The sequence below is a fragment of the Malaclemys terrapin genome, chromosome 10 (assembly GCF_027887155.1).
Source record: "Malaclemys terrapin pileata isolate rMalTer1 chromosome 10, rMalTer1.hap1, whole genome shotgun sequence".
Lineage (NCBI taxonomy): Eukaryota > Metazoa > Chordata > Testudines > Emydidae > Malaclemys > Malaclemys terrapin.
The window spans coordinates 71,096,725-71,240,245 of NC_071514.1; the positions used below are offsets into that span (position 1 = coordinate 71,096,725).

The 143,521-nt window shown below is 43.3% G+C and overlaps 4 protein-coding genes across 11 annotated transcripts in view; 3 read left to right on the forward strand and 1 right to left on the reverse strand.

Annotated features, from left to right (window-relative positions):
* Positions 1 to 18,194: 18,194 nt before the first annotated feature.
* Positions 18,195 to 62,507, reverse strand: PDILT (protein disulfide isomerase like, testis expressed). Its single transcript, XM_054041578.1, has 11 exons — positions 62,217 to 62,507; positions 39,302 to 39,508; positions 35,952 to 36,085; positions 33,144 to 33,281; positions 32,418 to 32,528; positions 31,074 to 31,199; positions 29,497 to 29,694; positions 28,415 to 28,535; positions 24,437 to 24,618; positions 20,033 to 20,122; positions 18,195 to 18,398 (listed from the first exon to the last, which is right to left on the reverse strand). The coding sequence occupies exons 1-11, from the start codon at positions 62,413 to 62,415 to the stop codon at positions 18,327 to 18,329; spliced, it is 1,578 nt and encodes a 525-aa protein (XP_053897553.1). The 5' UTR covers positions 62,416 to 62,507; the 3' UTR covers positions 18,195 to 18,326.
* LOC128844140 (acyl-coenzyme A synthetase ACSM4, mitochondrial-like) lies at positions 56,833 to 89,608 on the forward strand. Of its 6 annotated transcripts, XM_054041573.1 has the most exons (17): positions 56,833 to 57,022; positions 59,113 to 59,167; positions 61,468 to 61,505; positions 68,202 to 68,276; positions 72,535 to 72,795; positions 73,570 to 73,780; positions 75,095 to 75,302; positions 78,330 to 78,473; positions 79,922 to 80,078; positions 80,850 to 80,929; positions 82,148 to 82,271; positions 83,108 to 83,188; positions 83,332 to 83,433; positions 85,285 to 85,412; positions 85,538 to 85,637; positions 87,921 to 88,040; positions 88,638 to 89,608. In XM_054041573.1, the coding sequence occupies exons 5-17, from the start codon at positions 72,595 to 72,597 to the stop codon at positions 88,722 to 88,724; spliced, it is 1,743 nt and encodes a 580-aa protein (XP_053897548.1). In that variant the 5' UTR covers positions 56,833 to 57,022; positions 59,113 to 59,167; positions 61,468 to 61,505; positions 68,202 to 68,276; positions 72,535 to 72,594; the 3' UTR covers positions 88,725 to 89,608. The 6 variants fall into 6 exon arrangements, with proteins under 6 accessions (XP_053897548.1, XP_053897547.1, XP_053897549.1 ...); XM_054041572.1 differs by lacking the exons at positions 59,113 to 59,167; positions 61,468 to 61,505; XM_054041574.1 differs by lacking the exons at positions 59,113 to 59,167; positions 61,468 to 61,505 and having other exon boundaries at positions 72,578 to 72,795.
* Positions 89,609 to 90,886: 1,278 nt separating this feature from the next.
* Positions 90,887 to 110,798, forward strand: LOC128844143 (acyl-coenzyme A synthetase ACSM4, mitochondrial-like). Of its 2 annotated transcripts, none has more exons than XM_054041579.1 (14): positions 90,887 to 91,793; positions 96,817 to 97,085; positions 101,328 to 101,538; positions 101,777 to 101,984; positions 103,013 to 103,156; positions 103,919 to 104,075; positions 104,678 to 104,757; positions 105,675 to 105,798; positions 106,320 to 106,400; positions 106,474 to 106,575; positions 107,433 to 107,560; positions 108,017 to 108,116; positions 109,155 to 109,274; positions 110,231 to 110,798. In XM_054041579.1, the coding sequence occupies exons 2-14, from the start codon at positions 96,885 to 96,887 to the stop codon at positions 110,315 to 110,317; spliced, it is 1,743 nt and encodes a 580-aa protein (XP_053897554.1). In that variant the 5' UTR covers positions 90,887 to 91,793; positions 96,817 to 96,884; the 3' UTR covers positions 110,318 to 110,798. The 2 variants fall into 2 exon arrangements, with proteins under 2 accessions (XP_053897554.1, XP_053897555.1); XM_054041580.1 differs by lacking the exon at positions 90,887 to 91,793 and adding an exon at positions 91,794 to 91,873.
* An 11,463-nt stretch (positions 110,799 to 122,261) lies between these two features.
* LOC128844678 (acyl-coenzyme A synthetase ACSM3, mitochondrial-like) overlaps positions 122,262 to 143,521 on the forward strand; it is a 23,391-nt gene continuing 2,131 nt past the window's right edge. The window contains exons 1-12 of one of the 2 annotated variants that reach the window (XM_054042600.1): positions 122,262 to 122,379; positions 124,807 to 125,082; positions 127,370 to 127,583; positions 130,698 to 130,905; positions 131,532 to 131,675; positions 132,916 to 133,072; positions 138,927 to 139,006; positions 139,259 to 139,382; positions 140,898 to 140,978; positions 141,125 to 141,226; positions 142,841 to 142,968; positions 143,055 to 143,154. In XM_054042600.1, coding sequence (XP_053898575.1) covers positions 124,885 to 125,082; positions 127,370 to 127,583; positions 130,698 to 130,905; positions 131,532 to 131,675; positions 132,916 to 133,072; positions 138,927 to 139,006; positions 139,259 to 139,382; positions 140,898 to 140,978; positions 141,125 to 141,226; positions 142,841 to 142,968; positions 143,055 to 143,154 — 1,536 coding nt within the window. In that variant the 5' untranslated portion in view covers positions 122,262 to 122,379; positions 124,807 to 124,884. Of the gene's footprint in view, positions 122,380 to 124,140; positions 124,289 to 124,806; positions 125,083 to 127,369; positions 127,584 to 130,697; positions 130,906 to 131,531; positions 131,676 to 132,915; positions 133,073 to 138,926; positions 139,007 to 139,258; positions 139,383 to 140,897; positions 140,979 to 141,124; positions 141,227 to 142,840; positions 142,969 to 143,054; positions 143,155 to 143,521 lie in introns of those variants that run through there. The other variant, XM_054042601.1, reaches the window with a different exon arrangement.

Here is a 143,521-nt window from a genome sequence, read left to right on the forward strand (position 1 = left end):
ACGACTCGGAGCATTTGAGTTTTGGTGTTACAGACAAATGTTAAAAAATTAGCTGGATAACCAAAGCTATAAACAATGAGGTAATTTTTAGGACACCATAAAAGCCCTGAACCATCAACCCTTCCCTTAACTGGACCCCAGCTTTTCTCCAAGGCTTGCTTTGGTTGAGGAGTCCCTTTTTCATCCTCCGTTTCTCTACTTTCATCGCTTCTAACCCTCAACCAAAATTACAGCCCCATTGCGCTAGGCACTACAAACATATAGTGAGAGAGTCCCTACCCAGAAGAGCTTACAATCTAGCCCAGACAGAGGTTGGGAGGAGGGAAAAGTTATCTGCATTTTACTGATGGGAACTGAGGCGAGTGCCTTTAACAAGACCATCATTCCTTTCTTAAGCTGAACTTCTCCTTAATTTTGCCTCCAGTTCCTTCAGCATGATTCCCTCTTTTGGCCTGCGGCAATCAGGTTTGACTGATCTCCCCGGCCTTGATTCAGTGACATCTCTTGTCTATCTCTCCGTGAACCTTTTTTCCTTCTCTTAGCCTCTCCCTGATCTCCACTTTCTTTTCTTTCCCTTTATTGACTCCCTAGTCTGGCTAGTTTTTTCCTCTCTCTATTTCTAGTGCTGGATGCGAGGTGTCACAGAATATCCTGTGTGCAGCTGATAACAGGGAATGCTTCTGTGAGTACCAAAGTTTAACATGGCACTTGGCTTGATAGAGATTGCCACACAGATCTGCAGAGACTCCACAATGGGCTTTGTAGCATAGCAGGAATGGCTGGGGAGTCCAGTAGAACAAGAACACACTTGGCCCAAATCTCGCTCCAAACATTTATAGTTGGTTCAAGGATTGGGTGGTTCTTGTATCTTTCTAATCACCTCCCAATCCCAGCAACTGTGGGCCGAGCACATGGGGATACTGATAGAAGTTGAAAAATGTTGAAGTCCCTAAAATTGCAGAGTGACGTTGTTGTAAAAACTACCAAAACCTTTCTGGCCCATAAGCTTAAGATTTATTTACTGCTCCAATAAACAGTGCCACGTTATCTACCATGCCCATCTTTCGTGAAGGGCTAATGTGGCCCCTCTAACAGTGAAAGACCTAGGTTTTCCTGCTGTTCTTTTAACATTAGAGCTATGAGTGTTTTTCCAAAACTTATTTGTATTAAATACCAGTGGCATTCTCCATCGAAGAGCCTAGATACTCAAACATAACTTCTTGCATTTTATTCCTCTGCTCAAAAATGAGATTTCCCCTGTATATCAAGGTAATATCACACCCACAGACTTTTCAGAAATTATAACTGCTGTAGCCTGCATGCCCCAGGAGGCAATTTCTCTAAATTGGCAGTGTTGCCTCCCAGTAAATCTTCTGCCAACTTGTGGAGTTCATGCGTTTCATTCTTTATACTAACAACCTCTTTAAATTTAAACACACACATGCATAACAACTCCATCCTCCAAGTGAGGTTTTTATCGTAACTCGTAAAAGCACTGCAGTTTTCCTTGCTGTTACCTTCTACATTAAAATGAAAACTGGGGCTCCATTATATATTAGAATATGGATAGCAGTAACACATGTTATCTAATCAGTCCTTGCACTGGGTCATGTGACTTTTGCCCTCCATCTCACATTGGTGCTTGGTAACCACAAGTAGTTGGTTCCTTAAGAAATAACAGAAACTATAAGTGACAACCCGTGTGAGTAACTGAAATGTAATTATCCTGTTTTCTCTCTCTAACGCAGAGGGGAATGAATTGCAGTCACTATTCTACAGCCTGCGTGGACCAAAAACTGGCATAACTTGTATGTGAATGCTAGATAAGTAGCATTTGTTTCGTGCAGTGTATTGGATCTATGAAAGCCCATCCTACGAAAAAGGGCAAGGCTTGTGCATGCAAGGATCATTCATAGATGACTCAACTATTTACAATCCTGGCTTTTTCCTCACTTTAAATATTGAATAAATGATCCTTTTTATAGCTTGCATCATGATCCTTGCTTTTTTTGACAGTATTGGAGGTCAGTTATTGACCTATATATGGGTAACTGGACCCTATGGTCCACACATGTAACATATATAATGCAAACAACTTTCTACCTAGGTATGCTAAACACAAACATGCTTTCAAGAATGGGCATCTGCTTAAGGCATCCAGAAGATTTTTTTTATATGGGTTCTTGTGAAACCTGATGGACGTATGGAGCCAGAATAGATTTCAGTGGCCTGCATTTATGCTAACGCTGTTGCTGACCTCTCTACATCCTGGCTGGAACACCTCCATAATTTACCCAGCTGTCCTCTGGGGGAAATATTTTCCCTTCCACTCTAGTCTGTTTCCCTAAGGCCAAATGATGCTCTGACTCCCACCCCACCCAGTCGTTGGGGTTGCACAGAGTCTAGGGGAGAATTTAGCCATTGTTTTGAGCAGAATGTAATGCAAATTTAACTTGCTCACCTAAACCAGGAAAGCGCTCTCTCTGTTGCTATGGAAACCTCTCCATTCCACCGCCCCTGATCACAGCCAATTGCTATTGCCTTGCTCTTCCTTCCTGCTGCAGTGCCTTGGACCAGCCACTGTCTTGTGCTGCTTCACTGAAACAAAAGAACAGCCTTAAGCACATGGGACTGGGTTCATTCCAGGTGTAGTGCCACTGAAGTCCTTGGCCCTAGAGACTGACTAGAGAGAGAATGAAAACAGAATTGCTTATTTGAAAGTGCAGGGTCTTGTTCTCATCAAGTAACCCACTGAGTCACTACACTCCTGCTGATTTCAGTGCTGCGGCTTGCTCTGTGCTCCGTCCTCTGATGTAATGAATTCCCCAGTTCTTTTCACTTCTCTCTTTCCCCACAGAAGCTGCTAGGCTTTTTAAGAGTCCAGATCTCACAATCTAGTGCAGATGTGCAGTTTTAACTTTTGACAGCCGTTCTCATCAGAAGTCTCATAGACTCATAGACTTTAAGGTCAGAAGGGACCATTATGATCATCTAGTCTGACCCCCTGCATGCTGCAGGCCATAAAACCGTCCCTACCCCTTCCCTGGACTCTGCTGTTGAAGTCCCCAATCCTGTTTTAGGTGACTTCAATCGGCAGAGACCCTCCTGCTAGAGATCCCTGCCCCATGCTGCGGAGGAAGGCGAAAAACCTCCAGAGGCTCGGCCAATCTGCCCTGGAGGAAAATTCCTTCCCGACCCCAAAAATGGCGATCAGTCAGACCCCGAGCATATAGGCAAGAGTCACCAGCCTGACCCCTGTCAGCCATTATACGATTTACCTACCATTGTTTGGTTTTCCTTGACTACTATGTTTTACCATTAAACCATTCCCTCCATAAATTTATCTAACTTAATCTTAAAACCAGACAGGTCCGTCGCCCCCACCGTTTCCCTCGGAAGGCCGTTCCAATATTTCACCCCTCTGACGGTCAAAAACCTTCGTCTAATTTCAAGCCTGAACTTCCCCACGGCCAGTTTATATCCATTCGTTCTCGTATCCACATTAGTACTAAGCTGGAATAATTCTTCTCCCTCCCTTGTATTAATCCCTCTAATATATTTAAAGATAGCAATCATATCGTCAAGTCGTTATAGTAACAGCTCCATTTCTACATTATAAACTCACTCACCAATTTGTACTCATCATTTCGGGGCCCACTGGGCTGGAGAAACGAACTTGCTGCTTTAGCTGGGTGAGTGGCTCGAGGGAGATTTTTTTTGGTGCTGATTTCATGCTGATAATTCACTGACATAGTTGCTTGCTTTTTCGCCTCTGAACCGTCAATTTGTTGAGTCAAGTGGCTTAGCTTGGGTCCTCTCTGACAGTGATTTGGTGAGCCAAATAGCCCAATTAAGGGCCCTGCTGGTGAAGAATTTGTTTCAGAAAGCAAGTTAGCTATAGATCTGAGGAACTGTGTTGTCATGAGGAGGATTGACTAGAGGCCTAGACCTTCATGAGGAGAGAGGCCTGTTCCCTCACAATTACCAGATATGTCATGTTCCTAGAAGCTCTATCCATAAACTCATTGAAGTAGCCGTGAATAAAGAGATCTGGTGCAAATTGGCATAGCTCCATTGAGGATCTGGCCCATGAAGCTAAAGCTTCAGTTAAGTAGCTGGTAAGATCTTCAGTGCAGCGATCTTGGTCCTGATTCTCCTCCAACTTTTATAATAGTGCAACTCAATTGACTTTGTAGCTACTTCTGATTTTCACAGGCATAAGTGGAAAAAATCAGGCTCTTTGTTCTGTTTGCCTGGCCAACACCTAATTCATGTTGCTCAGTAGAATAATAAACACACTCTAGTACAAGATTATGCACATCCTTTACACACTTTGTTAAAGTAACAATTGCTGTTTCTAGAAACACCACTGCCTTGGACATGTTACTTAAAGATCAGATTCCCTTTTGGTTACATGGGTTCCCTTGCCTGGAGGAGGAATAACGTTCTATTCAGAAGCTGGAGTTGATGTCACTCAGACATTGTCAGAGTTGGTGCTTGCTGATATGGTGTCTCAATGGTCAGGAAAGGGAGCGTTAGAAGACATAAATTGTTAGTCTGTGAACTGATAGAGTAAATTAAAGCTAGAAACAGGAAATGTCACCAGTAGATAGTTCAGACTGATCTTCATGGCTGTGCAGCTATTATACATGGACTTCAATTGCTGATCCCTCAGGTTCAGGTGTGTTAATTATCTGCCACCTAGTGACATAGCATGGAACTGAAAATTTCATTGCTCTCATACATGGGATGTGAGAAGGGTGAGTAGTGGGGGAGAGGCAGAGAGGTAGCAGCTGGTTGCTGAGGCATACTACAATGCAGAATTGTATTAGGTAAAGTTTCTTACTGCTTCTCCAGAAAGGAGTGGCATGAACTTTCCCAGCACAGGTTGCTGGATGGCAGCATATATGTAGGGAATTGGAATGTGGGACCGTGGAAGACCAGTAGTGTGTTAGCCTCCCAGCCTTGTCCTTGTTCCTGCAGTCCCTACATTCCCCGATCACAGCAGCACAAGTCAGGGCAGATATCTTATTCCAGAAGAATCTTTAGTGAGGGGTATGTTTTTATGTTTATGCACGGGTACTGTCACATGTAATTGCAAGATCCTGCATTGTTCCCTATATATAACTGGAAACACTGATCATTACCCAGTGCAAAGTGGGTAATTACACTTACTTGCTTGAACTCACACACTGGTGATTTTTAGAATGTGAATGAGGAATATGCTCCCACTCCTGGATATAAATGAGGATTGGTGCAACCGATGACTCAAACGTATACCTTACCTGTCATAGCCTGAAATAAGGGAAATGCAGTAATGGTATTTACTAATCTCTTAGCTACAGCTGACCTGTTTCTTGCAATACTGAAAATGATACATTTGGGAAAAAATACCCTCTCATAAAATGGTGTAGTACATCCACTATGCGCGCTGCATTCTCTTCTTATGGAACCCCTAAATCAGGAGGATTTTAGGCACGTGGGTTTTTTGCTTTCTTGGCAGTTTGCATTTTTTTGATTAGCTGGGTTACTGTTCCCTTTCCAGCAATCTTATGTATTACAATAAAATCACACTGAAATTGTTTTGCTAAAGCCCAGAATTCATAAATCAAAGGCAAATAATTCCATATTGAACTCCCAAGCAGAGATCTACCTTTGGAGGTGTGGGGCTCTTTTCAAACCATAACATAGCAGGAGATTTGCAATGAAAGTTGATTCTCTATCTATAACTGTTCGGTATTTAGTACTGTAGGGGCTTCCTATGTTAGGGTGACCTTTCATATAAAAATAGGTGAATGATAATCTGAGTCGCTGAGTATGCAATCCCAATGGCCAATCTACCCACAGATATGCGTGTTTATAGGAGCTCCTTGTTTGGGGAGCTTTCTTCAAGAGAACTGTAATGTGACATGAAGTGGGGCTCAGCCATTGACAGGCAGGATAAGTAGGCAAAATTCCTGATTTCCTCATGATTCTTCTGTGTTAAAGCTGCATTGTTTGTGGAGATGAGGGCCCTCCAATTCCTAGGATGACCAGGGCTGGCTGGAGTGATACTCCTCTCTGGCAATCCCCAGATGGCATAATTCAGAGTACCCCCCCACCCCAAGCTGCTCTTAATTATGCATATGGTCAACTTGGCCCCCAGATGGACACATAATTAGCCCCAGACTGCCCTTCTTCCTCACCCCTGGTCATGTTCTGGGTGGAGCTTGGCAAGACCCAAGGATTAAGGACCAGAAGTTCACACCCTAGCCTCCTTTTTCTCTGTGCACCAAAGTTCCTAGGCTCTTTCTCTCCACTTCAGTCTCCAGCCCTCTTGTGGTTCATGTTCTTCTCATGATAGTTCTGCTGCTCCCTTCTATCTATTTCAGTGCTCCAAAGCCTTCTAAGGTCTCTTCTGTGCCCAGTGGCTTGCTTTTCTCTGCCACCAGCACCCTGATGTCTCTTCCCTTCTCAAATCACCATCACATCTTCCTGATCTTCTTTGTCATCCCCTCTGAGGCAGGCCCTGCTTTTCCATGGTGCCGAGGATGAGTAAGATGAATGATGATGACACAATAATTTTTTTTTCCAACAGCAGTGCTTGAGAATGATTCAGAAAAGAAGCATCAGCAAAAGGAGTGGCATGCATAGAACTTGAGCCTTTCAAATTGTCCTATCCTATGACTCATGCTGGAAACCCATAAACATCAAGTGTGCTGGAGATTTTTAATCAAACTCCTTGTTTCATCACTATAAACAAATAATTGTTAGTGTTAAGCTTTGGGGAATGATGGATTCTCCTGAACAAGATGCTGACTGGTTTATTCTGAAGCCTGATCCTATTCCTAATGTTACATTCACAGTCAGCTAAATATAGCTAATTTCTGTGATATTCAGAACTGAAGAAAGGGTAATTAGTTTTTGTGTATTTGGAAAAAGCTGATTCTTGCAGGAAAACATGAACTCTGACTCCTACAAAGACCTTTAAATGGCAGACCCCACATGAAGGGCTGTATCCACCCCTCCATGTAGAGGAAGGAAGGAGCAGAAAAACTACTACTACTTTGGCCAAAACTGTGTCCACGGGAGTTGGGAAAGGTTGAGCCAACACGATATAGCAAGCAACTTTAAGTGCATTTTCAACAAGTCAGCAGAGTCTCTGGCCATGAATGTCTGGTCCTTTCACTTGTGAGGAGCCTTGAAGATATAAATAAACAAATAAAATGAGAGTAAATAAATCAATAGGATGGAAAGAATAAAAAGCTGGGCACCACTTCTGCTGCTGGGGGAAGCTCGGGCAACCTGATTAAGTAACATGCTTCTTATGTAAAATGATTCCATTAATTTGGAAGGTGTATCCCAAGATTTCTCTTTCAATGTCCCATATCCCCAAAATCCTTAGAGCTGCCAAATGTACAGTGGTGTGAGATTGGTTGAGAGAAATCTGTTAGTGAAGGGGTGAGGGGGCGGGGGAATAACACAAAAATGAGTTTGCATTATCTGGCAGGCTTGCAAAGTTTGGCTCTGACTGTGAGGGATCTGAAGATGCCAATATTGCATCCATATTGTACTCATCCAAGGATGTGATTCCTCTAAACTGTAATTAGTTTTTTTTTATTTAGCATAGTTTTTTAGATAAACAATAGAGCATCCATATCCAAATAACAACAAGATAAAAAACAAACATGGAGCTAAGAGGTGGCCTAGAATGGGTTAACAAGAACCACTTATGAGTCCATGGTTGAATGTACAAGAAAGAACAGGGTAAAAAATGGATTAGAACTCCAAGTGCAGGGGGAAAGAGTGACAGAACTATCTCATTGTTTTCCAGACGGTTGCACAGTCAGTTGATTCCTGTCTATTCTGTAATGAAAACATGTATGCACTGAGGATTTGTAAGGAGTGCTCAATACCAGAAATAAACACAATGGTGAAATGACTCAAGAATTTCATTGTACGAACAAGGCCGTCTTTAGCCATAGCAAATCACATTTTTACTAGTCTCTCCTGTCATAAGCAGTTAGAGTACAGTTTACCCTGTGCAGAGGACCAGCACAAAAGCCTATGTGCCACTTAAGCTGTCAAAATAAGGCACTTAGTGAGATTTTAAATGGTGGCATAAGCCTTTGTGCTGACCCTCTATACAGAGATGAATGTTGCCCTTAAAGAATTTGTCTAGAAACTTCACCGTTTCTCCTAGATGACGACTAAAAGAAAATATATAGCGATGTGAGTTCTGTATCAGGCATGGCCCCACATGCAGCTCTTTTACAGTTTAAGTGTGGGTCACGAGCCCCCATGTACCCTTATTCTCTGTCTACCAGACTGGATGGGGAACAGGACTAGGGGCTTCTGTCCTGAAGGGATGGGGGTTTAAGGGTTTAGCTTTGAGGGGGCAGGGGTTTTGAGGCAGAAGCTCTGGACCCCAGTAGGCTCCACCCCACGGGGCAGGATGTGCGTGTCTTGTGGCTCTCGACCTTCTGAAGATTATTGCATGTGGCTCGGAGGGTCAGTAAGTTTGGCCTGTTATATGTGATGTGTTGTTGTTTTTTAACAGTATTAATCAGCAAGTGAAATCTTGAGACAAATCCTCCTGGTAATGAAAATTCTTCTTGTGAGCTCTCTGTGGTGCTTGTCTGATAGGGAGCTACTTCTTTTCACATGTGGGAGTCTGGAAATGACATTTCACCAAAAATATAGATTTTTTTTTCTCTCCAAGCAGAGGAAAATGTCAAAAGGAAACAACTGTAGATAGTGCTAAGTAAATTATATTTTTAAAATTCATTAAACTTTTCTATTTTTAATAGATGATGATTAAGCAGAGGCTGTTCTAAATATTTTTGGCTGAATTATGCTGAGCATAAAATGGCTGTAAATCTTTTTCCTTGACAGACCATCATATCAAACTGTTCTTGAGTGTCACTCTAAAATGACAACTTTTTGAAGGGAAGGGAAGTCCCATCCTTGACACTGACCATGCAAGTAGATGTAACACTCTCTATCAATGAAATAGTCAATTGAGAACAAATTCACATTTACAATGTCAACCTGCCTCTGAGAATTGTAGATACACTGAAATCAATAATTAGTTATTTCACTGGTTGGACTCAATAATCCCAATATAGACAAAGTTCTCCTACAGAGTAGTAATAATTGGTAATTAAAGTTCTGCATCTCAAAAAAGTACCTTAATTTATCTCTAGCACTAGCCAATGTGATAGTCCTGGGCCACGTCTACACTAGCACTTATGTCAACAAAACACCACCCATACCAATATAAGTTTTGCCGACATAAGCACCCCCCTGACCAATATAAGTTTTGCCAACATAAGCACTCATGTGCACAGCTCTATGTTGGTGGGAGATGCTCTCCCACCACCATAGCTACTGCAGTTCGTTGAGCTCTCCCATCAGCATAACATGGTTACACGAACGCTCTTACAGCCGCACAGCTGTATCGTTACAGCTGTGCCACTGTAAGCTTGTAAGTGTGGACATGGCCTTACTTTCTCCAAAAATCGCCTTCTTGTAGGCCCAAACCCATAATCTTTCAGAAATCTCTGAATAAACTTCAGGGTGGGGGGAGAAGATGAAGCTGAGTGTTTTAAGAGATAATTGCAGATAAGGAAAGGAGGGGGTAGCAATCGGTGGAGTCTGGGGAGCATCTGGGAAGGGCACATGTGGGGGGATCCAGCAAACAAGGGGAATGCTGAAGAGTCAGAATTACAGTGCTGAATGGCTGGATATCTGGATTTCTAACATCAAATGGAAGCTGAACATGAAGGAAGGATCTGTACATACCTTTCAGAGTCTCTTTGTAGGTTCTTTCATGGCTAGAAGCCATCTCAGGTTACCTTAGTCCTGAGTTTACTCTGTAAAGACATTGCTGACAGGCCTAGGCAGACTTAAATGCCCAACGTTGAATTGAAGTGTTATGTCATATCTATGCTAGGATCTGTGCTTAGATTGGCGTCTCCCTTTGTCTATGTGGTACATAGTACTTGCTGTGTATGAGGTTTTTGCCTGCAAAAATTAGAGCTGCTTGGTCCAATACACATTGAAAGGTGGGTGGGTGTTTGCGTGAGTTTAATAACTAATCTTACTGCTGGTTGAACATTTTTTGCAGAACAAAAAATGGTGGTTTCATCAGAATAGAAATTTTCTGTGGGTAAATGTAAATTTCAATGAAAACTTTTGATCTTTTTCTGCTTGGGAGAATTAAAGCAACAATTTCATTTTGAATCAACATTTCTAAACGATACCATACTTTTCCCAAACAGATAACTTCTTCACTTTACTGGTGCCTATAAATTGACTGTAGATCCCTGGTTACAATGTGCTATTCCAAAGTTTATGCAAAGCTTGCAAGGAATTACACACAAAACTAGGTTTCAGAGTAGCAGCCGTGTTAGTCTGTATCCGCAAAAAGAACAGGAGTACTTGTGGCACCTTAGAGACTAACAAATTTATTAGAGACTAACAAATTTATTAGAGCTCTAATAAATTTGTTAGTCTCTAAGGTGCCACAAGTACACAAAACTAGACTTTTCATCAACTTACCAGCAGGTGGCATTAACAGAGCAGTGAAAGAAATTTTAGACCATTACCACTGAAACTAGTTGAATAGGTTGCAATGAACATTTTTAGTAAATATATTTATTAACATTATCTGCCAACGTGTTTCAGTTTTTACAAATCTGATCTTTGTTTGAAATTATCTGACAAATGTTTTAGGCAAAAAATTGTTTGCCTAAAACATCACTTGCAAACCATTCACTGAGATGGTTGCCTCGAGTCTTTGTTATTTATAGTTCTACTATTTGTGCTATGTGATTGGGTACCTAAGAAACTGGGTATTGTTTGTGGTCCTTGACTGGGTGACTGAAATGTTTATAAAAAAGAGGAGGGGGCTTGAAAAAAATCACTAAAGTTGTGACTATTTGCACAAAGATCTTATGAATATCTGCGACACTTTCAGAATAAATGGATATTTTCATTATGGTTTGGATACTCCTTCCAAAAGCACTCTTGTAAACAAACCTCTCATGCGAATGTTTGCGGAGAGCGGATAGAAGATGAAGGTCACAGAAGCTGTCAAAGCAAATTCACTTTATTTTTTATTCAAATGAATGTTGTTTTAAGCATTTGCTCATCTCTAACTGCCACTCACTCTTGCTTATAACTGTTTCAGTATAAACTGGCTTCCTTGTTATTTATCAAGTGCTTTATCTGAGGGAGCACATCCATCCAGATAGATCCACTCTTCTGTCTCTGGAATTTTCAGATGACTTGTGATCCGTTTGTAAATGGACCTGTAAACTAAAGCCAAAGGTCACAACTCACCAGTGAAACTGAGGAAATGCAGGGAGGATCATGCAAATCAAATTAATAAAGGAACTTTGGAGGTCTTTTCCGTCAAACAAATTGTTTTAGTAAAGGATTCCCCAGGCAAAGGGAGGGAATGGATTAAGGTGTATATTCTGGACCAGTAATATTTATTTAAAGTGAGTGGGAAAGTAGTTACCTGACACTTTTGCTGTCATAAAGGCTATAATTGCCACCCATAAATCTTAAGCTTTCCCAGAGATAGCCAGTATTGGCTGTACAACAAACTGTAAAACTGTATGATATGATGGACTTTGCTAAGAGGATTCCACCACCACTGGAAACAGAAAATTCATGGGTGAATTCCTGAATCCATTGAAGTCAATGGCAAAACTCCCATTGACTTCAGCAGAGCCAGGGTTTCACCCCATATATTTGTATGAACAAGTTTCTATTTCAGCAAGGGAAATATAAATATGCATATATGTGTAAAATCGGTCTTGGGATATGTACACACCATGAAAATGTTTGAAATCTTTGGCTTGCTGTCTGGTAGTGATTAGAATGCCAACTTATTGCTATACGCTCCATAATTTGTTGACAAATACGTGTTCAATATAGGATGCAGGAAGTGAAAAGAATGTGTCAAATGCTGGCAGTAGCAATATAAGTAGCACAAGAGAAAACAGGATAGCTTTGAGCAAGGCAGATCCTCCTTTTCAAACCAAGTAAGGGTAACTGATTTCTAAACAATTAAGGAACAAGAACACCCAAGATGTGTTGCTTGAAGCCATAATAAAAGAGATAATGGTTTGTATATGTCCCTTATATTACTAGTGCTAGAGACCCATGTAATATGATCATGGGGAAAATTGCTTTCACAGAGGCACTGATTCTACACAGTACCAGTGTCTGCGTCCAGTCTATAATTCCAGTGGTGTATTTTGTTTCGTAGAACAACCAACCAACATCTGTTTAGAACATGACCTGAAAGGGCTTTTAAATTCTAGATGTAATTCCCAAATTGTGCCAGTTTTCAAAGCAGCCCCTTAATATAGGCTTATGCTTCAGAAATGATGTTTGAACATACAAATTCTATTGTCTCTGCTGACTAATTATGATGATACCTGTGTTGTTCTTTGCCAAGCAATCAGAATTTATTCACAGGTACTTTTGCCAGCTGTGCTTTGGAAAATGCTTTCCAATAAGGCTCCACTTTTTATGCTTTATTAATATTTATTGCTTAGTGGATGCAGTTGTATGTTTATCTATTTGCCTAAAAGAGCTTGAACAAAATGCAGCAAAAGGTTTTCAGTAGAAAAAAAAAAAAGAAATGGCTGACTGTAGATTGTGCTTATTATGCAGTTGTTCATGGCATGTTAACTAGATCTCAGTTATACACCAGACTGACTTTCTGGTGTAAGTATAAGTACCAAGTTCTGATGAAAATTATAACCATGCACAGACAACTAAGGCCCTGATTCAGCAAAGCGCTGACCCACACACTTAACTTTTGTTAGGTATATCTCCTTTATATTATATTATATATCTCATAGAACAGGAAGGGACCCTGAAAAGTCATCGAGTCCAGCCCCCTGCCTTCATTAGCAGGACTAAGTACTGATTTTGCCCCAGATCTCTAAGTAGCCCTCTCAAGGATTGAACTCACAACCCTGGGTTTAGGAGGCCAATGCTCAAACCACTGAGCTTGTTACATAAGAAGTCCTATGTACTGTGCTGTGCAGAGGTGCCAACTTCATGGCTGGAGCACCCACGGAAAAAAAATAGCGGGTGCTCAGCAACCACCGACAACCTCACTGATCAGCTCCTCCTCTTCCCTCCCGCCCACCAGGAAGCCCTGCCGATCAGCTCCTCCCTCTCTCCTGTTGTTACGCTCATCGTTCACTATGAGAAAATGTAAACTATGGTTACACTGAGGGTATGACACCTTATTTCAGAGGCAGGATGGGTGAAGTAATATATTTTTTTTATTGAACCAAGTTCTGTTGGTGAGAGAGACCCCCTTGTCTATGCAGAAGAAATGTCTTCTATGAGGCCATTGGAAAAGACAAGAGTATTACTTCCCAAGCATATTAGATGTAGGTATGATACATGAGCAATCTAAATCCATCTGGACACCTTTAAGTCAGTAAAAAAATATTATGAAAACTACTAATTGCTGGTGCATAATTCTGACACACTAATAACATGGCCACAAGTTCAGTGGATAGAGTCATTTAGAATTTATTGCATTGCCATAAAACAGAATTTAAAATTATGAACTTCTCCCCATCATATCAGCAAACTGTTATAATCAATCATGTTCTTCATACTTTATTAGCTTTAAAAACAATTTGCGCTTTGGGCCAAATTTCTCTCCATGTTACACTGCACAATCTTATTGACTTCACTGAGTTGCGCAGTTGTAACAGAAAGAAGGATCCGTTCTCTTTTATCAAAGTTCCTAAACTGCATACTTACAACTTACAGGCCAAATCCTCTCATGTTATTGGCATGTGTAGTCAAGTGGGTAAGGCAAGCAGGAGTTAGACTTTATTCATATAGGCTGGGGTTGTCCACATCAGTGGTTGATGACTTCCAATTCCAAAGCAAAACTATTGAGAGCAAATCTGCTCCTTTAGCAAGATTACAATGCAATATTTATTATAACAATGTAAAAATGTCCCTGCATCAGTGAGCTACAATTTCTAATTCTCATAAATACACTTAATGGCTTGCATGCTTCAGCGCTAGCATCAGAGACTAATTTTGTAGTGTAGGTAAACAAGATTGTGACTTCCAACAGACCATTTGAAGGGAAAATTGTCCTTGAGCTGAGACGCCATTTTCTACTGGGGTTACAGTAGACTCTTGTGTGCTTAGACAGCTGTAGAAGCCACATTGATTGATTGATATACTGTTCTCCGGTGACAATTCAGATGTCAAACTATTAAGGGCTGAATTTTGATTATGGCTGTTGGGACACTACTGTATACATAGCATGTAATGAGACTTGTTTGCTAAATTCACCAGATGTTGGCCTAGTTTGGAAAATGGGTTACTTTAACATAGTTAAGCAACTTTAAACTGTGTTAAGTTAAAACATTTCAGTACCGGTTTCAACCCTTAGGGAAGTAGCCAGCTCCCAAGGGCAGGTCATCTGGGAGCTAGCTAATTTCTTAAGTGTAACATGCTACTACTGGAGGGTGTTATGCAGAGAGAAAGCGGCTGTCTGGCGGTTGGGAAATGGAGCTAAATAGGGATTCATAGGGTGCAGCATGTCCTGTTCCATCCCGTCTCTTTCCCTGTCCTGTTCTACTGATATGATCCTGCTGTTGGTCACTGACTCCTTTCTCCCCATGCCAAGCCAGAGATGGGAAGGGACCAATATAAAGCCTACAGTGCTTCACTTTGGGAAAGTAACCAAGCAGAATCTGGTGGCCATCAACTGACCAGGGCACTCAGGTGCTTGGAGATGAGGAAGGGCAAGAGTCGTAGAAGAGACTGACTGACTTTCAATCAGGCATAGGCACCTAATTCACTTTTGAAAATGGGCCTTATGCTACTGAGTCACTTAGGCACTTTAATTTTTTTTGCCACTAATCTCTTAAAGCCATCTTAGAGCCCATGCAGAGAAAGAATTGAGATTCTGATAGTATGGGAGAGCAAAGGTGAGGTAGCTGTCTCTGCTACCGCAATGCAACATCATTTGTGTTTTAAGGGTGTATTTGACACAGACGCAATAGCGATGGGCACACTAGAAATGCCTAACATAGAACTTTGCCCTGACCTGGCTAGGAATCTAACTCCCCTCCTTACCCTTGGTAACATGATTATGTGCTGCAGATGGAAGGTAAGATTCTTTGCAAGTAATTCTCTAGTCCATACCCATCTTTAATTATCAAATATTTTTTTAGGATCGGTAGCATTTGTGATAGGCATAACAGCTCTTCATCAGCAAGACAAACTGGGATATATCCCCACCATCAAATGTTATACCAATCCACAACATAGCCTCTATTGCTAAAACTGCTGCTGATCTCTCTAAGGTGAAGTGTAAGTTTGATCACTGTAGACAACCATTTTAACTGTGAGCATCCTGATTTAGTGAACTAAAGTAACAATTCTATTTAGATTCTACTGATATGTCAACTTTTGGGGCAAGAAAGTACATCCTATATCTAAGGAAACCTACAGTTTACAAATGTGCATTTTATTACTCAAACTCATAATGTGTAATCTTTCTTTTAGCACTAAGTAAAGCTTGAAGTTTCACTATGCAAACTCAGTGCTTTCTTGTTTTGTATTGCCATAGAACTTAGAGTTGCCAATCAAGAGACTACCAGCTAGGGTGACTGGATGGCCCGATTTTATAGGGACAGTCCCGATATTTGGGACTTTTTTCTTAAATGGGCGACTGTTACCCGCATCCCCGTCCCGATTTTTCACACTTTCTATCTGCTCACCCTATTACCAGCAGCCAGTTTGGCCCCAGGCACAAGTTAGAGCAGCTACAGGGCTCAGTTGGAGTGGCCTTCTGGGCTATTTTGCTGGTCCGGAATTCCTGAAGGGTAGTGCATTCTGGCCACGCCCACTCCCACCATTGCAGCACCCTTCCACCAGGAGAGGGGAAGGGCAGGAGCAGATGGTGCAGCATTATTTAGGGTGGCTTTTCACTAGCGGAGGTTTCCCCAGGCAAGGAATGGCTCTTTAAAGAAGCTTTCCATCCCCTTTGTGTCATCGGAGCAGTGCAGAGGGTACAGAATGGGAGCCTGGACTTGGACCCTTGCCTTGGCACCCAAGATATTAGCTCTAATAGGCACTAACATGTCATTTATCGAGATGAATCATTTTTCATTAATCCTGTACCTTTATAATGGGCTCGATAACTGTTTCAAGACTGATTTTCATATCCAGTGGGAAGGAGCAATGAAAATTAATTTTTATTTTATCTTGAATGATAATCCCATCTTCCAATAAAGAGTATTGCTATAGGTGGCACGTGTCTCATTTTTCTATGGGGAAAAGAATGAAACTATTATCGCTTCTGGATTTGGTAGATTTATATGGTACAGTACCTGCACGTACTGCCATTCAAATTTCATCTTGTTGCAAGTATTACGAATTGCCTGCCTGGATTTTTTTTCCCCTCTCGCTGAGGCAATCAAATAATCTTATCTCCTCATTCTTCTGTTTTAATCTATTCTCTCAGAACCTCAAATGATAGGTTCTCTGTTTGTAATAAAATATTTTATTATTATTGAGTGTTTAGAATCTCCAACCTAGATGAGAGCCCCTTTGTGCTAGGCACTATACATGCATCTAGAGATTGGCCCTGTCCCAAAGAACTTACAATCTAAATAGAGAAGACAGTCAATAGGTGGGACAGAAAACATAGGCACTGGGACGGAAAAAAGAGGCCAATATCCTGCCAATATCTTAAAACACATTAGGAGCGTTAGACAGTGCTTGGCACTAAATACCAGTGGTTAGATTAATTTTAGTTCTGGGCTGCAAAGGAGCAGGCTGGATCTGGGTTCTCCAATCCATCATCCATATGCTTTAAGACCTTTACACCAGAGTTTCCAGCAATAAGGTCCACTAGCTTTATTTGGAGAGCTGAGAAATCAAGTACAGAGCTCACTTTTCATGAAGAAAGGAAACTTTTTTTTCCTGAATGTCAAATTCCTTTCCCATTCAATAGGTAAATAGTGGTACAGAATGTCAGGTTGAAAGTTGTGTTGAACCACATTTTAAAAACACATTTCACAGGAGTTAATAGTGGGTTTTTTTTTTTAGCGTAGAAGTGAGCAAATAATTATCCTTTAAAATCATAGTTGTTGCTTTAAACCACCTCTGTGTTGTACTGTCTGTGTGTGAACTTTGGCTAACTCTTTATGCAAATCTTTGTATTTCAGTAGAACATAGTAATCAGGTTCAGCCTTAGAGTTAGGAACAGGTGATTGTGTTTGGATAAAATAAGAAATAACTAACTCCTTGACCAAAACTGGAATCATCCCTGAACCTTTGTAGATGTACAATAAAGTGCATTTCATATTTTGGAACCCTGATTAATTTATTTTTAATTGCTGTACTCCTCTACATTTCCTGCTTCCAGCCAGGACAGGAAGCAAAAACGCCAAAATCCCACAAAAAATTGTTCTGATTCAGGGCACAGGGTCAATTTTTTAAAGGTCTCTAGGTGCCTACGAGTGTACATAGCTACCTAATGGAATTTTCAAAAGTGCCAAACCCCCATAGTCTTGTGCTTAGCTGCACATGCTTATTTTTAAAATAATCCAGGAATTTGTTCTAATTTTGGCTCCATTCCCATGGCATGAATTCCCCCTTCTCTTGAAGACATGAGGGTTGCATTGGTGCAGCAGGGAACAACTGATTGAATGTGCCTCCTGCAGGTTTCATTAAAAAAGGATAGTATGCTGAATGATCTTTGTCCGTGTTTTCTGCAGGGCCTTAACCCTTTCCCTTGTGACACTATTTATTAATTAACTCATTTGCCCAGAAAGTAGAAAAGGCACAGGAAAGCAGTGCCAGGGGAAGAGAGATTGAGAGAGGCAAACTCTGTTAGTCCCTCTCCTACCCTTGATCTAAGGGGCAGAGGGTTATGTGCAGTTGTGGATAAGGTGCTGTGCAACACCGTGAAGGTGACAGGGGAAATGTAAATAAACTACAGGTGGTGCTCACAATCAGAGTGTCTCCGAATAGGCTGTGTGCACAGAAACAGACAGGAGTGGAGGGCGCGCCCTGACAATAAAAAAATTGAGGCAAAATGAAAGATTACTTTAAGAACTGAGACATTGATTCCAGGTTGGGGGAAAACACCAGTAAAGTCACATTCCAAAGAGTAATGATGCACAGCCAGACAGTGATGTCATATTCTCTCTTTATTTTCTTTTGTTTTTTTGATGCATCCTTAAATTCTCATGATGCGATCAAAGTTCTCATAGCATCCTCATCTTCAGGATATCCTCCTATGGAATCTTTCCCCTTCAATGGAGTTAAAGTTCTTCTTTCTGTTTTATGACCATCTCTTCCTCAGTGAGATCCTCTTTGCTTTCTCCAGAAGGAGGCTTTAAAAAATAAAATACACCAATGATGTTCCATGTTATAGCCTCTCAAGATAAGAGAATCGCTTTAGTGAGTATTTGTTCTCTGAAAAATGTGTTTTAAAAATATTATAAGAACTTTAGATGATTTTTCTCTTTTACATCTTAATGAGATCAGAGCTACTGCTGCTGTGACCAAAAAATGCGATCTCGCACCCACACATCAGCCCCTGGGCAAAGCTTAGATGAGATGCCCTCATGTGTGAAATTCTGATAAACTCTTGAAAAACCAGTCACTCTCACTATGTAATGCATGGGCTGATCTAAAAATCCTGCAGAGATAATGCTCTGTCTTTTCTAATGCAACCTCAAAAGAGCTGCCCTTTGCTTTTGCTATTTGTAACCTCCCCAGTAATGGAACAAAAAGTATTACTCCAACAGGGGATTTTCACATCAAGCAGTGCACTGTGCAAAAAACCTAGAGTATCCTGCAGTACTATGCTGGACAAATTTGGATGTCCTTCAATAAGGACAGCAAATATAAGCAGGTGGGCTAATGCCAACCATTCCCCCTCAAGCAGTGCAAAGCACATCTTGGATAGGGTTTCAGACTGGCTGTAGAATTACCCTGCAGGCCTTATACTTTACAGTGGAATAAGGCACCAAGAGAGAAATGGCAGAATGCACATAGCAACGTAGGACAGCACAGAGAAGAGTGGGTGAATGTGACTCCTAACCCTCCTTCAAACACGTGACTGGAGAACCTTCACCACAGCCGCAGCCCCTTCATGTGTACAGCAGGAGAAGAACCTCTGCTTCCCAAAACCAGCTGCTTAGTCATCGATCCATCAGGAAGCCCTGAGAACGAGCCTGAGTGAAGGGTGAATCACATTCCTTAGTATTTCTCCATCCACCATCTCATTGCTTCCCCGCACCTTTAAAGGGCAATTTCAGTGGCATCCTCAGTGCATCCAGGGCACCTGCCTTCTCACTCCTTTTGGCAGAATAGGCCCTGGATTCCAGTGAAAGGCAGATTATGCACCAAATTGTCCTTCCATGTCCTTTCTCAGCAGAAGTTAGGTGTGAGGACTCTGCCATCACTTTTCTAAGGGTTTTCTACATGTAGCTTGAGTCTCAGGTTGTTAAACTATATTATTTGTCATTAACTCTTTCATAATGAAATATGTGTAAATATGCAACTGAGTCAATATGGAGCATCTCGTGCATACATAGTGTGCTCTGCAGCAGATGAAGCCCAGCCTTCTGGAGACAGGTTGAGTCAAGGGCAGCAAAACTTGTGGTTGGTGATCCAGGCTATAATCCAATCCAGATCACAAAAAGGAAAGGAAAACATTGCAGTTACTTCTGCCACAGTGCTTAGAAAGGAGAGACGCCCCACTGAACTTAAAGGGAGTGGATAAAATGGGAGCTAGATGTGAACCTTTTCAGTTTTCATCCAAATCAACTTTGGCTGAGGCTTTGATTTGTAAAATCAAAACCCAGTCAAAGTACAGTTCTTTCTTGCCCAGATGGCAATTGCTTCCTGCTAGTGTGTGGTTACACTAGCTTTTTGGCTCAGAGACCTGTAACATGAGCATCAAAGAAGGAACATGTGTTGTAAACCCGGGTGTGACACAGTGGAAAGTCAAATCCTTTACCTTTTTGGTTGCTTCTGCTTTTGGCTTGCTTTGTTTTTCTAAGAATTCAGCAAAAGCCTCCAGGGTATATTCCCCATCATATACCACAACCTGAAAAGAACAGAAGGGTAAAGAGTTATTCTATGCACAAAATGCCTGAAATCAGACCACAGTACACAGGGATTTCTGAGTTATGCAGGCGTATCAGACTCTGGACTCTTGCATTTAGTTTAGAAAGTCATGGAGGAGACTCAACAAATTATAAAGTTAATTGGGTATCCGGAATGGGGAAGGAGATAGATACAAATACCTGTGAGAAGAAAGGAGGGAATCCTACACAAACCAGACAATGTCCCTTACCTTATTATACTAGGCCTGGTCCTGCCAACTAACTATTGACATCTCATGCATATAGTAAAGCAGATGCATGCATTTTTTTGCAGCATAGAGACCATAAATAGTATGAGCTTTTCAAAGCTGCCTAAAGGGTTTTAATTGGAATTGGACATCGAAAACTTTTAGATGGCTTTGAAATCCTCCACCTAGAATGATTAAACTAGAACAAGAGGAGGATGAAATAAAGTAAATTTGCCTATACTTAATAGCTGTGGAGAATACTTCATGTGTTGAGGCAGAATGCATTGCTGAATGTTTGTTTAGGGAGTTTGGAAGAAAGATCATTTCACACTGAGAGATTTAGAATTCTCCAACAATCACTGAATACAGCACCGTTTTAGAGGCTTTTTCAAAACGTGTTGTGTGGGAGCTTAAGGAAGATTGTAAATGTGTTTAACCATAATGTAGTGCAAGGTTGTATTTGCTCAACACAGAAGTGTCCACTTGTGATCTGAGCAAATTTAAACATCCTCAGGCAATGTAAACTGGTCTATCTGCACTGAAATAAATTGGACTATGCTGATTTACCCCAAAGGAGGATCTGCCCTGTTTGAATTCAAAATACTGTGTGCAAAATTCCTCCATTCCCTTGTGATTTCAGTAGACTTACACCAGGTATTCATTTTGTCTAGGCATGAAAATAGTTTGAATATGATAAACTATACAGCTGTCTTATGTGATGCTTTCTTAAAAGTGTTCATGTTTTTTTAAGTTTCTTGTCAAAAAAACTGTGTTGTTCTACTTCAGAGAAGATAAATGTTCTCCAAAAAATCTTGAGCCTGTCTGACCTCTGATGAGGTAATCAATGATAGCTAAACCAGCAGGGTCTCAGAACCTGAAGGTTGTCAAAGTGAGCTAAACCACCCTCTTAAGCTGTTCTTGGGGTTTGCAACCAGGGAGAATTTTCAACATCTCTCAGAGCATTCAGTTCTTAAGAGGATATAAATGTGTATGTCTCACTTAGTGCCAAGAAACAAAAACAAATGTCAGCCTTAAACGCCATCTGAAAAATTGCTAATTTATATTTTATTTGCACACAGCAAACAGGGAGACAGTCTGCTTCATCAAAAGATCTCAAATAGTGCATGGCAGACCCAACCACTCCTGAGGGTGTTAGCAGATGAAATATCTCCATGTTCCTTCAGCTCTGATGGTAACTGTCCCCATCAGATAGTTAAATGCCGACTATATTTTTTCAATTCCACATTTACCTAGGGGATTTAAGAGTTTTCTGATTCAGTATGGTGGCTGATTGCTTTTGACAACAAAATTTCCTCTTTATTTCAATGGTCACTATTCGCTTGTTAGAATAAACAAATCTTTATTAAGGCCAAGACTTCAAAAAACAGACCCTTGAGCACTTCTGAAAATCAGGCTGTTTACACAGGTATCCAAATGTGGACTTAAGAGCTGAGCCCCCCACCAGCTTTCTAGTTACTCATTTAGAACCCTAGCCAGGCTCCTAGTTTTGAAAATCTTGTTCACGGGCCAAATCCTGCTCCCACTGAAATCAGTGGGAGTTTTGCCAGTGCTGTCAATGAAAGCAGAATCCAGTCTTAAATGGCCAAAATCTAAAGGCCTGGTTTGAATGAGGGACAGCTGACACTGCTGAGGAAAAAATGGGTATTCCATAAAACCACTTTTGTATTGTGAGAAAGTGTCTGATTGCACATCAGTCAACTGAATAGGCCCGGGGCAGAGCATGCAGTAATGTTGAGTTTCCTGATGGCTTTATCACAGTCCTTTCAGGACCGCCTGAGGGAGATTATAGTGGTTGGAAGTCATGACATCCTCCCTACCTTAGTCCTAGAAAACAAGGACCTGCTCCTGCTCCTATTGATGTCAATGGCAAAAACTCCCATTGATTTAATGAGAGCAGGATCTGGCACTCGGATGTAAGGGGGTTTTGGTGTTTACCCGGGGAGGGGGGAAATCTTATCTCAAGGGTTTTACTCTCCAAGCTTTTTTCACAATGTGAGGTTAAAGTGACATCCAGAAAGTTACCACTATCTTCATCCAGCATAGAGCTCTTCCTATCTGTAATTCTTTAACAGTGAAAGGTGTTGGGTAGAGTAGACACTGATACAGAACCACCAACCCTCTGACAACAACAGAATCCCCATCTTGGGAGACGGGCATTCCATGAAGCATTGTAATTACTATCCCATTTGTTGAAAGCTGACAATCTTGGTGCTGTACAAATATACAGAGATGTGGCTGCTGCCTCCAGGAAGTTATGCTCAAGACGGACACAGCGACAACAGATCCGACATTCAGTGTCCCCTATGTGCTGGCATGATTTTCACCTGGTGTGTTAGAACCATACAGTCTGAAAGACTGTGAGGGAGAAATAGGTTCTGGGAAGAGCTTGGTAGGAGATCATTTGGTGCATGAGAAGATCGAGACTAACCCATGCAGAAGGGTCAGACTGGAAGAAGATGCAAAGATCAGAATGGGAGAGGCTTACACAGAGGGGAAATGCACAGTCTTCATTGACCTTTGCCACACTAGCATTTAGTTCCCATCCCTAACAAGAGAGAGGGATAAACACCACAGAAGTATTACAAGGAGCAAATATTTGTAATTGTGCTGTGTATTTCCTGCTCCCCTCTCTCTCTCTCTCTCTCTCTCTCTCTCTGTCCATCTGTTTAGCATCTGGGCACCAAACTCCAGTCTAAGGCAGGAATGTGGTAGGAGAGATTATAAGCTCTTCGGGGCAGGGCCTATCTTTGTATTATGCATGTACAGTACCTGGCACAATGAAACTCTGATCCCTGACTGGGGCCTTAGAACACTACCACAATTTAGCTAATTAGTAATAAAATTCAGCGACAGCCTGGTGTGCCAACTTTTCATTAATTTTTTTTAGAAAACAAAAGGTCATTAATATGTTTTTTAAAAGTACTGAGTGGAAAACTGCTAAATGAGAGGGATGTAGAATGTAGACATTAAGGCCAGACCCAGTAGGGATGTGCGGGGCTGCTGTTCAGTTCATTAGAAATTGTGCATGCACGTCCAAGGGAAGAATCTCTCTCCCTAAGAGATTAAATGAGGACAAGTACAAATGTCTTAGAATTTAATTTACGTGTGGGCCATGAGGAGAAAAATGAAAAGCTGAGTAATGTTTTAATTATAACAGTATCATAGAATTGAATTTCTTTGATCCAGAGCTGGCATTTTCTCTTCAATTAAATTATCCATGTGGCTGGAGGATTATGACTATGTGGTTAATATATTTCTATTTCTTCTGTCCTTTCTTGCAGTAATACTTTCAGAACATTATGCAACATGATGGTACATTACATAGCATATTCTAGAGATAATCAGCAATAGCAACAGCTCTTTATTTTGTTTATTAAGAGGCACTTGAATTTCCTGCTACTGTGGTTTGTGATATTGGCAAAGCTGTCGGCAAAGAGTTTCTGAAAAGCTCAGAGGACATGGCCTCTAAGACAATGTAAACGTATTTTCATAAGCCAAACTGCTACAGAAACAATTCAAGCAGGTAACATGAATAAAGCACTGGGGTGAATAAGTCCTGAGTTGTGTTTTTTTTTTTTTTTTGTTTTTGTTTTTAAATGAGTGTTACACTAAGCAGCCCCTGCAGAATCCATTCTCAGAGGCTAGCACAGGACCATGGCTGTGGGTATTTTAGAGGTTAGGGTTCTGCAAACACCCCTGAAAGTCCAGGACCACTGGAACCTGGGACAGTACAGGGATTGACTCAGGTCACCAGTGACTATGACTGTATAAACTTCATCAGTCCAGGTCTGTTAAAAGTCTAGTATGGTCTCATACAAGAACCCGATACTTGTGAGTGAGGGCTGTAGGCAAATATTTTGCCCTTTAAACTCAGATTCCTGGCAGAAGTGGGTACATGTTGCTCCATAAGAAATATGTGAATAGATGAGGACCAACATTTTATTCTCACTTTCATGGCACCTTTCTAACATGCTTCCTCATTCTGACATGCACGCGCGCGCACACACACACACACACACACACACACACACATTGAATGCTTCTCACCTGGTTATTGGATCCAACAGGAAAGAATCTAAAGAATGGATAGCGGTCTAGCATAACTAACTGGATATCATTTGCTGTGAAGTCTATTTTGGCAATTACTATATTTTCATGATGTTCATATTTCTTGCCCAGCTCATCCCAAATTGGTAAGAGTTTCCTACAATCATGGGACCAAGGTGCATCTGTAATTTTAGAAACAAAAATAGGTGTTCACAAATCAAACCTCTGAACTTACTCCACTGCTTTCACAGGAATACAGAAAATTGATAGGTGCCAGAGCTGAAATGGGCATTACCCACTTATAGAAACAATGGGGCAAACCAAGAAGCACAATGAAGACAGTAGGAGTTTTTCAGAGTAAGAACTGAGCAAAATCTGAGTAAAAACCAGATGTTGTAGCCTAACAAACACCTTTTCTTCTGGTACCACTTTTGGGTGGCAGGAAGGCTTGCAACTCAAGTAGGTCCCAGCACCTCCATCCTTGTTACATAGCAATGCTTTACCGTCCTCAATTTAGGAGGGAGATGGATTATAGCCATAATCCAAATATGGATCAGTTTTGTGTGACTGACCCTTTTCTCTATACTATATCCAACCAAAACTCCAGAAGTGAAATCCTGGCCCCACTGAGATTAATGGGAGTTTTATTATTGACTTTAGTGTGCCTAGGATATTGCCCCAGATTTGAATACCCCACATTTTGGGGGTGAAAGGTTCAAATTCCAGATCCAAATTTTCAGGTTGGGCCCCTCTCTCCTTAAGGTTTGGGGAGGGAGAGGAATCAGAATAAGCACTCAGAACGGCAGATGCATCTCTGAGCCTGCAGAATCCGGTATTAAATCTTTGGAGAAATGGCTTTCTCAGGAACTTCCTGTTTCTGCATCAGTCAGGCCAGAAATATCATCATTTTGGCACTTCCATTTCGGATCTTGGGTGCAACCAAGAAGGGAATAAGCAAGCTAAAATGTTACAGAAATAGAAAGGAGGGAAGTTTATCTTAACTCTTCTGCACCTCCATCTAGAATGGCAGAAACCTTGCAAGATCAGTTAATTGTGTAAAATTTCCGTCAGCAAGGGTTGACTTTGCTTGTATTAGAAATGGAATCTGAAAGGCCCTTTCAGCTTCAGATCCAAAACAGAATCTAAATGATCAAGCTCCAAGTGTTGACTGTGAAACCATGAAATTCATGGCAGTTTGGATTCAAGGTTCCATTTTCGGCTTTTCTCTATTTTTATTTGAAAACCATTTGCCCCTCCCTCATTTCATGCTCTACACCAACAGTTCACTAGCAATTGCCAAACATCTCTTGAATGCATTTGTATATAGCAAAACTGCTGATCCTAATAGTACAGAATTAAATCCTTCATAATAAAAATAAACACACAAAGTCCTAGCAGGTCATCATATGACTTCACTAGAGAGGATTCCATGGTTGACCAAGACCATCAACCCAAATAAATCTTTCATCAGTTCAACAGTGCAGTCTTTGTTACAAAGTATCTCTTGAAAGAGCAAAATGTCAAGTACACACACAAATGATACGGAAAGCCAGTGTATCACAGGCGATGGATTATGCAATGCTTCATGTATTTGTCTTGCTTTCAAACTAATGTCACTCACATAAATCAGAGAGAGCTGCATGGAAGGAAGTATTTTGTGTATCAACTAAAAGTCACAACAGTTATTTATATATCGGGGAGGACAATCCAAAGGGCATGGAAGGATAGCAGAGCAGAGAATCCTATGATACGACTCTTGATGTATTGCGACTTAAAAATGCCCCTTGTTTGAAGTCCTTTGTCAATGGATCAGTGTCCATATTCAGGTCAATTTCAATAGGGTTTCTCTTTTTGGGTGTGGGGATGTGTGTGTGTGGGGGGGGCGATTTCAGGAAACACTATACAAAATCAAGATCTCATACTGTAGCCTTTCTAATTCCAGTGTCTTGTGTTCAGTGCCTGACTAGGGCACAAATACATGCTTTGTTCACAACACTACAGCAGGTAACAATAATTACTATGAATGAAATGGTCACAGGTCAAAGCTGATGATTCCAGGACAGTACTAGTCTCTGGTAGAGCAGGGGTGGCTGAGCCTGAGAAGGAGCCATAATTTACCAATGTACATTGCCAAAGAGCCACAGTAATACATCAGCTGCCCCTCATCTGCTCCCCCTGCTCCCAGTGCCTCCCACCCATCGGCAGCCTCCCCCTCCCTCCCCACACCTTCCGATCAGCTGTTTCATGGCATGCAGGAGGCTCGGGGGGGGGGGAGGGAGGGCAAGGGAAGGCCGGCTCAAGGGAGGGGGTGGGAAGGGGTGGAGTGGGGGCAGGGCCTGTGGCAGAGCCAGGGGTTGAGCAGTGAGCACCCCCCAGCACATTGGAAAGTTGGCGCCTGTAGCTCCAGCCCCGGAGTCAGTGCCTATACAAGGAGCTGCATATTAACTTCTGAAGAGCCACAGGTTGGCCACCCCTGCTGGTAGAGTGTTGGAACTTCAGCATGAGTGTTGTACAGCTATTTGTGGGTATATTTCTGTGTTTCTTACATGTGGTTTCTTTAATGAAATAAGCAAACATATCCCAGTTGAAATGTAAAACTGGGGTCCTGAACATTTTGTGCAGGTATGGTTGTCCTGGTCAAGTTCCAATTTGCTAATGCAATTCTGCCCACCTAAATTCCCATGCATTTTCAACTCAGAAAGGTATTCATCACTTTTCTGTCCTAAACCTCAGTGGTGCCGTCTTGGGCCCTTAAACATTTTCCACATTCCTCTCTGGTGCTGCTGTAATTCAGCAATGGATGAAGGGGATCCTACAGATAGTTTGCAACCAGCTTTGGGATCCTAATCGAGTAAGAAGATTATTATCAAGATTCAGTTATTAGTATGTCCATTGGCATTTTTCTGTGGGAGATTATTTTGATTGCTTAGAAGTCCAATTAATGCCTTTCTCCTCCCAGTCGCCTTGGAAAAATAAAAATTATTGTGAAAATAGTTCTATGGCTCAGATTAGGTCAAAAGGTCCAAGGTTCAGAGAGGAACAGCAGCAGGAACAAGACTGTTAGAGGAGTGGTTTGGTATCTTGTTTCATATGGAGGCAACTAAAAGGAAAATGAGGAGGGTGCAGCAGTAGCATGATTGCAATGCAGTTTTCTCCACCATCCTTCTTTACAAACTGTACCTCAAAACTGTGGTGATAATCTAAGTACAGGCACATCTTTCTTCATGTTAATTGTATTTGTTTCCCTAAGGCCCACCTTTTCCCAGTGGTGTTCATCAGAACACCAGCAAGCTTGGAACCATGTTCACAAAAGCCTAAAATTGGCATTATAGGGCTAGGTTTGGTCTTGGGTTATGCACCCAGGCAGAGGCACAGTGGGGAGTAAGAACTCCTGGGATACTTGGCTTGTGGGTCTGGGTGCACAGAGTTACTCTGCACCTGCGATTCCCACCCTGGAGCAGGTGGATGGGCAGGTGTGGGAAATAGGCAGAGCTGCTCTGGTGGTTGCAGGAAGGGAGAGTGATCTCCTGCTATTTAGGTCAGCAAGAAACTACTTCCCCTCAGAGCTAAGGGAAGCAGCAAAGAAATTGTGGCTCCTTTTCTGGGGCACTCCTAGTAATATGTCCTCCATTTGCCTTGGGATGTGTCCGTGGGACACAGTCTAGTTCCTATAGTATGGCACATTTGAATGTTACATTGTGCAATAAAATGCCAGGATAGCTTTGTCTTTCATCATCAAGATTTCACACTGCCTTGGAAAGCATTGGCTTTAGGGATCCCTATACAGAGCAATCTTAAGTCAGTACATGAACTACACTGTTTCCTTATGATATGGCACAAATCTTCCTATAATGCTTTGAGCAGACAGCAAAAGTATAGTAATGATGTAATATATAGTGCTTTGTTCGATACAGAACAAATGCATTTGCATTTTCACATCAAAGTGATCATGTTAAAACAATCTAGAATGATACTCACAGAACATTACAAACACATTCTTGGTCTTATTAAAGGTGACCCTGTTGAAGTTCTTTCCCACAAGCACCTTAACAGGATTCTTGTCCCAGTCCTCTGGAATTTCTTCACTAGATACATGGGGCTAATCAGAAAGAGAAACAGGGATATGAAAGTGATATCAGGAAGCCATATTCCGGTTCAGGTTTAAGTGAGTCCAACTGGACAATACTCACCCAATGCCCTTACTTACTATACTTAGCTTTTTAAAATATTGTGAGTCATGTCAAACTATAAATAGGTTACTTGAACCTACACGATCCAGTTGTCCTACAAAACCTGGCTGAATAAGAGTCAAAAGCTAGAGAACTATAGAGCTTGTTTATTGTGGAAGAGGAGTGAGGTGGCTATATAACATAAATGCCACTGCCTAGATTTCTCCATCCGCTCCACATGATTCCTTCCTTCTTCTTAATAGAAGCTGTTAAATATGAAGGTAAATCAAGCTTCAGAACATTGAAAACACAATACAGTTTACAATGTATCTGTCTTGGAACATATGTGGCATGAATATTCTGATATCTCATTGTGATGACAAAATATTGTAATGAGAATAAAGGAAAGTGATCCAGCAGGAAATAATTCTAGTGAAAAGGGTTATAAGGAGTCACAAAAATGAGGAAACTCCAATGGTGCAGGCAAATAGTATTATCCCTACTATACAGATGGGGAAAATGAAACTCAGAGAGGTTTCATGGTCTTATTTTCAGAGTTGTTCACCCTAAATGCCAGTTGAAGTTAATGAAATTTAGAGGTTCTCATCACGTTTAAAATTCAGGCCATAAGTGACTTGCCTAAATTCTCAGAGAGTTCTTGGCAGAATCCTGTGGTCCATCTCAATTATCCAAAATATGGGAATAGACCAGTATGCACTGAAAACGGAGCACATGACAGCAACAAGAACAAGCTTGTAAAATCAGAATCAGGCTAGTATATGTGGTAGATTAGGAACTTAAATGACATTTTCACTTTATTTTTGCAAATGTGCTAGAATCTTCAGGTGGCGTCAAATGGACGTCTGACTCTGTCTCTCCAGAGAGGCATACCTTTGCTTTCCCACCTAGGTAGCTGTGACAGAAGCTTCTTAGATTCTCCACGGTCACCTCATCTGCAGGCATTTTGTACTTTGCATCACTTGTCAGGTTTAAGATTCGCACTGCAGGGACGTCTATCTCAGTGATGCGAAAATACTCAAAAACGCGCCCGTTTCTGGTTTCATTCGTGTCCACCAAGATGAACATTATCTGGAAAGGAAAAACAGCAGCATGCTGGATATCCAGCTTCATAGCAGCCCATTACATCCTAAAAGCAGAAGTCTATTACCTTAGAAATAGCTGTGCAGATATTCACACAAATCAAGATCTTTTGGATTCCTCCACAAGGACCTGCATCAACCAGCTCCATCTTTCACTTTGAATTTTAGGTTAAAAGAAATTAGATTCTGGACATGAAACTCAGTTAAAAGCTACTGAATCTGAAGATGAGTTTGGATATGAAATTTCACCCTGTGTACGGGAACTCAGTCCAAGGGCTTTGGCTTAATCCATAGCAATACAGGCCAGATTTGAAGTTTAGATCCAGAAATGAACCTCCCAAAATTTGGCATTATTAGGATCCAGGCTTACCTGCCGCTGGAACTCTGAACAACCATATACTGAGCGTGATTCGCCCAGCAGTTTTCTAAACTTTTCTGTGCCCCAGCTCTGAGATGGTAACAACATTCTAAACCGAGTGAGTTTGGGCTTTTACTGAATCTACTTGATACTGCTGTACTACACAGCTGCAGCACACTAATATTTAGATTTATTTCGCAGTCTGGTAAATTATATTGCTCTCTCCCACACAACTAAAGCTATGCTTATGCCCTGGTAAGTTCTTATTGCTTCTCATAGCCCTGCATTACACGACAAAACTTAATAGTACAAAAATCTGAAATATTTATAATCCAGGTGTCTTTACCAATAGTAAAGTAAAATGATTGGTGGTGGTTTTACTACCAGATGAATTCTCATTCTGTAGCACTTAGTGTGTTTGGAGCAATAGCAACAAAATTGAATAACTGACAGTGGAGACTGCTAGAAAGTGCTGTTTTTTACTTACTCTCCCTCTCCTTTGCTGCAACCCCTCCCCCCACACACACACACACTTTGCTGCATGAAACAGTGTCATACAGATTCTTTGCAAAACCAGTTAAGGTAGAACTGCTGGTTTCAACTGTGGCCAACAGCAACTCATTGAAATTCCCAGAATGGCATTTCCAGACTACATCATAGACTAGATGCTAAGCCTACAAAAGCACTACTAAACGTTTCATGGCTGGAAGTTCCTCTTAGTAAGGGGCATATGTAAGATCAGAAATAGGTTTGTGGTGCATGACACAGTTAGAATCATATTTTTAAAGCATCACTCTCCCATTGGGTTTACTTCTAATTTGATTTCCCCAGACCATTTTGCTTAAGGACCCATGCTAGAAAAATGGTTCTGAGAACTATTGGAAGTGGTTTGATAGCAGACAAACTGACAGCAGTATATTCCTATCAGTAATATTGGAGGGTGTTTTTCAACTGATCTTCGACATCTGACATTTGCAAAGCAGGACTCTAAAGTAAACTACATGACAAACCTTTCCTCTAAATTCCACAGCAGCAGACTTGTAATCTTCATAAGTCTTGTTGAATGTCTCTGAGTTCTTAGGGGTGAACAGCAGGATGTGATTTTCAACAGGGACATCAAAAATCTTCACAGATGTCTGCAAAACAAAAGGCTCAACATCTGTTCCACTTTCTGTAAGCAGAACAGTGAATCACATGCTCGAAGTATCAATGCCATTCAGTTCTGGGTTTGCATATTTTACTTTGCAAGACTCATATAGTTCCCCATCATTTTCATAACCCTGGGATTTTGCATTGTTTTAAAGAAGATAAAGTGAGAGAAGATCAGCAGCTGCTAAGTGGGTTTTCCTGCTCAAGGAAAACCTCAGCATTATTCATAGATTGAGACCAGAATGGACCATTATGATCATCTAGTATGACCTCCTGTATAACAGGCACAGAATTAATGCTGGCTGTAGTTCTCTAAGTAAAAGACAGTGTTGTCGATAAAAACTATTAGGATCAGCTCACTGAAAAGCAACCAAACACTTGGCAGCTGCATAGCCACCCTTAGCCTGAGATTTGGAATATGATATTAACCTTTACAACTCTCTGATCCTGTTTTCAGCTATTTACAAAACTGGTAGGGTGAGTCCTTAGAGCTAGTAGATGTGTTTGTCTGGTCAGTAGTGATGGTCAACAGGAATGAATAACCGATTGGCCATCAATTCAGAATAGATCCCCTTTGTTGAACGAGGATGCAATTTCAGATAAGGTTTTCCTGTGTGGTTTAACAGATGATAGAACTCCACCATGATGGAGTTTCATAGTCTGAGTTCTCCAGGAAAGAAGTCAATAGGGGAATATTGAGGGATGATTTTACTGTGCTCTCAAAACTGGAGAAAAATGTCTTAGTGGGATTATAGCCCTATAAAACATTTGCTGTTCTGGTGTAGGTAGCTGTATAACTGTTATGACTGTTTTCTGCATGGGTCCCTCTGCGCATCTGCTGGAGTGGTCAGTGCGGCAAGCTAGTTTGTTGAGATCAGCTGTTAGTAGTGACAGAGACACACAGGGTTCTCTCAAGGAGATTTTACATTTGTTCTACCTTTGCTGCTTTTATTAATCTAACATAGAAATCAATTGGAGTGGAACCATATGGTGTACGGGAAATGTGTTCGGTAAACAGAACAGCTAAGTAAACTGGATTCCCACTCTAAATTTTGATGAGCTTCATTGACCAGCTCAACATAGCCCCATGTTGGTTCTGGAATTCCAGGAGCCTAGGAGCAACAAATTAAAGAGGAGATGATGATGATTTTTCACAGGAATTCCCTTCTGCTTTAGCTCTATTTAATTCCATACAGTGAACATACCTCAAGATTATACTCTGTGACCAAGTCCATGGTAAAAGTTTTAATTAATCTGGTAAGATCCACTTTGTTCTGCTTGCCATCTTTGGACACTTCGTTATGTACAGGTTTTCCCTTGAGTAATAATAAAGCAAAGTTTTTAAAGCAGCCATCTTTATCCTTGACTGTAGCAAGCATGCTGTCATTAATTAAACATATTGTTGTTTTCAGATTTACTTTTTCTTGTCAATAGCAACTAAAATTTCATAACTCTTCTATAATAAATGGCACCGCCAGGTTAGTAACATGGTTGCCACTGAGTGTCAAGATAAAGCGGACATATTTAATTTACTCCATGCCAATAATCCTAATACACTGTGTATTCACTCTAAATTATAACGCAAGACCCTTTCAGTGTCTAGGCACAATGAAATGGCAACTGAACCTTTGCTTTAACAATTTCATGGTCTGATTTTGTTTTGTAGCCTAATTGTCAATGTTACTTCCGTATAGTTTTGTAGTTGTCATTTTGTTTGCAGAGTGCTTCTTCCCAGTGCCATTTGGGGAAAAGGAAAAAGATCCCTCCCCAAAAGTGATGTGCTACAGAAGCCCTGAGCATCCACAACAGTCCGTCAGTCCAGCAGAAGTTGTAAGTGCTCAGTGAATTTGAAAATTGAGCCACTGTTCTTTAAGTGACTAAATATGGCTTCAGAAGCCAGAATGCAGCCCCCAGGTTTCCATTGTGCGCACCTTCTTGAACACAGCAATGGCGTTCTCTCGGATGCCATAGCTCATAAAAACCTCCTCACTGGCTGTCACTCCGAAAGGCAGCTCTGGAACGTCTCTCGCAGTCTCATAGAAAACTTCCACTGCTCCACCGTGAAGTTCCTGTAGAACAAAAGCAGTGATTTATAATCACCGGCACCCTGTACGGTGCTGGCATGGATGGGAGTTAGGAGCAGACTGAGGCTGGCCTCATGCAGGTCTCTGAGGTGTAGAGGAGGGAGTAAACACTCACACTAGCAAGGCTGGTTGCATGACCTTTTCCAGATAGTGTCTGCTGGGCTGGTGTGGGGCTGATATGGCATTCCCTGATCTCAACGTCTATCCTGCCCCATTCAGCATGGACCTGCCTATTCCTCTGCTCCACCAGTGCCCCAGGCAAGTCCTGGCCTTGAGAGGGGCTGTCCAAGAGGGGAAGGAATCATGGCAGCACGAGATCCTGACACCACTTCTTCACTCCTTCCACACAGGAACAGTGAAAGTCACACAAAGAGAGTTCCTTCTGTGCAGTAGATCAGAAAGGAAGGATCTGTACTTAATTGAGGACCTATCTATTGACGTGTTTGAATTGTTTTGCCTATGTCTGATGCTTAGATAGGAGGTTCTTCAAGGCAGAAACCTTGTCTCCTAAGCTTGTAGAATACACAGCATGCTATAAGCCCCCAATTAATAGTAAATAACAATGATGGAAGGCAACAGTTCCTGCAGATTCCATTTAATTAGACAATTATTTCATGCTAAATGAATAGTAATTTATATGCTGAGATTTTCCGACACATTTTGGCAGTCACATTCGGTGAGCAATCTGTGACTAATAGAAGGCCAAATCCGGCTCTTTATTTCTTTGGACAGTGCTTTATTCTATTGGCTTCCACCTGCTGTATTTCTGACATGTCCTAGTGCATGCTGATGATAATCTATAGCCATTTCATTCTCCAAATGAATTCACAAATTCCAATCAAAGAAGTCTGCAGGCACTATCAGCTCAGTCCAGTAACACTATTATACTAGGCAGGATGGTGAGTTGCACCTTTTGTGAGTTGCACCTTAGTTTATGAACGATTTCAATGGGGCTACTTGTGGAGCAAAACTCCAGTTAGGGTGAGCATTTTCACAACTGGCCCATTGTTTTCAATGCATACCCTGCCTCTCCCCCTAAGGTGCTACGGCAGCAACATACTTCAATTGCCCCATCAATAAAAGTTGGAGTATATACATTAGGCAGTGGTTCTCAAACTACGGCCGCTGCTTATTCAGGGAAAGCCCCTGGCAGGCCGGGCCAGTTTGTTTACCTGCCACGTCCACAGGTTTGGCCGATTGCGGCTCCCACTGGCCGCGGTTCGCCGCTCCAGGCCAATGGGGGCTGCAGGAAGGGCGGCCCGCGCTCCTTCCTTCAGCCTCCATTGGCCTGGAGCGGCAAATCACGGCCAGTGGGAGCCGCAATCGGCCAAACCTGCGGACGCGGCAGGTAAACAAACCAGTCTGGCCCACAGGGGCTTTCCCTGAACAAGCAGCATCCCTAGTTTGAGAACTACTGCATTAGAGCACGTTATAGTAATGGCACTTTAGACTTGCTAAGATTAAGAATGTGCTCAGACACCATCGTGATAGTTGAGTTCAAAATACCTGGACAAACAGAAGAATAAATACCTACTTAGTTAAAAAAAAATATGAATACAGATTTAATTATATTAAAGGTCCAGAGAGTACCGTGAAAAAGTAGGAAAATTCAATACTGTTCTCCTGGCTTTAGATTGCATACCACCACAACTTTTACAGAGTCACACTGAATATTTACTTTGCAATGGCACGCAGTGCTTAATATTTTTCATCCCTAAGTCCTTCAGTCTTTCTTCAGTCCCTGAAACCAATGGCAGTTTGCCTGAGTAGAGAGTGCAGGATTTGGCCCACGTGCAGTACAATATTGTATTCATTCTGAACTAGGAAATTGCAATAGCAGATTTTCTAGCTGTCGGCAGCTAAAATCTGCAATTTGTGAGAACTTTACAGTAATCTGATTCCAAACACCCTGAGACATTTCCCTCCTTTAAAGGAAGTTGTTCAACTAAAAATGTATCCCAGTGCAATAGATATATTTGCTGGTTTTCAGTAAAGCTAAATAAGGATCAGTTTTTCACTAGTGCCTCAAAAGCTGAGCCCATCATTGTTCATGTCTATGGATTTACAAGTGCAAGAACTCAGCTCTTTGCATGAAAATCAGTTCATTAGATGGCTGGTTCTCTACCTGAGATTAGAATATGCCTAACCTTGCTTGAGTGCAGCCACAAGCCTGGCCCCAGAGCACCAACAATGCCATAAGCCTCTCAGAGGAGAAAGAGAAGGGGATGGAATGATGGCAAGTCTATTGCCCTGTTCTATACCAGCCAGTAGTGCTGGGATGTTCAGCAGGGAGCACTCTCCAAGGGCATAACAAGAGCTACTTTGGCATGGGCTGTACCAGCACTGCTCCAGGACTACCGTCAGGCACTCCTGCTGAGGCCAAAGACCTCTATGCATATACATACAGAGAAAATACCATGGGAGTGAGGCTTTACAGCTACAGTCTAGCCCTACATAAACCCAAGTATTTGCAAGTGTAAAAATGTATACAGGAATAAGTGCATGGTTTTAAAAAAAAAAAAAAACTAGCAAACGGTAGGCCTAGTTTCTGAGGCCAACTTTAGGCATCTTTGGAAATAAGGTCCTCGGTGACAATGGCAAAAAATGTGAGTCCCGGTCACAGCCAAAACGGCCTTTGACTTTCCATTGAGTTACCTTAAAAAAGCCAATCACTGCCAAATCTTCAGAGTTGATGATAGCTTCAGCTTGGTCAGTGCTGTTGATAACTACAGTGCTGGGTCCTATTCGTCTTCTCACCCAGGTAATAAATGCAGAGGCCTCTCTAACTCCTTTGGAACAAGGAAAGAATTAAAAGGACTGTCAAAGAGAATTACAAAAAGACATCAGTTTTCTGAACAACCAAGATGACAAGAAGTGCACAAGGTTGTTGAGTCGAAGTTCATTTGAACTCCAGGCACCCCTGAACTCTCAGCTATTGGATAATTAAAGGTGGTCTTAAGCATTGAAATTCAAATTCAGATCCCAATCACTTGAACAGGTTCAGGGTATCACAATACAATGTTTGTGGTTGTCATTCTACTTTCTGGGTTCTCTACGAACAACAATTGGGCATGTTGCCAATTAACTGTTCTGTCACAGATTTTATGGGTGTTTTGAGGCCCGGGCACTCAGACAAGTAGGAAAGCACGGAGCACAAAGATTCATGTGGCAGGTGTGTGACTGTACGGCACCCATGAGCTATACAGAAATATCAACCTGTGGTTTAATCCGACATGACTTCAGAGCAATTCCACAGTTTGTTGAGCTATCTATTGAGTTGAAGTAGATGTTAGGTTTGTACCTCTTGCACAGCAGAAGAGATGGGATAGGTGCTGAGGCGTATTAAAATGCTTCTTCAATATTAGAGCTCAGCTTTTTTGGTTTACAGGTAAGAATTAAGGCCCAAATGGTCAAGTCCTTTAATTCTCAATGCTCCCAGCTTTTAGCTACTGGACTCAGTATTGCTAACTCTCACAATTTTATCACAAATATTATGATATATGATGATTTTTTTCCCCTTAAAGCCCCAGCTCCTTTGGTCAAGAATCTCCGCTTTCACTTAAAAATAAAGGTTCTATCCCTCATGTTTGCAAAAAAAAAAAAAAGTTTAGAAACATGACTCCTAAAGGCTCAAAGGGGGCTTAGGGAGCTGAAAATCCCAGCCTAAAAGAATGCTCCTTTATCTTTTTCAGTATAAACTTCTTTAAGAAGTGGCGCAGATGTACATGAGGGGTCCAGCAAGGAGTGAGTCGGAATTGTATATGAAAAAGAGCACTGATATAGTGCCAGCCTGTATATACTGTGCTATGGTGTAGTCATGCTACATATTACAGACATTCGATCAAACATTCAGACCCTGAAACTGTGTCTTGTCAATTCAACAACATTAAAATGCAGGGAAGGCCTATTCAGTTGATTGCCATTAAGACATTTTGCTGCAGCACTCACTGCATCTGATTCCAAATCATATTTTTTAAAAGCATGGCAGGCTTACATTTGTCCTGAAGAACACAGGCCTGAAATGTAAAGTGACAGAACAGAACCTAGTGGCTGCATGGCATTCGAACACTGTCTACATACAGATCCAAGTTCTTACAGCTAATCTGTTGTTAAGTCAGCCATACAAACCTCAGCACATCTGTTTTTGGATTAATCATTGTCTTGGTTTGCCTAAAATGGCCTTGTACTTAGTATATTTGGGCCAAATCCTGGTTTCACTGAAGTAAATGGCTCGTTGATTTCATTAAGACTAGGATTTGGCTCTGTTTATCAGTCATCATGATGACCATTTAAAAAAAAAAATCCCTCTTTCATCAAATATTTCAATGGACTTTCTTGTTTTAAACTTTGTCTGTCAGTGCAAGCCCAAAGGCATTTGTTTTGTAATTAAGGGTTAAACATTTCCTCTGATAAAACAACTCATTGGATAGCTATAGTACATTCACATCAGGCTACTCTGAATACTTCAAACAGCTATAATCTATCAGGGAGAGCAGTTGTTTGATTTTCAGTACTATGCCCGCTCATCATTGTAAATAAATGACTTGCCAGTCAACCAATTAGTAATTATTGGAGTTGTGTGCTGGAGCTCATTTGTGAATTCTTTTTTACATTACTGCCCACTTTCACAAGAGTCTAAATATATTAACTCTCTGCAGCTCATTTATAGGTGACGCTGAAAGGGCAGCTCTATTCTGGCATCATCAGGCTCCTTGTTCACTGTCTCTCAGTAACATACACATCACATGAGTTTGCAAGCTAAAAGGTGGTTTCTTGCCAGTCCTACAGACTCAAAGACCCAGGCTGGATTCTTTCATTCTCATGCATCATTACCACTAATAAAAGTTCAGTGGGCAAATCATGCCTTCAGTGACACGTGTGCAAGCCCTCCTGTTTACACACGTGTAACGACTGGAACCCATAAAATAATTCTGTTGATGCACAAGAAGGAATAAAAGTATTGAGAACACAGCAGCTCCATTGAAGTTTGTGGGAGTGAAAGGGGACTCAGCAGCTCTGAAAATTAGGCCACTTATTCACGTGCCTAAAAGTGGGATTAGGAGCCAAAGATTAGGCTCCTGTTTTTACAAAATCTTGGCCTATCTACTTCTCTTCAGACTCCAAAAACATGTCCCTGCTCAGGCTACTTACTTACCAGCTGCAAGAAAACAGTTTAACCAGTGTGCACAATTAGAGAGAGATGTAGGCAAAAATAATATTATTTGTATCCATTTTTAACGAAGCAAAAGCTCTAATCAGGTCTGGATTTCCAGGGATTGTGCATATTCTGAACTAGGGGAATGCACAGGCTAAACACTATAGTCTATTTAATGTATCTTAATGTACTTTACCTGCAATCTTTAAAATGATTTCATTGCATTACTGGGCTTTATGTGAGCTCCCTCTGGTGGGTAATTTGCCAGCTTCAAAATTTCTTCTTAGGTTATAGAATCATATATATATATACAGTGTGTGTGTCTGTGTGTGTGTGTGTGTGTGTGTGTGTGTACACACATTCAAAACAGACAAGGTTATTGTTGAAACAGTCCTCTCCAAATCACAGTGCAATTTGCACTAGGAATCCTGTGGGTAGTACAAATGCAAAATAAAAAGTAATTGGGCCACATTCTCAGCAAGTGTAACTCCATTGTATTCAGGCTTATTGTAGTCAATGGGCATGGTAGTTCACTGTAGTCAATGGAGTTATGCCAGCAGAGAATTTGGCTGCTAACTGCATTTCTGGTCAAAGAAGAGCATTTAAATCCTAACTTTGGAAGGCAAGTTCAAATCCTAGTTTGTCTTTATTAAATGCACACAAGTATACACAGATATGTCTGCATATCTAGCTAAATATACATATAATGTCAAGGGCAGAATCCCTTTACTATCTAATACATTCACTGTCTGAGCATGATATTCTGTCCAGTCAATAATGTAATAAGTCTTTTTTCCATCTGTAATACAATGGATATTATGCACTTCCGTCAATCCAAACAACAGTTTACCTTTGCAATCTATAGGATTTTTCCTATTACCATCCACAAAGAACTTCACAGTCGGAAACTCTTGAATGTTAAATTCTTTTTTCAGATCTTTTTGGTCTGTGATATCAACTTTGCCAAATCTGATACCAGGAGCTTCTTTTTTAAGCTGCCCCGCAGCTTTGGCAAATTCTTCAGCCAGAATCTGAGATGGTCCAGATAAAGAAATGTCTGAAAGGGATCAACAAAGAGAAAACCAATCATGTAGTCATGAGTGGTAAGTCTCAAACTCAAAGCCATTAAATCGGGCAATATTTTAAAGGGATAAACAAGGCAGTTGATGAGACAAGACAATGGAAACCTATCCCATCCAATGAGACTAAAACAGGAGAGACCTTTTTGATCTATTTTGTTCATTACAAATGATCAATCTCTGCATGTTTGTATGTATTTTTGTGTTTGTACCTGTGCATGTGTAGCAAGAAATGTCATTTAAAAGCTCCGATGGGGGGGGCTAATTTTGGGGGGAGAGGGAACAAAATGGAGTCATCTGTGATTGAATATTCTAGCCAGATTTTTAAAAAAGGGAGCCTAAGGGTATGTCTACACTACAAAATTAGGTCGAATTTATAGAAGCCGGTTTTATAGAAATCGGTTGTATACAGCCGATTGTGTGTGTCCCCACATAAAATGCTCTAAGTGCTCTAGTCGGCGGACCGCGTCCACAGTACGAGGCTAGCGTCGACTTCCGGAGCATTGCACTATGGGTAGCTATCCCAAGTTCCTGCAGTCTCCGCCGCCCGTTGGAATTCTGGGTTGAAATCCCAATGCCTGAATGATGCAAAACAGTGTCGCGGGGGGTTCTGGGTACATGTCGTCAGGCCCCTCCCCCTCCATCAGAGCACCGGCAGACAATAGATTCGCGCCTTTTTACCTAGGTTACCTGTGCAGACAACATACCACGGCAAGCATGGAGCCCGCTCAGATCAGCTCACCGTCACCATATGTCATCTGGGTGCCGGCAGACTTGGTACTGCATTGCTACGCAGCAGCAGCTAACTGCCTTTTGGCGGTAGACGGTGCAGCATGACTGGTAGCCGTGGGGCTGGCAGCCGTATGGCTGCATTGCACCAGCCCCTTGCCTTTTGGTAGAAGATGGTATATTACGATTGGTATCTGTCGTCATCGTACTGCAGTGGCTGTCAATCATGGGCACCTGGGCAGACATGCAACTGTCTCAATGATGATGGCTATCAGTCGTAGTATGCTATTTTCTGCCAATTGGCCAGTATTGTCTGCTAAGCACCCAGAAGAGGCCGAGGGCGATCTGGGTGCTGGCAGACGTGGGGCTGCATTGCTACACAGCAGCAGCCCCTTGCCTTTTGGTAGAAGATGGTATATTACGACTGGTATCCGTCGTCATCGTACTGTAGAGGCTATCAGTCATGCTGCACCGTCGGCTGCCAGCTTAAGATGTAAAAAATAGATTTGTTCTGTATTCATTTGCTTCCCCTCCCTCCATGAAATCAATGGCCTGCTAAACCCAGGGTTTTCAGTTTAATCTTTGGGGGGACCATTCTGTGTGACAGTTGTTTTGTGTTTCTCCCTGATGCACAGCCACCTTTCTTGATTTTAATTCCCTGTACCTGTACGCCATGTCGTCATTCGGCCCTCCCTCCTTCCCCTGGTCCGTCAGATACTAGTTTTGCGCCTTTTTTCAGACCAGGCGCCATAGCTAGCACTGGGATCATGGAGCCCGCTCAGATCACCGCGGCAATTATGAGCACTATGAACACCACGCGCATTGTCCTGGAGTATATGCAGAGCCAGGACATGCCAAGGCGAAACCCGGACCATCCGAGGAGGCGATTGCAGCGCGGCGAAGAGAGTGATGAGGAAATTGACATGGACATAGACCTCTCACAAGGCACAGGCCCCAGCAATGTGGAAATCATGGTGTTACTGGGGCAGGTTCATGCCGTGGAACGCCGATTCTGGGCACGGGAAACAAGCACAGACTGGTGGGACCGCATCGTGCTGCAGGTGTGGGACGATTCCCAGTGGCTGCGAAACTTTCGCATGCGTAAGGGCACTTTCATGGAACTTTGTGACTTGCTTTCCCCTGCCCTGAAGCGCCAGAATACCAGGATGAGAGCAGCCCTCACAGTTGAGAAGCGAGTGGCGATAGCCCTGTGGAAGCTTGCAACGCCAGACAGCTACCGGTCAGTTGGGAATCAATTTGGAGTGGGCAAATCTACTGTGGGGGCTGCTGTGATCCAAGTTGCCAGGGCAATGAAAGACCTGGTGATATCAAGGGTAGTGACTCTGGGCAACGTGCAGGCAATAGTGGATGGTTTTGCAGAAATGGGATTCCCAAACTGTGATGGGGCCATAGACGGAACCCATATCCCTATCTTGGCACCGGAACACCAAGCCACCGAGTACATAAACCGCAAGGGGTACTTTTCAATGCTGCTGCAAGCCCTGGTGGATCACAAGGGACGTTTCACCAACATCAACGTGGGATGGCCAGGAAAGGTACATGATGCTTGCGTCTTCAGGCACTCTGCTCTGTTTCGAAAGCTGGAGGAAGGAACTTTCTTTCCGGACCAGAAAGTAACCGTTGGGGATGTTGAAATGCCTATCGTGATCCTTGGGGACCCAGCCTACCCCTTAATGCCATGGCTCATGAAGCCGTATACAGGCAGCCTGGACAGGAGTCAGGACCTGTTCAACTACAGGCTGAGCAAGTGCCGAATGGTGGTGGAATGTGCATTTCGACGTGTAAAAGCGCACTGGCGCAGCTTACTGACTTGCTCAGACCTCAGCGAAAAGAATATCCCCATTGTTATTGCTGCTTGCTGTGCGCTCCACGATATCTGTGAGAGTAAGGGGGAGATATTTATGGCAGGGTGGGAGGTTGAGGTAAATCGCCTGGCCGCTGATTACGCGCAGCCAGACACCAGGGCGGTTAGAGGAGCACAGCAGGGCGTGGTGCGCATCAGAGAAGCTTTGAAAACGAGTTTTGTGACTGGCCAGGCTACGGTGTGAAACTTCTGTTTGTTTCTCCTTGATGAACCCTCCGCCCCCTCCCCCCACCCGGTTCACTCTACTTCCCTGTAAACCAACCACCCCACCCTCCCCTCCGCACTTTGAGCACCGCTTGCAGAGGCAATAAAGTCATTGTTGTTTCACATTCATGCATTCTTTATTAATTCCTCACACAACTAGGGGGATAATTGCCAAGGTAACCTGGGATGGGTGGGGGAGGAGGGAAGGAAAAGGACACACTGCATTTTAAAACTTTAACTCTTGTTGAAGGCCAGCCTTCTGATGCTTGGGCAATCATCTGGGGTGGAGTGACTGGGTGGCCGGAGGCCCCCCCACCGTGTTCTTGGGCGTCTGGGTGAGGAGGCTATGGAACTTGGGGAGGAGGGCAGTTGGTTACACAGGGGCTGTAGCGGTGGTCTCTGCTCCTGCTGCCTTTCCTGCAGCTCAACCATACGCTGGAGCACATCAGTTTGATGCTCCAGCAGACGGAGCATCGACTCTTGCCTTCTGTCTGCAAGCTGACGCCACCTATCATCTTCAGCCCGCAACTTGCTCTGTTCATCCCGCGATTCAGCCCGCCACCTCTCCTCTCGTTCATATTGTGCTTTTCTCATGTCTGACATTGACTGCCTCCACGCATTCTGCTGTGCTCTATCAGCATGGGAGGACATCTGGAGCTCCGTGAACATATCGTCCCGCGTCCTCCGTTTTCTCTTTCTAATGTTCACTAGCCTCTGTGAAGGAGAAACATTTGCAGCTGGTGGAGGAGAAGGGAGAGGTGGTTAAAAAACACACGTTTTAGAGAACAATGGGTACACTCTTTCGTTACAAGGTCGCATTTTTCCTCTTATAGTGAGAGCCTGCCGGTTTGGTATGAGAGATTACTCACGCAGTGCCAGGCAACAGATTTCGGCTTGCAGGTAGCCATGGTAAGCCACAGTCTTTTGGCTTTTTTAACCTTCTTAACATGTGGGAATGGTTTCAAACAGCAGCGCCCTCATTTCCCATATCAAGGATGAATTGGGTTGGCTATTTAAAATGGGTTTTCAATGTAAAAGGAGGGGCTGCGGTTTCCGGGTTAACATGCAGCACAAGCCCAACTAAACCACCCCCCCACACACACCCGATTCTCTGGGATGATCACTTCACCCCTCCCCCCACCGCGTGGCTAACAGGGAGGAACATTTCTGTTCAGCCGAGCAGGAACGGACACCTCTGAATGTCCCCTTAATAAAATCACCCCATTTCAACCGTGAATGATATCACTCTCCTGAGGATAACAAAGAGAGATAAGGAATGGATGTTGTCTGCATGCCAGCAAACACCGGGACCATACGTGCTACTGGCCTGGTGTGGTAAAGTGTCCTACCATGGCAGACAGGATAAGGCAGCCCTCCCCAAAACCTTTTGCAAAGGCTTTGGGAGTACATGAAGGAGAGCTTTCTGGAGATGTCCCTGGAGGATTTCCGCTCCATCCCCATACACGTTAACAGATTTTTCCAGTAGCTGTACTGGCCGCGATTGCCAGGGCAAATTAATCATTAAACACGCTTGCTTTTAAACCATGTGTAATATTTACAAAGGTACACTCACCAGAGGTCTCCTGTGTGCCCTCACGGTCTTGGGTGAATTCGGGGGTTACTGGTTCCAGGTCCATGGTGACAAACATATCCTGGCTGTTGGGGAAACCGGTTTCTCCGCTTCCTTGCTGCTGTGAGCTACCTACATTACCTCCATCCTCATCTTCCTCGTTCCCCAAACCCTCTTCCCTGTGTGTTTCTCCAGCGAGGGAGTCATAGCACATGGTTGGGGTAGTGGTGGCTGAACCCCCTAGAATGGCATGCAGCTCCGCGTAGAAGCGGCAAGTTTGTGGCTCTGCCCCGATTTTATCGCTAATCCCCTCGTCGAAGGTGGTGTAAAGAAACCAGTTTAAAGGGCCCTTTAAGTCGAAAGAAAGGGCTTCGTCGTGTGAACATGTCCAGGCTTAATTCGATTTAACGCTGCTAAAGTCGACCTAAACTCATAGTGTAGACCAGGCCTAAGGTTAGGGTCATTTAATTCATATAAAGTCACTTAAGTCAGCTGATTTTCAAAGCGACTGAGTACCCAAAGCTCCCACCAACACAGGTTTTTATAACACAGTTTGTGTGTGTTGGAGCTGTGGGAAGTGGGTTCTAGTCAGCACTCTGCAAGTGTATGTTCTGTTATTATGGAGAAGGGGACAAGAAATGAATTGCCTGTATCCAGCTCCTTCGAACTCAAAGGTATGTATCAGATAAATGCTAAGAGTTCTCAAGTTTTGCAACTTGTGGAAAGGACTTTTAAAAGCAAGTTAGTTTAACTTTATACTGATAAAACTGAGGTATGTTATCACCTCATTTGGCTTGCTTTACTATTTAACCTAAAGAGGGGAGTGAAAACTTGAAATACTGATTTCCTTTCAGTCCCTGACAGAAACATTTTAGTTTTATCAATATACCTTTCAAGCAGGGACAGATAGTCTGGGTTATTTATAAACCAAATTGTAAATCCAATGGCATGACTGTTTTTTTAATCTAATGTCTCTTGTACTACCATAGAGCTGGAAATAAATACAAGTCTCTACAATTTTCCTAATCAAGACACTGCCTTATATAATAGTACCAAAAAGTGAGTGACATTTTCATTAGAGCTCTCATAAATGAATGGCAGATAAAACGTTTAATCTAGCTCAGTGATCAGTTACATTTCCCTGCATGATTCATCATCATCGTCATCGTTCTGAGTCCCCACCATAAATCATTCCTCTATCCAACCAGTTCAATCAGGATCATGAATAGTAATACCCAGCAACTTCTTTCTATTATTAGTTATTTGACCTGTATGTGGATTCAGTCCTGTAAGAAAGCTTTGGAATCAATGGCACAAAGCAGTTTATCAGCTGAGGGTCTGGTTACTTGTTTTTATGTGATCTAATGGAGCTCAGGAAAGGCAGTGCTGGTACTCCTGGATTTTAATCCCACCAACGTGCTGTGTTACCTTAGTCATGTCATTCAGCAAAATATTAAAGTATGTGCTTAACTTTAAACATATGCTTATATCTCACCGAAGTAAGTTGGAGTGTCTGTTGCAAATGGGAGATGCATCAGGCCATTAATTTCTGTGTATCTTGGTTCTCCCAAATGTAAAATGAGTGTGATATCACCTACCTTCTTTCCGGGGTCAGTCTGGAATGTGCTTTGTTGGGGGTGTGCATGTGCTGATTTCATTCTTCTTTTTAACAATAGTTTTCTAAGTGAGTTTATAAGACCTCCTAGAAGTGTAAGGCTCAGACAGTCAACAGTGCTGGCTCCTTCTGAGTTGTAACAGAAAATATTGGGTGACATCTTGGCTTCACCAAAATCAATGAAAACTTTGCCATTGACTTCAGTAGGTCAGGTTTTCACCCAGTGAGTGTATGGCAGGGATGGGCAAACTTTTTGGCCCAAGGACTACATCTGGGAATAGAAATTGTATGGCGGGCCATGAATGCTCACAAAATTGGGGTTGGGGTACAGGAGGGGGTGAGGGCACTGGCTGGGGTGCAGGCTCTGGGGTGGGGCTGGGGATGAGGAGTTTGGGGTATAGGAGGGTGCTCCGGGCTGGGACCGAGGGGTTTGGAGGGTGGGAGGGGGATCAGGGCTGGGGCAGGGGGTTGGGGTGCAGGAAGGGGTGCAGGCTCCTGCTGGGGGTGTGGGCTCTGGGGTGGGGTTGGGGATGAGGGATTTGGGGTGCAGTAGGGTGCTCTGGGCTGGGATCAAGAGGTTTGGAGGGCGGGGGGGATCAGGGCTGGGGCAGGAGGTTGGAGCGTGGGGAGAGGCTCAGGGGTGCAGGCTCTGGGCAGCACTTACCTCAAGTGGCTCCTGGAAGCAGCGGCATGCCCCTTCTCCAGCTCCTACATGGAAGCGCAGCCAGGTGGCTCTGTGCGCTGCCCTGTCTACAGGCACCACCCCTGCAGCTCCCATTGGCTGCGGTTTCCAGCCAACGAGAGCTGATGGGGCAGCACTTGGGGCGGGGGCAGCGTGCGGAGTGGAGTCCCTTGGCAGCCCCTACGCATAGGAGCCGGAGAGGGGCCATCCTGCTGCTTCCGCGAGCTGTGTGGAGTGGCACCCGACCCTGCTCCCCAGCTCGAGTGCCGGAGCGGGGCAAGCCCCAGAGCCCGTTCCCCATTGGGAGCTGGAGGGCTGGATTAAAACAGCTGGCGGGCCGAAGTTTGCTCCCCCCTGGTTTGTTAAAAATGCTGACTTACAATTCTATTTTCCCAAAACATTAACATGTTAGATTCTACTAACTTGTTTCTCATGTAAACTATTTTTAACTCTGAGATTCAGAAGCTGTTACAAGCCCATCCATCAGAGCAGCTGCTCCAGGTGCAAATATGCCAAATGAAATTCTTGTCAGGGAAAAAAAAAAGTTAGTGGGGTCTAGGTTACCAGGGTGGTGAATGCCACAGAACTTTCTAGATGGACGGGACGTCGCTACATAAAATAAATCGGACTAAAAGCAGCAGTGGATCAAACTGTGATCTAATTACCTGTAAAGTTACAGTTTCATCAAATAAAGTAATTTTGATTTTACAGGAGGATAAAATCTATCAGAAAATTCTAACTTTAGTTGCTCTCTCTTTGCTAACTATAAAAATGGTCCTACCAACCTTCCCCCCCACACACACACATTTTGTAAAATATTTGCCCTCCAAATTAAACTTTGTATGTAGAGTGCCAATCCAAGCACATTTGTTATATTCCAGCTGTAAACTATTGTAAATACGAGTATTTGATAGAAATTCTGACTTACCATGTGCATAAATGGCACATCCAAAGTATAAAAAACTTTAGAACAGATGAGGCAATGTTTGCCAAGCACAGGTAGGTTATGCTTTAAAATAGGCACAGAGAAAATTGGTGCATTTTTAGTAACACAGGCTGTGGTAGACATGGAGCTGCTATGTAATCATCTAAGAATCATCTATAAATAGTGTATTCTGGGCAGTGTGGTGCAGTTACTGGGTAGCTACACTGGGTTATTAGAATGTCCTGTATGAATGTGTTGGTCTAGCTTAATAGGGCGCTGTTGGAAAAAGAAGCAGGAAAGCAATACAGTAGCAAGTATTAAGCATGCGAGTAGTCCCACTGACCTCAAGACAAGCACATGCTTAAGTTCTTTGCTGAATTGAGGCTTTAATGCTTAAAATAAGGAAGAAAATGCTTTTAAATTTAACTTTTAACCAAATTTTTGATACTCTCCCACCGACATAGCGCTGTGTACACCGGCGCTTATGTCCATGCAACTATGTTGCTCAGGGGGTGGTTTATTCACACCCCTGAGTGATATAAATTCTGCCGACATAAGATGTAGCGTAGACATAGCCTGGGGCTAGAACAACTACACAGATTCCAACGTCAGTGGGATTAGGACATGTGCAGAACACAGGGGTAGATGCAGTTGGACAGCCAGTCTGTTGGCATAGAGCTTAAGACAGGGTTGGCAAAGGTCACCATTGAAAAACTTCTGGTTGGGGTGACAAGACTGGTAACTACACTACAAATACCACTCTATTGCTTATCAACTTATTGAATCAAACACAGTTGTCAGAAAACGAATGACCCTTAAAATGTCATCAGACCCATCATTAGATTTTATTTGGTAGGGGGTGGTCTTCAGCTAAATGTCAATACTTTATTTATTTATTTATTTATTTATTAAAAAACAGTCTTTTGGGATTTTAAAGGACTGACTTTTACTGACTTGTCTCCTTCGATCATCACTAAATTCCCACTCACCCAGTCTCATCACTGGTTTGTGAGGAGTTCTTCTGATGATCTTTTTAAAATGGACCTGAATCTAAAACGCAGCCCTTATCAGTGCAAGTGGATTGTGACAAATTGAGCATGGGCACAGCAGACAGCGGAAATAAAATATCCAGCATGTGAAGCTGAAGACAATTCAGGTTGCTTAGTTCAGGTACAGGAAGAGGAAACAATAGGACATAAAGATACAGTTGTTAAAAGAATCTCTTTTCCTCTTGCTATTCTCATTATTTTCCTGCTGTTCTCTTTTCATGTTGCTAGTCTCATTCTTTCTGACTTTCAGTAAAAATCAAGCATCAATGAGTGACTTTTAAATTGCTTATTTTTACCAAGGGGAACCTTTCACATGCTTATGCAATGTTATGAATCATTTCTTTGTGTGAGGAAAGTGCCTGCAAAGAAGGACAGTGGTCACTCTTCTTACCGGTTCAGCTGATTTCCAAAGTTTCTGTCGCTTTAGGAGCTACAGTAAGAACACGGAGATTTCTGAAGTATCCTCATCTTTAGAGCAAATCACACACGCGCGCGCGGTTTGCGGGGTGGTTGCTTGTTTGTTGTGTTTTGCCTGGTTTTGCTTCTTTCCAATGTACAGAAAAGGCCTGAACCTTTTTTTTTTAAAGTATTTAATTCCTGCTTTTCTACATTATAAATTCAAGTCTTGTCGATGTTGTTTTCCTGGGCAGACTCAACTGGAGAACTAGTATGCTTATGACATTGCAGATGTCATGAAAGTAAAACCTGATGAATTGAGAGGGAAACTGATTTTGAATCAAACTGTTTAAAAGTTGGATTTTTGCTTGCCCCTATTATTTATAGATTTGCATTCCAGGAGCACCTAAAGGGCCCAACTGTGATGAAGGCCCATTGTGCTAGGTGCTGTACAAACACGTAGTGAGACGTAGGCCCTGCCCTGAAGAGTTTATATCCTGAATAAATAACATGGACAAACGGTAGGAGGGAGAAATACTATTGTCTCCATTTTATAGATGGGGCTCTGAGGCACGGAGAATATCATGCCTGAGTCATATAGAAAGCTTACGATGGAATTGGGAATTGGAATCGAGAGCTCTTGAGTCCTATCAGGCCAGCCTTTTTAAACATAGCGACATCACGAATGAGCCACTGATTTTTGTTTTGTTTTGTTTAAGAATGCAACTTATTAGACTAAGATATATTGAAATGTGATCATTAGGGATGAGATTAGCCAATACAAAAATAGTGTATTTAATGGCCCTACAGCATCCTTTAAATGAGTCTACATGGAAGCACAGCAGTTGTCTCCATCTTTACCTAATTGTCATCTGCCTCCAGTTTCACTCTGCAGTCTTTATTGATGGTCCTGGTGATTACTGTAGTAGCAGTGAGCCTGCCTGTTGTCAGGCTAAGTACTGATTTCCTAGCACTTAGCTGACCGTGCCAGAATCTCAGCAGGCCCACTCTGCATGTTTTGGTGTGTAGGCTGCTTATTCCATTTCTCTGCAGACATATAATTTTCCCTGTAGAAAACTCTTGAGGGGGCCTGGAAGTCAGAAGGGCTTTGTTTTAGTCCTGTCTCTGCTGCAAACTTTCCTGTGAACTTGAGCAAGTCATTTAAAGCCTGATCCTACTGACACTGAGATCAATGGGAAAACTCCCTCTGATTTAAAAAAAAAATCAAAACAAGGAGTCCTTGTGACACCTTAGAAACGAACAAATTATTTGGGCATAAGCTTTCGTGGGCTAGAAACTGCTTCATCAGATGTATGAAGTAAAAAATACAAGAGCAGGTATAAATACATAAAAGGATGGGGGTGCTTTACCAAGTGTTAGGTCTGTCTAACAAGATAAATCAATTAACAGCAGGAAACCAAGGGAGGAAAAGTTACTTTGAAGTGGTAAGAGAGAGGCCCATTACAGACAGTTGACAAGAAGGTGTGAGTAACAGTAGGGAGAAATTAGTATTGGGGAAATTAAGTTTAGGTTTTGTAATGACCCAACCACTCCCAGTCTTTATTCAGGCCTAATCTGATGGTATCTAGTTTGCAAATTAATTCCAGTTCTGCAGCTTCACGTTGGAGTCTGTTTTTGAAGTTTTTTTTGTTGAAGAATTGCTACTTTGAGGTCTGTTATTGAGTGACCAGAGAGATTGAAGTGTTCTTCTACTGGTTTTTGAATGTTATGATTCCGGATGTCAGATTTGTGTCCATTTATTCTTGTTCTTAGAGACTGTCCGGTTTGGCCAATGTACATGGCCGGGGGGCATTGCTGGCACATGATGGCATATATCACATTGGTAGATGTGCAGGTGAACGAGCCCTGGCTGGTGTGGTTAGGTCCTGTGATGGTGTCCCTTGAATAGATATGTGGACAGAGTTGGCACTGGGGTTTGTAGCAGGGTTTGGTTCCTGGGTTGGTGGTTTTGTTGTGTGGTGTGTAGTTGCTGGTGAGTATTTGCTTCAAGTTGCGGGGCTGTCTGTAAGCGAGGACTGGCCTGTCTGCAAAATGTGGCCCATAATCTCTTGGGTCAGTTTCTGTGCTAAATTGGGTTAATATAACTGTGACGTTATATGATTAAAATATGACCATGTAGGTCATTGTTAAGGCTAAGATTTTGTCACGGTTATTTTTAGTAAAAGTCATGAACAGGTCATGGGCAATAAACAAAAATTCATGGAGCCCGTGAATTGTCCGTGACTTTACTAAAAATAAGCAGGGGGCAGGGCTATGTAAGGGGGAGGATTGGAGTCCCATGGGACGAGGGGGACTGACAGGCCACAGCTGCGGGACAGGGGTGCGCAGCCTCCACTGCAGCCCCCTCCAAGCCACCACCAGGGGGGAGCGTGCATGGTCCTAGGAAGCTGCAAGGGGGGCATGCGGCCCCGGCTGCAGGCCCCGCCAAACCCAGGACGCTGTGGGGCTAGGGCACACAGCTCTGGCTGCAGCCCCTGGTGGAAGCTGCGTGCCTGAGGCACATGGCCATGGCTGCAGCCCCCACCAATCCCAGGACACTGCAGGGCTAGGGCTCACACCCCAGCTGCAGCCCCTGGTGGAAGCCGCTGGGCATAGGGTGACCAGACAGCAAATGTGAAAAATCGGGACGGGGGTGAGGGGGGGGGGGTAATAGGAGCCTATATAAGAAAAAGACCCAAAAATCGGGACTGTCCCTACCCTAGCTGGGCAGGGGTGCATGGCCCCGGCAGAAGCCGGGGGGTTAGGGTTGCAGGGTCCTGGGGTTCTAGCCAGCCCCAGTTGCAGGGCAGGGGTGCACAGCCCACCTCCGCCTCCTGAAGCATAGAAGTCATGGAGGTCTGGTAAAATCACAGAATCCGTGAATGCCATGACCTTAGTAGCCTTAGTCATTGTTGCTACCACTGTTATATAATCACAGCAAATCTTCTACAAAGTGTGACATGTAAGGTGTCTATGGAAAAGTTATAATTTGCGGAATAGGATTATCCTTTTTGTATGCATGTATCATTTTTGTATTTGAAGTTATGAACATTGACTATGTACCTGTATTTCAAATGTGTTTGCTCCTGTGGTAACTCCCACAAGGCAATTTACATCCAGTCTAGCCAGCACATTGTGAAGGGAATATTTAAGTTGACAGCCCCTCAACTAACACAATGGACCATGGAAGAAGCCTATCCACATCTGATGGACTTTCCTGAGGACATTCTAGCTAGAACAGCGGTCGGCAACCTTTCAGCAGTGGTGTGCCAAGTCTTCATTTATTCACTCTAATTTAAGGTTTCGTGTGCCAGGAATACATTTTAATGTTTTTAGAAGGTCTCTTTCTAGAAGTCTATAATATATAACTAAACTATTGTTGTATGTAAAGTAAATAAGGTTTATAAAATGTTTAAGCTTCATTTAAAATTAAATTAAAATGCAGAGTCCCCCGGACCAGTGGCAAGGACCCGGGCAGTGTGAGTGCCACTGAAAATCCGTGTGCGTGCCTCCTTTGGCACGCGTCCCATAGGTTGCCTACCCCTGAGCTAGAGTATAGGTAATGGCTGCTATGACTCATCAAAGCATGCTAGGGTATGAACTCCATCTTGTGTGCCTGAACTTTTCCACAAACGATGCCAAGGGCTTTGTTTGGGATAATGATATTTCCCTCCACATGGCATAATCTATAAAAGGTCCTGGAAACATCTCCATTTTGCCTCTTTCCTTCTCACACCTCTGGACTATGGATTTATATAATATAATGGGAGCATTCTAACCAAGGGACTGAGGACCTTCCAATCATTTTGGGGGCAACCAGAGACTTAACCAGTTAGCAGTTTATGCCATCACTGCTTCAAGCCTGATCCAAGAACTTTGCAAATATTGTATGGATTTGATTCCTTTAACCAATTTTAACTCTCTCACCTCTTTCTTTCTTTTTATAAATAAACCTTTAGATATTAGATCCTCAAGGATTGGCTGTAAGCGCATATTTGGGTAAGATATGAAATATTCATTAACTTGGTGGGTAATGTATCCAATCTATTGGGATTGGTAGAACTTTTTATATGATGAACAAGATTTTTATTAATCCTCATCATATTTGACTTGGCTGTCCTGGTGGAAGCCCAAGGCTGGGTTGCTTTAAGGAAACTGTGTTTTTGGCTTCTGGGTAACCAGTAAGGCATTGTGGAAACTGTTTTGTTGCTAGCTTGGTAGATCTAAGTATTGGAATAACCACCAGTTTGGGGGATTGTCTGCCTCATTCTTTGCAGTTTGCCCTAATTTAGCAATCTGTGTGGCTCCCCTGGGACCCCGGTCACAATAAACTTGCTCACATGGGTGTTGTGAGGCTTAAGTCACTAATGTTTATAACATGATTTAAGATCCTCCAATAGAAGGTATTATACAAATGCAAGAATTATTTTAGATCTTGGGGACTTGTAATCAGTGTGTCCCAGACAAACTTCAAAATGTTCAATAAAATCAACATGCTCTATTCACATCCATAATGTATGTGTATGAACAGCATTGGCAAAGGGGTATTAGAGCATCACGGTACCTATTTTACATTCCCAAATGTATGTGTCCCTTGGCCTGCTCCCCCATGGGCTTGCATATGGTACAGAACAATTTGTGACCATTTTCAGGAAACTTGGCCTTAAGGAGTAAGACTAGTGTTTTCAGGGCAGCCTAAAGAACTTAGGTACCCAAATGGCATTGACTTCCCAACCCTTAGGCTCCTTTGAAAACCCCAGCAGTAGATGTCTTTGTTCGTCATATACCCTAACTACTTTGAGAGGCATGGACTTTAAAAGAGATACACGATCAGCTTTCACTGCTGGAGTCCATTTTGGATGTTGGCTTTATGATTAAAAAATTAGATTCCCATACTCTTTTTTTCCTAAGAAAACCCAATTTTGATTAACAATTCACAGGGACTGGAGAAATTTCCAAGGGAGGGGAGTGTTTTTGATAGAAGTACATCTTTCTGTTCCCTGTATTTAATTCATCCTGGTATGTCTCGTATACTGAGATGTTTGGAGGTTCTCTGTACAGATGTATTTCTTTCCCACTGATGCGGGATAGTGTTCTCTAGTATTGCTATAATGTCATTATTGCCTTTTAAAAAGTCATCATTTGCCAACAGTTACATCAGTTTTTATCTGAGACACCACAGATTTCCTTTGTGCTTAGAAGGAGAAATCATTCTGGCAACTGTACGGTATTAGTTGACTTTTTTGTAATGGAAATCACTGTATTTGTTGTTGTTCTGTGTCCAGAGCCTAAGGAATGCCATTAACTTGTTACACTTCTTTCCTGCCAGCTGAATGTAGTACCCTTGTAATGTGCTAGACTGAAAGCACTAGGAAACAATTTCTGTCTATCCACTGAACAGGTACCCTGGAATAAGAGTGTCCATGTGGAGAGTTATACTGGTATTATCACATTTGGTTTAAATTCACACCCTTGCTTGTACTGATATAACCTTCCTGTGTAAAGAAGCCTATAAAGTCTGAGTGGATCAGCTACTGTTACTGGAGCTCTGTCAGAATGCAATGGAAACAAATCTCCCAACTGGCTTGTCTTAGAGGCAGGGGAGCAGCTATTCACCTACCCCACCAACTCCCTAATATCAGAATGGTTCTCCTCTAGGCCAGCCAAAGGACTCAGCAACTGGACCTTCCTCTCCACAGCCCTCCTGCTAGGGTATCCATGGAGACAGGCTCTTGAAGCATCAGTTTCCCCCAGAATATGCTGTGAATTCCACGCATGCCTATAGCCCGCCCTGGCACACAGTACTATATAGATTCAGATACAACACCCATAACACTCCTGTGCTGGAGGTGTAACATAATCCCTCAGCCAACATCTATCATTGGTAGAACTGTTTAACTCTGCAAGTTACATATTCAGGAAAACCCAAAAGGGAGGCAGTATGGCCTAGTGGATGGAGCACTGACTGGGCCTCAGAACTCTTGGGTTCTAGTCCCAGCTTGGCTACTGGCCTGCGGGGTGACCTGAATAAGCCTTTCACCTCTCTCTGCTTCAGTTTCCCTGTCTGCAAATTGGGGATAATTATCCTGACCTCCTTTGTAAAGTACTTGAAGATCTACTTATGAAAAGCACTGCATAAGAACTAGGTAATAGTAAAATTGCTGCTGACTACATGCTAATGTCACTGTCCTCTCCAGGTTAGAGCTTTACAGGAAAGGACAAAAGGACATTCATAATTATTTAACTCTCCAAAGCTTTAAGAATATCAGCTACAGCCCTTTTTTGTGCTAGGTTTAAATCCGTTGGTAAATACAGGGAACCACCACCAGAGCATACACCATCTGGCCAGGTGTTTTAAGCCTGAACTGCTGTTTTGTATTCGGAGAGCTTCCCCTGACATAAAAAACAATGACTATCTGAGCTAGTGCAAGGTTTGGGTATAAACCAGGTAGGATTATGGGGCAGCCTGTGGGAATCCTGCAATTTGCTGAAATGACTGACAATCCTGGCTGGAAACAGGCATGAGTGGGGCTGCTGCCACCCTGAAAGGCATACTCATCTTTTATTTTCAAGGTATATGAAACCTGAAGGGGGCTATGTTCGTAATACAAAAATTGCTGGCCTTCTACAAAATCCATACTGCCTTGACTCCCGTAAACCTTCCCTTCTGACTTCCCTCCCACCCCCGTTACTGTATTTCAGTCATTTTCCCAAACCCACAAACACTTACTGTACTACAGAATATTTCAAAAGTATGGCCAAACCCACCCCCAAATGTCATCAGAATATAAATATTACAGCCATTAATCTGAGCAGCTGAAGACTTATAGACACCTTTTAACACCCTGGGGTAGTTCCTCTGAGGATACAAGGAGGCACATCAATGGCAGACTACATAGGCTTCTTTACACAGGAAGGTTATATCAGTACAAGCAAAAGTGTGAATTTAAAGCAGTGTGATAATACCAGTATAACTCCCCACATGGACACTCTTATTCCAGGGCACGAGGGCCTTTTTTATAAGTTTAACTTATTTCTCTTTGGAATAAAACTGTCCACACAAGGAGTTACACCATTTTAACTATATCAGTATAAGTATACAAGTACAACTGGTAAAACTTTCCCATGTAGACCAGCTCTAAGCAGGGGGTTCCTCCTGCCTGTAGTAAGAACTCTCTTTCCTCCATCCTAATGGAAATTCAAAAGAATATTGTTATGCTGGAGGGTGTTGGTAGACACCAACCAGCGTGTGTTTGATCTGTGAGCAATCACAGACCTCACTGAAGCCAACACCAAACCCTTTCCCTTAGCCTGAATGAGGGAGCAAATAAATGCTCCTTTGTTTTCTGATAGCTGAAACAATAGAAACTACTGCCCAAACATGGACCAGCCTAACAAGGCTGGAATAGAAGCTGAGCCATGAGGGCTGAGAAGTTTCCATGGCAAATGCAGGAGCTGAAATTGGTTGGATTGCAGCAGTAGGTGTGTCTGTGGGAGGGAGAAGCAGAAGGACATCAGGAAATCAGCTAGGAAAGCCAAGAGAGGGCCAGAGAAGCACTGGCAGTGTGGTGATGAGAGGAACAGGAAGCCAAGAGAGAGTACTTCTTTTAGGCAGAATGCTGGCCACAGCAGGCTTGGAATTGTGAACAAGGATGGAAATTGCCTCCTGTTTGTTCCTACAGTGCATGGGAAAGAGGAATTTGTGTACACTCTTTGGTGCAATCCTGTTTATTTACAAAGAAATATCAGACTTGTATCATCAATTTCTGCTGATAACACACACAACCCAGAAAGGCCTTGAATATTGGCTAACCACTCAGGCCAAAACGGACAATAATATTCCCAGCTCTCTACTGTTGGTTGACACACCAGAGCACAGATAGCAGTCAGACCATTCCGGTGTGGTCAGTCAGTGCCACCTGAGGTCACACGCACAGTGCAGAAATGGTATGTGGTTAAGACAACCATGTTGTGTCTACTAGCCTCCCCTGAAATACAGGAAAGAAGGTGGTGGCAAATTTGAGTGCCATGGCATTATTTCCAAACTGCATTCCCTAGTTATGATTAACTCTCTGCTCTTTTGCAAAATTGAAAGAAATTTGAATTTCTACTCCCTGCATCCTCTCAGTATTGCGTCTCTCCTCATTTTCTTACTGCAGAGCACAACCTATTACAGAGAATGAGCTAGTGAAGAGGACAGAGAGGAGAGAGATTTCTGGTCATCGCTTCATGCGATACTGGGACTTTGCCCTGTTTGCTTTGCACTGCGCATTTGACTGGTGCTGCCAGACAGAAGTCAGTGGCTTTTCTTTTTTGCAAACTTTGAGAGAAAACGGGCCCTGGACATTGTGCTGAGCTGACTGACACCAGAAGGTTTGGGCAGTCTCTGGAGAGGAAGCACTAAAACAGGACTGTCCTGTTGAATACTGTGGGGCTGGTAAGTATGTAATGAGATGCAATGGGGAAAGGGTTGGGGAGGATTAATAAGGGATAGGCCTGAATTACCCCTACATGTGGACCTTGTATTCACAGCTAGGTTTGGAGTAGAGTTTGCATCTCAAACCCCAATCTGTAATGGACGAAAGCCAAAGAACCCAAACTTTGCAGAATTTTGTGTTCCATCTCATTCTCTGTCCATCCTTCCACAATCAGAGATGGGCCCAAGAAATGAAGGATGATCCTGTGCTGACTCAGGAGGTCTAAAATTAACTCCTGGCTGCCCCACAAGCTTCCTGTGTGACCTGGGGCAAGTCGCTTCATCTCTCTATCTCAGTTTCCCATCTGTGAAATGGTGATAACAACTAGAGCTGTGCAAATTTTTTTTTTTTTAAAAAAAACTTGTTTTGGATCAAACTGACAATGAAATTTTACAGACTGTTTGGTGAATCAAAAATTTGGAAAAAAATTGTTTCTGGTTGAACTAAAAATTTCATTTTGATACTGACCATTTTGAATCTTACTGATTTGTTGTTTAATAACATTAAAGGATTTCTTTTAAATGAAAAGTTGTTTCAAATGGAAAAATCAAAATGTTTTGCTTCAAAAATGTTTAAAACCAAACACGATGATTTTTTCAGATTTTTGCTTTTGTTTATTTTTTTTCAATCAGAACAATTTGGCAAAAGTGACACAAATTATCAAAAATGTTTCAGTGTCACCTGGTCCTCATTTTTTTGGCCAGAAAAAAGTTTCAGATGAAAAATTTCACTCCACTCTAATAATAAGTCTTCCTTTCTCCGACCACCTTGTCTGACTTTTCTATTTAGATTGAAATCTCCTCAGAGCAGAGAATGTTTCTTATCCCCTCTCTGTGTGTGTGTGTGTGTGTGTGTGTGTGTGTGTGGTGCCTAGTGCAATTAAGCTCTGGGTTCAGCTGAGGTCCCTACATGCTACTTAATACAAATAATAATGAACGTTTGGCTACAAACACTCCAAAGTCCACAGGCACTTGGATCTGATCCTTTAGTTCAGCGCACTGTAAAGCTGGGAGCCTTCTGTGAAATTTGGATTCTGGTTCGATGTCAAACATCCCATCGCCAAGTTCAGAATGTTGCATTCTGGGCTTTTAATTGGGGCCCCTCTCTAACGACACCCCCAAATTAAGGCTGAATTAGCTTAAAAAATTCTGACTGGCTGAACCTATTCTGCAAACTACCTGTTTACTGAGCACTCCGAGTATGGTACAGTCGATAGAGCAGCAGCCCAAGGTTAAGCCCTAGGAACAGAGCTTTGGGGCTTTCGCTGTCCTAGGCAGACTAAAAACTCTGCGTCACCCATAGTGCTTAGTCACCCCCATAATAAACCTGTCACAAGACATTTTCCTGCCTCAAGCAACCTCCCTTTCTGCAGAACTGGCTCTGCCTGGAAGTTTGCATCATCTTCTGGCTATAGTGCGCTCTCATATCTATATAAGACATATATAGGATTCCCTCCTCTCTACAGTTACACCTACCTCCTCTCCATATAGTCTCTTGAGCTACTGTGCAGTGTTAAGTCTCTGTGCACCTGGGGCTCGATCCTGCAACATATGCTGAGCAATCTGTCCTGATCCACCAATACACTAAGTGTGGGCTTAATGTGCCTGAAGTCAATGGAGCTAGTCCCAGGGCCGGCTCCAGGGTTTTGGCCACCCCAAGCAGCCAAACACACACACACACAAAAAAAGCCGCAATCACGATCTGCGGCGGCAATTTGGCGGGAGGTCCTTCGCTCCGAGCAAGAGTGAGGGACTGTCTGCCGAATTGCCGCCGAACAGCTGGACATGCTGCCCCTCTCCGAAGTGGCCGCCCCAAGCACCTGCTTGGTAAGCTGGTGCCTGGAGCCGGCCCTGGCTAGTCCCTACTTAGAAGTTCAGTGTGTCTCAAATGATTTGCTGGCTCAGAACAGAGTGAGCAGCCCTGTGCAAGATTGAGCCCTTTGAGAAGATGGCATGTGGAAAAAAGGCTGAAAACAATTGCTTTGAGGGTATTTCAAAACAAAACCAACATGATCATTGTTTTATCATCACTATTTGCCACGACCTTTTAGGAAGAAAATGTTCTGCAGTAAAATGTCTGCCTGAATTAGAGACTGGCGAGACAAGGTAATCTCTTTTATTGGACCAACTTCTGTTGAAGAGCCAACTTCTATTGGTGATTAGAGCAGAGGCAACACATAACTGTTGTTTGGCGGGGGGGGGGGAAGGAGGAATGTATTTTGAACCCACTTACTGCAAAAAAAAAAAAAACCACCCCTGGCAGAAATCGGGGGGGGGGGGGAGGGCCTGGAGGGGCACATGACCCCATGTGTCCATCCTCCCCATACATCACCTCTGGATTAGAGAATGACAGATTGGTTTCAGTAACTCAGAATTCTAATTTTTCTATGTTTGTTGGGGTTATGGTGTAAATCCAGGGTCAGCAACCTTTGAGAAGTGGTGTGCCAAGTCTTCATTAATTTAAGGTTTCACGTGCCAGTAAAAGGTTTCACAGACCAGCAGCATGGGCAGCAGATGGAACCCCAAACCGGCAGTGGGCTGAGCGGCTCATCCCGCTTCCGGTCTGGGGTTCCATTCGCTGACCGCTGTCAGCCAGGGTCCTAGCCGCCGGCCCTGCTCAGTCTGCCGCCAGCACGGGTTCCATCCATCCAGGCCAGCAGCGGGCTGAGCGGGGCCGGCGGCCGGGACCCCGGCTGGCAAGGGGCCAGCAACTGGAACCCCAGACCGGCTCATCCCGCTGCTGGTCTGGGGTTCCGTAATCCAGGCCGGCAGTGGGCTGAGCCGGGCTGGTGGCCGGGACCCCGGCTGGCAGCAGCATGCCACTAAAAATCAGCCTGCATGCCGCCTTTGGCACACATGCCGCAGGTTGCCGACCCCTGGTGTAAATGATTCTGGACTAACACTTGCTCACAAATGAGCTAGACTAAAAAGACCACATGGGGCTGATGACTATCAGTGCTACAGGAGCTGGTTCTCAAATGGCTTTAGAGGATTAGATCTGCTCTCTGAATTTATCTGACCTTCTTGGATCAGATTGTGCTGGCAGTCTCATGCCCAGAGGCTTTCCCCATCCCTAATCTTGCTGGCTGTGTTTTTATTTGTGTGCAGGTTTTCTGTTGGGATGCTGGAAGCAGGACCGGCTCCAGGGTTTTGGCCACCCCAAGCAGCCAAAAAAAAAAAAGCTGCGATTGTGATCTGCGGCGGCAATTCGGCGGGAGGTCCTTTGCCCCCAGCGGGAGTGAGGGACTGTCCGCTGAATTGCCGCCGAATACCTGGACGTGCCGCCCCTCTCCGGAGCAGCCGCCCCAAGCACCTGCTTGTCAGGCTGGTGCCTGGAGCTGGCCCTGGCTGGAAGGTCCGTGCTGGAAGAGTTCATTCATTCAGACGTGTTCTATGACTTTCATTTGCTTAAATATATATCTCTATATGGGTAAAACTGTGCAAACACTTCTGGATGTAAAATATTGGATTCTGCAGTGCCAACCTCCTCTGCTTAGGTGAGCAGAAGGGACCTAAAGCAACTACAGCTTCCCCTGGCTATATGGAAAGTGGGGGTGTCACCTCTGCAGCACCAGCCCTCACCAAAACCCCACTCTGCCAGGATGCCTCTCTGTGGGAGTCAGTGCTGCAAGGTTGTAGAGGAATATCAGGGGCAGGAGGGCATCAAACATATGGCCAGCTACTTTACCCAGCATCAACCCCTGCTCAGCCCAGGTATTTTGGCACAAAAATCATCCTAAAATCTATTGTGTCCTGTCTGTCGCCGATGCTGGGCAGCCAGTGGGGGATGCAGTGAACAGCAGCAGGGTCAAACCTCTATGGCCAAGTCCTGCCCTGCAGGGTAACGGTGGGCTGTTTCCCATACTGCCCTCTATATTTTGCAGAAGTGGATGTGATTGGGCTACACGTATGGTGCCATATGTTGGGGCTGAAGCTTTTCTCCCTCAGTCGTATGACACTAGAGCATATTTTCCTGTGTCTGGGGTTTATTCATCTGGGTTTTCTGCTCTCTCCCAGAAATTGGCTCTTACTTTCTGAAACACCCTGGACTGATTCTCTGAGATTCCACAAACAGAGACCGAGGGATTTTGTTAACACTTGGATACAATCCGAGTCATCTACAGCAGTTCAGTTTTTAAAGAAAAAAAGCAGCGAAAAGCCTTAGACTGAGGCCCTGAATAGGAGTTAATTGTGGCTGTACACGGCCACCACGGGAAAAGTTTACTTTAGCAATAGGAGCCCGCTATGGCTTCCTAGTGTATCACGGTAATCCTAAAGCAATGGCAAACAGTGTCATTGAACACTGCCTCAAAATACATGGGGTAGAGCGGGGTCCACTCTGTTTAGATTTTATTTCTATTTTAACTTACATGTGGCTGTGATGGTTTTGTTTTTTATCTTCTCAGCTACCGAAAGGCATCACCCAACCCAGCACTCTAATACTGTAAGCCATTCACTATACGTCTCTTATTTTCCCAATGAGACTGCAACACGTATGATACAAAAAGAAAAGCCACAGGCATGCCCACAACAATGATCCCCATCTAAGCGAATATTAATGTCAGCTCTTGCAACCTAATATAAAAAGAGTCTCACACCCAACTGTTGCAAAGAACCATCCCCAGAAGCCTAAAGACTTATAAAAGAGGAGCTACCACTTGCCATGAACCTTGCACAAGAAACTAAAGGAGTGAAGAGAATGTAATAAGAGTGATTAAGGGAGCAGCAGATAAAGTCATTCAGGGTCATGCAAGTGGCCTCTCATTTTGTGCACATACAGGGTTTGCATACACAATTGCTGCAAAATATATCCTTGGAAAATTAGACTGAGACCATGGAAGCTGAGGGCATTCAGTCAACATTGTGCAGGATGCAGCCTGAAGCTCTCACAGTCCCATCTCAGTATCACTGTCCCTATTGTTATACTATTGTAGCATCATGGCCCCATTAGACAGGCACTGTACTAACACATGTTAAAATACAGCCCCTCTACCAAAGAGGTTATAATCTAAATTACGACAAAAAATGCATGTGGACAAAACAAACAAAAGGGAGCTGGTGGAGGACAGGTAACAATAAAGCAAACGTATCTTAAACACTATGACTATTAGTTGTGGAGCCACCAATATAGTATGCAGCCTTCATTCATACTCACAGAACTCCACCAGCAGATACTTCGTTTCCTTCAGTGCTCTGTCAAAGTTGCTCTTTTTCAGCACCAGAATGTTGTTCTCCTCTTTGATTTTGGGGAGTCTGGCTTTCTTTGGCTTTGTTACCTTTGGGCCTAGGCCATCCTCTGCTCCAAGACTCGAGAGAAATGGTAAAATGAGGAATGAAAGCCACGGTGTCTTCATCCTGCACCTACTGCACTTCACAGGCACAGAGTGAGAAAAAGGGACTAGGCTGAATGTTTGCTGTTAAAATGGCCTTTACCTTATCAGCAGACCAAGTGGCTAATTCCCACATGATAACATTGATAACAAAGCCTGCCATGAGTGGAGCCAACCTTGCTCCTCCACAGGAAAGTCAGAGCTGTTAACTCATACGATCACTTTTTAGCAATGCTTGGAAAACCAATTCCTGGGCAGTTAAGGGGGAAAGGTTCTCATGAGCATTGTAATCAATGAGAACAATATCTGGAGAGGGAGAGAGGAAATACTGAATAAAGCTTGGCTATAGAAATGTGAGTTGAGTTAATAATGTACCTATAATTAAGAACGTCAGCTATGTTATTAACTTTACCCAGAATTGATTTAGAGATGACACGGATGTCCCCACTGGAACTTAGATGCCTATGAACATAAGAGGGCCTTGATAACTGCTCTTAAGGATAATATTTGGTCATCTGTTATACTAATGGGACTGCTGACTGAAGGTCTGATCCAAACCCCACTGACATTAGTAGAAAGACTCCCATTGATTTACAAGGGTGTTGGATCATATCCCAAATAAGGTAAAATTCAGTGGGTGAAATCTTGGCTTCACTGAAATGAGTGGGAGTTTTGTCACTAGCTTCGTTGGAGGCAGGATTTCACCTACTTTGAGAAATGGTAGCAGCATCTAGCTCATAGTAATTCGCTAATGTCTCCATAGACCTTTGAAGGTGCAAAGCACTCTGTAAATCCAAAGCAGTATTACTATAAATTGTTAGAATTCTATATAGGGCATATGTGGGTACCCTTTTCAGAGCATGTTGAAGAATATCCTTACAGAGAGATGGTGCATTACAGGAATAACATGATTTATTTCCCGAAATATTTGCCACATGGTAACTAAAAAAGAAACAGCCTTGTACATTCCTAACGTCCTTTTCTTAGATTATTGACTGGAGTGCAGTGTAGCATACGGGCCAAAGGTAAAGCTTCTGCAGAGGAGACCAAATGATCTGTTGTGAATCTTCACAATCGCTTGCTTTCCTTTGACATCTCACTGAACCTCTTCTTTACGGACATTTCCAGGGTGTAGATGGCCATTTCTTTCTTGGGAAAGTATTGAACGGTGTCTTCACCATTATAATTTCCTTTTCTTAAAGTAGTCATTCAAAGAGTCAGGATGATACCATTTCTGAGAAAGTTAGGAAACCCGTTCTAGGAGGTCCACTTACTCATGGCTATAGAGGCATCTGGTTTTTGAGAAGAAGGAAGGGAGAACATGAAAATATTTGATAGGGTCTTGGAGAAGGAAGGTGTGGTCCAGTGGCTAGGCCTTGTTTCCAGTTTCAACTCTGCTATTGTTCTGATCTGTGACCTTGGACAAGTCACTTTGCACCTCTGTACCTTAGCTTCTCCATCTATACAATGGCGGTAATACTACTACCTTCCTTTGTGGAACACCTGGAGATATAAAAACAATGAGGAGTCCGGTGGCACCTTAAAGACTAACAGATTTATTTGGGCATAAGCTTTTGTGGCTAAAAAAAACCCTTCTTCAGATGCATGGTGTGACAGGTTTGATCAAGTGCCAAGACTACCTTTGCTCCTGCTTTCCCCATCAGCTCGGGACACCAGCACCCTGTCTTGCTGAGCCAGACATCTAGTCTGCTCCAACACAGACCCAGGGTCTGACTTACTTGCCCCAAAGCTGCAGACTTAACTGAAAGCAGCTTACAGAAGTGTTCTTGTCTTTAACACTCCGATGCCCAACTCCCAATGGGGTCTAAACCCAAATAAATCAGTTTTACCCTGTATAAAGCTTATACAAGGTAAACTCATAAATTGTTTGCCCTCTATAACACTGATAGAGAGAGATGCACAGCTGTTTGCGCCCCCCCCCCACCAGGTATTAATACATACTCTGGGTTAATTAATAAGTAAAAAGTGATTTTATTAAATACAGAAAGTAAGATTTAAGTGATTCCAAGTAGTAACACACAGAACAAAGTGAATTACCAAGTAAAATAAAATAAAACACGCAAGTCTATGTCTAATACAGTAAGAAACTGAATACAGATAAGATCTCACCCCGAAAGATGTTTCAGTAAGTCTCTTTCACAGATTGGACACCTTCCTAGTCTGGGCACAATCCTTTCCCCGGTACAGCCCTTGTTCTAGCTCAGGTGGTAGCTAGGGGATTTCTCATGATGGCTCCACTCTTTCTTCTATTCCACCCATTTATATATATTTCGCATAAGGTGGGAATTCTTTGTCCCTCTGGGTTCCCACCCGCCCCCCCCTTCCTCAATGGAAAAGCACTAGGTTAAAGATGGATTCCAGTTCAGGTTACATGATCACATGTCACTGTAAGACTTCATTACCCACTTGCCAGCGCATATGTATACAGGAAGCCTTACAGGTAAAACAGAGCCATCTGCAGTCAATTGTCCTGATTAATGGGAGTCATCAAGATTCCAAACCACTATTAATGGCCCACGCTTTGCATAATTACAGTAGGCCCCCAGAGTTATATTTCATATTTCTAGTTTCAGATACAAGAGTGGTTCTGGGAGCGGTCAGGGAACGGGGGCATTGGACAGGGCGTGGGAGTCCCGGGGGGGCCTGTCAGGGGGTCGGGGTGTGGATAGGGGTCGGGGCAATTGGGGGTAGGGGATGCGGTCCTGGGGGTGATTAGGGACGGGGAGGTCTCTAGAGGGGGCAGTCAGGGGACAAGGAGCAACGGGGCTTAGATAGGGGTGGGATCTTGGTAGGGGTGGGGGGTCTCTGGAGGGGGTAGTCAGGGGACAAGGAGCGGGGGGGATTGGATGGGTAGGGCGTTCTGAGGGGTCAGTCAGGGGGCAGGAAGTAGGTAGGGGTCGGATGGGGGTGGGGCCAGGCTGTTTCGGGAGGCACAGCCTTCCCTACCCGGCCCTCCATACAATTTTAAACTCCAATGTGGCCCTCGGGCCAAAAAATTTGCCCACCTGCATTAGGCGTTCTCATCTCTCCACCCCTATTTTAATCTCGTTTCTAAATTGTGTGCAGTATAGACTAAGCTTAAGTTGTCTCACTAGTTGTATTTTGGAAACATCGTAACTCTGAGCTGACATTTTCTAAACAATTTAAAAAAAAATTGTTTGCATTAATACAGTATTAACATACCATTGACGTGATAGCAAGTAGTTCACAGCCACAGAAACGAAAGGCATGGACAGTCAAAGAAAAATTGGAAGCTTTGGACAGACTGAAATCAGGAATGAGCCAAGCGAAGGTCTCAAAAAAACTAGGAGTGGGGGAAGTCAACATTAAGAGGGTGGATCAAAGATGAGGAAAAATTATGATCAGTGCTAGTTGAACTGGATGAAAGTGAAGGCCTGGAAAGGAAGCGCCTAAAAACTGCCCAGGATAACCAACTAGATAGAGCAGTATTTACGTGGTTTACCCAAGAACGCTCCGAAGGCATGCCAATTTCCAGTGACATTATAAGGAAACAGCGGAGAAATTGAAGAAGGATCTCGATTTTAGACACTCGGGCGAGGACACTTCTGCACATCAAGGTAACGAATTTAAAGCTAGCAGTGGATGGCTTAATAGTTTTTAAAAATGCCATGGCATTCGGCAAGTTACAATTTCAGGAGAGATGTGCTCCGCAGATATAAAAGCTTGTGACGAATACCTGCTAAAGTTACAAGAGATCATCATCGAGGGTGGCTATGCTCCGGAGAAAATCTATAATGCTGGTGAAACCGGCTTATGTTACCGTATGCTGACGAATAGAACACTTGCTTCTAGGACCGAAGAACAAAAGGCTGAAGGTTTTAAGGTGATAAAAGAGAGAGTGACAATACTTTTCTGCGTGAATAAAACCGGTTCACATAAACTTAAACCTCTGTGCATAGGCAAATCCAGATCACCTAGGGCTTTCCACCATAAGAACATGGATTCGCAGACAAAACCTAGAGCCAAAGGCCTTGCTCCTACTTGACAACTGTCCCACCCACCCCCAGTTGAGACCTTCACCAGCAAAGACGGGAAGATAAAGGTGAGCTACCTTCCTAAGAACACGACATCCAAAATACAGCCCCTCGATCAAGGCATTATAGCCACATTTTAAATGTGGCTATCGTAAAGCCTTAGTAAAGAAAATTGTTGAGGACAACTGTAGCATAACAGATGTAATCAAGAAATTGAATTTGCCGGATGTATTTAACTTAGGCGAGACAGCCTGACTAGGAATCACTTCATCAATGATAGAGAAATGTTGGCATCGTGGTCTCAAAAGTGCTTTTGTCATTGAAAGCAACGACAACCGAGATGAGGAAGAAGACGAAAATGAGAACAACTTTGAAGGGTTTTACAGAAGAAGAGGCCATGGAGGCGGAATGAGTCTACAGGGAACTTATGGCTCAAAGTGGGATAGCTGATGTTCAAGAGTGGATGGAGGTAGATGCTATGTGTCCAACCTGTGAACGACTTACAGATGTAGATATAATTCATAATGTTGCCCCTCAACCACTTGGTGCCTCAGAAAATGTGTCTAACCCTGAGGATAGTGACAAAGAACCCTCATAGCCACTGCCCAAAGCTGCTGATGTGGTAGTAGGGTTAGAGATTGGTCTAAAGGAGCTAGAAAGCCAGGATGTAGATAGACTGCAAATACTGCAGTTAAAATCCATAATTGATCTGGCGAAGAAGAAGGCTCGCAGTAGCATGAAGCACAAAGTCTAACAAGTTTTTTTTTTTAATTAAAAAAATGTTAAGGGAGTGCGTCTTAAATAAGAAAGCATCTTGTACCCCCAAAAAAGTTTTCAAACTACAGTGTATTTAATAGTTAACAGTTCATATTACGTAACAATCTATGTATAACGTAGTTGGCTAAGTGACAAAGTGGCCCATGCTCCTATTTGCTAAAATACCAAAATCTCTTTTTACAACAATTTGTAAGGATGTGTAATTAAAAGCATTTCTGGTATTTTATGTAAATTTTGCATTTTCCTAAGCATTACACACAGACCAAACAATTGATGTGCTCACATGGTTGCATTTAGCAGTGTTTAGTACCTGTGTTGTTAATATACTATGTCTTTTAAGTAAGCTTATAAAATAATTGTTGTAATTTAAAGAAAGGAGATACAATTTAACCATTGTAGAACAGATTTATTTACTGCATACACCGTGTTAGTTCTAACAAAAATGATTTGCTGACTATTAATAATGGAAATGCTCGAGGCCAAGCAAGTTCGATATAACGCGGTTTCACCTATAACGCGGTAAGATTTTTTTGGCTCACGAGGACAACGTTATATTGGGGTAGAAGTGTATATATATGTATGCCTGTATCTGTAATTTTCACTCCATGCATCTGAAGAAGGGTTGTTTTTTTTTTTTACCCCCGAAAGCTTATGCTCAAATAAATCTGTTAGTCTTTAAGGTGCTACCGGACTCCTCGTTGGTTTTGTGGCTACAGACTAACACGGCTACCCCTCTGATACTTGACACCTGGAGATATAGGGATGAAAAACACTGTATAAAGGGGTGTTACTTGTTCAAAGCACAAAGCAAAACTGTTAATTACAAGCTATTAATTTCCAGTTGTCATAAATATACATAGGGCAGCTGTACTGAATTGCCTAACCTGTAAGGGGTTAATTAGTTCAATTCACCTAGTTGGCACCTGACCAGAAGGACCAATGGGGAAAGAAGATACTTTAAAATCTGGTTGGGGAGGTTTTTGTTTGGGCTCTCTTTGTTTGTTTTCCTTCCAACAGAGAGAGAGAGACCAGGGCAGGAAAAAACATCTGCTAAAAACATACCTGAAATGAGCATCTAAGATTACAAAAATTGTAAGTAAAGCAAAGAAATGCATTAGATTATCTTTTGGTTTAGCTTGTGAATTTTCCCTATGCTAAAAGGTAATTTTATTCCTGTTTTGTAACGGGGAAGCAGAGTCAGAGTGGAATCCTCTGTGTTTTAAATCTTTTTATTTACCCTGTAAAGTTACCTTCCATCCTGATTTTACAGGTGTGATTCTTTTACTTTTTTTTTAAATAAAATTCTTCTTTTAAAAACCTATTGATTTTCAGTGCCCTAAAAACTAGGGGTTTGGTCTGTGGTCACATTGTAACCAATTGTTAGTATATTATTCTCAAGCCTCCCCAGAAAAGGGGGTCAAGAGGCTTGGGGGGATATTTTGGGGGGACGGGGCTCCAAGTGACCCCTCCCTGAATGTTTTTTTAAAACACTTGGTGGAGGCAGCAATACCGTCCAAGGACAAGGAAAGGAATTTGTGCCTTGGGGAAGTTTTTAACCTAAGCAGGTGGAATGTAAGCTTAGGGGGTCTTTCATGTAGGTGCCCACATCTGTACCCCAGAGTTCAGAATGGGGAGGGAACCCTGATACCTGTCTACAAAGAAAGGTGATAGTGTGCCTGTAAATGGTGATACAGATGTTAGTAACTTATTCAGATCAATAACAATATAAAATAAAAGTTCGAATTTTTTAAAATCCTGCCTGAGATTATATCTGCCATTTTAGCAAATGATAAAATAGAAATGATAGATTAGGCTGTCGCTGTATTTTCTTTTTCAGGCATTGTTGTAGTAGGGCCTGATTCTAAGCCACTGAAGTCTGTGGAGAGATTCCATTGAATTCAGTGGGCTTTGGATCAGGCTCGTAATGCGGCTGGAACCATATTCTCTTATCATGCACATAGGACTCGTAATGAAGTAACTGGGAGCTGTGTACATAACTTGAGGGCAAGATATGACCCTATATAAACACTGTTGCTAAATCAACAAATGCAAAAGGTTTTTGTAAGAACATCTGACAAAAACTAGAAAGAGGTTGATTTGACTTTGGTTGTATTTTTTCCGTAATCCACTCTTTTCAAAGTTCTTTTATAAGTGACATCCAGGGAATGAAAAAGTATCTAAGAATGTGAAGCGGCCTGCATGGGCTATCTCAGCCAGGGTTACCATATTCAAACATTTAAAAAAGAGGACACTCCAGGGAGCCCCAGTCCCGCCCCCGGCCCTGCCCCAACTCCGCCCCTTCCCCGCGCCTGGCCCCACCCCAACCCCACCCCTTCTCCGCCCCCATTCCAACCCTTTCCCCAAAGTCCCTGCCCCAACTCTGCCCCCTCCTCTGAGCACCCCGCATTCCCCCTCCTCCCTCCCGCTCTGATCTTGGTTGGGGGTTGCTAAGTGCTTCCCTGTTCCCCACTTGCCCTGCAGCCTCTATGCCCTTGCCTGCCCTGCTCCTCCTCACCCTGCAGCCTCTGCACCCCCCCGCCCCCGCAGCCTCTGTGCCCCCTGCTCCCCACTCGCCCTGCAGCCTCTTCACCCCCCCTGCAGCCTCTGTGCCTCCTGCTCCCCACTCACCCTGCAGCCTCTGCACCCCCCCGCAGCCTCTGTGCCCCCTGCTCCCCACTCGCCCTGCAGCCTCTGCACCCCCCCTGCAGCCTCTGTGCCTCCTGCTCCCCACTCGCCCTGCAGCCTCTGCACCCCCCCGTCCCCGCAGCCTCTGTGCTCCCTGCTCCCCATTTGCCCTGCAGCCTCTGCACCCCCCCCACAGCCTCTGTGCCCCCTGCTCCCCACTCGCCCTGCAGCCTCTGCACCCCCCCGCAGCCTCTGTGCCTCCTGCTCCCCACTCGCCCTGCAGCCTCTGCACCCCCCCCCCACTGCAGCCTCTACACACACACACACACACACACACACACACACACACACCCCTCACCCGGCAGAGGGAGAGCTGCAGGCTCCACGTTGACTCAAACACTTCCTCGCTGCTCTGTGAGGGAGGAGGGAGCGGGGGAGGGGGAGAGACTCTGGTTGCTAGAGGCCCTAGTGGCTGCGAGCGGCTTTCAATCAGGCCAGGCGTCCAATCAGCCACGCCGCACTCCGCAGGAGGGGAAATCCCGGACATTTCTACTTCATTAGAAATCCCCCCCGGATTGCCATTTAAGGCTGAAAAAGCTGGACATGTCCGGGGAAACCCGGACGGATGGTAACCCTAATCTCAGCTGAACATAGTTCATAGTTCAGTAGTTATCTCAGAACACAGCCTAAGCCTCCTAAGTAATAAAGCTACAATGACAAGGTCATTTGTTCAAGTGGTTACTTTTCACTGTCTGCCACTGAAACAAGTAATAAGTAACCTAAATCCTTCAGGAAGACCCCTTATCAGTGAATACCCAGTATATTGGGAAAGGTTGTTGACCTCAAAGTGATGGAAAGAGGTTAGAGTAAAGCAGGGTAGTTTAGGAAGCAGGCCTGCTGGGGCCAGTTGGCAGTGGGGAAGAGAATCTGTTTGCTGAATTGTGCAGAAAATTGAAAATTCAAGGGTGTAAAAATCATTCACAACAAAATAGCAAAAATGGTCAGTAATTTTGCACAGCTCTGGTTATAGGAAATAGTGCTTTATGTCTTTAGAGAGCTGTGGAAATAGTAAATGCTGCAGAACTAGAATGTTAGCTGACAATTAATGTTATATGCAGTGTTGTAGCCATGTCAGTTGGGTGAGGTAAAATAAAAAGTTAATGTTATATATATATATAACATACACTTCTTGGTAAGCATTCTTTTTAAATGGCCATTCACATTAAAATGTGATACCCTTACTGGGATATGAGTCAAATGCAACATGCAGACATTTGGGCCCCATCTGTATCCGCCTGCCTCCATTGCCCCATATATTTTGATATTTTAAAAATTCCTTTGAAACCAAATTCAAATAAAGAGTTTTTAAAGTGATTTAATGTATTTTATTATTATTACTCTTATCGATACTTTTGGTAAAGACTTTGCCCTGAGTTATCACCTTCCATCTAAGGCTTGCAACACACGTACAAACATCAGTTTATTTAGCCTCACAGTAGTTTTGTGAGGTAGATAAATATTATTACCCATTTTATCAAGTCCAACTCCATTAAAATCAACTGACTTCAATGGAGTTGAGTCAGTCCCTAAGCGATTTGCCCATGTTCAGAAAGGAAGTCTGTGGCAAAGCCATGACTAGAACCTGGGTGTCTTGACATCTGAAGCTGAGTTTTAATAACCTCATCATCCTTCTCTCTGTACTATATGTTCTTATGCATTATTCAGATCAGAGGACAGGGAGGGTGATGTAGAGTTAAAAATTGTTTTGTTTAAATATAAAATACACCTTACAACTTGTATCTCTGCAAAGTTATCCTCCCAATCTGAACTCAAAGGAGTGCAGATGTCTTTAAAATACCATCTTCAGCCTCCTTCTGTTACTTCAGCAGAGGTGGGTACAGCATGGATTCATTGTCTCTTAACTGTGAAAAATAAAGACATCTGAAGAAGTTGTTCAAAGAAATAATGGGTAAACTTTAAAAGAGCAATATAAAACCTTTTAAAATGTGTCATGCAGTCCTCTCTAAAATGGAAAGATGTATTAACTTCCCATCCTCTACAGAAAATAGAACTGGAAAGAAAGTACAATATACAAAAATAAAAAGGTTTGTCAGCATGGTGTTCAGTATGGTGAATCGCCATCTAGTGTATGTTGGGGGAATAACAAAGTCATATAGGCTACTTTTAGTGTGATGGTGTAATTAGAATGCAGAGCTATGGTAAGGACTTGTGGCTCCCACAATGTCACTGTCCAAGTGCTATGAGCTCAACACACTTTCCAGCTGATGGCACTGTACAGTTTTGATAGCACTTTTCCATAAGCAGCTAAATCTCATCCAAGATTGACAAGATTAGGTCTGTTTTGCCTCTTTCACCAGTGTAAATCAGGAGTCACTCCACTGAAGTCAATGGAATTCCACTGGTCTAAAACTGATGTGAATGGAGAATCAGACCAGAAAAAATGGACTAGAAAGTGAAGTGTTTGTTGTACTCCCCACTTGATAATGCTGATGATAAATATGCTAATGAAAAATGTTCCTGTAATTATTTACAAGCTCACAATAATAATTAAGGTAGAAAATTTCAGTTTAAAATAACAAAGTCCAGTGGGGGCACAGATTGTCCACAGTTTGTATTCTGTTTGCATTAACTTATCCAACTGTGCTTATTAGACAGCTTTCAGGATGTGGCTGTTGGTTTTTGTTATTTGTTTTTTCCATTGCAGGTGAATGATCCACCACGAATATTCATTGATTTTTTTCACACAGTGGGATAAGTCAGCATCATGAAGACTTTATTTAAATTACGAATTCTCCAGTCCGTGTGGACTCCCCAGTCACCTTCTAGATTATTCCACAAAGATAACAAGCGTCTTGTGTCTCAGATGGTTTCACACTATGAATCTATAAACCGGTGTGAACAGGAACTGCCAGAACACTTCAACTTTGCAAGTGATGTCCTAGACAAATGGTCTCAGCTGGAAAAGGTAGCAGTTCTTTTACATCACAGATATTGGGCCAGATCTTCAGGTGGTGTAAATCAACTATAGAAGAGAGATGCTGATTTATACCTGCTGAAGAACTGATCCTTTATTTTATTTTTTGTCTAAGAAATCTTTGTATCTTTAAGGCATCAGCTAATTCGCCTTTTAATGTTAGATACACCATGATCTCGCTATCTCTCTGTAACAATAAGGGATCAGCCCACTAGTTACGTGTGGTCCTTGTTCTTGTGCTTTCTTAGTGTCAGATTAAATAATCCTAATGGTCCTTTCTGGCCTTAAAATGGATGAATCTATGTAGGGTGACACTAGGGGCCAGACGCTGGGTCTGGCTGAAATGCACAAAGTACAGGCTGGGGTGGGTACAAAGGTGGTGTGATGCTCATCCTTAGATTCTCCTGACTTCTGTGCCATTCTGGGCAGCTCTGGTCTCCTGCTCTGAGTCAGAACAGCACAAGCGCTGTTCTAACGCAGACTGGCTGCCTGATGCCACTGGTGTTTTCTAGCAGCTGTACCTTCCATTGGCTATTACATGAGTATGGAAGCAAACCCATCTGAGACTAAAATGATGCCATATTAGTTATAAAGATTATGGAACAGAAAACTGTGTGTGACATATACACGAGGGGTTAGACTGGATCTCCATAGTGAACTCCCAGATATACATGAAGTGATCAGAATTGAACCTTTGGGTTATAACATTACATTAAACCATTTCATATTTCGTTGCTTATTTTAACTTCTTGAGTTTTCTGCTAGGATGGGAAGAGACCTGCGACTGCAGCTTTCTGGTGGATAAATGATAAGGGAGATGAGGTGAAGTGGAGCTTTGAGGAGCTGGGATTTCTGTCCAGAAAAGCAGCCAATGTGCTTTCTGACCCATGTGGATTGCAAAGAGGAGACCGAGTAATAGTGATTCTACCTCGGATACCAGAGTGGTGGATACTGAATGTGGCTTGTATGCGAACAGGTTAGTAAAAATATTTGGATATTATTGAATGTAGTGGAGAATGAAAATAAACTAAAGAGATCTGAAAGTCACCAAGTTAATCTGAAGAGTATGTAAATTAATGAATTGCTACGCCAATGTGCCTAATTAGTAGTAGTAGTGTTGTTCCTTTGTACTGCAGTAATGCCTCAGAACCTCAGTCATAGACCAAGACCCCACTGTGATAGAAGCTGTACAAATATGGAGCCCTCTGTTACAACCATGCCACCCCCAGTGGCTTCAATTAAAGGCCAGGTTTGGCCAAGCATATTATAACTGAAAGCAGAATATATTAATTTGATATAACCAAACAGTTAAACAATTTGGGCTAACACGTTGCTGTTATAATTTTGCAAATTTTGTGTCATCTGCAAATTTTATAAGCATGCTGTCCACTCCATCATCCAATTCATTAATGAATGTATTGAATGGTACTAGTCTGTCCTGGGTCCAGTACTCGTCAATAGTTTCATTAATGATTTGGATAATGGAGTGGACAGTATGCTTATCAAATTTGTGGATGACACCAAGCTGAGAGGGGTTGCAAGCACTTTGGACGACAAGATTAGAATTCAAAAGGACTTTGATAAATTGAGAATGGGTTTGAATCAACAAGATGAAATTCAGAAAAGACAAGAGCAAAGGTAAGGAAAAACCAAATGCATAAATACAAAATGGGGAATCACTGGCTAGGCAGTAGTACTGCTGAAAAAGATCTGGGCATTATGGTGGATCACAAATGAGTCAACAATGTGATTCAGTTGCAACAAAGGCTGATATAATTCCGGAGTGTATGAACAGGACTGTTGTATGTAATACAGAGGAGGTAATCTTTTAAATCTTTGCCAGAAGCTGGGAATGAGTAACAGGGAATAGATCACTTGTTGATTACCTATTCATTCCCTCTGGGGCACCTGGCATTGGCCACTGTCGGAAGACAGGATACTGGGCTAGATGGACCTTTGGTCTGACCCAGTATGGCTGTTCTTATGTTCTTAAATGGGCTGCATCAAACCCCAGCTCTAATCATCTTCGACTTCGGTGTATTCAAGATCTTGACTGAGAGTTGGTAACTTGGGCCATCTCTACTCATGATCTAAAATAATTGCTTGTTCATTCTTAACATGGACTTTGCCATCATATCATAAATATGACCTTCATGTGTGTTCTTTAAGGGGTGGGCTCTTTATAAGTGACTCCATTTCTCTGCGGCTGGTGTGCCTACTGTCACCTCACTAAAAGCATTTTAAAAATTCATCCCCAATTTAGAAAAATAACATTGTTGCTCTTTTCTAGGAATTGTCTTTATTCCAGGAACATCCCAATTAAGGGCCAAAGACATTTTCTATAGACTCCAGGCTTCGAAGGCCAAGTGCATCATTACCAATGACACACTGGCACCTGCAGTGGATTCTGTCTTGCCTGACTGCCAGTTTCTGAAAAGCAAGCTAATTGTTTCTGAAGGCAGCAAGGATGGGTGGCTGAACTTTCAAGAGCTACTCAAGTAGGTATCAGCTGTTTTAGCAATGTCACTTTGAGATTAAACAAAAGAAAGGTGTATCAGTTAGCTACTGATGAGGAATCCATTTCTAGCATAGACTCATAGACTTTAAGGTCAGAAGGGACTATCATGATCATCTAGTCTAGCAGTTCTCACAAACCCAAAGTGGGTCCCAACCCCATTTTAATGGGGTCACCAGGGCCAGCATTAGGCTTGCTGGGACGCAGAAGCTGAAGCCCAAGTTCCACCCTCACCCAGGGCAGCGGAACTTGGGCTGCAGCCTCCTCTTCCTCCCCTCCCCACCCCCGGGGCAGCAGGGCTCGGGCTCCGCCCCCCCCCCAGGTCATGTAGTCATTTTATTGTCAGAAGTGGGTTGTGGTACAATGAAGTTTGGGAACCTCTGATCTAGTCTGACCTCCTGCACATTGCAGGCCACAGAACCTCACCCACCCCCTCCCATAATAGACCCCTAACCTCTGGCTGAATTACTGAAGTCCTCAAATCATGATTTAAAGACTTCAAGATACAGAGAATCCACCATTTACACTAGTTTAAACCTGCAAATGACCCATGCGCCATGCTGCAGAGGAAGGCGAAAAACCTCCAGAGTCTCAGCCAATCTGACCCCGGGGGAAAATTTCCTCCCAACCCCAAATATGGTGATCAGTTAGACCCCGAACATGTGGGCAAGCCCCACCAGCCAACACCTGGGAAAGAATTCTCTGTAGTAACTCAGAGCCCTCCCCATAGACTCATAGACTTTAAGGTCAGAAGGGACCATTATGATCATCTGGTCTGACCCCCTGCATGCTGCAGGCCGCAAGACCCTTCCCTGGACTCTGCCGTTGAAGTCCCCAATCCTGTGTTTTAGTGACTTCAATCGGCTGAGACCCTCCTGCTAGTGATCCCTGCCCCATGCTGCGGAGGAAGGCGAAAAACCTCCAGAGGCTCAGCCAATCTACCCTGGAGGAAAATTCCTTCCCGACCCCAAATATGGCGATCAGTAATACCCCGAGCATATAGGCAAGAGTCTCTAGCCTGACCCTTGTTGGCCATTATGCTATTCATGTACCATTGCTTGGTTTTCCTTGGCTACTATGTTTTACCATTAAACCATTCCCTCCATAAACTTATCCAACTTAATCTTAAAACCAGACAGGTCCGTCGCCCCCACCGTTTCCCTCGGAAGGCCGTTCCAATATTTCACCCCTCTGACGGTCAGAAACCTTCGTCTAATTTCAAGCCTGAACTTCCCCCCGGCCAGTTTATATCCATTCGTTCTCGTGTCCACATTAGTACTAAGCTGGAATAATTCCTCTCCCTCCCTTGTATTAACCCCTCTGATATATTTGAAGATAGCAATCATATCCCCCCTCAGCCTTCGCTTTGTCAGACTAAACAACCCAAGCTCCTCTAATCTCTTTTCATACGACAGGTTTTCCATTCCTCTGATCATCTTAGTCGCCCTTCTCTGTACCCGTTCCAGTTTGAGTTCATCTTTTTTAAACATGGGAGACCAGAACTGCACACAGTACTCCAAGTGAGGTCTCACCAGCGCCTTATACAATGGAAGCAGGATCTCCCTATCCCTACTAGATATACCTCGCCTAATACATCCCAAGACCGCATTGGCTTTTTTCACCGCCACGTCACATTGTCGACTCATAGTCATCCTGCGGTCCACAAGGACCCCTAGGTCCTTCTCCTCTTCCGTTACTTCTAACCAATGCGACCCCATCCTGTAACTAAAATTGTTATTATTCATCCCCAAGTGCATCACCTTACACTTTTCACTATTAAATTTCATCCTATTTCTGATACTCTAGCATCCCATCACCAGCCATTGGAGATATTGCTTCTAGCAGTCACAGATCAGCTACGTGCCATTGTAGGCAGTCTCATCAAACCATCCCCTCCATAAACTTATCAAGCTCAGTCTTGAATTAGGTTTTTTGCCCCCGCTGCTCCCCTTGGAAGATTTGAATGAAAAGCTTTGCCATCCCTCCACTCACTCACTCTAGTTACTGTATTAACTTTAATTTCTCCTCCTTGCCTTCAGGGCCCTGAAGAGCTCTCTCCTGGCCTGTGCCTTAGAGCTTCTGTCTTTGCATTTTCCCCCAGGCTCCATTCTGTCAACACCACCAGCCACAAAGCCCCAATCATTTTCCTCTCCCATTCCACACCTTTGTCCCGGTTGCCTCATGTGTGTGCAGCAACTTACCCACCTTCTTGTCAGACCACCACCTTCTCACGGCTTGCTACTGTTTCTACAATGCCCACAGAAGAGCAATTTACAACCCCGAAGCCTCCCTTTGCAACTTATCTTTTCTGTGCCTGTCTTTTAGAGCCCAATCCAAAGCCCACCGAAGTCAGTGGAAAAATCCCCTTGACTTCACTGGACTTTGGATCAGAGCCTTAGACTGTGAGTTCTGTGGGGCCGTGACTGTTTTTCCTTGTGAGTTCTGTTCAGCTTTGAGCCCCTGGACCTCTCTGAGTAAATAATTATAGAAAAAGCCCCTAGAATATGCCGTTGGTTCTCATATCTTAGATTGCATGAGCTCACACATGGAGGCATGGTGTCTGTGAATAGCAGAATCCCTGGAGTTAGTCTGTATTGCTGTATTCTACAGAGTCATACCTGGTGCAGCTGGTTATTTTGTAAGGCCTGGTCCCCACTAAGTCCCCAAATCGGACTAAGGTACGCAAATTCAGCTACGTTAATAACGTAGCTGAATTCGAAGTACCTTAGTCCGAACTTACCGCGGTCCAGACGCGGCAGGAAGTCTCCCCCCATCGATGCCGCGTACTCCTCTCGGCGAGCTGGAGTACCGGCGCTGACTGTGAGCACTTCCGGGATCGATCCCAGAACATCGATGGCGTGCCGCCGGACCAGCCGGTAAGTGAAGACTAGGCCTGAGACTAGTAACCGAACCCAGCATTGCTCTGTTACTGTCTGAACTGTAGCAGATATTGTGAGCTCTTGTAGAAAAGAGTGCATATAGTCACTGTTAGGAATTATGTGTTCCACAGGGTGGCACCGGCTGATCATAACTGCGTCAAGACAAAGAGTCGAGACCCAATGCTCATCTATTTTACCAGTGGAAGCACAGGACCTCCAAAAATGGTTGAACATTCCCACAGTAGTTACGGCATAGGATTTACAGTCAGTGGCAGGTATAACCCCTAACTGCTCCCAAGAGTCTGACTTAGTGACAAGATCCCTTGTTGAAGGGAAGGGAGGGAGTGACAGTAAAAGCCTTAAAAAATTAGATATTTCAGTAGCAAAGAAACTTGCTTTCCCCTCCCCCTTAGAACCACAATGAAAAGCTTTTTGCAGCAAAATATTGCAATTCAGATCATCAGCAATAATCATTTGTCACCCAAGGGACAGGGTAAGTGGGCTATTCCACTTGCAGAAAAACAGGATAAAGCTCAATTTTTTTAATAGCACATGAGCATTTCCTTAAAACTAAAGTTTCCTGGGCCAGATCCTCAACTGGTATAAATCGTCACAGCTTGGTTGAAACCAATGGCTCTGTGCTGATTTACACCAACTAAGGATCTTGCCTCTTGATTTTTGCTTCCTGGGGAGGGTGAAATTTCATGAAAATTTTAAAAAATCTCTCAAATCGCAAGCAAAATGTCACCCTAAATTATCCACCTCTTGAGTGAAGAAGAGATATTGGCCCGTTTCTTTCTTTCTTCTGTTTATATCTGTATTACCTTTATTTCCAGCTATTGTGCATTATTGGAATATTCTTTTAATTGAAATAAGAAGTGACACACATGTCAGAGAATACAAGAAGAAAACATGGTCCTGTGCAGAGGTCTTCAAAAGTGTGGCGTGCTCAGGTCCTAATGATGTCATTGAGAGCACCTCTGGAAATCAGGCTATATCTGTTACCCAAAAGAACATTGGTGCTGAACGTCAAGTATGGGGAATACTAGAGTCACTGTGCAAAACACTGGGGTTGAGTCTCAAATACACTTGGGATCAGCCATGTTTGGAGTGTAACCTGTACTTGAGAAGCTTGAATGAAAACTTCTTATGTGCTCTGGTCCTGATCCAAAGGTGAAACTCTCCTATGGACTTCAGTGAGCTTTGAAGCAGCCCTGTCTGGTTATCTATCATTCTGAGGCTTCCCATTGTATTTTGAGTTTCAACCTTATTGATAACCATGTGACTGAGAGAGTCATTTCCTTCAGGTTCCTAGAGAAAGAGCCTGTGGTTTAGCTGCTCTCTCTGATCTGAGGGTCGTGTGGGGGAAGAGAGAATCTCCAAATGGTGCATTCAGCTCTGGAGCTGGATGCAGGCTTTGTGGCTTGAGCCCACTGCTGTAAATAACACATTCTAGAAGAAAATAGTAAATCCGAAACATGAAAAGAGAGAGAGAAAGAAAAGAGGAGGGAGCCCAAGAGAGGAGGGGGGAAGGATCTTTACGATCAAATTTAATTTCTTATGAACTTTATGCTGTTCGGTGAACGTAGCTTGCTGACACCACATCTTCTAAATGAGGCCTCCAGCCCCTTTTCCTTATTATCTTGTAACCTGTATTCCACTCTCTCGTGCTGCACGCGACAGCCTCTGACAGTAGATAAATTCTTTCCTTCTGCATTATCAGGTACTGGCTGAATCTGACTCCCTCAGATATATTCTGGAACACGTCAGACACAGGCTGGGTCAAGTCAGTCTGGAGCAGCGTTTTTTCTCCCTGGAGTAGCGGATCATGTGTCTTTATACACAACCTGCCACAGTTTGAACCAGCAACTGTCGCGAATGTAAGACTAAGAATTCACACTACGGATTTTTTTTCTATTTTGCATAAGTGAAGCAGACCCAGATAATTCAGAATCAAGTACACACTGACCCTCATAAATACCACTCTCCCCCTCCTCCCCGCAACAGCACCAGACTCCCTTATTTTTAGTGCCTTCTGAGGAAAGGGGCAGGCGATGTCCTATCTGTACCCTCTCTCACCCTGGATTTTCAAACAGTGGCTGATGGGCCCACTTCTCCCTGTTGTGTGTCAAGGAGCCAGCCACAGAGCCCACTCCCCTCCACATCAGCATCTTCTGTACACCATTCTGTTTTGCCAAGTACATGGCTGGGAAAGGCTCATCCAGTGATCAGGGCTTTTCCTTGAATCTGGAACACAGTAGTCCTGGGTAGTAGTTAGCAGCCCTGACATTAGAAACACCAGATATTCAGTGTGATCATTAACCTCCTCGTGACTGTCTGAGGGTGAATACTTTTAACTGCTACAGCAACAGGACTGAATGATACAGACCCTGAGACATCACTGGCTTTCCTTACTGAAGTTGAGGGCCAAATTCTTCCCCACTGTGAATTTGGCCACTACATTTAAAATTTTAGGCACTCCAGTTCAACAGTGGTAGGTGTGGTATAGGAACCTGAATGGAACAGAATAAATCCGAATAGGATGGTGTTTTCTGGGGCACTCATAGCCCCATTAGCCACTTGCACATTTGCAGGCCCCAATCCATCCTTTCTGTTCAGTATGGTAACTTTCCAATTTTTAATTTTTCCAGACTCTCTCAAGGTATCCCATAACCACTTTCTGCACAGCATCAACTGCCTACTGCATGCTTGTGCAGCATGGGCTTACCAGGTACTATACATCTGCTTACTGGTAATGGTAAATAGAAAGACACATTTTTAGTGATAGGACAGGGCTCGTTGTTTGGTTCACTACATTGTTTTTGTTTTATTTTCTGCTTTAAATGGCACCTTGTTAAGGGGTCATTCTAACAAGGGAAAATGTTGTGCTGGAATCCTAGAGCCAATAAAAACCCTATGAATTCAGTTCCTGTGCAATATGGGAGCAAATATTTGGAAAGACAATAAGGATGAACCAAGCCAGTTTGGGCAAATGCAGCTACCTTCAAACATGGGATTGTTTTAAGGCCCAGAGGTAGCTTGAGGCAAGATATGGCCAACTTTTAGGCAAGACTGGATGAGAGTTATACCCATGTATGGCAGAATTTGTCCCATAGATTTGAAAGTAAAATGAGCAGTTAAATTGGCCACTCACAAATTGATATTTATTTGGAAGTTGTATCCAGTGATATGCTATTCTCTAGAAATATTCAGCTCAAATGGATGTGGTACATACGTGTTCCTAGCAGTTGTTACACACCGGATAATATATGTAGTTTGTTCAGAGATGATCCTGGCCTTCTGGGGTCTTGTAGCCAGAAGAGCAGTACTTGCATATATGTTTTAGTCCTGCCACAGTTGACTCTTGTCTTGCAAGTGAATCGAAGTTCTGCGCTGCCAACAGCAGCCTCTTCGAACTTCCCTTTGTTTTTAGGAAATCAATATTGTTCGCACTTCTTTGGCCACCAGCATGTAGAACAAACCACACAATGGTGTGAGAGATCTTGGTACAAGCAGGTTACTTTTCTGAACACAGCCATACAAACCCTCTGCTCTTCTCCACTGTCATAGTATGCGTGTTCAGTGGCATAAGTTAGCTGAGATCTCCTGTGTTTTCTTGAGTTAGCTCTTCCAAGAAACAGCTGCTCTTTCTTTTCTGTTGACCTCCATAAACGTTTCATTTGCAAGGGTTCCCCATCCTGGTACCATTGAAGCAAATGGAAGCTTTGCATTGACTTCATTGGAAACTGGATCAGGACCTAAGATGATCTAAGAGTCAAAGTACAACCTTCTACAGCATGATAATTATTTAAATTTTCCACAATGGCACTTGAGGTTGGAGGCATGTGTCAACAGTTTAAAGTTAAGGGAGGTTGTCCAGCTAAAACCATTTGCAGTGCTTTGAAAACTGTAGGGTTATTGATTCTTATTGTTTTCTGTTCCTCTCGAGTTACAAATTCATGAGTCTGCGTCACTGTGTGACAGGAGGGGAGCCGCTCAATCCAGAAGTGATGAAGCAATGGAAAACCCAAACAGGTCTGGATATCTATGAAGGCTATGGCCAGACGGAAACAGTACGTCTGCACTAATTATCACATGGTAACCTCTAACAATGTAACTTTACGTGGGCACAATGCATCTGGCAAAACCATGGGAAAGGGCAGGAATTTACTTAGTTCAAGGTCGTTAAGGAAGCTATAGGTGAATTAGGTATTGAGTTTTATATAATCAACATAACAACTAGACTTATAGATTTTAAAGCCTGAATGATCCATTATGATTATCACATCTGACCCCCTGCATAACACAGGCCACAGAATTTCACCTAATGAACAGGAGCAACACTTTGAGAAAGAGAAACTATAAGTAATTAGCTACAAAAACTCACATGCCATGTTTTGAATTGCAATAGAAAACAGAAAACCAACTTCATAGCAAGATTTGTGTATATAGAAATTTAGTGTCTGAACATAACAAAAATACGTAGGGCCAAATTCAGCCCTTCTTTAATTTTATCTTCAAACTGGACACACAGTAATGCTGCAAGACCAGGGTCCCTTTACATCCCTTTTCTGGAAAGTTGAGGTGTGTCCACAGAACCACCCGCACAGCTAGCCAGGTACACAAGCAGTCTCAGCAGGGGAGGTGGAAAACATGCACTGAAATGTGTGGACGATGCCTCTTGACAGCGACACTGCGCCATTAACTGGTCTCTCTTGCTGGGAGTGGGTTTGTGGAAACAGAAAAGTTGTGTGCCACTTGGCAATTTTGTCTTCTCCTCATACAAATACTCAGAAGAGGTGACATGGAGTTGGCCCTCAAAAGTTATCACATGTGAACATTGTCGGCTAGATTAAAATCACTAAGAACCCTACTATGTTGCACAAATAAAAAACCATGTATTATACAGGTAACAATATGTTCCAATGTGAAAGGAATGAAAATTAAACCAGGCTCTATGGGAAAGGCATCTGCACCTTACGATGTTCAGGTATGTTGATGCATTTTCCTGGTTGAACTCTATCTAAAATATGAGAGGAAAATAGTTCTCATCCTTGTCTCCCCCATTATAGTTGTGAATTGTAAAGAAATTACATTGGGCCGGTCAAAACAATCATGTTTTTCTTCCTGCAGGTTGTAGATGACCAGGGTGATATTTTGCCTCGAGGAGAAGAAGGAAACATTGCCATCCGAATCAAACCTACAAGGCCATTTTGTCTTTTCTCTCAGTATTTAGTAAGGAGACTTTTTATTGTATTCAGAAAAGTTTCATGCCACTTACCAGACATATTGAGAAGTGGATAGGTAAAATCTTGGCTCTATTGAAATCAATGGCAAAATTTCATTTGACTTGAATGGGGCCAGGATTTCACCCCAAAAGTTCACAAGGTTTCTTAGGGTATGTCTATGCTGCAATTAAACACCCACAGCTGGCCCTTGTCAGCTGACTCAGGTTCCCTGAGCCCAGGGAACAGGGCTGTTTAATTGTGGTGTAGATGCCTAGGCTCTGCAAGGGGGAAGGGTCCCAGAGCCCAGGCTCCAACCTGACCCCAAACATCTACACTGTAATTTTATAGCCCCATAGTCTGAGCCCTACATGACATGAGCCAGTTGCAGGTGTTTTATTGCAGTGTAGACATACCCCAAGAGTCCCAGTCTGCCTCACAGTTTCCTCCTTGCTATGAGGTGGGGGCAGGCAGTACACTATTCTAGATCTCTGTCTAGCACAGCATACATCCCCTAACACCCCAACATAGCTTTGTTGGTGTGTATGCTCAGTGCTCCACCAATTCCCACTCCTTCCATTCGCCTGCAGGGGTGGAGAATGATGTAGCAGCCCTGCAGAAGCTGCTCTGCCTCCCACACAGCTACCCAGGGACCTTAAGAGATGTCATATTCCCCTGCACCTATGCAAGCCATCCAAGATTTTGGCCCTTTGAGTCTACGTTTTGCTGAAGAATACAGAGCACTTGTTCCGGCTATATCCTGCATGTGTGGTCTTTTTGTCCTGCTCTCTGTTGGAGACATCATCCCACCTGATGAAGCGTGTGTGATCTTAGCTAAATATTCGTATACAAACCACAGTACTGAAATCTCAAAGCATGGGTGATCATTTTGTTTTTTAAATGGTGATGGCATATACACCCTAACATGACTACACAAATGGGAATGTTTCATAGGTTAGTGCTAATGTAACAGGCTTGTAAAGTGTGTGTCCTGTTGTCTTCCTCAGTGGATAGTCCTCATGGAAAGTAACTACTCCTGTAGCTTGTGGACGTACTCCTTGAGATAAAGTGGTAGAGAGCTGTGTTTTGCTACTGCAACTCTAAGCTCAAAACCTCCCCTGACCCCTTGCTGAGGGTCATTGCACTAGTAAATAATAATTTCTCTCTTGAGAAGGAAGGTTGTATATTTGAATAATTAGTTCTGCTGAGGGGAATTTCTGACGGAACACATCTTTCCCTTCTTCCTCTAATGCACAGTGCTAATCATAATGACAGGTTTCAGAGTAGCAGCCGTGTTAGTCTGTATCAGCAAAAAGAACAGGAGTACTTGTGGCACCTTAGAGATTAACAAATTTATTAGAGCATAAGCTTTCGTGGACTACAGCCCACTTCTTCGGATGCATATAGAGTGGAATAAATATTGAGGAGATATATATACACACCTACAGAGAGCATAAACAGGTGGGAGTTGTCTTACCAACTTTTCTCTTACTTAATTGGCCTCTCAGAGTTGGTAAGACAACTCCCACCTGTTTATGCTCTCTGTAGGTGTGTATATATATCTCCTCAATATTTATTCCACTCTATATGCATCCGAAGAAGTGGGCTGTAGTCCACGAAAGCTTATGCTCTAATAAATTTGTTAGTCTCTAAGGTGCCACAAGTACTCCTGTTCTTAGTGCTAATCAGTGTGGCTATATTTTTAAATTCAGATCATAATATTATGTGGAATACACTGGACTTGGAAATATATGATACTGTCCTGAGCATGTTTTATTTTTGTGCACTGTAGCAAGATGGATGGATTACACTGCACTAAAGATAGTTAAGGTGTGTGAAATGTTTGTTTGTTTGTTGTCAGGATAACCCAGAAAAAACTGCCTCCACAGAGCATGGAAATTTTTATATCACTGGGGACAGAGGGATTATGGATGAAGAAGGATACTTTTGGTTTGTTGGAAGGTCTGACGATATCATTAATTCTTCAGGGTAGGTCCATTACTATTGGGTTTGCAGGTTTCTCTTACAATGTTGCTCTGTAGTATCACAAAATACAATTAAAAAAACCTTTTTCATTAAAAGATCAATAGTTTCATGCCAATGCTCTCTCTTAGATATCGTATCGGACCATTTGAAGTAGAAAGTGCCTTGATACAGCACCCAGCAGTCGCAGAATCAGCTGTTGCCAGCAGCCCAGATCCTATCAGAGGAGAGGTAAAAGGGCTGATATAGAAAGACATACTCTTTCAGTGAAATGTAGAGTTCCTGCTGTACACTGTATACTTGCTTGGAATGAGTTGCAGATGCTGGAAAAAAAACCCTTGGAATATAGTTTTAGGTGTCATTATTAGAAAAGATCAAACAATTTTATGAAGAAATTTGGAATTTCAACTTTGTTTCCATAGTGCAGAATTTGACATGGAACAATATTTTGTTTGGTCAAAAAAATTGTGAAATATTTTTTTCAACAAAATTCATTTTTTAAATTGTCTGTTTATCCTTTTCTCCCTTTTTTGTCACAGAGAGCAGTAAAATTAATTAAATCCAATGGCTTTCTTTTTTTTCTTTTTCCTGCTCTGTAACTTTTCAAAATTTTCCCATCTTTAGGAAAGTGTCAGAATTACAGTTTCTTTTTGCAACTGTCACTTTTCAAAACTTCCTCCACTTTGGAAAAGTTAGAGTGGGGAAAAAGAAGAAAGAAAAAGTAAAATAAAGAACCATCCTGGACATATTAATTCTGTTGCATTCAGTGGCAAACAGGAAAAGCGAGGGAGAAAAAGGAAAAATAAAATTCTAAATTTTGAAATTCTCCATTTTGATGAAACACTGGATTTAAAAAAAAAACTGAATTTTTTCAGTTTAAAAATATATCACTTTTCATTTTAAAGTTTCAAATGAAAATTTTTGACTGGCTCTAGACGTTATCTAGTTTTCTTTTTTTAAGTGAATGAGAATGTGAAAAAGTATTGTAGAAATAGTGCCTCTCACAATGTAGTATATAGAGAGACAAGGTGGGTGAGGTAATATCTTTAATTGGATGAGCTTCTGTTGATGAAAGAGACAAGCTTTCGAGCTACATAGAGCTTTTCTTCAGGTCTGTGTAGCTTGAAAGCATGTCTTTTTCACCAATAGAAATTGGTCCAATAAAAGGTATTATCTCCCCCACCTTGCCTCTCTAATATCCTGGGACCAACACGGCTACAACAATGCTGTAAACAAAATATAACATATAGACTAATAAAGAGATACTATAGGTAAGGATCAGAGCCTTAGCTGTTGCAAAGTGGCATAGCACTCCTGAAGTCATAATCTATTGATTTCAATGTAGCTATACTACTTTATCTCAAATCAAGATCTGGCCCAGGGATTTTAGCGTCTCAGTATGATTGCTAAATTGCACCAGGCTTTTTTAGTCTTATGGAACTAGATTATCTGACATTTGAAAGGCCCCAAAAGGCCTCAAAGGAAGTGAAATGTGGTTGTATTGGTATTGTACAAGATGGTTGTATTGTCCAGTAGAGATTCTGGCAGGCCATGGAGAGCTGCACTGCACTCTCTGCAGCATTAGAAGGGGCAGCGTGGGTGCGGGATGGGAGCTAGGCAGGCCATTCATCCAGTTTTAACCAGACAGGCAGGCTTTTCTGAGGTTCATCCCCCATCCAGTACTGAGAGAAAACTGGACATGGTTTTGTGCAGTATCGGATGGGGGACACCATTTTGAAGTGTGTGCCGCTCCACCCCTGCTGCCATGACCTCGCACGCACAGTGCATATAAGGTCCCACTAGCAGGGACAGGGTCGTGCAGTGTGGGGGTGGACCCACACTGTTCTCAGAAGTACCGGAAGATCCAGTGTTCCGAGAATGCATGAGTGGCCACTCTAGGGGAAACATGGCCAGTACGTCCATTCCTATGTGGATCATAGGCCCAACCATGCAAAGCAGGTGCACAGTGGGCTATAATCACTGCTGCAGCCCAGAAGCTGCCATTGTAACTATGCAGGCGATCCACACTTTGCCCTTTGGCTGAGAACGGGGAGGATTTTATCCCTGCACCTCTCTGCCACATAGATCTGCTTAAATCATGCTTATTTTTATGATGCTCCAGTCAGCTACATAGCTGTCATCCTCCACCCCAGAAGTGGCTGCACTTCACGCTGGGGTGCTGTTTGTAAAGCATTTTTGGATACTTTGGAATGAAAGACACTATGTAAAAGTAAGATTATTATTCCACCAACTGATATTCAAACTCACACCTTAGGCAAAGAGTTTCAAAATTGGGTACTCAAAATTTGAATTAATCGAAACCACGGGGAACACTGAACCTTAGAAAATCAGGGCACTTATTTAAGTGCTATAGTGTGGAATAAGGTGTCTAATTTCATACCCAAATTACAGTCTTTTGGATTTGGGCTTTTTCATGCTCGCATTTTTCAGCCTTGATTGTTTTTTGAAGACTAAACACACCCATTTACTTTCATTGTAACTGTTATTGCACAGGTGGTAAAAGCTTTTGTTGTCCTGGCTCCTGCTTTTCTATCACATGACCCAGAAAAATTAGCTCTGGAGCTGCAGGAGCATGTGAAAAAGGTGACTGCTCCCTACAAATATCCCAGAAAGGCAAGTACCCACCCCCTGCTAAATAACAGGGGCATATTCGAAGCACAGCTTTTCTAAGTGTTTCAGAAATCAAGCCATGTTTAAGACAAAGTACACCGATTCCTTTACAGTCTATTAAAAGCATTGTCTGTATCGTGCCGTGAACGCAATTCATTATGATGGAGTCACTCCACAGAAGCGGTGTGCGCACACACACATGCTCACTCACACCCTGAATAAAACTCAAGTAAACTGGGCAATGCTGCAAGGATTGAGAAGAAATGGAACCCATCCCTCACTACAAAAACATGATCTCGTAACTCCCTCCCCTAGCCTGCTCCCTACCCACAGCATTAGCCCACTAAACACCAACCTGTTCAGGATCGTAGTAAAAACCCCTTCTGCACTGCCCTGTGCACACGTGTGAGTAAGGGGTTCACAGTCAAGCTCAAAGCTGTACCAACAGTACTGACTCCAGTCTCCTGTCCTAGCCACTGGGCAGCAGTTTATTTTGCACATTTATTTAGGGGGGTTTTGTTCTTCCCGAGGGCTCACAAGGAACTACGTCCCCAAATCAGAAAGGACCTGCCCTAAATGTGCTATTTTTTCCCCACACAGGTGGAGTTTGTTCAAGAGCTGCCAAAAACAGTTGCTGGGAAAATCCAAAGGAAGGTATTAAGGAACAAAGAGTGGGGAAGAGCATAGCATCGTGTGGACAGTCGAGAACAAAGCGTCTTTCACTTCCACAATCATATATCTCATGTTTTCACTTTTCTCTATTGGTCCGGTGGTCTAATATTGTGAACAAAGAGCATTAGCAGTGTCTGTTACAGCTGTCCTCCTGCTGCATTCCTTTTTTCCCCTCTCCTTTCTGTTTGTCCTGTGTGGCCACCTCTCCCGGCCATTGCGCTAACTAAAGTCACAGCCCTATTCATAGGAATGGCTTGTACAGACTAACTGGAGTCATTGCTCTGCCTAGGGAGGGGGCTTCTTGCTTCTTTGTTTGGTTCCTTTGTTCAGAACCGGGCTCGGTGTGGGGGGTGCTGCCCAGAAATGCAAGACCTGAAGTGGCCAACTAATTAAGCATATGAGTCATACCTGTGGCTCAGAACATGCCCAGGCATGCCTATGCTTACCTGCAGCCTTTCCCTGCCTTCTCTCCTCCCCTGTTTCAAGAGGAGCCAATCAAAAGTACTGGTGGGAAACTGCCTGAGTTTGCCTTTAAAGCTGGACATTTTCTGATCAGACCTCGGAGAAGGTCCTTGCTTTGCCACCTGATCTGATCAGCTAGGGATCTTTGGGGAGCCCTCTCCCCGCTCTCGTTTGTTTTTGAGCGTACTCCCCTCCCACAACGAATTTGTGCACCCCACTGCTGCAGCCACCACTAGTTAACCCCCCCCCCCCCGCCGGGGCTGTACCCTGGGCACACACCACTCTGCCCTCCGGAACTGTTCCCCCTCCCGATCAAAGAAGCGGCATAGTGTAAGGTGCACCTATTAGAATCAGGTTCTTCGTCTAGATAAGTTGTAATTTCATTTTGCATAGCTGTGGTTAAGTTAGGTTTAAAGAATTGTTTGTATTGTGCTCTGTAAGTTAGGTTTAAAAAAAATTGTTGCATTGTGTTCTGTTACTTGCTAATTTGTGTAGTCTTGTTTAAGTTAGATCATAGATAAGATTCTGCTGTGTTCTGTATAATTGTGGTTAAGTCTGTCTTCCCACTACCCTCCCCCGAGCTTGCCCGTGTCTCCCCCCGAGCTCCCCAGTCACTCGTTGCAGTCTCTCTGCTGTTTAAACTTGCAGCCTGTCTGCTCTCTGTGTCTCCCTGAGTTCAAATCTCCCTCCGCAGCACCTCTGCCTTTGGTCTCTGCTCCACCACGTGCTCCTCTTCCCCCATCCCCCAACCTCACTCCTCTACCACTGCCTTTCTCTCTCTCTCTCTCTCTCTCTCTCTCTTTTAATCCCTTCCCCCATGTGCTCACCCCGCTCCTGCTGCTGCCAAACCTCAATTGTATTACTGAAGTCTAGCATAAAACCCCATTGGTTACCCTTTTCCTCTCTAACACACCTCACATTTTACATTTACACCACTGTGACATATTTTTACCTAGAGTTGTTGGTTATTTAACACATTTTACCCATAACTGTTAGTTGGTTATATGCTGCTGTGACACACCCTTTACATAGGAACTGTTAGCTACCTGTTACATTTATGCTTCAGTGTTAATTGGTTACCAACTGTATTGGACCCCACTGTATTGGACCCCACTATTGAAACCCCCTATCCTATTTACTAAAAGAAACCCCTCCCCAATTGTCTAACTTAACAAACCCCGTACCCCTCCCTATTGAATTTTGCCTGTTTTTGCATTTTCTTAATAAAGTTTATTTTGCACCCCACCAGTGCAGTAGTTGTCTCCCAAGATCCCCTACCTGCTGGCAGGGTCAAGCAGCATGGATGGGACTATTAAGTACAAAAAGAAGAGGAGAGAAACTTTCTTATAGAGTGCATAATCGTTCCCACAAGATTTTAAAATAGAGATCATTTATTTAGGGCCAGGAGTTCTCATTGTTTTAAAAGGCTTTGAATCAGGCCATTTAGGAAAAGAGTGGATATGACTAACAAAAGAGAAGGAGGATGCCGGAATGCAAAAGGAAGATATGAGAATTTGGGAATCTATAGGGGAGGATGGGATGGGAAACAACTTTCTTATCCCAGGAAAATTTTCAAGATTTCAAAAATATTTCCCATCCCAAATCAGGACAAAAAGTCAAAATATCAAAACATTTCACAGACAATCCTAAATTTTTTTGTCTGGGTCAGTGGAAACATTTTGTTTCAACATTTTCTAAATGTTTCATTTTGATTTTGACTTTTTTTTACGATAATTTAAATTTCAAAATGAAAAGTCATTTAGAACCAAAAAATTGAAATTTTCATTTAAAAAATGTCCCATTTTGACAATTTCAAAATGTTTTTTTCCCAATATTTTTTTTTTCTAAACAAGAAATTTGTCAAAACTGATGCTAACAGTTCGGTTTTGATGAATTAGCATTTTCCAATGGAAAAATGTTTAGTCAACATATTCACAACTAGCACTACTTGTGGATGTATTATCAGCTGGAAGAATTAGATTTTGGAAGCTTTCTAGCCCTGCTATTTTATTTGTCTTGTTGAGTTCATTAGATAGTTAACTCTTTAAAATGGGGAAAGAAGGGAGGAGACAAAGTGCTCTGGGTTAAGGGACAAATCAGACATACTTTACAGCAATGTCTAGATATAGGCAATTCATTTCTTGTCCCTTCTCCAGAATAACACAAAATACACCTGCAGAGTGCCGACTAGAACCTGCTTCCCACAACTCCAACACACACAAACTGTTATAAAAACCTGTGTTGATGGGAGCTGTTGGGTATTCAGCAGCTTTGAAAATCAGGTGACTTAAGTGACTTTACAGCAATGTAAATGATTACAAGATAACTATCACTGCACAGGAAATAAACATCAAATTGCCTGCTCTGTTATACATTATGCTCTGTTTGCATCTCTTCAGTAGATGAGAACTGTAAAAATAAAGATGGCATCAGACTAAACACTGTTGATTAAGAGGGTTTGTGTCCAGGGTACGTGTATCCAAATAAAAACTAATATCTATAGTGCCTCTTCTGGGGAGGGACACATACCCTGACAGCTGAAAGAACCAGTGGAGAAGGTTTACCTCGTGCAGCTTTCTGAGTATTCCTATGTCCAGCCTGTCACTTTACCACAGCGAACAGGTCAGTAGAATGTGTTGGTTTGCCTGTGTCTTCAACTTCATTAGATTTATACAACTCTTCAAAGGACTCAACACTATTGGGTGAGATTTTTCTTTTTCCCTTATTTAATTTCTTGAATTCATTTTCTGCTGCAACTGAACTGGAGAAAGTGTCAGAATCTGGTGTAATTTCTCTTCTGGAGAAAGTGTCTGAGATTTTTGCTTATCTGGGAAATCCCAATTTGGAAAAGTTTTCCCCTAATGTTTTGACATATAATTTTATAAGAATAAGGCAAATGCTTCTTAGCATCTTCTGTTCTCTTTAGTAGTTTGCTTGTAATTGTCACCATTACAACACACTGTTGAAGAAATTTTAAAAATCAATTTATGGAAAGGAGTTGCTACCATACAATCAGGGCCAGTCAAAAAACAGAAAAATAATTGGGAAAACATTCAAAATTTTGAAATTTGGTTCTGTTTTTCAGGGGTAAAAATGAACCCATTTTTCACCTTCTGTAGAATTTTCCATGATATTTTTGATTGAAATCATCACTGAAACCGTTGAAGAAATTTTTCATGTACTCAAAACCGTCAATTTTTTACTACAAACTGCGTCTTCAGTAAATTACTTTTTTTTAAATAGAAAATTTCAATAATGTCCATTTTGGGTGGGAAATTTTTTGGGGGGGGGGAACGGACGGACAGATTAAGTCCATTTTTCATCAATAAAACTTAATTTGGAAAATTTCAACCAGATCTCTGGATAAGGGATACTTACGATTGCAAATGTCGGGTTCAATTTAAATCCTTCATTTTATAACGTATAAATCCAAATTCTGGAGTGGACTGGAGTGATTTCTGATCACTCTGTATTCTCCTGTCCCCTACAAAGCAGGCCCGGCTGCAATCTGAATTGATATCTGGTGGTTCAGTAATTTCTGAGCAAGACCATCCTTATCAATAGTTGCTAAGGGGCCTAACCCTCTTTCTCAAAGAAACAAATCCTGCTCCTTTCTGAGTGTGGTTCCATTGATTTCAGTGGGGCTGTTCTCACAAATGAGGTATGATTTAGTCCTATTTCATTATAGAAAAAGGGAAACAAATCAAACCAATTGCTCACTTTTTAGAGCTCAGGGCTACCATTCTTGCTCACTGGGCTCAGTGGGATTATTGCCCAAGTAAGAACGACTGGATCAAGGCCACAGGGTCTCTTCAGCAATATCATTTTAAACACAGTTAGTTACAGTTTGCCTATTGACAGCCCTTCAAATCAATGGGGTCTGAAAAGTGGGATTGAGGGTGGGAGGGTGAAACAACTGGGGAAAGTCAAAATCCAAGTTTATAATAATGAGAAGCTAGGTACAACCTTAACTATGTAACAGGGTTTCAGAGTAGCAGCGTGTTAGTCTGTATCCACAAAAAGAACAGGAGTACTTGTGGCACCTTAGAGACTAACAAATTTATTTGAGCATAAGTGGATTGCCATACCAATTCTATTAACAGCTCATCTTAATTAATTAGCTCTTAGAATTGGTATGGCAACTTCCACCTTTTCATGTTCTCTGTTTGTATATATATCTTCTTAATATATGTTCCATTCTATGCATCTGATGAAGTGGGCTGTAGCCCACGAAAGCTTATGCTCAAATAAATTCGTTAGTCTCTAAGGTGCCACAAGTACTCCTTAACTATGTAGTGGCACTAATAGCATCATTATCCAGTCACTGGGTCAGGTATATAAACCAGATTGATCATGTCACACTTCTAATTAGCAGGAATTAGACTCGGTAAACAATATGACCTACTCTGTTAATTTTAAGTTAGTTTAACAAAAAATAAGGTCTAACTTAATACTCTTAAATAGTAATCAGTGAACGATTTAACTTAAGCAGTGAAATATTTGTAACATGGTAACAAATTTTGCTTTGGGTTTTTATTTAACTTTATATGCCAGCAAGATATGAGAACAGCATAAAACGTACTAGTAAGGTAACTTTATCTAGACGTCGTAATACAGAATCTACTATAGCTGTCTGTAGTCTCAAACTTGAGAAGAATAAGGTAAAAATACAACTTTCAGTGTACCAACAGATCTAAAATTTAGTAACCCTAGTGCTAAGCACTCTACACATATTCATAAAGCAAAAAGTGTCAGTAATAAACACAGCAAAAAATATCTCTAGGCCAATTAACCATCACACAAGGAAAATATATCAATATTTCTTCTGGGTATTTCCTGCACTAATACTTCCTGATGATGATGATTATTGTATTCTTCTGGGGGCCCCGAGCGTTATTGTAATACAATCAGGACTGGAGCCCCACTGCGCTAGGTTTTGTGCAAATACAAAATAAAAAATGACCCCCTCCATGAAGAATGTCCAATAATCAGCATTTTTTTATTGTGAATTATACAAATACCTCTTACTAAGTTTCAATGCCTCCACAAAGGTCATTAAATCTCACAGGATAAATGTCAATCCAGTGTCAGGCCCACAACATTTCCTTCGATGCCGTCACACATCACTGGAAAGATCAGTGTGTTAGAGGTTCATTGGGTACCTTCTCTTGATACACAGGTTAAACATTGGTGAGACAGCTCCTGCTGAGGAACAAGGAAAGAGTCCAGCTGTTAAATAGTTATTTTGCCTTTGGGAATAAAGGTCTGAACAAGCCCGAGATCAATTTTTCAGTGGGAGCTACAGCAAATAGTGTGCGGGAAGCAAAACTGGTTCTAAAAAGAATAGATGCTGTGAAAAGGAGACCAAGCATAGGGTCTAGGAAACACACATCCGTGAGTTTTAAAAGACTTGATCAAGGAAATCTGTGAACCCTCACTAACAGTTTCATTAGGGTGAGATTCCTAAAGACTGCAAGGTTGGAAATAAAGTGTTGAAGGACTCAAGGGACAAACTAGAAACTACAAAGTGAATTAAACTGCATTAACGAAGGGAACCCTTGGAAAGTATCTTGAGGGATGTGGTTGGAGAAGACCTTGTTTTGCTGAACAGTAGCTAACATGGAGTCATGCAGGAAGGGGGCCAAACTCACCTAACTTGCTGATGTGCTTTGATGATACTGCTGCTATGGTAGGGGATATTTTGAGGATAAATAGTACTAGGATAGTGAGCTTTTGAGAAAGTTCCACGTCAGATTAGAGAAAGAGTTAAGCTAAGGTTAGAAACTGGAGGTGGAGTAAATATGGCGCTGAATAGAAAACTGGGACAAAGGGAAAAACTCACTCAGTAGGACTTCATATAGTTACACATGGAATTAACTTGATCCAGAGCATAGCTATAAATGATTTTTTTTCTATTTAATTCATAGATTTTTAAGGCCATAAGGGACCATTCGCTCATCGTCTGATCTTCTGAGTACCAGAGGCCATAGAACTTCACCCAGTTACTTTTGCACTGAGTCTAATAACTTACGTTTCATTAAAGCGTATCTTCCAGAAACTTGAAAAGTGTTAATGAATGGGACGGGTGGGGAGACAGAAAACAATTTTCATAACTTGATAGGCCTTTAGGTCGCCACTGGTAAATGTTCTGACTGCAAGCTCTGCAGGGCAGGGGCTGTGTTTTATTCCATGACATGGAATGCTCCAGGTACACTTGCAGCACTCGCTAAGAGTACATCTACGCTGCAGGTAGGAACCTTCTTCCCAGTTTAGGTAGTCAAACACATGCTAGCTCTGCTTGAGTTAGCATGCTAAAAATAGCAGTCTAGCCAGGAATAGCTCTGGCTAGCCACCCAAGTATATACGCAGAGTGTCTGGGTGGGGTTGCACTCAGGTGGCTATCCCAAGCTGGTGCCTTTGCTCCCCCCAGCTACACTGCTATTTGTAGTGTGCTAACTTGAGCAGAGCTAGTATGTGTCCATCTACCCGAGCTGGGAGCACGTAAATGTATCCCTAATGTTCACTATGTGCATACAATCTGGCAAAAGGACTGAAGCCGATATCTCCACGTTTGTGATAATACTAAAGAGAGAGAAAGATAGAAGGCACAGATATCAAGGAAGAATGTAAATGGACTCCGAAGCGTTTGGGATCATTACTGTGTATTCAGATGGGAGCTGTAGTACAATGTAAGACAAATGTAGACCTATCTTGTAGCAAAAAACCAAATTGGGGAATGTGGCCCTAATCTAGCAAAGTGTTTAAGCATGTGTTTACTTTAAGAACCTGAGCTGTTGAAGTCAACAGTAATACACATGCTTAATGTTATATACTTGCTTATGTGCTTTGCTGGATTGGGATCTATGTGACGAATGAGGTAGTCTTCTAGCACATTGACAGGGCCGGCTCCAGGCACCACTAAGGAAGCAGGTACTTTGGGCAGGAATTTGGTGGCCGGTCCCTCAGTCCCTCTCTTCCTCTTTGAGCTGCTGCTGAAGTGCCACCGAAGAGGAAGAGATGGAGTGAAGGACCTGCCGCCGAACTGCCGCCGAAGAGAGCGGCTTCTGTGGCTTTTTTCTTTTTATTTTTTTCGCTGTTTGGGATGGCAGAAAACCTGGAGCCAGCCCTGCACATTGATCAGGGAAAGTCTGTGAGGATTGTTGTGGAAACCTCTTGGAAAACATCAGCTAAGTACATGCTACACACAGGAAAGTTAAAGAAATCAGGGTAGTTTTAGCAGATGGAGACTACAAAGTGTCACCATTCTTGGATACAGACATCAGTGTGTGTTAAATGACACTGATTGACTTCAATAAGAATTGTGAGCGATTAGCACCTCTAAGGAGCAGTACACTAGTCAGCCATGAAGCTGCAAATAAGATCCATGATTAATGCTGCAGACAGCTAAATTCTTAAGGACTTGGTGGTGCAAGATATAAATAAGCCAAATAAATGGATGTTTTTTCCAAACAGTGTGATCCACTTTACTGACATTCTATTAAAAACTACAGATTGACATGCTTATTATAAAAGATTTGTACTGATTAATACACCAAATCAGAATTAGACCCTCTATCTTTGCTTGTTTGTCAGACAACTTTCAGGATGATGATAACTGTTGTTTTTGTCTTTTCTTTTGTTTCAGGATCCACAACAATTATTTTATTTATTTTCTTACATGGTCTAAAACAACCTGACAAATCCTCTGCTACCATGAAGACTTTGCTTAAATTACAGATTCTCAAATCCTTGTGGATTTCCAAATCAAGTTGTAGGCTTTTCCATAAACAGCCCAGGCTGCTTGCCCCAGAGCTATTTTCACATGACGAATCTATCAAGCAGGGTGAACAGCAAGTGCCCGAATACTTTAACTTTGCAAGTGATGTGCTGGACAAATGGTCTCAGATGGAAAAGGTAAAATCTCTGTCATCGGGCAGATTAGAGATTTTATTTCTTTTTGAATAACTATGTTTGTCATTTATTTAAAAGACAAATCAGTTTCTGAAGATAATTTGCATTTGAAATTATCATGCTTCTCGTGCTTTATCATTAGACGGGCTGGGTTCCTTGGGCTAAATCTTGTTCACTTTTCTCCCATCAAAGTCCTATTGGGACTCCTGGCATAGGTACAGCAGAAAGGTTAAGCAGGGTCGGCCCACAACATTTTGGCACCTGAGGCAGGGAGCTCAAATGATGCCCCCATGCCCCTCGCTTGGGCCAACATTTTGAAAGGTCTCAATTCTGCCTTCTTCCTGTTCTACTCCTCTCATGGTACTGCTCTGCTACCTACCCCAATAAAGGAAAACTTAACAACTTAAAATGCCTTGTTCAAAAATTTTAAGTAACATTTAACTTTCAAATGCCTGAACAGCAAATGTAACTTTTCTTGTCTGCAAAGTAAACACTGGAATTTTTATCTGTTTGAATAATCGAAGTGGTACTTTCCGTGCCTTCTTGGTTGCATAGATTTGAACTGCTTCCTGCTGAAGGTCCACAGTCTGGGCCAGCTCATGCTCTATTGAGATGGTTGCAAGGCCGACCAGCCTCTCCTGTGTCATTGTGGAGCGTAGATGTGTTTTTATTAACTTCAGCTTGGAGAAGCTCCACTGGCAACTGTTACAGGAAGTGTTAGAAGTATGCGCAGAGCAACAAAAGCATTTGAAAAGAGGGTAGTCAACTTATTTGTGCACATATATTCCAGAACAGCCTTTGGAGTTGATCCCGCTGAAATGTATCTTGAAAGGGCTTTCAGTTCATCACCTAAATCACTCGCATCAATATTGCGCATGTCATCATGTGTCAACACTATCTCTAGTGCCCTGCATTGCTGGTGTAGGTCTTCTTTAGATATAGTGAGGAGTTTTAGAATATCATACAACATCCCAAATAAACTGCTGTGATCCTTGAGCTGCATGAAATGTTCAACTGACTGTATTGCACAATCTAGCATCTGGTTAAAGAATTCAACTTTGAATTGTTGTTTGGGGTCTTTTATGGGATTATCCCGTGCCTCGTAATCAAAATGTCATCTTCTTCGGTGATGCTTGTATTCTTGAATGGGTGGCAAAATAGCTTCAGTGTGAAGGAAGGATTCCTCTACCAACTTCTGTGCACTCTTCAGAACATTTTGAAATCCCTCATCTGACCAGTAAGACTGTAGGTATGACTTTGCTTTGTCCAGTTGTTCCATTGCTCCAGATATATCAAGATCAACACCTTGGAGTCTCTTGCTTACAATATTTATTTCAAACAGTATGTCATGCCACAACACTAAGCCACACAGAAATTTGAAGTTATGAATGTTTCTGGTGATTCCAATTCCCTCTGCCACTGTTCTCCCACGAACAGTTCCTGTCATAGCATTATCCTCCATAATGGCAACTATGGCATCATCTATCTTCCCAATTTGGTGTTTGATAGGCTTTATCGCCTCCACTCGACTTTCCCATCATGTGGCACTCAGTGGTTTCAGTGTCAGAGAGGATGTTCCTTCAAAATTTGCCATCGATGAGTTGATGCAGAAAAAAATACATAGATGCTTTGAATTACATTAAAAAATTCAGCAGCCTCACTAGAAGCTGATGCTGCATCACTGACCACCAAGTTCGATGATTGAGAACTGCATGGGACAAAAAAAGCTCGAGGGTTTAGCTCTCGAATCCGTGTCTGCACTCCTCTGTTCTTTCCTCTCATGTTGGCACCATTATCATAGCCCTGACTTCTCATGTCAGCTATCACAATTCTCATATCTTCCAGTTTTTTAAGAAGCACATTTGTCATACCAGCTCCTGTAGTATCATCAGTGTCAATAAATTATAGAAAATGGCTCTCTGACAGTCACCACTGCAGTGACATTTTCACTAGGTTTTGTTGTTGTTACAAAAAGCACCATTAATGTCATTTGTTCCATATGGCTGAAGTCAGGTGTGCAGTCCAGAATAACAGAGTAATATCTTGCTGTCTTCATATCTGCCACAATCTTCTGTTTGACTTTTGTTGCCAGTAATGGTATGATCTCATTTTGAATTGTTTTTTCCAAGGTAGTGGTGTGTGTACATTTCTTGGATGGTGACACTTCTTAGATGCTCCTGGAGTACAGCATCAAACTCAGCCATCAGCGCCACAATTTTAAGGAAGTTTCCATTGTTTGGCACATACAGCTGATCTGAAGTGCCATGCAGTGCTAGGTTTTGGGTAGCAACATTCTCACAATGGCAATGAGCCTTTTCAGAACATTTTGCCAATAAAGAGACTCTGATGCAATCTTCTCTTGATGCTGATCTATGGTGGCCTCTAACCTTAGTCTCATCCACCTGTGGAATGCTCTCTGGTGATGCCAGATTTCTAGCCAGATTTTTTCAGTCCTTTGTTCCTGTAGAACCTAAGGTGGCTGGAACGTTAGACTGGAAGAGTTTGCAACAAAAACTGTATGCAGCATTCTGGGTTTTTGAGTACATAAGTTATCGCCTCTCCACTTTGTCACCATTGGGGGTTTCACGCCGGTAATGTGTTGGGTGGAAACTTCTATTTTCATTGTCTTTGGGGAACATGAAGTTTTTCACTTGCTGTTGCCCATGTAGTACAAGGAAGTCCCTCAGGCTACTGCTCAAGTGAGTCCACAGTCCTGGATCATCTAGACTTAAGGAACTAAACTCAGCAGCAGCTGTTTCTTGCGCCTCCACCACACTCTTCTCTGATCTACACTTTTCTTCAGGAATGTGCATGGTTACATCCATTTGAGATGGAGATATGGATGCTGCAGTAGCTGTCAGGTCACCGGCACTCTGACTGACTAACTGGAAGATCAGGCATCTCCTCAACACTAACATCCTCCCTGGGGCCGGAAGGCTCACCGTGAACATTTGTGTCTATGTATCTCAGAAGAGCTTCTTCCTGCTTAGCTAGAAAAGCTTCCTTTGCTTGCTTGCTTTTTCTGAATGCTGCCCCAGAGGGGCGTTTTCTTCTTTCACTCATGACTGCTGTTCTGTGCCAGCTATAGTGGTTCTCAACACTCAATTGAAGGGGACAAATAAGCAGGCTGGTAGCAGGGCCTGAGTGAGGGAAGATATCAGTGTCTTAAGGGCCTAACTGGCTCCTACTACTTCAGTTGACTGCCTGTTCTCCTCAAGTGGGTTCAGAGAAGCAGCAGGAAACAGGAAGCTCCCTGAGAAGCTTGTGTTAATCAGTCCAGGCTCCTGGGGGTGCTAGAGAGGTACATAAGAGGCTCTTCCTCCTCCTCGCTCTCCCTGCAGCTCCTGCTGCTTTCTGTTATTCCCTCTCACCTTTTCTCCTGCCTGCCTGTTATGTCTGTTGTGCCCTCCTTCCTCCAGCACAACACTCCACCATCTCTGTGCATCTAGAGCAGAGAGAATACATATGCACCAGCCACAGACACAATTTTCTACACTCTGGGTCTTAGTGGCGCCTTCTCCCCCCTGCCCCCCAAGTCTGGCACCTGAGGCGGCCGCCTCAGTTCGCCTCATGGTAAGGCCAGCCCTGAGTTAAACCCTTTATTTACATAAAAGTTAAATAATAAAGTCAAGGTGCTGTACAAAGTGACCACACTTGACTGAGGGGAAATCTTTCCCCAAGGCACAGCTATCTCTCTCCAGAATAGATTCTAATACTGCACAGATCATTGTGAGGAAATCCTTATCATCCATCAGCTCCATTGCTCCTTTTTGTTCGGAGTCCATCATGCAGGAGACAGAATTGTTCCTCAGCATTCTCATGTCATTTCATTTCACCCTGTCTGTGTTACCATCATTTAATAGATTCCCCTGACTCTGGGCCCAGAAAATGAGGCGTAACAGGTGAAGCGTTTCATATCATCTGATATCTCATACGAGTGTTAATGCTGAGCATTAGAGACTTCAGGTGAAAGTCCGGACTGGCCTTCAGACTAGAGACAGTTTATCTGTTAAACTCTGAGGGCTCAGAAAAAGTAAAAGATTACTGGAAATAATTGGGGCTGGTCCAAAGCTATGTGAGGTCAACAAGAGTTTTTCCAATGACTTCAATTGGCTTTGGATGATTCCCAATGTGCACGCCATGGGATATATAGATCCACAGTAAACTCATTGATAAATGCGCATGACAAGTTTGATTGGCATTTGAAATGATCCTTTTTCTTTTAACCCTTCTGCTGTTTTGTAGGACGGAAGGAGATCATCAAACCCAGCCTTCTGGTGGGTAAATGGAAGAGGAAATGAAGTGAGGTGGAGCTTTGAGGAGCTGGGATTCCACTCCAGAAAAGTGGCCAATGTCCTCTCTGATATTTGTGGTCTGCAGAAGGGAGACAGAGTTATGCTGATTCTGCCCCGGATACCGGAATGGTGGCTGGTGAATGTGGCTTGTATGAGAACAGGTCAGTTTCAGATTGCTGAACTTGATAGCTGAAAAATGTTAAGAACAGAAGTTTTAGTTTTTTTTCATAAAGAAGAAAACTATATACATTAATTAACTACTAAACAGTTTTTGCTAACCAATATAGATCCAAATTCATTTTTGGTATAAGTTGGGGAATAATTTTTGGGTATGTTCCCACACAGAAAATGATCAAATTAAAAATATCCTCTTAAAAAGTAACCTTATTGCTCTTCCAGGAATCGTCCTCATTGTAGGGACCTCCCAATTAACAGCTAAAGACATTTTGTATAGACTCCAGGCTTCTAAGGCCACGTGTATCATTACCAATGATATGGTGGCATCTACAGTGGACGCAGTTGCATCTGATTGCCAGTTTCTGAAAACCAAGTTAATTGTATCCGAAGGCAGAAGAGATGGGTGGCTGAACTTTAATGAACTATACAAGTAAGTAGGCATTAGCAGTGCTACAATAACAGGATAGAAAATGAGGGTTTCTCAAAAGTACATTGTATCCATTAGACACAGAGTCAGGCATTAATGGAGTTTTTTGCAACAGCCTTGCTGATGTTTCCAAATCAGAGTTGCTTTTCTAACAGCAGTCTCTTTCCAGGTGGGTCCCATCCTATCCTTACTTAATGGGCGTTCTGTACATGAAATAGGGGCAGGAACTAGACCTAAGTTGTTTTTGTCTAATTTGGTCAAACATGTCTATGGAATGATTGGCCCTTGGTGCTCATGTGGACATCTCCAAATCTCTTCCTTTTGAAAATTAGACTGGAAGTCTCACTGCAGAATTTTTTGAGTATTCCTGTGCTTCCAAATTCTAGCCTGGTCAGCTAGATCACAAGAATAACATTTCTAATTGTTCTTTGGAATCTCTGCTCCGATGTGGACCCAGGAAATAGAGGGTGTGATATTTTCTTTAAAGTTAATCCATTTTTTAAAATCTCAACATGTTTGGATTCAGTTTAGATCACATTTTGAACTTTTTTTTTCTGAATGTGTTCTTCCATAGGTAGCTGCCTGATTTATACCCCAATTCCTCACCTCCTTCTTAGCTTTCTCAGATCCAATGAAGTGCAAGTGATGATGTGGTATCCACATCTCCCTTCTTGATTGTCCCACCAATATATCAATTTTTGCTTCCTACATGAAGCTTTCCTGGTGTCTTCCTTCTCTTTCTCCTTTAAGAAGAATCTACCATGCTGATTTCTCACTAACTTTTCTGTTTAATTATATTAACTGGATAGGATTTAATGCTGGATGAGAAATGAGACTAGAGTAAGGCAGGCTATCTGAAAGAAAGTCAGTGCTCTCATCCAGGGAGATGTAATATCCAAAGGACACAAGAGGAGCTTAATCTGGGATGGGAAAGAGGGCAGTTGCAACACCTAATCCACATTTGCATGCCAAAACCTCAGTAGATTGCACCTGTATCCACTTTAGCCACCATTATATTCTATATTTTAAAGAGCACAACCTGCTGATCACATCTGCGTTAAAACAAAGATTCAAGACCCAATGATTATCTACTTTACCAGCGGAACCACAGGTTCTCCAAAGATGGCTGAACACTCCCAAGGCAGTCTTGGTTTCAGACCTGTCATAAGTGAAAGGTAAGGACTGTGGCTCTGGTAGTTTTATAACATGGAACCAAACTGAGTGTGAAGTGGAAAGCATGAGTCTGGTTGACCAAGATAACTGAGATACACCAAAGGTCTGATTAAGAAGCATTGGGTAAGAAATATGCAATGTGTGGCTTCAATCCTGCTCCCTAATGATGTCACTGGCAAAACTCCCCCTGTCTACAAGGGAAGTGAGATCAGACCTCATCTTTCCATTTTGAATTAAGGAATGACTCCCAGCATTTCTTGAGAGGAATTCAGGTGACAACCTACAACTGGAGATAACTCTAGAAGCACAACTCCTATAGATACCATGTGCTTGGGACTGCAGAGCATCTTGGGATTGGACAGCTGTGCAAAAGCAAGAGAACTCCATGACACAGATCACCTTTGCCCCCAGCACAACCACTGAGATCCATGAATTTAAAGAGTGGAAGTCCCAGCCTCCTCCATAAAATCTTCCGCTTCTTCCTCTACCACCTTACTTCTCTCCACCCCCCTCCCCCACCCCCGCCAATGCAATAATGGAAGAACACAAAGGAAATTCACCCTGATTACATTCAGAGTCTCCACCTCCCCAGCTCTCCCAGATGGGTTATTCCTGCAAAGAGAATGGAGCCCACAAACTCGTCATGAGGCAATACCATTGTTAATGCTTATTGTGTATACACCTAATTAAAGTTCTTGATTTCTAGTTCCATTGTCTATTAAAAAAAAAACTTTTCCGTAACCACTCTTTTCTCTTCATATCAGATACTGGCTGGATTTGACTCCTGAAGACATGATGTGGTGCTTATCAGATACAGGCTGGATAATAGCTTCGCTGGGATCTGTTCTTGATCCATGGGTTTTCGGGTCATGTGTCTTTGTACACAGCCTTCCACATGTTGAATCAACAACTCTCCTAAATGTAAGAAAAAAGTCGTCCTGTAGGTTTGCTGAAGTTTCCCCATGTGCAAGGTAGACCTCAAAACAAATCTTGAATTAACTGAGCAGCTCCTATTAGTTTTTTTCACTTCAGGTCAATCAAAATGTTTTGTTTAAATTTTGACCTTTCCTCAACTTTTTTTAAGTCAGGAAATTCATTGAACACAACACAGGTTCAGTTTAGACAAATCAGTATTTTTGACAAAATAATGATTAGTTGAAAAACTAACTCTAATCCTGAGGTCATTACTTACTCTTTATTCATAGCATTCCAGAACATGTATGTAAAGTAACACTCAACAGCTGTAGTAACTAGTGACATTTCAGGGGGGAAACCCAAAAGAGAGCCAGAATGTTGGTACAGTTGATGTAGAGATAGTTTTTGATAATATCAGTGATTACAGTTGTTTGAAACTAGAGAAGGAGCTCTCTCTACACTGACTAAGGAGGAGGGTGAGATTGGGGAGTGGACTTCCCCTCTGTTTTTAGCAGAGGGGAAGTCCACTCCTGTACTCCCTTAGCTAATGCAATCTTTGCTGCAGTTCACACATAAACTTTGTTCATCTTGTTGTTTTATTTCACTAGACTCTCTCCAGATTTCCCATCACCACTATCTTTGGTGCTCCAACTTTGTTCCGCATGCTGGTGCAGCATGATCTTACCAGGTACTTCAGGAGAGAGATGACTTACTAACAATACTCACCTGAATAAATTTTAATGAAATCACAACTCTAGGTGCTTGGCACACTATATTGAGTTTCATCAGTATAACCAGCATCTTCTGAAAAGATAGTTATGAGAAATGCATGGGGTTTGCATAATTTCATTATGAAAGGTGGAGGAAACACAGCATTTTCAACTGTTTCTCTCCAAAATTTGTGGGGGGGGGTCACTCAAAGCTGACATTCTTAGCAAAGCTCGAAGGGGCTGAAGCCAAGTGCATCAAACCCAGAAACAATGTTCTCATGAACCCATGTAGAGGTGCTCAGATTCCATGGTGATGGGTGACCTTCTGAAAACTTAAGTAGACCTAGCTGGTGTGTCAAGTTTTACACAGTGTCAGAAACACTAGTTAGTGCGATGACTTCAGTGCTGGAAATACAACCCTCCAAAGATGGTCCTTCTGCACATGACGTAGTTTAATCATGAGGTGGCAGGACTCACAAGAAATCTTTTGTACTGAATTTTGCTGAATACTAGCAAAATTCTCTACCATAAATTTCAGTTACCAAAGGATTTTGTTTTTCATACCTTAGCGATGTGTTTTTCATAATGGCCCATTCACGTGACTGTAACTGAGTAGGAATGTGGGCTGACTTCAGTGGGACTACTGTACAAAGTTTAGCATAGGCATATGTCCTTGCAGAATCGGTAGCTAAAGTAGCTTAAATCTCTTCCTCTGATTTCTGTACTCGAGTGAAGATAACTCTTTCAACTAAGAGCTTTCCATTATTGTTTGTTGACATTTGCAAGCCCTTTAGCTGCTGTGCTTATCACCAAAAGCCACCAGAATCCAGCGACAGGCCCCTTTGCCCTCAATGGTCTTTCAGTGACTCTCATGACTTTTTAAATCCTTATTAAGTTACCAGTTCATGAGTCTGCAGCACTGTGTGAGTGGAGGGGAGCAACTCAACCCAGAAGTGATCGAGCAGTGGAAAAGGAAGACTGGCCTGACTATCTATGAAATATATGGACAAACAGAAACAGTATGTTCAAATGGGTTAATAATGTGTTAATGAGTTTTAATTTCTTTTGCTTTTTTGAGTTGCATGGTTAAAAAAGCCAAAAGGAAACCATTTGTTACTTACTTGAAATGTCAAGGAAGAGTCCATTAAAATACAGTAACTTACAAATTTATGTTGATTTAAAAACATGGCTATCTTGTAGAGCTCAGGGAAAAGGTGGAGGTTTTTGTGCTTTCATTTTTCCATAAAGATTTCTGAGAAAATCCTGAGCGAAGTGATAGGGAAGAAGGAGGATGTTGTTGCTAAGATATAGGACTTGGGGTCAAGATACCTGGACTCTTTTACAGGTTGTTTCACAGACTTGCTGTGTGACTTCATGCAAGTTGCTCCACTGTCCCAATCTTTAAAATACTTGCCTAGCCCACAGGGTTTTTGTAATCCTTAATTCATAGCAGTTTGGAATTGAAGTGGAAAATTAATGAATGTAGAACCTGACTGAATATATGTAATATTTCTGCAGAAGTAAAACTCTCTTTTTACAGGGAATAGTTTGTTCCGTTTTCAAAGGGATGAAGATTAAACCCGGATCAATGGGAAAGGCAGTTCCCCTTTACGATGTTCAGGTTTGTTAATACAACTTCCTGTCTTGTATCAGTTTGTTATTTGCTTTACTGAAGTATGTTTTTCTTCTTCTAGATCATCGATGAGAATGCTAATGTTCTGCCTCCAGGACAAGAAGGGGAAATTGCCATCAGAATCAAACCTAAAAGGCCACTTGGTCTTTTCTCTAAGTACATAGTAAGGAACCTGTTTTACCAACATAGGAAATCCCTCTAATTCCATACTAGATACAAAGACCCAGATTTTCATCAGATTTTATGCCTACTCACCAATCTCAAGGTCATGCACTGTACTAACAGTCCTCCCGACTAAGGAGAATCTGAAGGAACTCTCTTCAAAGTAGAGATGGGACCCAAGTTAATAGAATCTAGATCCAGATTTCAATCATCTCAACATTTTGAGGTGTTTGGATCCAGGGTTTTGGTTCATTACCTTTTAAAACTGGGCTCTGAAAGTCAAGCTGAAGTTCCATCTAGCACATCCTCGCCAATGACCCTGACTGCATTGAGTATTATATGTGTTATGTGCATTATTTGCGCACATAACATGCACCTCCGTGTGGATATAAATCTAAAGTTTTGAGCAGGTGATGAGGACATTTAGAAACCTAGACTTCCTTTCCTGACTGTGCCACCACCTTGCTGTGTGACCTAGATAAATAAAAATATGTAAATAAAGGCTGTAGCAGAGCATGCCTCCCTATGTGTCCTGGAGAACTCAAGGAGGAATTTGGAAGCAGAATGCCCCCTGGGTCTCCTCCTTTACTATGGATTATATCTATATCTAATTCTGAACCTCTGTCTGAACCTTTCCCCGTCAATGAGGTGGAGTTTAGAATACCCACTTTTGTACAACTCTTTGAGATTCTGTTACCAAAGGTGCTATTTAAAGACAAAGGATTATTTATTTGTCTTTCATTGCTATACATTAATATGCTATACAGGGCTGATCACTTTACAGTTGTGTGTAAAACAGCAGAATTTATGATTAAACTACGCTAAAGATTTTAATTGTCATTTGTGAAATGTTATCAGGATAACCCTGAGAAAACCGCTTTATCAGAACGTGGAAATTTTTTTGTCACGGGGGACAGAGGGACTATGGATGAAGATGGATATTTCTGGTTTCTTGGAAGATCTGATGATGTCATCAATTCTTCAGGGTTAGTTTGTTTTACTGGTTTTGCAAGCTTTCTGTGTAGTTCTATCATCCTATAACATAACATTTATAAGAGAGGAACTGGTGATGAGTTTCTTGGCAGGAAGGAACTTACAGGGGGACTTACAAATTAATCAGACAGTCTTATTCCAGTAGCATGGTTCAGTGACTAGTGCATTGGACTAGGACTCAGGAGAGCTGGATTCTATCTTTGGCTCTGCCCCTGCCCTGCTGTGTAACCTTGGTGAAGTCAGTTCCTGCCTCTGTTTCTCCTGACACCCTTTGTCTGTCTGATTGTAAGCCCTTGGAGGAGGGAGTTTTTGCAGCACACCTAGCACAATGTGGGTCTGATTTTGGTTGGGGCCTTAGGCAATAATCAGTTCTTTCTTACCCCAGTACTGGTTAAAAGACATATTCACACCAGATCAATATAATTAAATACCTCGTTTTCCTCTCCTAGGTATCGTATTGGACCATTTGAAGTGGAGAATGCCTTGATAGAGCACCCAGCTGTAGTAGAATCTGCTGCTGTCAGCAGCCCAGACCCCCTCAGAGGCGAGGTAATGAGGTTGAGAGTGATGAGGAAAATATTTCAAGGAGGCAAAACGGTTTGTGATTCACTGTACAAAGTGCAGCTGTTGCACAGCATCACGTCAGTGTGAATAGTCTTTTACCAGGGTGATAAACAGAACCCTATGTACATCCCTTTGCTCTATTTATTCATCTCCACAGTCTCTCCCCAAGAGATACTTATGGTGACAGACACTTTCCCATCAATGGACCTTCCTGCTATTAAGGACTTGTCAACACACACAAGTTGTAACTTTTTACAGTACTGGTATAGTTAGAGCAGTACAGCACCCTTTGTGTGGCTGCAGTTACTGGTAGAAATGTGCTGATATCGGTACAGCTATTCCCATACAGGAAGGGGAATAAGCTATACTGGTACAGGGCAACTTTATACTGGTATAATTGTATCCATTCTAGTGGTTACATTGGAAAAAAAAAAATCACACCCCGCATCAGCATAGTTATACCAGGACAAAAACTATGTGCAGAGAAGGTGTAAGAGTGCCTTGAAAGCACAGTCCTGCAATTGTGGAGTGGAACTGTACTGCCTCAGTGTGAGTTGTGTGACCAGTGTATGCTCAGTGCTTCAGAGAAATCAAAGCTTCCTGAAGCTCCCGCAGAGCACAGTCACTGCAATCCCCCTTCCATGTGCTCCTTCCTAAGCCCGACCAGCTCTCCTGCTTAGCGTGTGTGATGGGGGAAGCGAGGCCACGGCCATGCTTCCTACCAGCATGGCCACTTTGGAGACGGTGGAAGCACGAACCAGGAGAAACCATTGTGCTTGTGAGAACTACAATTGCACGTGAACCCCGCACTGCTGTGAAGGGCAGAGGGGACAGTCCTTGCACTCCTCCTCTCACTTACCTGCCTACACAGACGCTGGCACTCAGTTTTAGAGACAGACTGGCTTCTTCACACATCTCTTAACTATCTCGTGGTCTGGGAGGGATATTGCTAACTGGGAACTAAATCTAACAATATTTATAAATTGCTGGTGTCAGTTTGGTACTATTGATTTTACCCTGTAGGTGGTGAAAGCTTTTGTGGTCTTGTCACCTGCCTTTTCCTCGTGTGACCTGGAAAAATTAACGCTTGAGTTGCAGGAGCATGTCAAGAAAGTTACCGCTCCATACAAATATCCCAGAAAGGTAAGTACTCCCAAGGGGTGATTTTTAACATGGGACATGTCTCCTTCTTAAATCTCTCCAGAATGAACCATTCTGGGTTTACTTAGAAGGACAGAGATTCCTTCACTCATCTAAAAGAGAGAGCTCAAGATTTAGAGAGACCATTTGGTTCAGGGAAACTTTTCTAAATCTCATTTATTTTCTCTTTCATAAGTTTTTAATAAAATTGTTTGTTAATAAATGTACCCCTGTACCTTTAAAAATATTCCTGGGCCAGGTAGAATGTCCTAGTTAGATACTCCCCATGTTCCAAACCAGGGGTAAAATCATCGGCTTCTTACTTAGCTTTTACTTACTCCTTGCTCAGGAACACTCCAGTGATGTCAGTGGAAATTTGCCTCATTGAAAATTGATGAATGATTTGTCCCTTTGGCTTTGGAGTAAACATATTAGCGACAGCCCCAGAAGTATCCATCTTAAGTTTCTTACGAAACCCAGTGCATCTTGGGAAACTGTATGTGCAATCAATTAGGGCACCTCTACACATACAAAACTGCAGCAGCGCAGCACTACCTATGCAGGCAGCTGTGCTGCTGCAGCGCATTAAGTGAAGACACTCTATGCTGACAGGAAAGAGCTCTCCCATCGGCATAATAAAAACACCTCTATGAATGGCAGAAGCTACGTCGGTGGGAAGAGCTCTCCTGCCAACATAACGCTGTGCACACGAGCGCTTGTCGGTTTAACTTATGTCACTCAGGAGGTGGTTTATTCACACCTCTGAGTGACATAAGTTATGCCGACAAGCTGTAGTGTAGACAGTCTCAGTTAGTGCCTGATTCTGGAAACTGTCAGGCAAGTAGCCCTGACTCATGTGAGTCCTCCCATTCTTCCACATGGGGTCAGAGCCACCATTGCAAAAAAAATCCCAAAACATCACTGGGAAGCATACTAATTTGTTTTGTGTTTTTTATTAGATGGAATTTGTCCAACAGCTACCGAAGACAATCACTGGGAAAATCAAGAGGAACGAGTTAAGGAACAAAGAATGGGGACAAATGTAACATTGTTGGGAGTTTAACATAACTTTTCACTCCAGTGATGCCATGCAAGCTGTAACAGTTCTCAGGGTGCCCCAAACTGTGTTACCTTGTTCTCCTCCTCTTCCCCCCCCATACTGCCACAGAGAGAGACTTGCTGGTGCTTAACCAGTCTGTTAGTCACCCAAACAATCTCCTCAGGGCAATGCAAGTCCTCATTTTTCTTTGCAGATTAACGATAGGTGCACCCTAGTCCCCGAACCACCTTTGAAGTGTTCCCCTGTGATAGCCAGCCTGACCGGGGATGGTCTCTAGATAATACTTAGTGCTGCCACGAGTGCAGGGGACTGGGCTAGATGACCTCTCGAGGTCCCTTCTAGTCTTATGATTTTATGATTCTGAGCTGCTGTTACAGAAATAGTGAACCATTTGCTAGTTAAAAAGAACAGGAGTACTTGTGGCACCTTTAGAGACTAAAATTTATTAGAGCATAAGCTTTCGTGGGCTACAACCCACTTCTTCGGATGCATATATGCCCACAAAAGCTTGTTATAGCCCATGAAAGCTTATGCTCTAATAAATTTGTTAGTCTCTAAAGGTGCCACAAGTACTCCTGTTCTTTTTAAGGATACAGACTAACACGGCTGCTACCCTGAAACCTGTCATTTGCTAGTTGGCATTGAGAGGTTCTTAGGGTGTCACAGTGTCTGTTATAATTGCCTTTTTTCTATTGAATTTTTCCAATATCATGAGCACCTAGATTACCTGGAAAATTGAACAGAAGGACCCAGGCTGCAAAATTGAATCCTATGATGAACCCCAGCTACAAAGTTCAGATCTGGTTGCAAAACCAAACTTTCCCAAATGTGGTTTCAGTTTGAAGCATTTTATAGATAGGGACCAGCAGCAGAGTTCTGCTCTAAACCTGAACTTTCCCAAAATCCATTGTGTTCAGATCCAGGATTTGGCTGTGTTGCATCTATGTTCTGGAAAGTATTTGAGATCAGTGAGACAGTGTTGCAAGCTGCAGAAAAATACAGAGATGTCCTTTAGAAGTTAAATGATTTACCTTATTCAAGCTATAGACCAGGGCCAAGGGATGTACTGGCCACTGTTTCCAGCAGCTCCCATTGGCCTGGAGCAGCGAAACGCAGCCAGTGGGAGCCGCGATCGGCCGAATCTGCTGACACGGCAGGTAAACAAATTGGCCCGGCCCACCAGGGGCTTTCCCTACACAAGTGGCTTCCCAAGTTTGGGAAACACTGCTATAGACCAATACATCCAGCCATGTGAAAACAGAAAGGCCTTTGACTGATAACACCTCCAGACACCACACTTTAATATACACACAACTGACAATGGGGGCCAGCTGATACCATGGCCACCCTTTGTCAACAAGCACTACCCACTACAGAGGCAATCAGCCTAGGTTTGGCTCCCCAGCCTCACTTCTAATCTTGGCCAGGAGTACAGAAAATACTTGTATCACCTCTGCAAGTCACTGAGAAAGAGGTCTGAACTGCTTGTTGTTGGACAGGTGAAACCCAGTCAGGTTGAACAAACCCAGGTTCTCTGCCATTTTACCCCCATGTGGTAGGACAAGCCCATCACTGGGCTCTTTAATGTAATAGTTATCTAGATCGTATTATTGGTCAATAAACAGACTTTCTGAATGTCCTACATGGCTTACTATGTGGGATTGTGTCTCCCTTTAGCAACTAGCCCCATGCTTCTATAATGTTGTGTCTGTGGGCATATGGCCACAGTTTGTTACAGTAGCATGTGCTGTAGAGTGCTGAGTTCTAAGGACGTACCAATTCTTAACTCTTTATCACCAACTGTTGCACTTTGCCCGCTCAAGAAAGCTTAATTTTCTGGCATGTGATCTTTCTATAGCACTCAAAATGTCTTTGACAATCAGCAGTCCTCCTCCAGTCACTAAACAGCAAGACAATTTTAGAAAGCAGCACTTTCTTGTGGGCTGAGAGAAAAGCTTTTACACTCAGCATCCCTAGAAGTGTGTGCATCACCCCTCTGCAGCTGGATTTTTATTGTGATTATAAAACAAGATTTGGAATGTGACTATTTTGAGCAATGAAACATTTATTTGCTAGGAATAAACACTTGTCTGTGCCAATGAAATAATTTCTGTGCTAAAGACTGCAATGAATGCAAAAGAAGTTCAATAAACACAATATTTACTTTGCACCCTGTTTTGGTGATGGTTTATATTTTAAATGTACATCAGTGTGTCACAAAGATTTTAAAATACTGTTCAGTTATCTTCCTCCAATAGCATTTCAGATACATATGTTACAGCAATTCAGTCAAACTAATCATTCCTCTCAACTACCCAGTCTTCTTCCTTTTCCACCAGGTGCCTTGAATGCCTCAAACTCCCTTCTCTACTCCCAGCTGAATCCCCTTGAATCTAGTTTCTGAGGCTTGTGTACTCCCAGAACATCTTTAACCAAGGTCACCTTCTCCTGGCCAAGTCCAAGGACTCCTCCTTAATCTGTCTGCCACTTTCAACACAACTGATCACTCCCTCCTGAATTCTAGCTTCTCTTTCTCTTCTTACTGATGCAAAGCCTCCTCCAGCATTTTCAATGGTTCCACCTCCTTCCCTCTGTTTGGCATCTTGCAAATCTTTCCACTCAGTTCTCTTCTCCTTTTCTCTGACACTTTCTCTCTGGGTGACATCATAGATTCAAGGACTGGAAGGGGCCTCAAGAGGTCATAGAGTCCAGTCCCCTGCCCACATGGCAGGACCAAATACTGTCTAGACCATCCCTGATAGACATTTATCTAACCTACTCTTAAATATCTCCAGAGATGGAGATTCCACAACCTCCCTAGGCAGTTTATTCCAGTGTTTTATCATTTGCATTTATGGTTGATGACTCCCAAACCTACCTCTCAATATTCCTCCTTTCCTCCTCTGTGCAATCTCACATCTCCATTTGACTTTCCAGCAGGTCAGCCTGGCTGTCAGAGTTGCAGTTCAAACTAAGGCAATATCTACATAGCAGCTGAGAGAGTGCTTCCCAGAGCATGTAGACAAGATATGCGCTAGCTCTGCTCGAGCTAGAATGCTAAAAATAGCAGCATGGCAGTGGCAGCATAGGCGGCAGCTCAGGCTAGCTACCCTAGTATGTACCTACAGGGTCAGGCAGGATTGTACTTGAGGGAGGCTAGCTCAAACCACCGCCCGTGCCACTGTGGCCAATGCTATTTTTAGTGCACTAACTCAGTCAGAGCTATCAGATGTCTGTCTACGAGGGCGGGGAAGCACCCTCCCAGCTCGTATGTAGCTATATCCTCTACCTGCCAAAATCAATCTCCCCATCTTCCCCTTCAAACTGGCTCCTCTCCTTCACCACAACAAACTCCACCGGTCTCCTCCTCAGCTCTTATCTTTGGTGCTGCAGTCAGGAGGGGCCACTCTCTCTCTCAATTCCAGAGATATTCTAGGAGCCAGCCCCTTGTACCCCACAATATGTGCACACATGCACACAGAGCGGTAGGAGTAGGAAACAGTCTCTTTCCCACTGCAATGGCTCTGCACTAAGCTGCAAGGGAACACCTCTTGAGGTGTAGCACAATAGCTAGGGAACCCCTAACTGCATTAAGAAGTGGAAAACCCTAATTCCTAGGCCCCCCAGGGAAACCTTGGGATTGGAGAGGCTAGTAGCCCTGCTCAACATGCCTGCTGACAGCACAATGGCTTCTCTTTCCCCCTTCCCCCGGGTCTTCTGGGGGCATCAGCTAGCTGTTCTCCATTTTGTTCTGTCAGGGGGCATGCTGAGATGGGCTACTACCCTCTCCAATATCAAAGGCAGGAATTCTGAACACTTGAGTTCTATTCATGGCTCTGCCATTCAGCTGTTATATGGCAAAGTAACTCAAGCCACATTTTCAAAATTTGGCACAGAATTCAGCACCTGCATCCAGATTTAGGCTCCTAAATAAGATTAAGATCAGGAACTTTAAAGAGTTAGCATGAAATTCTGCCCCACTGACATCAATAGGAGTTTTGCAGTCAACTTCAGTGGAGCCAGGATTCATTTAGTTTGCTGATTATCCAGACTCTAATCCAGTCTGTTAAATATAAAGAGCTATTTTATTTTTTGCAAGCTTGAACTATGGAACTGTCCCCACTATTACCATGCAAGAGTGTGGACTCACCCCTGCGGCACCTCCTGCTGGTCATCCATGGGAATTAGATCCACCAGCCTTGGAGCACTCTCTGCAGACCAGTGATCCGCCTCACCACTGGCCTCCCATATCCCTCCCAGACCTGGTGCCCCTTTATCTGGGGGCTGCCCCCTGGCAGTAACCCCTTTCTCTTTGGGTCTCCCCTCCCCAGGGAACACCCACCCACTAACCCCACCTTGCCTCAGTGTAAGGCTACTGCCAGTCACCATCTAGCCCCACTCCCTGGGGCAGACTGCAGTATAAGCCACTCATCATAGGCAAGGTTGGGTCTGGACCTGCTGCCCCTCTCTCTGGAACCCAGTGCCTCTCTGGTGCCTTGGACAAGGCCCTGCAGCCTGGGGAGTTGCCAACCCCTCTGGCCTTTTACCAGCCCTGCCTCACTCTAGGAACCCTGAGCTTCCCAGCAGCCAGGCCCTTCTCTCTCTCTCTGAAGGCAGAGAGAGACTGCTGTGCTCCTGGCTCACTGCCTCTTATAGGGGCCAGCTGGGCCTGATTGGGGCTTGGCCACAGCTGAGCCTACCTTCCCTAATCAGCCCAGGCTTCTTGCCCCAGCCACAGCCCTCCTCTGCGCTGTTTTCAGCCCCAAAGGGCAGGAGCGGGGTAACCACCCCACTACATATCCCTTGTCAAACTGGCCACAGAAGATGCACCACGTGATTTTCCCTTTAGCTCCTGCTCTTTGTACCTTCAGCCAACTCAGCTGAAAAAGTGGGTAAAAGTCAAGAGACCTGTCCCCATGATTCATTCTACATCAGAACACAGGATCATTCTCCTTGCTCACTGCCCTTGCGTGGAATCCTGCATTAGACTACACCATCTCCTTAATGTTATTGTTTACAGCAAACTCGTGCTTAATGTTCAAGATGGATGACTTATTAATTCAAAACTGTTAATTCTTCCCCCTCCCCAAGTTCAAAGTATTGATGATGATTGCTGTCCGCTCCATTTGGAATCATTTCTGAAATACACAGTAGCACCTACAAGTATTTGGAAGCAAAATATGATCCTGAAGCTCAACTTTCTTTCTGAGCAATAAGGATGAAACTTGGTTAAATGTAACCCGATCATAAAAAACAAAAAGCATCATTTTGAATACAATAACCTTGAGTTCCACTTTCCCCCAGTCTGGCCCCAAAGTCATCTTAATATTATTCTCAGAGGCAACAGGAAATCAATTATGGTAATAGATAAAAATGTTTATATCAAAGGTAATTTTTAAAAAAAATAAATGTTTCCTGTGAACATAAGGTTTGACCTGAAGCCAGTGCAGTTTCATTTGCTGTTCTCCTGTGTGTGAGAAACAGAGAGAGATTTTTCTAAAATAATGGACCATTATTACATTGGGGGTTGCAAAAGTGGTAAAACCTTTCAGATGTCACTTGTGTTAAGGAAAACATGTAGCTGCACTAACCTTTCTACAAAAACTGCATTCTGCCCTCCCCATATTTGTGAGGCATTAATGCTTGCAAGGCTTTGTATAAATGGAAAGGAGCAAGAGGAGGCTGGGTGGAGGGAGATGGTCCTCACAGACCTCTATAGCTAGTCCTGGGTTTACAATGGCACCAGTGGGGCTGTGGCGCTGTACCCACACTGGGAAGGGGCTCATTATGGATCCGGCTAACCCATCCACACAGCCAGGTCTGGCCTCTCGCCCAGGCAGTCCAACACCCAGGCCTTGCTGTGTGAGTGGTTCCCAGCCAGCAGGTCCCACTCACCTGTAGGGGGCTCGCTGCCCTACAGCTGGGCTCTGCCATGTGAGCTGGGCAGGGTTGCTGGCCATGGTGTTATACTTATAAGAAGCACACAGGATCTTTATAGGGGAGAAGGCAAAAACGCCGCATTTATTGAGAATACAGCAGTTAGCGTATGCATTTTAGTTACACACACACACACCATGCACCCAGTCCTGCCAGTTGATGTTTATAGTTACCAGTCCAGAGTCTGGATCAATCTAGTGGCCAGCCAGATTGGTTGCAGAGGGGAGCCAGGCTCTGTCGGTTGTAGGATGACCAGACAGCAAGTGTGAAAAATCGGGACGAGGGTGGGGGGTAATAGGAGCCTATATAAGAAAAAGACCCCAAAATCGGGACTGTCCCTATAAAATCAGGACATCTGGTCACCCTAGTCAGTCGCGATCCGATGCTCCTGGAATGTGGCAAGACGAACCCAAAGTCCCATGGCAAAGCACCCTGTTCTTATAGTCTTTTTTTTGTTGTTGAAGTTTATGGATTTTGCTGTGTTAGTCTCTGTTATCTTCTGATGTAAATATTCCAATACGCCTCCGAGACGGTCATCTTGTTCTGGTTTTGATTTAATTAATTTGTTTAGTCCTTAGGGGTGCCAGCCTTACCTGAAGGTCATCAATCTGCCCTTCCTTCGTTGTGGATGCGCGTTAATGATTGGTGTTGTTAAGTCCCTTCTTCCGTGACCATTTGGCTATAACAATGGCCTTCATACCTTATCTTTTCCTGATGCATACATTCCTCATTTACACAAACAATTTTTTACAGAGACCATTAAAGGTATACGGCAGTTTTTATGTTGAGCAAGAAAAGGCATTGTAAATTAAGCCTTCCTAAATCTTATAATCAAAACAATTTACATTGGGGCCCAGGCCTTCAACATTCCTCTAATCTCCTTAACATAGACACAATACAAGATCCTGTCTCTTACTTTCTAAACCTTAAAACAAAGAAATGTATATTTAACTAGAGTGCCTAATTTGTAATACATATAGGAAACCATAGTAGACATTATAACTTATCCTAAAACAAAAGGGTGACCATAATCAGTCATAAGGATTGATCTGGTCTGTCATTCCTTTCTGCTATTCAAAAAGGTAGCTGGCAAGATGAAATCAAATCATACATTAATTCTCATAGTACAATTATAAAATCCTGCTCCTACACAGGGCTGCCCCCACTGCTGTGTTTGGGGGAGGGATAGCTCAGTGGTTTGAGCATTGGCCTGCTAAACCCAGGGTTGTGAATTCAATCCTTGAGGGGGCCATTTAGGGATCTGTCTGGGGATTGGTCCTGGTTTAAGCAGGGGGTTGGACTAGATGACCTCCTGAGGTCCCTTCCAACCCTGGTATTCTATGATTGCCCATGGCCAGCCCCTCACTCTGGGAATCACCCCTCTCCCCATGCCCCATTGCTCCCATGGGACCCACAAAAAGTTAATCTGGTCCTGTCTATAGCCTTGCTACCTGGGCATCAGCAAGTAATTAGCTCATTGTCTCTGTGTTGTATTGTTGCCAGCCCAAAGGGCCCGAGGAGGCAAACAGCGAGGTTCGTTGCCCAGTGTGCTTGGCACCAGTAAAGACACCGAGGGGAGAAAGCAAGTTAAGTTTATTTCAGAGCTCTGAAAAGGCACTAGGAGACCAGCATGTCTCAAATCAAGTGCAACAAATACAAACAAATTTTCCCTTTTATATTCCAAGCAGTTTCTGTGCAAGCCTTTGTCTAGTTCACCCTTACCCCTCCCTTCCAGACAACAGTTACAGCAGGTACACAGTGTGCATGTTAGAAACTTTCCCTTCGCCTGCTTATCTCTTGGCCTTGCAAGGCCTGTTCACAGCAGTTTTCCCCCGTCTTTCCCTCCCCCTTTTCCCCCGCATTATCACTACAAGTTTTGCTAGTGTGAACAAAACTACAGCTGTCTGCTAGAAAAGCTGACCCTTACATTTCTGCTTCAGCATGTAAGTAGTTAGCACAGAAGTAGGTGAAAGTTCTCAAGATGGAGTTCTGTGGTTCAGGTAGGCCCAGAGCAGAAGAGCTTCATCAGCACTTCTGGCCTTCCACTCTCCCGAGTTACCTGGTAGCTATGCCTAGTGACACCAATAGTATAAAACAGGTGGCAGCTGCCCTGAACATTTTCCTCAAGGAACTTGCCTGAGGAAATTGGACAGTTTCAATAGCTTTAGTGCTCTTGTGGGGTATTTGAATGTACTAAGAAGTAAACCCTAATATCAGAATTAATCATTAGAAAAGACCATTATATTTAGAGGTGTTGGCCCCTTACTGAAGCTTAGTAGGGGCGGGGTGTTGGTTGACCCTCTCCCAGGACCAGGAAAAAGTGAGATGGGCCATAGAGGATCCTGAGACTGATAGGTCCCCAGGGCCAATGGGGAGAGGCCAACACACCATTCAGCCAGATTGACAGGCAGGCAGACCAATGAGCGAGTCAAGATCCCAGGGCCCATCCTCCGTGTGAGCTGGGGCTGCCAGGGCAGAGTATGGGCAGCAGGAGAAGCTGAACTGGGGTGAGAGCAGCAGCAGGCCGGAACCAGAGCAGGAGCCCAGAGCCGGGAGCTGGAACAGCAGAGACCAGACAGGCTGATAGTGAACCAGGGCTGAGCTACAGGGGGCGCCACAGGGTCAGAGCCGGGATAGTGGATGGTAGCCAGGCCTGAAGTAGTACTGGAACCAAGAGAGGCAGGGGAGAGCAAGGGGCCTGGGTGGAGAGCGCCCAGCAGAGGGAGCCATTGCCAGAGAAGAGGGCCTCGTAGGCTGGACTCTGAGGGGTGGACATGACCCCAACAGGGGGCCTGATGCTGGGGAGAAGGGTCCTGCCAGACAGCCTGAGGTTATAAAGCCACCACCAGAGTGAGCGTCTTTCCTGCAGTATCACTGCAGCAAAGCCAGGGCCTGGGAAGGATGCCTAGGCAGTGTAAGGTAGGATTACCATACGTCCGGTTTTTCCCGGACATGTCCGGCTTTTTGGTAATCAAATCCCCGTCCAGGGGGAATTGCCAAAAAGCCGAACATGTCCGGGAAAAATACCGCCCGGGCACTTCCCCTCCCGCGGCTGCTGTGCTCCTCCCCTGACTCTTCGGCTCTGTTTAAGAGCCGAGCGCTAGCGGCTTCAGGCAGCCCCCATGCCTCCGGACCCTGAGCCGCCGGCTGGGCACTTCCCCTACTGGGCTCCAGGGGCGCAGGGTCCAGAAGCATGGGGGCTGCCCAAAGCCGGTAGCGCTCGGGCAGCTCGGCTCTTAAACAGAGGCGAAGAGTCAGGGGAGGAGCACAACCTCCGGAGCCCGGGAGGGGAAGTGCCCGGCCAGGGGCGCAGGGTCCGGAGGCATGGGGGCTGCCCGAAGCCCGAGCGCTACCGGCTTCACGGTTTGCCGGGCAGCCTCCAGACCCTGCGCCCCCGGCTGGGCGCTTCCCCTCCCGGGCTCCAGCTGCGCTGGGGAAGCGCCAGCGGGGGGCGCAGGGTCTGGGGGCTGCCCGGCAAACCATGAAGCCGGTAGCGCTTGGGCAGCCCTTTTCGTGTGGCTGGGAGGGAGGAAGGGGAGTTAGGGCGGGGACTTTGGGGAAGGGGCGGGGAATGGGCAGAGTTGGTGCAGGGAAGGGGCGGAGTTGGGGCGGGGGCCAGGGGCCCGTGGAGTGTCATCTTTTTTTATTTTTTAAATATGGTAACCCTAGTGTAAGGAATAGACTGTGAATTTTCTCGAGTCCCAGAGACTGTTGTTTGTGGTGTCCCTGTGCCCATCGGGCGGGATTCCTGGATCCTTTAACTTTTTCCATTTTCCCCTTATTTGTGTACAGTTGTCATTTAATAAATTGCATGTGGTTTAAACTCAATGTAGCGATCAGTGCGTCAGGGAAGTGGCCGGTGAGACGAGAGTATGTCGGAGTGGGGACATCCTAGCCCCTGTCCCCAGTGACCCACAATAAGACTGGGGGTTAAGCCCCCAGGGATCCTGGGACCAGTCTTATCAGGGTTACTAGGACTCTGCTGCAGGGGAGAGTGGAAGCAAAGTCCTCAAGGTCAGGCAGGCATCTAGGTAAAAGGAGTTGTGGCAGGGACTTAGATCCTTTCACCAGCCAATTCCACCAGGGTAGTATAGAAGCCAGGAAAATTTCTCACAGTAGCGGGACCATTTCCCCACATACAGAGGCATTACAAAGTGAGAAAAAACATAAAAGGAACAAAAAAATTCTTACATTTTAACTTTAACTTGCATTTTACAATTTACAATTTTTCAGGGCTTCTTCAGACAGTAGACTAATAACCGGCACCACCTTCATCTGGTCATCTGGGTACAAGGATGGCCTCATCAGGAACAGCAAGCGGCACTGATTGATAAACCCTCAGAACTTGTGGCAGTCTGCATCAAACCGTTGTGGCAAGGTGATTTCTGGACCACATTCCTGCTATTGGAGGGAGGCATTCTCTAGCTGCAGTTGGGCAATTTGGTTCTGGAGGGTCTAGTACAGGGACTCTGTCTCGGGGAGAAAGAGGGGTGTGCAGCACTCAAGTGCTCCATCAAGGCCCTGCGGTACAGTACAGTGGAGTCGATGCAAACTGTCAGGCGCTGACTCCCAATAGTTAGGCCTGGTGGTTGGAGTGGAGATCAAAGTCAGATGTAGGATCAGGATTGGGCTGAGGGTATGCTGGAATCAAGATCCGGGGACAGGCTTGGGTCAGAACTGAGATCAGAGTCTGTAAACAAGCCAAAAGCAGTACTGTAGCTAGAATCCAAGTGCAGGCCAAAGGTCAAATCTTCATGGTCAGAATCTGAGGAGGGCAGGAGGCAGAGGCAAGACTGATGCACGGTTCATGAACAACATTGGAGCAAAGTCAGACTAGGGCAAGGACAAGACTGGAACAGGTCTGAGGCAAGGCTGGGGAAGGAACAGGCACTAGTTCAGGAGCAGCTTGGGAGTCTATAAAGTCTAATACACTGCGAGGCAGCAGGAGGTTTCCTGGCTGGGTAATGTTGTTGCACAGGCTGATCTACATCTCTGGTGGGGTGGGGGAAATACCTGACCCTGGGGATCATCTAATCCAGGGATAGGCTACTGCTGTATGCCGGAAGGCTGAGTCATTGCATCCTCTGAGAAAAGGGTAAATACATGCGGTGAGATGTTGCTGCAAGCCTGAATGGTGATTCACAGTGGATCTGTAAGAGGGGCAGCTGAGAGAGTAGCCCTGGTTTGGCTGCAGGTTTGTCTCACATATACCAAGAAAACCACCAAAACCAAAGCAGTATTGATGGGGGCAGTTGCTGGGTTTGGCTACAAATATCGGCATTGCTTTAGTCTTGTCATGCCCATAATAGGTGCAGCTGACCAAGACAACAAGAATCAAAACCATTAATCCACCACCTTTCAGCCTTCCTCAGCACCCACATTTCACTGTTTTGAATGCATGTTGCTAATCCTCCAAGGAGTCCCAAGCAGGGAAATTCCCAAAACAAAGTCAAGAAGAAAAATGATTTTTTAAAATTGTGAGGCAGTTTTGTACATTATAAAGGAAAAGTAAAGTACACAAACAAAATATTTACTTGCTGGTATTTGTCAGATGAAATCCACAGGATTAAGTCAAACTCATAACATTCATATTTATTAAACACTATTCAACAATATAGATAAACAGGTTTTCTGTTGGTGCAATCCAGTTAAAGTGAATGGAGTGAGAGCAGCAGTTAATTTGGCTCAAAAAAGCTCTAAATGAAATCTAAACACAAAATGATATTCAAGATCCTAATCTGTATTATCAGCAATATTTCCTCTGTCTGATACCCACATAAGGTGAGAGAAAAATATATAGAGAGAACTTTTTTATCTGCTTTAGAACACTGAGAAATGCCCTGTTTACCTATTTAAAAACAGCAGTTAGAACAAACTTTATTTTAGCAAATAAAGTCTGTGTGTTTCAGAGTGAAAGTTAATATTTACTTCTATGTTCTGAAATCCTTAAGAGGTCCTGCAAGGAGCTCTCCGGGACTTTCTGTTCTCCCCAGTGTGTTACAGTTCAGCCTGTGGAATGTGAGTAGCTGGCAATTGACCTGCAAGTTCAACATCTTTCCTGAATTCCAAAAAATCTGAAAAAAGATATTACAAAACTGGAGTCACCATTAGGTGAGTTTTTGGTTGCTTGCTCAGTTGGTTGCTTTTTTTTTTATTTGTTTATAAAACTTTTAAAATCCTTGAACCTAAACACTGGACATAAAATAGATAGACTACTATGCTGATATCTAATTTGAGCCTAATTCGTTCACCCAGGGCCGGCTCCAGGCACCAGATGAGAAAGCACGTGCCTGGGGCGGCACATTGTAAGGGGCGGCATTCCTGCCAATCTTGGGGCGGCCAGCCCAGCCCTGAAGGGGCACGGACCCCGACCGGGGGGGCAGGAACTAGTGATCCCCGCTGCTCATCGTGCCACTGGGCTCCCCGGGACGCGCCACTCCCCACCGCCTGCACCGGTCTCCGCCTCCCGCGTCGCTCTGAGCCCGGCCTGGCCGAGCTGCCTTTAAAGGAGCGGCTGAGCCAGCACCTCCTGCAGCCCCCGGGCACTGGAAGGAGGGAGAGTTCTGCGGCGGCCCGGCGGGCAGCGGAGGCAGGGACAGTTCTGCGGCGGCCCGGCGGGCAGCGGAGGGGCGGGCCCCACTGATCCTGGCGCCGTTTGCACTGTGCCAAGCCCCACTGCGATGCCAGCCCCACGTGGAGGTCGCAGACCCCAGGCAGCACTGCCTGTGTCGGCCCCCTTGGAGCCTGCCCGGCCGGGAGAGGCACCCCAAGGCCGGAGCGGGGAGCCCCTCTCGCCTGGCTGCAAGCGGATTGCAGTGCCTGGCTGCCCACGGGCGGAGGGAGCGGGCGGGTGCCGCCCTTCACCCCCACTGCAAGCCGCCTTGACCGCCCTCCACGCGCTCCCTGCGGCTGTTGTTTGGTTTTGTGGTTTTTTTTGCTTTGGCAGTCCGACCGCCTTTTTTTTTTTGCCTGGGGCAGCAAAAAAGCAGGAGCCGGCCCTGCGTTCACCTATAAAATAAGTTTTTAAAAAAGACAATTCAATCTTACAAAACAGGAAAGCTATAAGTAAACCCATGTTAGAAGTTCATTATTGAGATGATCAGTTGGAGAAGAGACAGATGGGGATGGGAGAACCTGGTTTGCCAAATTTAGACCTCACTTGTAGCTTGTGGGTCCGAGATTTAGAACAGGGGTAGGCAATCTATGGCACGCGTGCCGAAGGCGGCACACAAGCTGATTTTCAGTGGCACTCACACTGCCCGGGTCCTGGCCACCGGTCCGGGGGGCTCTGCATTTTAATTTAATTTTAAATGAAACTTCTTAAACATTTTAAAAACCTTATTTACTTTACATACATCAATAGTTTACCGTATATACTCGTTCATAAGCCGAATTTTTTTAGTAAAAAAAGGGAGCACCAGAGACGGGGGTTGGCTTATGAACGGGTATAGAGAGGGAGAGGTGGGACACAGCCCCTCCCCTCAACAGAGGGAGCAAGGAGAGGCAACACAGCCAGCAGAGCCAGAAGGGAAGAGGCGGGGCCAGAGTCTCTCCGCTTCTGGCCAATCTGCTCTCCCCCAAGCCTCCGAAGCAGCTGCAGCTCCGGGGCTGGCCGGCTGCAGCTGTGCCGCTCACAGGGCCAGCTCCAGGCACCAGCTTAGCAAGCAGGTGCTTGGGGCGGCCACTCCGGAGAGGAGCGGCATGTCCAGCAATTTGGCGGAGGGTCCCTCACTCCTGCTCGGAGTGAAGGACCTCCCGCTGAATTGCCACCGAAGTGCCACAGATCGCGATCGCGGCTTTTTGGGGGTCGGGGGGGGGGCACTGCTTGGGGCGGCAAAAACCCTGGAGCCGGCCCTGGCCGCTCGGCCCTGCCCCCCAGAGCAGGCTGTGGCCACGCCGCCGGAGCACGCTGCGGCCGTGCCACCTGGCCCAGCCTGCTGGAACATGCTGCGGCCATGCCACCTGGGCTGGCCCACCGGAGCAGGCTGCGGCCACGCAGAGGAACTTGTGCAGTTCCAAGGTATAGGGTGAGGAATGGGGGATTTGAAGAGCCCACAAAGGGGCGCTTAGCCCCCGTGCACTGTGGTTTCCTGTTTTGCAAGGTCTTATTGTGCACTGATGCTGCAAAGTGGCTTTATAGGTGGGGCTGTGAATCTGCCCTTTTATAAATTTGTTAATATTCACATTGGGGTGGCATTGACATCATAGAGGATAGACCACCCCTGACTCTGGAGCAGTGACAAAGGGTTTTCCTGCCACTCCACCACTTGGGGATGGATACCTTCCTCCAACACCCTGGGGAAGTTCCCCAATGCCCATCCTGGCTGCCCAGGCTTTCCTCTGGGGCCAGGATTTGGGTCTGTGGGAAACATCATGGTGTTAAGCACACTCCTTCTTCTGCTTTTGCCACGTACTTCAGTGAGATAAGGATCAGACCTTTGGCATAGATCGTGTAACTGATTTGTATTACTTTGACCATCAATATTGTTTTTTCAGGCAGCTCTCAGTATAAAGTTTATGTAAATAATTTCATTGCAGGTAAAAAGCCCTTCACAGAATATTCTTCTTCGATGTTTATATAATCTAAACCAAGAACTCTGACAAGGTTTTTGTGCCATGAAGTTTTTATTTAAACTCCCGATTTTTAACTCTGTTTGGACCCCGAAGTCACCTTGTAGATTCTTCAGCAAACATTGCCGAGGATTTGCCCCTCAAAATATCTCTGGCTATGAATCCCCGAGCCTCTATAAAGAGTTGCCAGAGCACTTTAATTTTGCAAGTGATGTTTTGGACAAATGGAGTCAAATGGAAAAGGTAACATATTTTGTCTCCTTGGTTCCAATATTTTCGTTCATTTGTGTCTGGTGTTATATCATGTTATAGATACCGGTTCCAAAACATGTGATCTCTGTAATGATCCTTTCATAGTAGATGATAACTATTTTGCTGCTATAGGATACTTTTAAGGGTGTCACATAAATAACTGAACTGTTTGGAAAAACTTTTATCCCAAGTTTTCCACCTGAAAAATGTTGCTTTGATTAAACAAAAAAATTGCACAAAATCGTATCAATTTTGATGAAATTCCCATTAAAATTAAAATAGAAAGTTTCATTTTGGAAAATTAAATTTTGATTTTATGCAGTCTAGTTGTAGCTGTGTCAGACCCACAGCGTTAGAGAGGCAAGGGGGGTAAGGTAAGATCTTTTATTGGACCAGCTTCTGTTTGTGGGAGAGAAAGCTTGTTTCTCTCAAAAACTGAAGTTGGTCCAATAAAAGATCTTATCTCACCCACCTTGTCTCTCTTTTTTGATTTTGTCATTTTATATGACATTTATTAATTTTACATTAATGCACAGCATCTTATATTATGCACTACTACTGCTCACATGCTGTTATTCAGAATGAAAACAAATTACAAAATGTTGAAATGTACTATGAAATGGAAATTCCAAATTTCAACCAGCTCTAGTGAATAGTCAAAATGCCATTAAGAGTATTTGCTGCTTCACATGCCAACCTATGATCACATTTAGGATCAGGGCATAAGTAGAAAAGACTGAGAAGGGAAATATTATTAGTCCCATTTTATTGATAGGGAACTAAGACACAGAGAGATTAAATGACTTGCCCAAGGTCACAATAGAAGTTTGTTGCAGAGCTGAGAAATAAACCTACATTATCTCCTTCATTCCAATCCTCTGATTTAACCACAAGCCTAGACTTCTGCTCCTGGGCCCAGCTTCAGGAAAGCATCTCTATTCAGGAAAGCACTTACATCCCATTTAAGTCAAATGGCTGAAAATTAAGCATGTATTTAAGAGCTTTCCTGAATTCGTGCCTTACCCCCTGATTCTGCCAACATTGACATATGTGCTTAACTTTACACACGGTAGGTAGTGAAATCAGTGGGACTATCATGTTCTTAAAGTTATACACATGCCTAAGTGTTTTTCAGGATCATGGTTAATAATTGGAATCAATTAAAGCATTCAGAAAATGTCTCCATTCAGTATTTTTATCAGGGGATAATATTTAAGAGAAGTAATATATTTAGCTATTTTCCATAAAAATAGATACACAGGGAACTTAGGTTTAAAAATGTCAAAAAAATAAATAATTGTATGTTTTCAATAAGAGGGGCTAAAACCATCATAATTTATGTTAGAAACTTTTTTTGTGCTCTCACGAAGCCTAATCCTGCAGTCATGGTCAGTCTTATCTTCACAGGGAGTCCGTGATTGGGCCTGCTGTACATTTTCACCTGCGTATGTTACTTGTAATGGTCTGTTGTTTAAAGAATGGTTATGTTTCTCATTAACTTCTCAATGCAATTTTATATAAAGATCATTTCTTCTTTACCAATAGGAGAACTATGGGCTCATCCCACCGCTGTGCTGAGTACAGTAGTTCTAAGCACTACTGTAATAGAAATAACAATCATCTTCATTATGTGTTCTGGACCATGTTTAAAGGAAGCAGGTTAAGGATCTTGTACACTTGGAGTTATACTAATAACATAAAGAGCTCGACAGTTCTTTTCCCATAACCATGATTGTAATCTATGGCAAAACATGTCCAGAGGTAAACCTTCCCACAGGCTGGCCTAAACCTGCACATTTCATATGGTAACAAGGCATCGTTATGCATAGCTTGGGCAGCTCAGAAGATGAGAAGCAAATTCTCCAATGTACTTGATTAACAAGCACATATTAGATTTGGGATATAAGCCCACAAGCCTATAAATTCTTACACACATGCTTACCTTTAACCACAGGGTTAGTCCTGCTGAAGTCAAGGAGACTGCGCCTCTGCTTGAAGTTAAGCAATCGTGTGTTTGAAGCATTGAGTCTCCTCTTGATGGTTGCATTACACCTCTACCCCGATATAACGCTGTCCTCAGGAGCCAAAAAATCTTACCATGTTATAGGTGAAACCGCGTTATATCAAACTTGCTTTGATCTGCCGGAGTGCACAGCCCCACCCCACCCTCCCCCCGGAGCGCTGCTTTACCGCTTTATATCCAAATTCATATATCAGGTCGCGTTATATCGGGGTAGAGGTGTATTTACACATTTTCCTAATTTCTTGTCTTTGCCAGAATGGAGAGAGAGCCTCCTCAATCCCAGCCCTCTGGTGGGTAGGTGATCAAGGCAATGAGGTAAGGTGGGGTTTTGAGGAGCTGGGATTTCTATCCAGGAAAGCAGCCAATGTACTCTCTGATGCATGTGGTCTGAAAAAGGGAGACAGAGTTATAGTGATGCTACCCCGGATACCAGAATGGTGGTCGATAACAGTGGGCTGCATAAGAACAGGTCAGTACAAAGAATAATAAGTGACTGAATTTATTTGTATTTCAGTAATGCTCATAGACCCCGACTGAATTCCAGGCCCCATTAAACTAGGCACTGTACCAACAGAGCAAGAAACAGTCCCTGTCCTGAGGAGATTAGTCTAAAGCCCCAGTACTTCAAAGATTTCTGCTCTTAACTGTGCACACTGTGACCTGTCCCATTGAAGCCAAAGGGAATGCTTAGAGTGTGTAAAGTTGAGCATGTGAGTAAGTTTTTGCTGGATCAGAGTCGGAGTAGAAAAGACTGACAAAGGAAATATTGCAGTGTTGTAGCTGGGTTGGTCCCAGGATATTAGAGAGACAAGGTGGGTGAATGTAACAGGGTACAATCTGGCCTGTTGAACTGCTGTGTCCCCTAAATTCTCTAGCCTGGGGTGTTTTTTACATTGCTTTGCTGTGAGAACATCCACTTTTGGCCTGTTCATACAGCCTTCAGCATCTAAAATCACTCCCAGCTAAGTTACGTGCATGCTCTGGCCAGCCACTCATGAATTAAATACAGACAACATCCACAAATTCCCAGTCCCAGCCTTGTCCCCCAGAAATGTGCGTCTTGTACTGCTCAAAACTGTACTGAACAATGCAAGCTCATATAAAGTCTGTCATTTCATCAATGGAAAATAATATGCACCATCTTTGTTATCCCAAATGGAGTTCCCACACACTTTAATCCAAGCACACAGTTAAAATAAAACAAGAAGATAAGTTTATTAACTACAGAAAGATAGATTTTAAGTGATTACAAGTAATGATGCATAAAAGTCAGGATTGGTTACAAAAGAAATAAAGAAGTAAAACGCAAGCTAATACTTCACTTAACAAGCTAAGTGAACTTAAAAATAAAAAAAGTTATGTCTCACCGTATGTTTATAGCAGTCTGTACTGGCTGATAAGCCCCCTTTCAGTCAGGAGCACCCCTCCCCCAGTTCAATGATGCTTTCTTTGATTTGCGAGCATTGTTGCTGCTGTGAGTAGAGATGGGGGTAGAGAGAAGTGATTTGTATTGTGGGTGTCCTCCATTCTTATACCTTTCTCCCCTCTTTGAGGATTATCTCCAGCGGGGGTTCAGGCAACAGCCAATCTGTTTACATGGAAACTCCAGCCATTTTCATTGCCAATATGTAAAGTTCTCACTCACGCCCTAGTTCTTGCCAAAGAATAATCACTTAACTAAGTGATAGCCACTTGACTTTGTTGATAGCTGGCTGAGGTGCCAGTATGTCTTTGTCTCTGAAAAACTGGTTTTGGCCTGCTTTTCTGACTCTGGAGCATGTTACAGCAATGCTATACAGTAGAATCTTATAACTTTATATACAATATTGATACACATATTTTACTGGGACAGTAATGTTCAGCAGATTATGACATTTCAAATGATACCTCACAAGGCATACTTTGTACAAAATGTATCACAGTCTTGTAAAAGTGGTGACTATAATAGTATAGATTGTCACAGTGAGGTAATATCTTTTATTGAACCATCTTCTGCTGGTGAGAGAGACAAGCTTTCAAGTTTACCCATAGCTGAAGAAGAGCTCTGTGTGAGCTCAGAAACTTGTCTCTTTTGCCAACAGAAGTTGATCCATACAAGATACTATCTCACCCACCTTGTCACTCTAAAGGAAGTGTTATTATTTCCATTTTACAGATAGGGATCTAAGGCACAGAGAGATTAAGTGACTTGTCCAGGGTCACACTGGGAGTTTCTGGTAGAGCTGGGAATTGAACCTAGATCATCTCCTTTTCTTTTTGAAATGACTTTTCATTTAGAAATTTCCTTCAATTTTTTTAAATTAAAAACATAAAAAATGCTTGAAATCAAAACAAGAGTTTTGTTTTGAATTGAATTAAATGTTTCATTTGATGTGAAGCAATTTTTTTCCATCTTTATGATATACCGAAATTTTGAAAATTTTCAATTTTGGTTTGATCCTAAACAATCTTTTTCAGTTTTTCAAATTCCCAGCAAACTGAAAAATCCATTATTCACACAGCTCTGCTTTCCTGAATCTCTGCCTTAGCCCCTGATCCTGCAAACATTTACACACATTCTTAGTCAGTCCCAGTGAAATCAATGGGACTATTCACGTGCTTAAAGTTAAGCACAGCTTAAATGCTTTCAGGATCAGGGTCAATAACTGACATCAATTATTAAAGCATTCAAACAATTTCCAAACTCAGTATTTTTATCAGAAGATAATATTTCAGAGAAGTAGTATATTTAGCCATTTTGCATAAAAAGATGTTTTGACATTTAAATATTGTATATTTTTTAAAGAAGTTCATGACAAAATATTAATATAACAGAGCCCATTTTACAAAGGAGAAAGCTGAGGCACATAGTTTAAATGATGTGTGAGCCTCATGGGGCATCAGGAGGGGGCATCCCCCAGACAACGTGGCCTTAGTATTGGCAGCAAAATAACGTTATCTCCCAGAAGATTCTTCTGCAAAGATAAAAAAGGAAGAACCTAGGGTGAAGGATTAGGTTGGGATTTCTGATTCACAATGATGCTCTACTTCAGTCTGATGTAGCTTAACTCTACTCCAGGTCATAGGCTACCACTAGGAATAAGTCCGAAGAGGCAATTGCATGGGAATTAATTCTATGGTAGATACAGGGCCGGCTCCAGGCACCCACCAAGGAAGCAGGTGCTTGGGGCGGCCAATACAAAGGGGCGGCACGTCCGGGTCTTCGGTGGGAATTCGGCGGCGGGTCCCTCAGTCCCTCTCTTCCTCTTTGAGCTGCTGCCGAAGAGGAAGAGAGGGAGTGAAGGACCCGCCACGGAACTGCTGCCGAAGAATGGAGCGGCGCGATTGAGCTGCCGCAGAAGCGCCGCCAATCGTTGTTTTTTTTCCCCCCGCCACTTGGAGCAGCAGAAAACCTGGAGCCAGCCCTGGTAGATAACAGCAGCAGAAGGCATAGCACAGAAGGATAAGTACAAGGGGCCAGATGTCCACCTAATGTAAATTGGCTCAGCTCTGTTGAAGCCAATGGACTTACACTGGCTAGAATCTGGCCCAAGTATTTTTAAATGTTCAGCTACTTTTAAACTTCCATTTATTGCACTTCTAGGAATTATCTATATTCCAGCAACAACCCAGCTGACAGCTAATGACATTTTCTATAGACTCCAGGCTTCTAAGGCCAAATGCATCATTACCAATGATACACTGGCACCTGCAGTGGACTCAGTTGTGTCCAAGTGCCAGTTTCTAAAAACCAGGCTAATGGTATCTGAAGGCAGGAGGGATGGATGGCTGGACTTCAAAGAACTACTCAAGTGAGTATGTCTTGCCTCAGTGAGCTAATCATCCAAATGGAAATTCAGGTGTTTCCAGCTTTGTATTGTACCCCTCCTTGTTTAAAAAGCAATTTCAGAACTGACATAACTCATATATTCCATGTGTTTGGGGGGAGCCAGTTCTTCCCTCATTTACCTGATAAGTCTGCATTCCAACACTAAATTAAATACAAGTATAAAAAGTTAACAGGGATGGGAGAGGAGATATGCAAATACATTTGGCTTTAAATATATAGAGGGCAAGGGAGAAGCATTAATGACAACAGAACAGGGTCATTCTGCTGAAAAAGTGTGCTGAACTCTAGCTTCAGATACACACGTAGGGCCATTGAAGTCAAGAGAAGTCTTTCCATTGATTTCAATGAGCACTGGATCAGGCCCTTAGCTCTCACTGAATGCAAAGGGAGTTTTGTGTGTATTTCCAAGACCAGAATTTGGCCTAATAAATCTTACTGGCAAGTGACCATTAAGAATGAGACCATAAGCAGTTTAATTTGGAAAGAGAAAAGAAATACCTGCACTTAAGTTGTAAACTAGATAGGGATTGAAGTTTCCTTTGTTGGATAGCTTATCCATTCTGATGTACTCTTGTCTTTATTTTGAAGAGCTGCACCTGGTGATCATGACCCTGTTAAGACAAAGAGTCAAGAAGCAATGACTATCTACTTTACTAGTGGAACCACAGGTTACCCCAAAATGGTGGAACATTCTCACAGTAGTTTTGGTATTGGAATGACCTCGACTGGGAGGTATGTACTGAAAATACTTTGTTGCTCTGATAATCCATGATCACAAAATTAATATGTAAAAAATACTGAATATATGATTATTTGTCTGAAAATTCATACCAGGAATGGATTGATCAATGGATTCATGGTGGTTAAGTCCATTAATGGCTATTAGCCAGGACGGGTAAGGAATGGTGTCCCTAGCCTCTGTCTGACAGAGGATGGAGATGGATGGCAGGAGAGAGATCACTTGATCATTGCCTGTTAGGTTCACTCCCTCTGGGGCACCTGGCATTGGCCACTGTCAGTAGACAGGATACTGGGCTAGATGGACCTTTGGTCTGACCCGGTACGGCCTTTCTTATGTTCTTATGTTCTTATTGTGATCATGATGATCAAACGCAGAATTTCTGTTTTGTGGGAAATTCTGATATCTTGACATTTGTTTTCCTCCTGAATTGGATGAAAAGTCAAAATATCTAAACTTTTTGTGGGACAAAGTTCCAAAACAATTTGATTTGGCAATTTCTCAATGTTTCATTTTTTCACATTTTCAGTTGAAAAAAATGTTTCAACATTCTCAAATCAACATATTTAATGTTGGAGGACATTAATCTCTCCATCTGCCTTCACCGCCAGAGTGCCACATGGGAATGTAGTTTCAGGTCTTTCATGTCCCCATTCTTCCCTAGATGAACTACATCTTCCATGATGCACCACAGCCCCTCCCTGTGGTTGAGGTGCTGCAGCATATCATGGGACTCCCAAATAAAAATATTTAATTTTGTTTTCCTGGAAAATTCAGCCAAAATAGATTCTGCCAAAATAGATCCCTACAGAAAATTTTTATTTTGATGCAACTCCTTTTTCTGATGAGAAATGTTTCTTTCAAAAAATGTTGACCAGTCTATTCACTATGTCTAGTTACTTTTTAAACAGGAGAATAAGAAATATCTGTTCTCCCATCAAGAAGCTGAAACAAAACCATGTGACTTAGGTGAGCAATCACACAAGTATAAAGAATAATGAATAGATTATTTGAACAGTTGGCAAACATCTCACAGGGATGTTAGCATTCAACTACTCACAGTATAATTCTGACTAATGAATCCACTCATAGGAATCAGGATTAGTTCATGAACAGAAAAAAGAGCCATGTTCATTCACAACAAATAATTCCATTCACTCCCCATTTGTACATTCACTTTTGTTTTTCTATTCAGTGTTTTCCCATTATGATTTTTTTTGTCATTATCACCAGGTTTTGGTTGGATTTAAATCCCTCTGACATATTGTGGGGCCTGTCTGACCCAGGCTGGGTAAAATTTGCCTATGGCTCTTTCTTTTCTCCATGGATTCAGGGAGCGTGTATCTTTACACACAGCATGCTGCAGTTTGAGGCAACAACCGTCCTGAATGTAAGAATAAAAACATCATGATGTGGTTTCAGCCATAACTGATATGTGCAAAACAGATGGTAAAAAAGGATAATATCCGAAGTAACTTTAAAATAACATAAAAATCATGAGACTATGAGGGGAGGCAATGTTGTCTAGTAGTGTCATCCCCGGGTAGGCTGCCTCTTTTGTGCACCCCTTTCAAGTGACAGGCCTGTGCCTCCACTCCTCTTTGGGGGTGGGACCCCACGATCCAACTAGTCTCTACTGGGTCGCTGGGTTACATCCCCCTGGATGTCAACCGAGATACATAGCAGGCCCAACAGGCTTGGCACCTGAAAGAGTTTCCCTTCAGGAGCCTGGGGTGGTAATAGTATGAAGCAGGTTCTTCAATATATAGTATAACTTATTTACCAAAAGGTGCACAGCACTCAGAAAAATTGATTTAAAATAACAGAGATCTATGCGCATACTGTCTTACCTACACTTAGGAGTCCGATGGCACCTTAAAGACGAACACATTTATTTGGGCATAAGCTTTCGTGGGTAAAAAACCACTTCTTCAGATGCATGGAGTGAAAATTACAGATGCAGGCATTATATTATTGACACATGAAGAGAAGGGAATTACCTCACAAGTGGAGAACCAGCGTTGGTAGGGTCAATTCGATCAGGGTGGATGTGGTCCACTCCCAATAATTGATGAGGAGGTGTCAATTCCAGGAGAGGCAAAGTTGCTTTTGTAGTGAGCTAGCCACTCCCAGTCCCTATTCAAGCCCAAATTAATGGTGTTAAATTTGCAAATGAATTTTAGTTCTGCAGTTTCTCTTTGAAGTTTGTTTCTGAAGTTTTTTTGTTCAAGTACGGCTACTTTTAAATCTGTTAGAGAATGTCCAGGAAGTTTGAAGTGTTCTCCTACTGGCTTTTGTATGTTATCATTACTGATGTCCGATTTCTGTCCATGTATTCTTTTATGTAGAGACTGTCCTGTTTGGCAAATATACATGGCAGAGGGGCATTGCTGGCACATGATGTCATATATAACATTAATAGATGTGCGGGTGAATGAGTCCCTGATGGTGTGGCTGATGTGGTTGGGTCTTCTGATGGTGTCGCTAGTGTAGATATGGGGACAGAGTAGGCAACGAGGGTTGCTACAGGGATTGGTTCCTGGGTTAGTGTTTCCGTGGTGTGGAGGCGAGTCACCCATCATAAACAAACATACAAAAGCATGCACCATATTCACAAAAAGTAATACAGCTATTTCCCAGTTCTCTACATAAGGGCAGTGGACTGGGAGTCAGGAAACATAGTTCTGCTCTCAGCTCTATCACTGAGCTTCTGGGTGACCTCAAGGGTATGTCTACACTACAGGATTAATCCGAATTTACAGAATTAGAATTTTGGAAACAGATTGTATGAAGTCGAATGTATGCAGCCACACTAAGCACATTAATTCGGTGGTGTACGTCCATGTACCAGAGCTAGCGTCGATTTTCGGAGCGTTGCACTGTGGGTAGTTATCCCATAGCTATCCCATAGTTCCCGCAGTCTCATGCGTCCATTGGAATTCTGGGTTGAGATCCCAGTGCCTGATGGGGAAAAAACATTGTCGCAGGTGGTTCTGGGTACAGCCTTACCCCTCACTCCATGAAAGCAACGACAGACAACCATTTCACGCCTTTTTTCCTGGGTAAACACAGCAGACGCCATACCACGGCAAGCATGGAGCCCGCTCAGCTCAAGACAGCAGTCATGAACATTGTAAACACCTCACGCATTATCGTGCAGTTTATGCTGAACCAGGACCAGAAAAACGAGGCAAGGAGGAGGCGGCGACGGCAGTGCGGCAACGAGAGTGATGAGGACATGGACACAGAATTCTCTCAAACCGTGGGTCCCGGCGCTTTGGAGATCATGTTGTTGATGGGGCAGGTTCTATCCGTGGAACGCCAATTCTGGGCCCGGGAAACAAGCACAGACTGGTGGGATCGCATAGTGTTGCAGGTGTGGGATGATTCCCAGTAGCTGCGAAACTTTCGCATGCATAAGGACACTTTCATGGAACTTTGTGACTTGCTTTCCCCTGCCCTGAAGTGCCAGAATACCAGGATGAGAGCAGCCCTCACACTTGAGAAGCGAGTGGTGATAGCCCTGTGGAAGCTTGCAACGCCAGACAGCTACCGGTCAGTCGGGAATCAATTTGGAGTGGGCAAATCTACTGTGGGGGCTGCTGTCATGCAAGTAGCCAAAGCAATCATTGAGCTGCTGCTACGAAAGGTAGTGACTCTGGGAAATGTGCAGGTCATAGTGGATGGCTTTGCTGTAATGGGATTCCCTAACTGTGGTGGGGCGATAGATGGAACCCATATCCCTATCTTGGCACTGGAGCACCAGGGTACCCAGTACATAAACCGCAAGGGTTACTTTTAAATGGTGCTGCAAGCACTGGTGGATCACAGGGGATGTTTCACCAACATCAACGTGGGATGGCTGGGAAGGGTTCATGATGCTCGCGTCTTCAGGAACGCTACTCTGTTTAAACAGCTGCAGCAAGGGACTTACTTCCCGGACCAGAAAATAACCATTGGGGATGTTGAAATGCCTATAGTTATCCTTGGGGACCCAGCCTACTCCTTAATGCCATGGCTCATGAAGCCATACACAGGCAGCCTGGACAAGAGTCAGGAACTGTTCAACTACAGGCTGAGCAAATGCAGAATGGTGGTGGAATGTGCATTTGGCCGTTTAAAAGGTCACTGGCGCACTTTACTGACTCGCTCAGACCTCAGCCAAACCAATATACCCATTGTTATTGCTGCTTGCTGTGTGCTCCACATCTCTGTGAGAGTAAGGGGGAGACATTTATGGCGGGGTGGGAGGCTGAGGCAAATCACCTGGCTGCTGATTACGCGCAGCCAGACACCAGGGCGATTAGAAGAGCACTCCAGGAAGCGCGGCGCATCAGAGAAGCTTTGAAAACCAGTTTCATGACTGGCCAGGCTACCGTGTGAAAGTTCTGTTTGTTTCTCGATGAAAACCCACCCCCTTTATTGACTCATTCTCTGTAGGCAACCCACCCTCCCCCTTCGATCACAGCTTGCTTTCAAAGGAAATAAAGTCACTATCATTTAAAAATAATGTATTCTTTATTAATTGATTATAAAAAGAGGGAGAGAACTGACAAGGTAGCCTGGGTGGGGTTTGGGAAGAGGATCAGAGGGAAGGAAAATGCCACTAAAAAAAGGTTAAAATAATGACAGCCTTTTGCTTGGGCTGTCCACTGGGGTGGAGTGGGAGGGTGCACGGAGCCTCCCACCCCCTGCATACTTACACATCTGGGTGAGGAGGCTATGGAACATGGGGAGGGGGGAGGAGGGTTATACAGGGGCTGTAGCGCCAGTCTGTGATCTTGCTGCCATTCCTGAAGCTCCACCAGACGCCGGAGCATGTCTGTTTGCTCACACAGCAGCCCCAGCGTTGCATCCTGCCTCCTCTGATCTTCCTGCCGCCACCTCTCATCTCAAGCGCCTCTCCTCTCCTCACGTTGGTCCCTCCTGTCCTCACGTTCACTGGCAGCTTTCCTATACTTTGAAACCGTGTCCTTCCACTCATTCAGATGAGCTCTTTCATTGCAGGTAGATTCCATGATTTCCGCAAACATCTCGTCTCGCGTCCTCTTTTTCCGACGCCTTATCTGAGATAGCCTTCGGGACGGAGGAGGGAGGCTTGAAAAATTTGCAGCTGCTGGAGGGAGGGAAAAAAGGAGAGAATTTTTTAAAGATACATTTTTCAGAACAATGCTTATACTCTTTCACGGTGAACAACACTATTCACATTACATAGCACATGTGATTTCTGTGCAAGGTCGCATTTTGCCTCTTAATATTGAGTGCCTGTGGCTTTGCTGCTAGAGATCACAGACGCAGGTCCGGGCAACAGAATTCAGCTTGCATGCGGCCATGGTAAGCCATTGTCTTTCGGCTTCTGCGTCCTCCTTTCCCACTTACCAAGCAAAGCCCATTTTGAGTGCTGCAGTTTTCCTGTTAACCTTCAGCAGCAGAAAACAAACTAACCCACCCCCCATCCAATTCTCTGGGATGATCGCTTTATCCCTCCCCCCACCGCGTGGCTGGTATCAGGGAAGATCCCTGCTAGCCACACATGAAAAGCTTAGCGCCAAACTCCCCCCTTCCCCCCCCCCCCCCGCGCTTGGCTTACTACAGGGAAGGATTTATTTTCAGCCACAGGCAAACAGCCCGGTAGGAGGGGCCACCTCTGTCCCCTTAATTAAATTCCCATATTTCAACCAGGTTACCATGAACGATATCACTCTCCTGAGTATTACACAGTGAAATAAAGAACGGATGTTGCTTGAATGCCAGCAAACACTGGGACCATACGCTGCCAGGCTTTGTCATGCAATGATACCAGATTACTTGCTACTAGCATGGCGTGGTCAAGTGTCCTACCATGGAGGACAGAATAAGGCAAGAAACCTTCTGCAAAGGCTTTTGGAGTACCTCCAGGAGAGCTTCATGGAGATGTCCCTGGAGGATTTCTGCTCCATCCCCAGACACGTTAACAGACTTTTCCAGTAGCTGTACTGGCCACGAATACATCCCAAGTCCTCCTCCTCCTCCTCCTCCTCTTCCCCGTCCGCAGAATCCTCAGGTGTGGCTGATGAGATTAGCCGGAATCCACGGTCAGAGGTGGGGTAGTGGTGGCGGCCCCCCTTAGAATTGCATGCAGCTCAGCATAGAAGCAGCATGTCTGCGGCTCTGACCCGGAGTGACCGTTTGCCTCCTTTGTTTTCTGATAGGCTTGGCTGAGCTCCTTGACTTTCACGCGGCACTGCTCTGAGTCCCTATTGTGGCCTCTCTCCATCATGCCCTTGGAGATTTTTTCAAAAGTTTTGGCATTTCGTCTTTTCGAAGTTCTGCTAGCACTGAATCCTCTCCCCATAGAGTGATCAGATCCAGTACCTCCCGTACGGTCCATGCTAGTGCTCTTTTTCGATTATCGGCCTGCATGGTTATCTGTGCTGATGAGCTCTCTGTAGTCACCTGTGCTCTCCTGTGCTGGGCAAACGGGAAATGAAATTCAAATGTTTGCGGGGCTTTTCCTGTCTACCTGGCCAGTGCATCCGAGTTCAGATTGCTGTGCAGAGCGGTCACAACGGTGCACTGTGGGATAGCTCCCAGAGGCCAATACCATCGAATTGCGGCCACACTAACCCTAATTCGAAATGACAATATCAATTTTGGCGCTACTCCACTGGTCGGGGAGGAGTACAGAAATCGATTTTAAGAGCCCTTTATTTCGAAATAAATGGTTTCGTTGTGTGGACGGGTGCAGGGTTAATTCAATTTAATGCTGCTAAATTCGAATTAAACTCATAGTGTAGACCAGGCCCGAGCAAGTCACATCATCTTCCTATCCCACAGTTTCCCCATCTGCAAAGGGACAATAATCAAACTTTACCCTCTTTTGTAAAGTGTATTGAGATCTCTGAGTAGAAAGTGCTAAAGAAGTGTTAAGTATTTTTATTACGTTCTCTTCACTTGTGCCTATCACTGTGTCAGGAAAATGCTTCACTCCAAAACATAAGCAAGTTAACTTTCAAATAAATATAGATAAAAAAGAAAGGAACAAGAACTCTTAATAGCCGTGCCAGACCTAGCCCAAGACATCATTTTAGCCCTGTGCCTTTTTAGTATAATGTATTCACTTTATTTATTGTTTGTATTGTGATGGTGCCTAGGGCCCATATCATAGACCAGAGCCCAAATGTGCTTGGCACTGTACAACAACCAAAAGACTGTGCCCCAAGGAACTAACAATGTAAATAAGTTTTCTTTTCTTTCATTCATAGTGTCTGTCCAGGTTTCCTGTAACCTCTTTCTGTGGTACACCAACTGTTTATCGCATGCTGGTGCAGCATGATCTTACCAGGTACATCTAGATGGCTTACTAACCATCTCAACTAAACCATGTTCTAGCAGAATCACAGCCCTAGATTTTTCCTTTGCCAGGTTGTATTTTAACAAAATAACCAAATCAGAGGTTGAAATTCTAGTTGAACTCACTCTGTAAGTTCTTTACCAGTTACAGCTGCAGCGAATGAAGCCCAGAATCGAACCATGCCAAAGTCTCTATAGTAATGTGCTTTAGTCATCCTAATCATTGTTTTAAACACTTATTAAGCTACAAGTTCAAGAGCCTGAAGCACTGCCTAAGTGGGGGTGAGCCACTCAACCCTGAAGCGATGGAGAAATGGAAAAGCAAAACAGGGATGGATATCTATGAAGGATACGGCCAGACTGAAACAGTACGTTTGCATTCAATCACACACCTAATAAGCTTAATTCTAACTCAAGCTCATGAGGAAAGATATCAAATCCATATGGTAGGTTTCTTGCTTTATCCAGGAAAACAGGCCCCAAATTTTCAAATATAGGCAACTAACATCAGGCTACTAAATCCATATGTAGGCCCCTGAATAAAAGTAGTCTGATTTTCAAAGGTGCTAAGCACCTGCAGCCCCATTGACTTCATTCTGAGTTTTGGGTTCTCAGCATCTCTGAAAATCAGGCTATATTTATTCAGGAGCCTAAACATAGATTTAGGTGTCTAAGTTTGAACATTTTGGCCTAGGAATTTAATTAGGCAGCATGTTTTCCTTCAGCCAAACATCTCAGCAGCAGATTTTAAAGGGGCCATTAGCTATTCAATTAACTCATTAAATGTGTTCCAAAAACACAATAAGGGTGTATCTTACCACTGAGGACCCAAAGTGGCCAATCTGGCTGGAGGGAAGGGGCAGTAAGGAGGGCATTCTGGCTACACAGCAACATTCCCTTCTTCCTCCAACCCTGTACAAGCTCAGCTGGGAGGGAACAAACCAGGCCAGGTCTGGGAGAGAATCATTTTGTGTGACATCATTCCCTCTTAACTCTAGGGGGTTTCAGGTGTAGATAAATGCTGATCCTGACAGTGTTATGCTTCGTTCCTCACCTCACAGTGAACCCCACTCCACAGGTGGGGATGCAATGAGCCAGACCTATGGGCTGGGCTAGGGCATGAGGAAACAGTACAGAGGCACTGATGGTCCTGGCTTCAGGTGTGTATTCAGAGATCCATGAGTTTCCAGGGATGAGTCCCAGTCAGTTCTCTGTAGTAGATAATCCTATCTTCCTAATGGAACAACCGGCAGAAAGTTCCATGTGCCTAATTCTTACCTCACATCAGGTTGGTTTTTTTACAGTTATTTAACTCTGTTGATATCAGTGGAGTCACTTCAGATCAGAGGACACCTAAGCCCCATGTGTCTAAACTTGTAGAATCACCAGCACCCTTGTAGAAAAAATCTGTGCAAGAGAAGATTGGGACATACAGGAATAAAGTCTCCAATTGTACGTGCTGACAATCATTATAATGTAGCTAATAGTAAATATCAGTTGCTGGGCCAAATTCTTCTCTCGGGCTGATATTTCTTTGAAGTTAATGGACACTGCTCTCACACAGACATACTTCTTTGTAATTAATGGCGTTAAAGTGGTGTAAAACAAATGCAAATGAGAGGAAGTTGAGTTCCAAGGGATTTAATCTGGATTTTTTCACTAGTGTAGTTGAGAGCAGACTTTATCCCACTGAGCAAGATCTTCAGTTGACGATCAGGCCTATTGTGTTTAAAATCACCATTTTTCATTTTTCAAATGAACATTTCTACAAACATTTTACTAGTAAAATAGATCATGCAAAATGTTTTCAGTTACAAATGTTCATATCTAAAGAAAACATCAAGCACTGTATTTTGTTGCACACATACAATTTTATTTTACAGGTTTTGATATTATCAGTTTGCAAAGGGATGAAAATTAAACCTGGTGCTATGGGAAAGGCGTCTCCACCTTATGATGTTCAGGTATTTTGATACTCCTGGTCACTTTCAATCTGAAGTAAGATAAAGTTCCCACACAACACCAGAGTCTCTCAACATTTAATTCAGTACATCTCTCTGTTTAACAAAAAAACATTAAATCATTCAGGAGGGGTTTTCTCTCATTCTAGGTAATAGATGAAAATGCTAATATTCTGCCTCCTGGGGAAGAAGGAGATATTGCCATCAGAATCAAACCAACAAGGCCATTTTGTATTTTCTCTCATTACGTGGTAAGGAAACTTTGTATGAAATTAATCAGACTTTGAGGCCACATCTTAAAGACACTGATAACTTTTTAAAGTATCTTCCTGTGGGTGTCTTTATCCTTCCAAAGACAATAGCTCATGTGTCTCATAAACAGGACTTCCATTGGTGCAACCAGAGGCAGAAAGTATACTTGTGGGTTGAGACAGAAAACCTCTGCAATATTCCCTCTGCTGGAGGACTAAGGATATGTCTCTACAGCAATCATCCCGTGTGATTGTAGCCCAAGTATACATACCTGAGCTAGCTTTAATATAGCTATCTCGGGTCCCAGAGTAGTGAAGCCGAGGCAGCATGAGTTCAGCGCAGGTTGTACAAACCTGTCTGAAACCCTGGGTAATGACTTGAGGGTCTAGCCCATGCTGAAACCAGTGCTGACACAGCTTCACACTTCCAGGACCTGAGCGAACTAGATTAAAGCTAGCTTCAGTATGGTGGCTCGAGCTGCAGTCACACTCAGTGACTGCATTCTAGCCATACCCTAAGAAACAGGTGACTGTGGCCAGGGATGCATTGATCCAACTCAGCCTCAGCTGATAGGGCTACTGTGGAACACCTGGCGGATTTTTAATACTCCCTCCCCCCTTGAGCTATCCTAGGGGAGGTTACACAGCAGGACTGCTGCCTGTCCTTCCTCTGGTGCATATCCTTGGAGGGGGGCGGGGCAGGCTGGCCCTGGAAAGTGTCACTAAAAGCGAGCGTGGCCCAGAGTTCAATGTTTTTAATGGTTCATTGCAAGGAGGTGGTTTTTAATGAAGAACACAATTCTCTCATTCTTTGTCTCCTCCTCCATCCCAGTCTTCCAATTTGATTTTCTAATCATGCTATTAATGAAGGTGGATTTAAGGGCTAGCTTTTCAAAGGAGCAGACAGTGGGAGTGCCCACAAAAATATACATGGCCCTTTCTGCAAAAGCTGGCTAAAAGGGTAGGTAATGTGTAAAGATATATGCCAGATGTGTTTAACTGACTTTCTTGCACGCGTGACTTCCGCCTTCTGACTTGCCTCATGTAGCCTGTCCCAATGAACCAGGCTTGAAATGGAAAGAGACTACGAACAAGTGCCTGGACAAGCCTGTGGGGACCTAGCTGGAGCAAAAAGATATTTGCAAAATGCTTCTGTTAGCAAATGGCAAAGACAAATCACTACTGGTTCACAGCCAGTTTAGACACGTTAGGGCTGTGTGACAGTACTTCTGCAGCTCAAGTGTAATCATTCGCACAGCTCTAATACAAAGTCACTTGATCTCAGAAACACAGAATGTATTCATAGTAGATCAGATCATGCTAGACTTATATAGGCTACAGCAAGACTGAAAAGGTTCAAATAAGAACAGATATGAAAAGTTTTGTAAGTTTTAAAAAATCTTGTATAAAGATAAGTGAGTTCCCATGAAACCTTTCGTGACAGAGTAACTATGGCCTTCTTCTGTTCAGTAACAATTTATGGTAAAACACCACTGAGGTTCTGATCTGTCTCCCATTGAAGTCCATTGGGATTTTTTCCATTGACTTCAATGGGAGTTGGATTGGATCCTAAGGGTTCATTACCATTTGTGAGATTTCCTTTGTTGTTGTCAGGATGAACCAGAGAAAACTGCTGCATCAGAACGTGGGGATTTTTATATCACAGGAGACAGGGGCATTATGGATGAAGATGGATACTTCTGGTTTGTTGGAAGAGCTGACGACATCATTTTATCTTCTGGGTAAGTTTGTTTTTATGGGGTTTCCATACTAAGCCGCGAGAGATTGATACAGTTTGTAAATACCAAGCTCTTATTTCCTCTCCTAGGTATCGTATTGGACCATTTGAAGTAGAAAATGCCTTGATGGAGCACCCGGCAGTAGCAGAAGCAGCTGTTGTCAGCAGCCCAGATCCCATCAGAGGAGAGGTAATGAGGTTGATATTAGTGGTTATGCAAAAACACCTACTGTATATACATGTTTAGAAATAAACTATAGCTGTAAAGGAAATCTAGGAATGCTAAAGGCCAGATTTTCAAATGTATTTAACCACTTAAAAATGCAGAGAGCTGCCTAGTGGGATTTTCAAAGAGCCTAAGCAAGTTAGGTGCCTAACTCCCATTGATTTCAAAGGGAGTTAGGTGCCTACACAGATTAGGTGCTTTGAAAAAGCTGACCCTACATTCTAGGAAAAACTGACTAGTGTTGTTTTATTTGTTTTGCTATTTAAAAATAAATTGATTAATTCTACTCCTACATACAACCAAGCAACCACAGTGACTTCGGTGAATTCCA

What these genes read in the sequence shown, in the direction of transcription:
- PDILT (XM_054041578.1), bottom strand. Translation starts at nt 62,415, where the DNA reads ATGAAGACACCGTGGCTTTCATTCCTCATTTTACCATTTCTCTCGAGT. An exon ending in CCATTGCTGTGTTCAAGAAG is followed by an intron (nt 32,529 to 33,143) that starts GTGCGCACAATG and finishes TTATTACTCAAG; the next exon opens with GGAAAACCTGTACATAACGA. An exon ending in CTGTTGGATCCAATAACCAG is followed by an intron (nt 20,123 to 24,436) that starts GTGAGAAGCATT and finishes TGTTCTTTTCAG; the next exon opens with GTTGTGGTATATGATGGGGA.
- LOC128844143 (XM_054041579.1), top strand. Translation starts at nt 96,885, where the DNA reads ATGAAGACTTTGCTTAAATTACAGATTCTCAAATCCTTGTGGATTTCC. An exon ending in AACTTTAATGAACTATACAA is followed by an intron (nt 101,985 to 103,012) that starts GTAAGTAGGCAT and finishes TATATTTTAAAG; the next exon opens with AGCACAACCTGCTGATCACA. An exon ending in CAGACCCCCTCAGAGGCGAG is followed by an intron (nt 108,117 to 109,154) that starts GTAATGAGGTTG and finishes TTTACCCTGTAG; the next exon opens with GTGGTGAAAGCTTTTGTGGT.
- LOC128844140 (XM_054041573.1), top strand. Translation starts at nt 72,595, where the DNA reads ATGAAGACTTTATTTAAATTACGAATTCTCCAGTCCGTGTGGACTCCC. An exon ending in GCTATGGCCAGACGGAAACA is followed by an intron (nt 82,272 to 83,107) that starts GTACGTCTGCAC and finishes TGTATTATACAG; the next exon opens with GTAACAATATGTTCCAATGT. An exon ending in CAGATCCTATCAGAGGAGAG is followed by an intron (nt 85,638 to 87,920) that starts GTAAAAGGGCTG and finishes GTTATTGCACAG; the next exon opens with GTGGTAAAAGCTTTTGTTGT.